Source organism: Emys orbicularis, chromosome 7 (assembly GCF_028017835.1).
Source record: "Emys orbicularis isolate rEmyOrb1 chromosome 7, rEmyOrb1.hap1, whole genome shotgun sequence".
In the NCBI taxonomy this organism is placed as follows: domain Eukaryota; kingdom Metazoa; phylum Chordata; order Testudines; family Emydidae; genus Emys; species Emys orbicularis.
Window position 1 is genome coordinate 75,930,347 of NC_088689.1, and position 122,021 is coordinate 76,052,367.

At 45.9% G+C, this 122,021-nt stretch overlaps 3 protein-coding genes across 3 annotated transcripts; all 3 read right to left on the reverse strand.

Moving 5' to 3' along the window:
* Window positions 1-272: 272 nt before the first annotated feature.
* CHCHD1 (coiled-coil-helix-coiled-coil-helix domain containing 1) lies at window positions 273-5,653 on the reverse strand. Its single transcript, XM_065407968.1, has 3 exons — window positions 5,515-5,653; window positions 3,519-3,637; window positions 273-712 (listed from the first exon to the last, which is right to left on the reverse strand). The coding sequence occupies exons 1-3, from the start codon at window positions 5,651-5,653 to the stop codon at window positions 599-601; spliced, it is 372 nt and encodes a 123-aa protein (XP_065264040.1). The 3' UTR covers window positions 273-598.
* Window positions 5,654-19,265: 13,612 nt separating this feature from the next.
* Window positions 19,266-36,351, reverse strand: FUT11 (fucosyltransferase 11). Its single transcript, XM_065407585.1, has 3 exons — window positions 35,608-36,351; window positions 32,728-33,353; window positions 19,266-21,389 (listed from the first exon to the last, which is right to left on the reverse strand). Exons 1-3 carry the CDS (start codon window positions 36,349-36,351, stop codon window positions 21,242-21,244), a joined length of 1,518 nt encoding a protein of 505 aa, XP_065263657.1. The 3' UTR covers window positions 19,266-21,241.
* Window positions 36,352-48,442: 12,091 nt separating this feature from the next.
* Window positions 48,443-117,939, reverse strand: SEC24C (SEC24 homolog C, COPII coat complex component). The gene is made up of 23 exons (XM_065407154.1): window positions 117,887-117,939; window positions 108,972-109,174; window positions 98,729-98,870; window positions 95,897-96,072; window positions 93,835-94,296; window positions 89,605-89,735; window positions 85,065-85,176; window positions 72,622-72,749; window positions 66,636-66,774; window positions 63,951-64,066; window positions 62,312-62,436; window positions 61,698-61,889; window positions 60,502-60,595; window positions 59,360-59,476; window positions 58,754-58,924; window positions 57,351-57,447; window positions 56,904-57,049; window positions 55,797-55,935; window positions 54,745-54,863; window positions 53,808-53,987; window positions 52,780-52,971; window positions 51,469-51,558; window positions 48,443-48,780 (listed from the first exon to the last, which is right to left on the reverse strand). Exons 2-23 carry the CDS (start codon window positions 109,144-109,146, stop codon window positions 48,640-48,642), a joined length of 3,384 nt encoding a protein of 1,127 aa, XP_065263226.1. The 5' UTR covers window positions 109,147-109,174; window positions 117,887-117,939; the 3' UTR covers window positions 48,443-48,639.
* Between the last annotated feature and the right edge of the window lie 4,082 nt (window positions 117,940-122,021).

Below are 122,021 nucleotides of genomic sequence, written 5' to 3' on the forward strand. Positions count from 1 at the left end.
CAACCCTGGTATTCTATGATCCTATGAAAAAAGGATGCTACTCTGGGAGTTGGTCCTGGATTTCTGTCATTCTTCATAGATTAATGGAAGGTCCAAAAATGTCAAGGACTAAGAGAAGAAAGATTAATAGACATCTGGTGAAGCACACCTTTACCATTCTCATCAATTGTAAGTTAACTCAATTTTGGGTCACAAACCAGCAACTCAAGTCAGGCAGGAGGCTTGCTGTAGAGTCTGCATGTGCTAACACACACAAGCACTGTTCACGTCGGTTGTGAAAACAATTCATTTATTTCATTCCTTAGAAGGCTTTATTTCACAATGAAGCAAGACTCAAGACCACATTATGGCTGATTGAGTAACCCTTAGCAAACATCCATCCTGTCATCACAAGACCCTGTGACCCCATAGAACAATCTCAACTAATGGAGAAAGTGACCCCACCCCCAAAGAAATGTTCAAGTCAAGAACCCCTGAGGAATGCTGACGGCCACTATCAGCCCCAAATGCTCGCTGATCACTACTTTTAACTCCTTCTCCAAAGAGGATACCAGCTTTAGCTACTGGTCTCCAGTTACTTGGGAAAGCAAGTCTTCCTTTAAAAATCATCTGTGATATTAGGGAACCTTCTCAACAGTTTGTTCACTGTCTTTGGAGATAAGTTTCCCATCTGGCCCAGGGACTCCTGTTTAAGTCTTTCCTTGTGCTCCACCTGAAACACAAAGAATTAACCTCCTTTATTTGCTGAAGTGATTCATACACATACCCCAGCAATACTTCTAATGATACAGTCATTTCAAAAGCATACCATCTGCCCACTGAGTGAGAGTTATGGTACCAATTGCCTGGATAATCCTAAGGATTGCTTTCAGAAGCCAGTGACTGCTGCGTATTTGAAATGCAGCGTAGTTGAAGTTGTGTTGGTCCCAAGATATTAGAGAGACAAGGTGGGTGAGGTAATAGCTTTTATTGGACCAACTTCTGTTAGTGAGAGAGACAAAACTTTCAAGCCACACAGAACTCTTCTTCAGATGTGGGAAAAGTACTCAGCATCACAGCTAAATGCAAGATGGATCAGACTATTTAGTGTAAGTAGCTAGCATATAATCTAAGAGACCATTCAAGGTTGATTCAATGATCAACACCCCCCACAATGCACCTTTTAAGATCCATGGATCCTGCACATGCCAATCACAACATGTGCTGTACCTCATCCAGTGCACTAAATGCCCCAAATAAGAACTATGTGGGTGAAACCAGACAATCACTATGCTCTTGAATGAAGTCACACAGGAAAATGATAAAAAACAAAAGCACCCCATCACCTGTGAGTGAACACCTTCCACAAAGCAATCACTCTATATCTGACCTATCAGCCCTCACCCTCAAAGGAAGCACAACACTTTCAAAAGACGAGCCTGGGAGCTTAAATTCATAATTGCTAGACACTAAAAATCAGCCTTAAGAGAGACACTGGATTTATGGTTTACAACAGCGGTTGTCAAACTTTAGCAACTCGATGACCCCCATTTTGAATTAAAAAGTTTCAGGTGCCCCCAAGTCCCCAGCTCAGCCCCAGACCCCACCCCTACTCCACCCCTTCCCCACCTCTCTCTACCCCCTCCCCATTCCCTTCCAGCATCTCCTGCATGCCAGGGAACAGTGTGCAGGAGGCACTGGGAGGGAGGGGAAAGTTGAGGGAGAGAGGGGGAAGAGTTAAACAGCGGGGGGCCTGCAGATCCCCTGGAGTAGCCTCCCAGACCCGTTTGAGAAACGCTGGTTTACAACAATCTGTAACCCACTAACCCCCCTTTTAATCCTATGACTGCAGAGGAGTTAATGGACCACTCTACCTTGAATGGTTCCTCAGAATATGTGCTAATTACTTATGCTAAACAATCTGTTCCATCTTGCATTTAGCTGTGCTGCTGAGAGTACCTTTTCCACACCTGAAGAGGAGCTCTGTGTGGCTTGAAAGCTTATCTCTCTCCCCAACAGAAGTTGGTCAAATAAAAGATTACCTTACCCACCTTGTCTCTCATTTGAAATTATGAAGTTAAAGAGCACTGTCAACTTAAAAAAAAAACCCAAACAGCTTTCAATTTTTTAGTTTACTACTGTTATAAGTAACTTCTAGGTTTACTGAAACAGTACCAGTGTGGAGTTAAAAATATTGTTCTCTATTTTTCAATTTGTTTACTTTGTAATTTGACAGTGCTTCATATCTAGTCAGTTTCCTGTTTATGCAAATCTTTCACACAGTAGAGTAGAATGACTTAAAGGCAAGTGTAGTACATGAAACTATTTTTAGGAGGGTTTTTTTATACTGACTAGATTTCACATTTAATGTGTTCCTTTAAGTAAGAACACAGTCTTACTATGTCTATGCTTTACTTTACTACTTTTGGATCCTCCACTTTCTCCAAATTTCTCAGTTTTCACCTCCATGGGGTCCTCATCACCCTGTGAAGTACTTTTTGGCTTCTTCCCCATGACCACAAGGATGGCTCTATAAGACTTCTGAATTTTCATTACCATTTTCAATACCAGAAGGTTTGGATTTCCATTGCTCTCCAGTGACAGATTAAGACCACCTATCCTACCACTACACATGAAAGTGAACGTTTCTGAAGCCCAGGGTCAGATTGAGCAGGTATTGTCTGGTACACTGTACCAACACCAGTTGTCTATCAGCTCCAGTATTTCTGAAGTATCTGAACTTTTTTTTTTTTTTTTAAATAAAATTTCTAATCTTTATAGTTGAAAAAAGCCCCAAAACAACATAACAAACCTTATAACCTTCCATCATAGTTTAACTGTGTCTGAAGACAGTTTGGGCATAATGGTTTTAATAGACAAAACTGCCTTATGCATCCCAGTGGGTTGTTTACTATGAAGACAGTCAAGCAGAAAAATCCAGCTATTCTGGGATTCGTGGGCAGAGCTTGGAGTCCAGTTCCACTGCCTTCTCAATCTGCCCCCTGTGTTGCAAAGACATTCACCCATCTTTAGGAACCAACATTAACTCGCAAGTTTAAAAAGCAGATTAATCAGTCTGCAGCTCACTCTATTAGGGCTAATGGCAGGCCCAGAACTAATAGCACAGATTACTGTACATCACTTGCACCAAGAGTTTTACACCCCTCATTCAAAACTATCTCTTGGTGCAGAGGGGAAAAATGTTTTCTACATCTCCACTACTGCAGAGTCCATAGTTATCAGACTATAACTGACATCAAAACCCCCTTTTATATTTTACTCAATATCTGTTTAGTTTGAAAGCGCACCTGCTGTACTCATCAAAGGGTGGTAAACACGTAACTACTCACATCCAAATGCTCTCCGACACACAAGAAGCAATGCGTGTCTTATCTAATGTGGATCATCTCCCTCCCCCAGATCAGTACACTACAAATTAAATTGCACAGTGAGTGTCCTTGGCACTATTAAAAGAATAATTGAGGGCGGCTTACTCCCCCCCGCCACTAATTTAAGACAACCAAAGAGACTTTAATTACATCTGTCTTTGCCACACAGTCATAGAATGTCTGGATTTCCTTGGCACAAGCTGCATCGTTGAACTCATTCTGCTTCCAGCAAGCCATCAGTAATGATATCTCTGTAGTACACGTTGCCTCTGGAAGGAAGAAATACTGCAGTAAAAAAATCTCAGTTACTCAGGAATATTTCACATTAACAGTCTCTGTGTTGCATAACTCCCAGGAGAGAGGGATAAAACAAGTAGGTGGAGAGAGGGGCAGAGGAAAAAAAAAAAAAAAAGAAAACACAGGAGAGAAGAAATCTCAGCATCACTTTGCTCACAGCAAGATGCTATGCACCCCTTTCAGTCCAAGGATCTGAGCCATTGCAGTTATCCGATATCCAATCAGTCTTAATGATGTCTAGCATTTACATAGTATTTTGTGCATAACATACTTTACAAACACACATCACGTTTCTGGATACCCCAGAAGCCGCCTGAAATTAGGGCCATGATTTGAGGAAGTAACAGTTTGGCCTTCAGCCTTTTGCTATCCATCCAAAGGGGGTTCTTACCAAGTTTCAAAGACACTGTTCTTATGCATATTTTATAAACATTGAGTGAGCACCCTATGGGTATTTAATGATCCAAGTGTGGAATTTGCTCCCTCTGACTGTTAGTCCTAGGCCAGGTCACAGTGCAAAGTGTTTCAATCAATCATTTGTCTTATGTAGGTCTCTCCATACGGAAGACTGGATGATGGGTGTGGGATGGCTATTATTTTTCCTTGCAGACCAGAAAGGTTGATGATACAGGCAACAAAAATGATTAGGGGTCTGGAGCACATGACTTATGAGGAGAGGCTGAGGGAACTGGGATTGTTTAGTCTGCAGAAGAGAAGAATGAGGGGGGATTTGATGGCTGCTTTCAACTACCTGAAAGGGGGTTCCAAAGAGGATGGATCTAGACTGTTCTCAGTGGTAGCAGATGACAGAACAAGGAGTAATGGTCTCAAGTTGCAGTGGGGGAGGTTTAGGTTGGATATTAGGAAAAACTTTTTCACTAGGAGGGTGGTGAAGCACTGGAATGGGTTACCTAGGGAGGTGGTGGAATCTCCTTCCTTAGAGGTTTTTAAGGCCCGGCTTGACAAAGCCCTGTCTGGGATGATTTAGTTGGGGATTGGTCCTGCTTTGAGCAGGGGGTTGGACTAGAGGATCTTCTGAGGTCCCTTCCAACCCTGATATTCTATGATTCTATATGTAATGCACACAGCAGCTGGCACATAAGTAAATCCATTTGTTCATGACTGAATACCAGTGATATCATAGAAGAAATGGCACATAATAAATTAAATTACTTATATTATGCTTCTCTTTACATAAGAGCATTTCAGAACATAAGATACTAGATCATTCTTATGGAGCCCCAGCATGTATCAAGCCCTAAATAAATTCTTCATAAAAAAGTACCCCCTATTCTCTCCCCAGAGGCATCTACACTGCACCAGCAGCAACCTCTTTAGTCCAAAGGGGGTTTCAGAAAGATTAAAAGTGATCAGCCACTGGAAAAGGGAGCATCATCACCCAAACTGGTGTTTCTCCACATTTTCATGCTGGCGACTCCTTCTTCAAAGCCAAACATTTTCAGTCACCTTACATTAAAAAAAATTGTTATAGTAAATGTATCAACAACAAGCCTCTCTCCCTTGTGTGTGTGCAGGCACGCACGCTTGGAGCAGCTCACAGATAATACTCCGTGCCCCCGCCTGCATCCACAGATTCCAGGCCAGGAGGGAGCCCTGTGAGCACCTAACCTAGCCTGGCCCCAGGCTGGGTGACACAGGCCAAAGAAACGGCCCACAAGAATTCCTGGGGCAGACGCCCGGTCTCCAGCCTGCCAGAGATGGGAACCCCGCCCCGGGGCCTGTTCCGGAGGAGCGAGGTTTGCGTTGCGTTGGATTGTAACCCACTCCTCAGTCAGTGCCCCCCGGGGTGGGCAGCCGGACACCTGGGTCCCGCCGGCCCCGCACTCACCTCCCAGACGCAGGCGGCGGTTCGCCACCTGGTTGGCCAGCACCAGGGGGCGGGCAGGGCGCACGGCGGGAGCCCGCCGCTGCTGCTGCCGCCCGGCGGCCAAGCGCCCGACCCAGGCCGGGTACACGGGCGCCACCATGACCCTCGCGACGGGCCGTAAAGTGACAGAGGCCCGGTCCCACGTGACCCCCGTTCCGACTCGCGAGAAGTGACAGACCCAGCTCCACGCCCATCCCTGCCACAGGGCAGCCGGGCCTCGCTCCGCCCCCCTCAGCACTCCGCAGCGCCCCCTGCCTGCGGCCTCGCCGGGTCCCGCAACGTGCATCCCTGACCCCGTCACCCTCCGCAGCCCTGCCGTGCCCCGCCTCGTGCATCCCGCCTCTGTACCCCCCGCCTGCATCCCCCACCCCCCGCATCCCTCCTCCGTGCCCCTCCTGCCCCCCCCCACGCCCGCAGCCCTGCCGTGCCCCGCCTCGTGCATCCCGCCTCTGTACCCCCCGCCTGCATCCCCCACCCCCCGCATCCCTCCTCCGTGCCCCTCCTGCCCCCCCCCACGCCCGCAGCCCTGCCATGTCCCGCCACGTGCATCCCGCCTCTGTACCCCCCGCCTGCATCCCCCACCCCCCGCATCCCTCCTCCGTGCCCCTCCTGCCCCCCCCCCACGCCCGCAGCCCTGCCATGTCCCGCCACGTGCATCCCGCCTCTGTACCCCCCGCCTGCATCCCCCACCCCCCGCATCCCTCCTCCGTGCCCCTCCTGCCCCCCCACGCCCGCAGCCCTGCCATGTCCCGCCACGTGCATCCCGCCTCTGTACCCCCCGCCTGCATCCCCCACCCCCCGCAGCTCTGCCGTGCCCCGCCACGTGCATCCCGCCTCTGTATCCCCCGCCTGCATCCCCCACCCCCCGCAGCCCCCCTGCACCCTCACGCCTGCAGCCCTGCCATGCCCCGCCACGTGCATCCCGCCTCTGTACCCCCCGCTTTACATCCCCCACGCCCGTAGCCCTGCTGTGTCCTGCCTCCTGCATCCCTCCTCCATGGCCCCAGCCTACATCCCCCACCCCCGCAGCAGTCCTGCCGTGCCCCACCACGTGCATCCCTCCTCTGTGCCCCCACCTGCATCCTTCCACCCCCCACAGCTCTGCTGTGTCTGTGCCCCCCACCTGCATCTCCCACCCCGCCGCAGTCCTGCTGTGACCCGGCACATGTATCCCATCTCTGTGCCCCCTGCCTGCACCCCCTACCCCTGCTGTGCCCCACCTCATGCATCCCTCCTCTGTGCCCCCCGCCTGCCTCCCCCACAGCCCTGCTGTGTCCCAAGTGCATCCCACAGCGCTTCTGTGCCCTGCCACGTGCATCCCTCCTCCGTGCCCCCCACTTGCATCCCCCGAAGCCCTCCCATGCCCTGCCACATCCCTCCTCCATGTCCCCCACTTGCATTCCCCACCCCCGCAGCCCTGCAATGTCCTGCCACATGCATCCTGCCTCCATGCCCCCTGCCTGCATCCTCATGGAGCAACCCCCATCCCCATTTCCATGCCCTTCGCCTGCATCCCCCATCTCCCACAGCCCTTCTGTGCCCTGCCACCCCATAGCCCCCTTCGTTTTCCCTACCTGCACACCCACCCCCTGCAGCCCTGCTGTGGCCTGCCACCCTGCAACCCTCCTCTTCGTCACTCCTCATCTGCCTCCCCCTCCCTTGCTGCCTTGTTGTGATCCCACCCCCTCCACCCCCATGTCAGATGGTAACAGAAAGCCCACTATGTGCAAAGATTGGCACACAGCACGGTCACAGAAAACCTCCCCCCACACCTCTACTGTTTCATGGAGACTGCATCAACCGGCATCATGCCTAGGGCTGCAACAATGCCACACCAAGTCTTCCTGTATTGAAAAACCCCATCTTGTTCTATTGCTAATCCTGCTGCACAGCTACATCCCTTCAGACCCCACCAGGTAGTAGTACAGCTGCAGTGATGTCATGTCAAACTCACCATGTGTCCAGGCTGTGGCAGTACCCTACAGAGCCACATTAACATCTCACCACATTTACGCTGCTTCCATGAGGAAGTTCCATGGGAACTTGTAGTGCATGTATAGAGGAGGTTGGAGTGCATGAGCCAGCCCTTGAAGCTATATTACACGTGCAGTTGTGAAGAACATGGCTGCAGTGGTCAGTAAACTGAATTGATCCTCTAGCTAACCACTGAAGTTACACCAAAAATGGATTCAGTCCAGGGCATGTCTGTCCCCCCCTCTCTCTCCCATCCCTCCTCCACAACCTTAAGTACATACAAGGTAAGTAACTGCGTGGTGCATGTTTTGGGAGGCATGATAGTAGCTTTGGAAATTCACATCCTATCTCACCTCCTACAGCAGACCCAAGGAATGGCTAAATAGAAGTATTTGTGCTTCAACTGGTGCTAGGGTAACCAGACAGCAAATGTGAAAAATCAGGACAGAGGGTGTGGGGGGTAATAGGAGCCTATATAAGAAAAAGACCCAAAAATCAGGACTGTCCCTATAAAATCGGGACATCTGGTCACCCTAACTGGTGCAAAACAGTGCTCTTTCAAATGATTCAGTTGTCCAGGGCAAACAAGGCCTTAACGATGCATTCCCATGATTAGGGTTACCATACGTCCGGTTTTTCCTGGACATGTCCAGCTTTTTGGTAATCAAACCCCCGTCCGGGGGGGATTTCCAAAAAGCCGAACATGTCTGGGAAAAATACTCCCTGGCTTACCTTAGAGCGGGCGCCGGGGGCTGCTGTGCTCCCTGACTCCTGGGCTCTGTAAGAGCCGAGCTGCCCGAGCGTTACCGGCTTTGGGCAGCCCCCATGCCTCTGGACCCTGCGCCCCCGGCCGGGCACTTCCCCTCTCGGGCTCCGGGGACGCAGGGTCCAGAGGCATGGGGGCTGCCCGAAGCCGGTAGCGCTCGGCGCTTACAGAGCCCAGGAGTTCAGGGAGCACAGCAGCCGCCGGAGCCCGGGAGGGGAAGTGCCCGGTCGGGGGAGCAGGGTCCGGAGGTATGGGGGCTGCCCGAAGCCGGTAGCGCTTGGGCAGCTCGGTGCTTACAGAGCCCAGGAGTTCAGGGAGCACAGCAGCCGCCGGAGCCCGGGAGGGGAAGTGCCCGGCGGGGGCGCAGGGTCCGGAGGCATGGGGTCTGCCCGAAGCCCGAGCGCTACCGGCTTCACCGTTTGCCGGGCAGCCCCCAGACCCTGCGCCCCCGGCTGGGCGCTTCCCCTCCCAGGCTCCAGCTGCGCTGGGGAAGCGCTGGCCGGGGGCGCAGGGTCTGGGGGCTGCCCGGCAAACCGTGAAGCTGGTAGCGCTCGGGCAGCCCTTTTCGCGTGGCTGGGAGGGAGGAGGGGGAATGCGGGGCGCTCAGGGGAGGGGGCGGAGTTAGGGCGGGGACTTTGGGGAAGGGGCGGGGAAGGGGCGGAGTTGGGGCGGGGTGGGAAAGGGGCAGGGCCAGGGCCCTGTCCTCTTTTTTTATTTTTTAAATATGGTAACCCTACCTATAGTGCTGTGAACACGTTTCATGCTGCTGCTGGAGGTCAGTGCTCACTCCCCCTCCTATTTTACCTGATCCCCTCTGCAGCTCAGCCCTTTCCAACAAAATCCATTCGAGCAGATAGAAGTACATACATGACAGTGTCTGCGTGCACCATGGAGACATGCTTGCAGTAAGAAAAGGAAGTCAGTTTTGAGGCATGCAGTGGAACAACAGAAGGGAACATTCAAGGGTAAGAGTGGCTCCAGGCTGTACAGCACCCCAGTAATAACAGAATCACAAATGGAAGGGGTAGGAGAAATTCCTACTATTCAGATGGACTCAGAAGGGGTCTGATCTATTTGGCAGCCTTTCTGAAGAACCACAGAGCTTCATGTGCTACTGTAAATCCTGGCTGCACAACCCAAGAACATGCAAAATTCAAACTGCATTTGCCATCTAATGACCACAAATTTGAATAAACATGGTTAGGAGCTGGATCCTGGTCTGAGTCTCAAATAGCATTGGGTTTGAAAAGAGGCATGAGAAATTTCAGCTCAGTGGGGGGAGGGATAGCTCAGTGGTTTGAGCCTTGGCCTGCTAAACCCAGGGTTATGAGTTCAATCCTTGAGGGGGCCATTTAGGGATCTGGGGCAAAAATCTGTCTGGGGATTGGTCCTGCTTTGAACAGGGGGTTGGACTAGATGACCTCCTGAGGTCCCTTCCAACCCTGGTATTCTATGAAAAGATAATTTTGTTTTCAGGAAATTATTTGTGCCTGAAACAGGCTTAGATTGCAAGAACCTCTTCCATCACAACTACAGTGATGTTAGCACCATGCTATAATAAATCCACCCTTCAGATGAGACCAAGTTGTCATTTACCTATTTAACAAGTGAGAAATTAGACTAAGGTTTCTTCTGTCTGTCTTGAGCATCCATCCATGAGGAAGTTAAAAATCCCAGAGCAATTTCCAAATGGAGTAAGGGCTGCCTCATTTCCTCAACATTTTGAGCCCAGCATTTTGAATGTGGTGCAAACAAATAAATGCATGAAGACCACAAGACCTCTTGAGCTGCCCTGATCCAGCCTGCTTCAAGACCACCCAACCCATTCTAAGACTTCAAAATCCATTTTGAACTGCCCTGATCCTTCTCAAGGAATCGAACTTGCTCCAACCTGTTTCTAGCTGTTCTACTCTACCCCCAAGCTATCCCCGTTTGTCTACAACTGCCCTAACTTTCCCCAATAAACTCGGTTTGTGTTGATCTGATCCAAGATGCTTAGAGCATCAATTCCACCCAGCCCACAGCTACTCCCATCTGCCCAAGCTATTCCATTTGACCCATATTGACACTTGGATACCACCATGATAGAATAGAAATCTAATCTGAGCTGCCACTACCTACCCCAATCTTTTTCTAGCAATCCCAATTAGATCCCAGACCTCTCTAATTCTTCCTGTACTACCCTGAGCCCCCCTGATTTGTTCTGAGCTGCTCCAGGCTATCCCAATTGATCCTGATCCTAAACTGCTCAGAACTATTTCTATCCAGGCTGATCTACTCAAAACTATTTTTACACTATCCCTGATGCGCTCGCCTTTTTATCTGAACTCTCCAAAGTTATCAAGATTTGCTTTGATCTATTCTGATATGCGCAGATTAGTCTGTAGCTGCCCTGAGCCACCTCAAGCCCAGCCACTCTCCAGTACAGGCTTTTATACTGTTGTAGAGAAAAGTTTGTGGACAGAAATCTGAGTAATCATACAAATTAGTATACCAGTCACATCAGGGCTTTGGAAAAGCATTCCGCAGCCCTGCTCTTCTCACCCCCTTCCCTGAAGCCTGCAGTGCTTCAAGTGCCAGCTCTAAGACATCGTCTGAGTCATAGAAGGAGAAATGCAGTTTGTTAAGGCATGAGACATGCCTTGGCTCAGCTAGTCATATCACTAAAAGGGTTTTGTGTCTGATTAATTTCATCCGGTCAGTAGAGGTCTCAGAGCAAAATGAGAGGAGCTGCCTCCTTGTACACTTCTGATGAATACATTTTCTAAGGGGGCCTAGGGAGCTATCAATCATCCCAGTCAAAGCAGCCTTTAAGAATTAGAAGACAGGTAATCATTAGGGGAATGGCTCTGCCTTGGGACTAGTAAGTAGATGGCAAGGGCAGGTGGCTTTTTGTCTAATAGGGGACAGCTGGTTCAATCAGTGAAAACCTTGCGGAATGGATTCCAATTCTATCTACCCAGGTCCTAACGCCTTGGCAACTGTTCGCTCTCCCAGTAACTGTTTCCCAATCCAGTTAAGACTGCTCTCTGTCAGGGAGGGAGATGGGGCATCTGGACAGTGATTCTCCTGCTGTTTCACTCGGCAGACCACTCTGTGTGAGCTAGATCATCACACAGGAATACCTCACACACACCTACACACCCCTGATGTCCTATTTCGTGGTGCTCAGAATGTTTCATTCTATTTACCCTCATGAAGGACTCCACAGACCATTGGTGGCCCATCACTCAGTTTGAGAATGACTAATCCACTACTTAGTACTTCAAAGGAGGAAAGCCACCCGCATTTGATCAGTCCTGGAAACAGATGTCACTGTGTCAGCCAATGGTATTTTTCAGCATGGTTATGTCCTTCCTACAAATAGTGGCCTCTGTGAAGGATGGCAAAACTCATCACCAGCTAAACAGATAAAATACCCAACTTCCCCCTGCTATCACTGTTTCTCCCATGAGACAAGAATTATTGTAGTCTTCCTTACATCATGAATTGTCTTGCAATTTCTTTAACCCTTGGATGGACACTGGCTTCTCCACAGAGCTCAAGATAAAGAGGCTTCAAGTAGCATTGACCTGTGCAGAGACATTGGGTAAAATTTTCAAAAAGCTTAGGTGACTTTGGGAACCTAAGTCCCATTTTTAAAGGCACCTAAGTCACTCAGAAGCCTAGATTCGATTGACTTTCAATGAAACTGAGACTCTCAAATCAGTTTTGAAAATTAGATGTGGGCACTTTTGAAAATATTACCTGTCAGCTACCATAGCTGCTGCCACTGCAAGAGAGAATACTGCAGAGTCAGACCACAACTCCTCTGACTCCTACCTTGAACCCCCACAGACCCCAAATACTGTAGATCACCAGGGTTGGGAACACTGCAGAGGAATGATGCAAGGGGAGAAGCACTCTCCTGCTGCCATGACCTCATCTGGGCACTTTGCCCACTTGCGGTAGTGGAAGGAACCATTTTTTTTTTTTTTTTAAAGTTCCCTTTGGCTAAGGTTCCCAGTGGCCTTTGAAAGCTTTGGATGCCAATTCATTCAAATGAGATTCAATATAATATATATAATACAACATTTTATTTTGCCCTCAGGAAAAAAGACAAGTCCTTAAAATCGCCCATCCCCACAGAACAAGCCTTAAGCAGATACAAAGGGGGGGAAATAAGAAAGTTCTCTCTAAGAGGTGGAAACTGAGATTATTATTCAAGGTCACAAACAATAAGTATAATACCGCCCAGGCAGTGAATATAAAGCCAATGAATCAGAGTCATTATAGCATTCAGATATACAGAAAACACTAGTTATAAATTATAACAGGCACAATGTCTATAAATCAGATTATGTTTATAATAGACAAATCCTGCAGCTGCCTCTGCTGCTGTGAAGGGTCTTCTCACAGCACAACTGATGCAGGTGTGTGCACAAGGGGCAGAATGATTTGGGGATGTCATACAGAGGATGCACATGCCCCACATGGCTCCCCTACATATTGGCAGACAGGAGGTTCGAAACAGGGCTCTGATGGGAGAATCACTGCTATTCAAGGTCTTCCAGTCCTGCACTATGTGAAGATGACACTAAGCTGGTGGGAGAGGTAGATACACTAGAGGGTAGGGGTAGGGTCCAGAGTGACCTAGACAAATTGGAGGATTGGGCCAAAAGAAATCTGATGAGGTTCAACAAGGACAAGTGCAGAGTCCTGCACATAGGAAGGAAGAATCCCATGCACCACTACAGGCTGGGGATGGACTGGCTAAGCAGCAGTTCTGCAGAAAAGAACCTGGGGATTACAGTGGACGAGAAACTGGAATGAGTCAGCAGTGTGCCCTTGTTGCCAAGAAGGCTAACAGCATATTGGGCTGTATTAGTAGGAGCATTGCCAGTAGATCGAGGGACGTGATTATTCCCCTATATTCGGCACTGGTGCGGCCACACCTGGAGTATTGCCTCCAGTTTTGGTCCCCCCACTACAGAAGGGATGTGGACAAATTGGAGAGAGTCCAGTGGAGGGCAAGAAAAATGATTAGGGGGCTGGGGCACATGACTTATGAGGAGAGACTGAGGAAAAGGACAATTACCTGTTCTGTAACTGGCGTTCTTCGAGATGTGTTGCTCAGGTGTATTCCACAGTAGGTGTGCGTGCTCGCCACGTACACCGGTGCCAGAAGTTTTTCCCTTACCAGTACCCGTAGGAGGGGAGCACCGCTGCGACCCCTGGAGTGGCGCCTCTATATCATGCTATAAGGGGAGCTGCGCACTCCCCCCACCCTCAGTTCCTTCTTGCCGCCAGTGAAGGTAGTCGGAACTTTGTGCTCCAGCCTTGCTGTAGCTCTTCTAGTAGCCTTAGTAGTACTTGTCTTCTCCAATAGTTGGATAACTTCTTTAGTTAGTTGCGTGGTGCGGGGCATGCTCCGTGCCCCAGGCTTCAAGTCGTGCGACTCCTGTTGCAGTTCTATGCCAAGAAGCGACCCGCACACTCAGTGTCTCCGCTGCTTGGGCGAGACCCATGTAACTGATCGCTGTAAAATCTATAGATTGTTCAAGCCGCGAACCAAACGAGAGAGAGAGATCCGGCTTTGGGCCCTGCTAATGGAATCTGTGCTGGCCCCGGCACCGGCGCGCCGACCGGACTCGGCACCGGGCACCGCGTCCTCGGTGCGGAGCGAGGCTCCCTCCACCAGCCGGCACCGCTCACCTGCTAAGAAGCAGGGAAAGACTCAGCGGCGCTGACAAAAGGACAGGGGTGAGGCCGGACCCAAGTTGGGCAGCCCACAATCCCCCTCGGGACCCAGACCTCCGACTAACGCTGAGCGGAGTAACCCGGTCCCGTTCACGTGTGCCTCTCCCGCGGTGAGAATGCTGTAGACGCCGGAGGCTGCACAGGCCGCACGTGACATCCTCTCCCTTCCGGTGCCAGGTGCGCCGCTTGAGATGGGCCCCCGGTCCCGAGGGAAGCCGCTGTTGGGAGTACACCAGCCCTCCCCGGCAAGACACAGCCCGCGCTCTGAGGACCATGCGCCGACCTGTTCGATGAGGTCCTCACATAGCTCGCGTCAGCCCTCCACTCCGCTCAGACTGGCTGACTCGCCCGCACGGGAGTCTCGAGGGTCCTCCACACCCCAGCTGGGGCGTCGACGCTCCTCTAATCGTAGCTACAGGAGCAGATCCCGACGCCATCGTCACAGACGCTCGGGTTCGAGTGCCCGCTCCGCCAGACACCATTCTTGGAGCTCCCCTCGAGCGTTACTGGCACTGAAGCGTCGTAGCTACGACCGCCAGGATGATGACGAGAGCAGCACCTTGGACGAGTACCGCTCCTCGTCGTTGAGGTCCAGATCTCGAGGTCGGCACCGACACGACCATAGATGCTCCCGCCGCTCTTACGGCACCCTGCGGTCAACCTCGACCTCGGCACCCAGCTGCCTGTCCCTGAGCCGCCCCGCCCCTCAAGAGCAGCCTGCACCGCTCGGCACCCAAGCCGGTCAGTGGCAGGGGGCACCGTGGCAGGGGCAATGGTGTCAATGGGCACCGTGGCCACAACTGCCCACCCAGGCGAGACCCCGGTCGGTAGCCGGAGCGTCCCAGGCCCATTCAGTGTCCCCCCCCTCGACAGAGTCAAAAGTCGACGGGTACCGAGCCGGCGGCACCGGGCCCGGATTCAGTCTTGGGGGTCGAACCACCGGCACCTCCCGACGCCCTGGGAGCCGGCCCGGCCCCCTCGCTGGCGCCGGAGGAGACCATAGCGGCCCCTCCGCCCATCCTACAGGAGGACTTTAAAGCTCCTCAAGAGCTCCTCAAGCGGGTGGCCTCAAATCTCCAGCTCCAGGCTGAGAAGATGGAGGAGCCATCGGACACCCTTTTCAATGTGCTGTCCTCCTCGGCACTGGGCCGTGTGGCCCTACCTCTCCACCAAAGGGTAGCCAACATATCAACTGCCCTATGGCAAACGCCAGCTTCCTTGGCACCCATCTCCAAGAAAGCAGAGAGGAAGTACTTTGTCCCGGCTAAGGGACATGAGTACCTGTACTCCCACCCGACACCCAACTCTTTGGTGGTGGAGTCAGTGAATCGGGTACTGCTAAGGGAAAAACTTCCGGCACTGGTGCACGTGGCGAGCACACACACCTACTGTGGAATACACATGAGCAATCACTCGAAGAAGAACTGGGCTTGTTTAGTCTGCAGAAGAGAAGAGTGAGGGGGGATTTGATAGTAGCCTTCAAGTACCTGAAGGGGGGTTCCAAAGAGGATGGAGCTCGGCTGTTCTCGCGGTGGCAGATGACAGAACAAGGAGTAATGGTCTCAAGTTGCAGTGGGAGAGGCCTAGGTTGGATATTAGGAAACACTATTTCACTAGGAGGGTAGTGAAGCACTGGAATGGGTTACCTAGGGAGGTGGTGGAATCTCCAGCCTTAGAGGTTTTTAAGGTCAGGCCTGACAAAGCCCTGTCGGGGATGATTTAGTTGGGGATTGGTCCTGCTTTGAGCAGGGGAGTCTTAGGGTGACCAGATGTCCCGATTTTATAGGGACAGTCCCAATATTTGGGGCTTTTTCTTATATAGGCGGCTATTACCCCCCACACACTGTCCCAATTTTTCATACTTGCTATCTGGGCACCCTAGCTGGACTAGATGACCTCCTGAGGTCTCTTCCAACCTTAATCTTCTATGATTCTAAGGGGAGCTCCGGGGCTCAACAGTTATTAGCCTGGAGCAGAAATGACAACAGCTCTTCAGCCTAAGAGGGAGAATTCCTTCCCCTCCTTCCATCTGCAGCGTTTCCCCTGCAGCCAGCTATGTTATTCAGACTAGGCACTGGAGGGAAGAGTTTAGGCACTACTTATTACACGACAGATATACCTCAAACACTGTTGATAATCCACACCCATATTAGACCAGAGACACTGTGGCAGTTACAGCCAATCCAATCTCTCCTTTTACTACTATGGGTAGCTTGGAAGTAGATAAGTGTACAAAGGACTTCGAGAGCTAAAAACAAGACTTGGAAGAATGCCACAGTGTAAGAGAGTAGAGAAGTCATGTCATGTAAAGCAACAAGAAATATAGTTCCTTTCATTCAATTTTTGCAAGTTCATCACTATGTGACTGCAATAGAAAAGAGGATGATTCTTACAGCACTGAAAATAAATGTAAAATACAGGGGGAAAAATCTATTGAAAGAGGCTGATTAAAGCTGGTTTTAAAGCAAAACAATTGCATTTAGAGAACTTTGAAGAAGAGTCAGGGAAAATGTTTATGATAAATCTGCATACACATAAGGAAACATGCTATTACTAGTGCTATTAAAGAAATACAAGATAAGTTACTCAATGCTAATCGTATATGGCCCACATGAAGTGACATGCTAGCAACAATAGCTACCCTCATGTGCGGAGGGATATTGCAGTCAGTTATGAGAAGGTGAGTAACCGTTTTTCCTTCTTTGAGTGATTGCTCATATCGATTTCAATGAGGTGACTCCCAAGCCTTTCCTAGGCGGTAGTGTTGGAGTTATGGAGTCGCTGATTGGAGCACCGCTCTGCCAAAAGCTGCATCATCTCTGGCGTGCTGGACAATGGTGTAATGAGAGGTGAACGTATGTATCGAGGACCAAGTTGCTGCCCTGCAGATTTCTTGTACTGGGACCTGGGCCAGGAATGCCACTTATGAGGCCTGAGCTCTCATGGAGTGTGCCGTAAGTGCCGGGGCTGGTATTTTGGCCAGCTTGTAGCACGTGCGGATGCATGACATGATCCAGGAAGATATTCTCTGAGATGAGACCGGGAGTCCTTTCATCCGTTCTGCCACTGCTATGAACTGGTTCGACTTTCTGAACGGCTTAGTGCGCTCGATGTAAAAGCCTACTGCTCGCTGAACATCCAGGGAGTGCAGCCTCTGCTCACAGCTACTGGCACAAGGCTTAGGATAAAAAACAGGTAGGAAAATGTCCTGACTAGTGTGGAAGTGTGACACAACCTTAGGAAGAAAGGCTGGATGAGATCTGAGTTGCACCTTATCCCTGTGGAAAACCGTGTAAGTTGGGTCTGAGGTAAGCGCCTTTAACTCAGACACCCTCCTTGCTGATGTAATGGCGACCAGGAAGCCTACCTTCCACGACAGATAGAGAAGGGAGCAAGTCGCCCGCGGTTCAAATGGGGGCGCCATTAGCCTGGAGAGGACCAGGATATGGTCCCACACGGGGACAGGCTGTCTGATCTGGGGATGTAGATGTTCCAAACCCTTGAGGAACCAGCAAACCATAGGGTTGGTGAAGACAGAGCGCCTAGACGCTCCCTGGTGGGAAGCTGAGATAGCAGCGAGGTGTACCTTTATGGAGGATGCTGCCAGGCCTTGCTGTTTCAGGTGCAGAAGATACTCTAAGATGAGAGGTACTGGTGCCTGAAGAGGAGGTGCACGACGCTGGTCACACCAACAAGTAAATCTTTTCCACTTTGCCAGCTATGTGGTTCTAGTGGAGGGCTTCCTGCTGCCGAGTAGGACCTCCCTTACCTGTTCTGAGCACAGAAGTTCCATGGGGTTCAGCCATGAAGCTTCGAAGCTGTGAGGTGGAGGGACTGCAGGTCGGGGGTGATGAAGACAACTGTGGTCCTGAGTGATCAGATTGGGAAGGAGTGGCAATGTGATTGGGGCGACCACTGACAGTTCCAGGAGCATGGTGTACCAGTGTTGTCGAGGCCACGCTGGTGCCTCCAGAATTATCTCTGCCCCGTCCCTGTGCACAAGAGGGAACAGGGGAAAGGTGTACAGCAGGCGGCCTCCCCAGGGTAGCAGGAATGCGTCTGTGATTGAGCCTGATAGACATATTTAATCTTAATATGGTTTCCACATTTTTAATGTTTGTTGCTGTTCAATCATGCGCTGGATGTTTGTGTGTGTGTGTGTGGGGAGGGGTTGGAATTGCAACTTTAACTGTAAAAAACACAAAACGTTAACAGTTGCAAGACACAAGTGAAAAGGAAAAAATTAGTGCACGGGGTGTTGTATTACAGACTTGAATCAAATCTGCACCAGAATACCCAGGTTTTGTGAAGGGAGTCATTTCTTGGGGCCAGACCCATGCAGATGGAAGGAATTCAATCTCACCAAGCTGCTGAGTAGAAGCTGAATCACTGTGCAGCCATTACTGCAACCTTAAGGCCGCAGTTAATCCTGCTGCTGCTCCCACATCCCTACTCTACATGGAGTGATGACTGGTGGGTCCACATTGGATAGTGGATCTGCCACTGTCTTGCTCCTCCCCATATCTATCTCTCTGTCTCCGTACCCCAAAACCTTGCTGCATAGGGATGCAAAGGGAATCTCAGAGAATGGGGCTGACGCTGTGCAGTGGTTGCAGATCCAATGAACAGAGCTGACACCCATCCCAAAATCTGCCCATAGCCTATGCAGCAGAACCACATGAGGCCTACAACAAGTGGGGCTTCCGTTGTAACAGAAGGCAGAACTGGATTTTCTCCCTGAAAACAATTATATATGAGTTTGAGTCAGAAATCACAGGAGATAAGATCAGGGACAGTAAGGTAGATGCAGGGGTAAATTAGAGTCAAAGACATAGCATGAGAGGCTATTACTAAAGGATGCAAAAGCATGCAAGATAAGAAGCAAATGGATGGCCAGAGTGTGTGTTTGGATACCTCGCTTAAAGTAGGAGAGGACAAAAAGAAATTCTTCAGTCTTCAGTAAACAAAAAAAAATACTAACAGAAGATTTAATGCAGTACTAGTTAACAGGAAAGGGAAAAGCCACAGGGCAGAATTACTTAATACATTCAATAAGCAGGGCTCAGGGAAACTCTCAACCCTGGTAACTGGCAGAAGCGGTATTAGAACTGGCTATTATTTTTGAGATCTTATGGAGGACAGGCAAGGCCCTGCTGAATTGTTGGAAGAATTAGGCAAGCACAGGATTTGTAGGCACCAAAGGGAAAACAGGTGAAAAATGGTAGGCAACATGAGTTTATTAAACAAATCATGCTAAGTTTGTGTGTGTGACTGGATAACAAGTTTAGTTGCTAAATAAAAGGCAGAAGGGAACATATCTCCATTTTAGTAAGGCATCTGATACAGTTCCATGTGGCAGTCCCTTAAAAAACAGATTAGATGGAATTTACATAAAATGACTGAACTGAATGAAAAAAATGAACATAAATGATCAATGATTCAATGTCAAGTTAGGAGGAGATGCTGTCTGATGTTCCTTAGAGGTCTGTTCTGGGTCCAGCACTATTAATACTTTCATTAGGGACTTATCCCATTGGATAAGTTGCCATCTTATCCAATGGGAGGGATAAGATGGCAACAAGAGCAAGTGAAACAAATTCTGATTATATGACGCTGGGATGGAGTGTAGATAGTTTGGAGAATGGAATTAAAATACTCTATTGATAAACTGAAAAAAGGGCTAAAAATCAATAAAATGAGAGAGAGATAACTGCAGAGAAACACGTCTATGAAGGATTAATCAACTGCACAAAAACAGAACAAAGATACACTGCATATAGGCACAAGACAGCATCTAGTCGCCATAATGGATGATAAATTAAACAAGTCAACAATACAATGCTGTTGTAAAAGAGGTTGTATTAATAGCAGTAATAAATGTAAAACATTATTCCACTTTCATCCGCACTGATTATGGCTATGGTTCAATTCTAAATACTTTTCCCCCAGCACCAGGCCTGCGGCTGCCAGGGAGAGTCAGCTCTCCTTCCCAGCCCCAGCTCAAGGGCTGCCGTGGCAGGGGAGAGAGGGCACATCCATCACATTAGAAAGGTAAGACTACTGATATTAAAATATGAGTTGTGTGCTTTTATTTGTAGAACAAAAAAAATTATTATTAAGTTTTTTATATAGCACTTTTATCCAAAGGGCTTTACAATAGTTAGCTAATGGTACAAACAATATTTGAAAAGATCATTAAGTGGTCCGCCGAGACTCTCAGCAATTTTCCAGTGATCCACAGGAAAAAAAAGTTTGAGAACCACTGGGTTAGAGGGATGGTCTAAGATCCGTTGTCATTAGTTCACGGAACACAGGATAAGTAGTGAATTGGACTCACACAGCATGTAAATCGCACATGTGCTCATGCCCACACAGTGTGGGGGTATAAATTGCACAGTTCTTTCCATATCCTGATCATTATGAGATTTACAGGAGTAAGAAATACCACATCTGAAATGATGTTTTTGCCAAGACCACTAAGATTGTCATCATTTAACAGAAGTGAACTCTGTTTGATGGAGGGGAGGGAAGGGGAGGGGAAGGGAAAAAGCTTCCTGAAATTTACTATGTTTGAGGCTTATTCACTTGAAGGGGGAATGCTTTATCACTGAAGTTTCATAAGGCATAACCCCTCTCCCCAGATATTAATCTATCATAATTGCCTCACTGGAAAAATTACCTGTTCATAAAAGCTGGTCATTTACCAGTATCCCTGATTTTAAAAAAACACCCATCTTAATGGGAGGGATAAGTGCCTAGCGAAATAAAAAGCCTTTACAAAAATAATACTGAATATGTGGAATTAAATTCCTGAAATGAAACAAGCTCAGGACACCTCAGTTCAGCCTCAACTGGCCTATGTTCCAAGTCATTTGGCACAAAGTGTAATACTTTTTTGGTCAGAAGGAAATTACACTGAAAGCACAAAGAGATTGAATTCTTCTCTGACCCCAGACTCTGAAGACGGTGTCTCCAGAACAGGGCCCACTGCTGAAGTGGTATGTGTGTGTGTGGGGGGTGTGTGTGTGAACTCAAGCCTGATCAGACTGACTGTCCTCAGACCCCATGAAAGGAAGGACTCCAAAGTCAGAATGAGATACAAGATGAGCAATTCCTCTTGCGTTCCAAAACACAGTCTTCGGAGACAGGTAAAAGTCCCTACCATCCCAGCCTTCCATGTAACACTGAACCAGGTGCTCATGACGATGGTCATTGCTGTCTGGTCCTCTTCAGGAAGATCTCATGCATGTAATCCCAAAATCTTCCCTGATGAGACTCGTTGTGGTGAATCATGGTGGTGAGAGCCTCACCCTGGTCAAGACTCTGCCAATAATCCTGTAGCCACATCTCCTTCCAGCTGAAACATAGAAGAGGGAAAGCACAACAAGCCATTAGAAAGTGAGGGGGTCTGAAGCGGAACCAACATTAAGACTGAATTCCTCTCTCACCTAAGAGGGGACTACGAAGGACAGAGGTTGGGGAAGCTCATTATTAAATATTGGAATTACTGAGTCACTGTGCTCTCTCTCAATCAGGGATTCTCAAACTTTTTCTATTGGTGACCCCTTTTCACACAGCAAGCCTCTGAGTGCAACCCCCCCCCTTATAAATTAAAAACACAAACTATTTCTAAGTGCTAAATGTACCACACATTTTTATTTAAATTATTGTTATAAGCAGAAAAGTTATTTTTTTAACTAGTTACTGTTTAATAACGGGGGTCAGGGCACGAAGAAACTTTGTCAAAGCAGACTTAGTGCCCTATTGCCACCCTTACTTCTGTGCTGCTGCTGGCAGCAGGCATTGCCTTCAGAGCTGGGTGGCTGGAGAGTGGCAGCTGCTGGCTGGAGAGTGGCAGCTGCAGGCCGGGCACCCAGCTCTGAAGGCAGCACAGCCACCAGCAGCAGTGCAGAACTGCAGAAGTAAGGGTGGCAATGCCACACTATGCCACCCGTACTTCTGTGTCACGTTTGGTCTTTGCACTTGGAGACATGGCTATGGGGGGCAGGGACTAAAGCAAATTTTGGGGTGGCTATAGCCCCTGCAAGCCACCCCTCCTAGCACCGCGCCTGCCTGTGTGTGTGTCTGTTAAATTATAAATTACTTTTTTTTTTTTTTTTGCCCATCTCAGTGTTCTGATTGGTCTGCGGTTTAATGCAGCTCTTCAGATGCTGAACAATCAAGCCCTCTAATGTTGTCTCAAGACAACAAATCTGTGCACACGATACTACAATCCCCAGAGTCCCAATTCCTTAAAGTGGTGGTGATAAAAAAATATACTTTGTTTAGGAACAACAATCACTGCATTATATGTTTACAATACTTCTGAAGTAAATACAGTACATTGTAACAGAAAGGTGTGTGTAATTTTCTAAAATGCTAGATTTAAATTATATACTGTATAGCAGTTGCTCTGTTTCATGCAGGTGTTTGAGACCCCCATGTAATAACTGCATGACCCCGTTTGAGAACCCCAGCTCTAAATGTATTCAAAGAAACCTGAAGGGAATTTACGTAGCAGAAACTACGACACCTTAGTACTGGCTTTGGAACTTGCTTAGATTTTGTGTTTGTGAATTTAGTGCTAGGGTAAGACAGAACATCAACAGCTTTGAAGAATGAAGTCCTCTAATAAAATAAACCCTTGCACAGAATCCTAACCTGGAACGACCACCTCTAGGAGGTGGAAAGTAGCTCTCCATGGCCCATATAGCGATAACTGGAGATGGGGTGAGACCACAACTCATATCATAGTAAACACTAAACAGCTATCAGATGGGAACAGCTTTTGGTCATAAGAAGCCTAGGCTGTATTTGAATCAGTAATCAAGAGAGGAAAGGCTTTGAATCCCATCAATCCCTCGAGCCTTACAGTTACTCAGCTTTTTTTTGGGGGGGGGGGGGAAGGGAGGGAGAGATATACTAAGGTTCTCAAACTTTGTCATAGCATGGACTACATCTTAATAGAAAGTGTGTGTATGGCAGCTCCCTTCCCATTCATAGTCATGTGGAGCACCTCCTCTCCCATTCATATTGTGACAGAGTACGCCAAAGCTTCATGTAAGTAATCACTGAGGTCGTTCCATGACTAGCTAAACCTGGCAGGTTCGTGATGATCCCTAACATTCAGCCTCTCATGGAATATGTTCCCTCCTCAGCCAAGCAAGAATATCACAGATTCTGGCCACAAAAACTGAGTGGGGTGCCATTTCAAACCTGTCCATATCAGCTACACAGTACTTATTGCTCATCCATGGTGCCAAGCTCATTTGTCCCCCCCCCCAGATGATGAGTACAGCACTTCTGGCACCAATTCTACTCATCACAGGATGAATAAACCTTCAAGCCTGTGTTGCCCAGAAGCAATCCTCACATATATAGTACAAAAGTCCCAAAGGAATTGTACAGTGTGGTCAGAGAAATGTTCTTTGTGAACATTGAAATGTGAATGTACATTCTAGACCAATAGAATTAGTTTTCCCATTATCAGTAATGCCACTTGAAGTGGAAGGTTTCTTCAGAGTATATCTGTAGGGATCCCAGAACTTACCTTTCAGAACTGATCAATAAGCACAGGATTGGGGGCAGAGAAGCTTGCTCTTGCAGTCAAACTGCCTCAAATCTCATTAGGAGAAAGCAGCATTCAGATGTGCTGTGAGCCCTCTTCAATCAGTCCAGGATAGATGTCTTTTGTGGAACTGAACGTGTGTGTGGAAATAAAGAACAATCATTTGAAATATTTCCTCCAAGCCCTGAGAAGTGGTGGAGGGATAATGGAAAAGGAAGCATTCTGGGCCTGAATTTTGGGGAAAATGAGGTTGTAAGTTAATCAGGTATCAGAGTTAATGTTTCATCCTCTTTCAAAAATGATCCATGGATCATTTTGGTTTATGATTAGGATTAATATATATAAATTTATATACTTTTCATGGGTAACATCATTTTATCAGCAAACAGTGCTAGTAACAGTTCTTCAAGGTCCAAACTGAAGCCGAGACTCAATGAATATCTCATGGGCTTCCTACAGGAATTACAGCCTTGATAAGGACAACCTGACATTTTTCTTTTTACATCACCATTAACAGTTTTTGAGTGGGGAACATAATAAATTTCACTCTGACCTTCAACTCTCTCCTTTTGGAATACTAAAAAGCTTGTGCCCCAGCATGAAGGAACTAGCACTGAACTGTACATATACATGATCTAGAGGATGGCGTGGACTGCACTCTCAGCAAGTTTGCAGATGACACTAAACTGGGAGGAGTGGTAGATACGCTGGAGGGTAGGGATAGGATACAGAGGGACCTAGACAAATTACAGGATTGGGCCAAAAGAAACCTGATGAGGTTCAACAAGGACAAGTGCAGAGTCCTGCACTTAGGATGGAAGAATCCCATGCACTGGTACAGACTAGGGACTGAGTGGCTAGGCAGCAGTTCTGCAGAAAAGGACCAAGGGGTTACAGTGGATGAGAAGCTGGATATGAGTCAACAGTGTGCCCTTGATGCCAAGAAGGCCAACGGCATTTTGGGCTGTATAAGTAGGGGCACTGCCAGCAGATCGAGAGACATGATCATTCCCCTCTATTTGACATTGGTGAGGCCTCATCTGGAGTACTGTGTCCAGTTTTGGGCCTCACACTACAAGAAGGATGTGGAAAAATTGGAAAGAGTCCAGCGGAGGGCAACAAAAATGATTAGGGGCTGGAACTTATGAGGAGAGGCTGAGGGAACTGGGATTATTTAGTCTGCGGAAGAGAAGAATGAGGGGGGATTTGATAGCTGCTTTCAACTACCTGAAAGGGGGTTCCAAAGAGGATGGATCTAGACTGTTCTCAGTGGTAGCAGATGACAGAACAAGGAGTAATGGTCTCAAGTTGCAGTGGGGGAGGTTTAGGTTGGATATTAGGAAAAAGTTTTTCACTGGGAGGGTGGTGAAGCACTGGAATGGGTTACCTAGGGAGGTGGTGGAATCTCCTTCCTTAGAGGTTTTTAAGGTCAGGCTTGACAAAGCCCTGTCTGGGATGATTTAGTTGGGAATTGGTCCTGCTTTCAGCAGGGGGTCGGACTAGTTGACCTCCTGAGGTCCCTTCTGTGATGTTGTGCAGTCTATATGGTTTTAGAAAAATATGGTAAAAAGTGAATATAACGTAACTGGGATATGCTTCATGCAAAAGGTCTCTTGTAAGGTATCATTATGAGCTTTGTAATCTACTGAGTGTGATCATCCTATTTGTATAAATGTACCACTCTTGTATCTAAAACTAGAAATATAAAATATAACTCTGAGGGCCTATTGTAATTATGTAAAGTGTGGGCCATTAAGGATGGTTTGGAATCTTGATGACTCCCATTGTCTGCAGATGGCTGTATTTACCTGTGAGTCTTCCTGTATATGTGTGTGCTGGCAAGAGAGTAATGAAGTCTTGCAGTGACATGTGATCATGTCACCTGAACTGGAATCCATCTTTAACCTGGTGCTTTTCCAGTGAGGGGGGGATGGAAACCCAGAGGGACAAAGGGTTCCCGCCTTATGCAAAAGATATATAAAGGGGTGGAACAGAACAAAGAGGAGAGAGGAGCCATCATGAAGAATCCCCTAGCTATCACCTGAGCTGGAACAAGAGCTGTACCAGGGGAAAGAATTGTGCCCAGGCCTGGAAGGTGTCCAGTCTGAGAAAAACTTACTGAAGCATCTCTGAGGGTGAGATTATCTGTATTTAGTTTGATTAGACATAGATTTGCGCATTTTATTTTATTTTGCTTGGTGACTTACTTTGTTCTGTCTGTTACTACTTGGAACCACTTAAATCCTACTGTCTGTATTTAATAAAATCACTTTTTATTTAGTAATTTACTCAGAGTATGTATTAATACCTGGGGGAGCAAACAACTGTGCATATCTCTTTATCAGTGTTATAGCGGGCGAACAATTTATGAGTTTGCCCTGCATAAGCTTTATGCAGGGTAAAACGGATTTATCTGGGTTTAGACCCCATTGGGAGTTGGGCATCTGAGTGCTAAAGACAAGCACACTACTGTGAGCTGTTTTCAGGTAAACTTGCAGCTTTGGGACAAGTGATTCAGACCCTGGGTCTGTGTTAGAGCAGACTGGAGTGTCTGGCTCAGCAAGACAGGGTGCTGGAGTCCTGAGCTGGCAGGGAAAACAGGAGCAGAAGTAGTCTTGGTACATTGGGTGGCAGCTCCCAAGGGGGTTTCTGTGATCCAACCCGTCACACCTTCCAACCCTGATATTCTATGATTCTATGATTAAAACAAAAGAAACCTTTGACTCTAATACTGTTGACCCCTGGTAAACACCTTTATAACAAGAACAATTCTACTAGGCTAAATTATGTTATATCTATACTTGTGTGGGTTTGAAATTGTTCTGGTCTGTGCTTTTCCTGTCCTGAATTAAATTCTAGTGTGTGTATATAATGAGACTAGTGTACGTCTCCATCATCCCACTAGTATATTTCACTTCCACCTGGAGTATCTTATACTACCAAACATTTGTAACCTTTGGCTCCTATCCTCTGCAATCTAAGCATCTTCCCAATGACAGACATAACATTCAAAGACATTCAGGTAAGTAGGAAGGTGTTGTCACTCACCCTCCTAAACATGTAAGTCTTACAGTGATTTTGTCAAAAGCCCGATTCTGGAATATAAATCCATATCAATAGAACAGATGTGGCCCTTCCCCTCACACAAGAATTATGGACAACTCTCCATTATATGCTCTTGAAAGTACTATACTACACAGCTCAAGAGTAATTTCAGGTTCTGGTTCCTAGTAAACAGAACCCCTCATCACAAGCAGATAGGTCACTTAGTCACAATCAGAGTGGCCAAGGATTCAACTGTCTACAGAAACTGAACCATCCTCTCATACCTAGAAATAGTTTCTCTATGGGCTATGGCTACACTGCAATGCAAGCTCACACTGCAAACTTGGGCTCAAGCCTATCGGGCCCCTTCCATCTATGCACAAATCACGCTAACTCAAGGCTCAGACCCCGAGTCGCAGGAGTCCAAGGGGAGGGTCTGAACCTGAGTAAAATCAGGACCCCGGGTTCAAGCCCTATTGCTTTGCAGTGTAGATGCAGACCCACTGGACTCATGCTCTAGGAGTCCACCAAAAGTATTCCACAATCCCACGTGGCCTCTGTGTCTTCTGGACAGTCAAGTTTTCCCACACTGCACCACGAACAAAGGGTTAGAGCAGTTACATTGCTAGGATGCTAGGAAGTCTGGGATATGGGTGGTTGGACTTAGACCCACATAATGCAGTGTAGATGCTGGAGCCCCAGGTTGGGACCCAGGGTTTAACAATTCCTATTCTATGAAAGGTCTTGAGGCAACAGGGCTGCCAAGCCAGCACCTTTCAACAGCACTAAAGTCACTGTACTCAAGTGTTTAAAAAGATAAATGTATACCAAGTATGATTGTAAATACAAGCCTCACCCTTGTACATAAAGGTTATTGCACATGCAGACACACATTGTATGGTACAGTAATAGGGTAGAATCCCTTTAAATAGTTTGTGAGCACTCTAGTTGCTCTCACTGTTGTTTATGTTTAGAAGTCATCAGATCCTGCCAGGGCAGCAGCATATATATGTAGCTAGGCTTTGCACATTGTATATATAGTTAGTAAACAGCTATGTGGACCCAATTGTGCTTTTGTAGTTCCTACTTATTACATACGTAATAAGCAAAAGACAACATACACGTTCTGACAGGCACAACAGGGTATCAGCCAAACTGATTTTGCTGGCTTGTGACACTATAGTCAGATTACGAAGCTTCATAAGACTGTAATTATGAAATTACACAACCATGGAACAAAACTAAAGTTTGGCACAAGACAGTGGCAATTCTGAGTTTCTGTCACTCCACTGATAGCTCTTTACCGTTCTTCTCTATTTTGGTGGTACAGATGGTTAAAGCCCAAATTCTCATCTGGAATCCTGCTGGTCACCTCATGGAAGCTGGACTGTATAGCATACGGATATCTTTCTACAGCACATGGCCAGGAAGCATAGAAGTATTGTGTTGTGTGATCTCACCATTTTCCTCTGGTCTGATGGCCTAGATACAAGTTATCTGTAAATAATGGGTGAGGGGTCTACTGTTGGTCAGCGAGACACTAAGGGTATGTCTACACTACAAAATTAGGTTGATTTTATAGAAGTCGATTTTATACAGTCTATTGTGTACATCCACACTAAGCGCATTAAGTTGGCGGAGTGCGTCCTCACTACCGCGGCTAGCATCGACTTACAGAGCGGTGCACTGTGGGTAGCTATCCCACAGTTCCTGCAGTCTCCGCTGCCCATTGGAATACTGGGTTAAGCTCCCAATTCCTGATGGGGCAAAAAATTTGTTGTGGATGGTTTTGGGTACATGTCGTCAGGCCCCCCCCCTTCCGTGAAAGCAACGGCAGACAATCGTTTTGTGCCTTTTTTCCAGGGTCCTGTCCGCCGGACCCGCTCAGCCCGCTGCCTGCCTGGATGATGGGAACCCCAGGCAGGCAGCGGGCTGAGCGGGGCTGACAGACGGAGTCCCAGACCGGCAGCGGGTTGAGCGGCTCAGCCCGCTGCCGGTCTGGGGCTCCGTCCGCTGGCTCCTGCCAGCCGGAGTCCTGCTCAGCCCCGCTCAGCTGGCAGACCTCGGTGAGGTAGATCGGGGTGCCTGGACAGACATGGCTGTCCTCCTCTTAGAGCACCGAATGGGAGTGACTCCAGGTCATTCTCTTCTTTAAGTTTCGTCTCATGGAGATTCAGTCCTGCCTGGAATATCATGCAAGCTGGAGGCTTCTGCCTCAGGCTGCTCTCCCAGCCGGCATTACCGTGCGGTCGCACCTACCCCAGTCTGCCCCTTGCTCCCATGGCTCATAAAGCCTGGACAGTAGTAAGGAGCAGTTCAATTTATGGAATGACAAATCCAGAACGAAGGATTGCACTCTATGGGCCACGTTAAGATTATTTCAGAGTCCTAGATAGCATTTAGTCCCTATAAAAGGCTTCATGAAAATTTCCCCCCGCCCCTAACAAAAATGTTAATTTATTATCAGAGCAGCTGAAAGGGTAAGGAACCCGGGACTATAACTTAGAGAGAGCTTCCATATTATTTAACTCATAATTGATATAATTCAAAGTAAAATTTCACAGTGCAGTCTGTTCTAAGACTTAAAATGCAGGATGGGAGTCAGAAAAAGAACAGTGACCTGTTTCCGCCCGGTTTTGAACCGGGGACGTTTCGCATGTCAGGTGAATGTGATAACCACTACACTATGGGGCTTCTCTTTTTTTGCCACAGACTTTGCCGAATGCACAGGAATGTTTTCTCTAGCTACAGAAGCTACCTAATGCAATGCCTATATCTATGGCCTTCCTGCTCACAAAGCAGTCATGCCCCCGCCCAAGGCTGACACAGCGCAGAGTGCATGTTACACAGCGACCTGGCTCGGGCAGGATCGCTAGCGAGGCATGATACTTTTGACGTTAAGCAAACACAGCAATTCTTTCCTGGCCTCTGCCACTGAATGCCTCCATGCATTACGCTGTGCCCTATCAGTGCGGGAGGACTGCATGAGCTCGGAAAACATGTCATTGCGAGTGCGGGTTTTTTTGCCTTCTAATCTGCAATAACCTCAGGGACGGAGATGATAGGGGGAGCGTAGAAACATTCTTGGGGTACAGCATGCTGAATTCGCCATGCTGGCCAAACAGGAAATGAAATTCAAAAGTTCCTGGGGCTTTTCCTGTGTACCTGGCTAGTGCATCTGAGTTCAAAGTGCTGTCCAGAGCAGTCAAAATGGAGCACTCTGGGATAGCTCCTGGAGGCCAATACCGTCGAATTGCGTCCACAACTACCCCAAATTCGACCCGGCGGGTTGATTTCAGTGCTAATCCCCTCGTCGGGGAGGAGTACAGAAATCGATTTTAAGAGCCCTTTAAGTCGACAAAAATGGCTTAGTTGAGTGGACGGGTGCAGGGTTAAATCGATCTAACGCTGCTAAATTCGACCTAAACTCGTAGTGTAGACCAGGGCTAAGAGACCTCTGTGTAAGAGGCCTACAGCTTGGAATATGGAGCTACAGTATACACATCCACTCAGATTGATGATCCCCCGACAGAACCATACATTACCCTAACTTGCATCCAGAAAATCTCTCCATGCCTATTCAGTAGCAACTGTTACTTGCCTAAACTAAATCTCTTCTGCCACCTGCTGCTCAAGATGTCACCCTAACAAACAAGTACAAGAAAAGAAAAAAGACCACCACCAAGGAAAGTAGTGCGTACTCATTCTATTGACAGTGAACTTGCATAGCTTCTCTTGGCAGCTGTTTATAATGGGGGAGTGAATCTTTCTACTAAGAAAACACATTCCAAAAGCCCCTCAAAACAACCAACAGAAGATACAATCGTTTTAAAGCTTTTTGGAGCTCCTTTACTCAGGAGTTTGCTTTTGCAATTGGTCCATACATGGATCACTCGTGGTATTCTGAAAACAATAATGAAAAGGATATTAAATTTAAAATGAGATTTTTGTGTGCAATGAGTTTCATAAGGAATTATTATGACCTCAAGGTGAAATTTTGGGGGAGGGGAGACAGGACAGGGAGAAAGACATTTGTTAACATTTAATTTGGCCACTTTTAGTAGTATTCAAATGTAGAAAAATAGGTTCTTTTGAACAGTTAAGAAATTTCAAACACTTCTTTTGCACTTGGATAATTTAAATGCTTCTTTTTAAAACTTCAGACTTGCCTAAGACTTTGTCCCCGATGACAACACGTACCTCTGACATGTTAAGAAACTATTTTACAAATAAGGTGATAGAGTTCTTCCTAGGGAGGGAGTCTTCTGATATTTGAATCAATCATTCTGTTTTGTTACATTAATAGTTTATACAGTGGAAATGGCAATAGGATATGGACATTTTCAGCAGCAGGTCATGGTTCAAGAACAGCCAATGTCGGCAGTGGCTGGAAGATTTTACTATATGATGGCTGACAGCTCATGTCACACGGATTGGGTAGACTCAAACCATTTCCTAAGGGGCAGGCGTCTACAACACAAATCTCATCATGACAAGTGCCTAACTGACCTCTTTATTAGCCATCTTAGCAGAGACACAAAGGACTAAATGGACAGTGAAAATTTAAATGTTTCTCAAGACTAGAAGTGGTTGCTTCAGAACAGACCTGACGTACATTGCTGGTAAAGTGGAGGGAAGCTTACACTGCCTCTGCCCATGCTGAATCTGGCCTGTGGACAGAAGACTCCAGCCTTTAGGACTGTCAGTCCAGTATCTTTCACCAGCATTGTGCAAAAGCAGGGACAGGGCCCACTCATCCTGTTCTGAGAGTCAATCCCTTCTGAACAATTGAGACTTTAAGAACTGAGGTTCTACATAGACATTAAAGATCTTACTGTACTTTATATATGAGTAGGAATTTGTCCCAGTGTCAAACACAATTTAGGGTGGGATTTTTCAAAGTGCTCAGGGTTGGCACAACTGCTCCAACTGAAGTAAGGGGGAATTTTATTATTGTCTTCAATGGGAACAGAGTTAGGCCAACACAGAGTACATTTGGAAATCACACCCTTAATGCAATAATAATCCTTTGTACTAAGTTACATAACATATTTCATCCAAGGACCTCAAAGTGCTTTGGAAAAGTGGGTACTGTTATCATTTTACAGATAGCTTGACATGCAGAAAGGTTAAATGACTTACCGAGGTCACAGTACATTTCAGTGGCAGAGTCAACAACAGAATCCAGCTCTCCCAATCTCTTGCTTTAACCCAGGGGCGGGCAAACTATTTGGCCTGGGGGCCGCATCGGGTTTCGTAAATTGTATGGAGGGCCGGTTAGGGGAGGGGGTCATGGCCTGGCCCCCACCTCCTATCTGCCTCTCCCCCCCCCCCCAGGATTCCTGCCCCATCCAACCCCCCCTGTTCCCTGACGGCCCCCCCGGGACCCCTGCCCCATCCAACCACCCCTTCTCCCTGTCCCCTGACTGCCCCCTGCCGCCCCATCCAACCCCCCCCTCCTTCCTGACTCCTGGGACCCCTGCTCCCATTCAAACCCCTGTTCCCCCCCCCAACCCCTATCAACACCCCCGCCCCCTGGCTACCACCCCAAACTCCCCTGCCCTCTATCCAACACCCCCTGCCTGGAGCACCGGTGGCTGGCGGCGCTACAGCCATGCCGCCTGGCTGGAGCCAGGCCATGTCGCCGTCGCCACCACGCAGCTCAGAGCACTGGGTCAGGCCGGGCTCTGTAGATGCGCTGCCCCAGGAGCTCACAGCCCCGCCGCCCAGAGCATTGGAGGGACAACAGGGGAGGGGCCGGGGGTGAGCCTCCCGGGCCCGGAGCTCAGGGGCCAAGCAGGACGGTCCGGCGGACCAGATGTGGCCCGCGGGCCGTAGTTTGCCCACCCCTGCTTTAACCATTAACCAATGCTCTCTATGAATTCCCCCCCTTTTAACCACATGCTGTACACAGCATACATGACTCTTGCTTCCACTTAAGGGGTGTCATACATTTCAGCGCTGCTCTACATATGTAGTTTGAGAAGCATTTTTGAATCCTTCAGGATGAAAAGTATTAGACAAACCTGTATTAACTGGGCTTTTATAAAATGATTTTGTAAAAACAACATTCGTACAATACCTGTCTCCTGCAGAGAGATCCTCAATGTTTCCAAAGCCAGGGGCTGGCATGGGACACCCCATGTGTGTGAACTTAGCTATGTGGGGTTCAGGAGCTGGCACTTTCCCATGAGATTTCTTATGATCCCTCTCATCAGCGACTCGGATGTTCTCCCTGTCACAGATGAAACACTCAAAGCCGTTCAGGTAATTGGGCAAAGTCATGTCATTCACTCCCCACTCACGCCTCTCCATGTTCTCCAGCAGAAACTGGTTTGTAATGCCTCCCGGCTTCTTATACTCTAGGTATTTCAAATACTCCTCTCCATTCCTGTCCAGGAAGTCAAGGAACTGTGCTAGCTCTTGGGGGCTTCGGAAATCATCCACGAGGATGATGGAGAGTTCATCAGGCATCCAGTCCCGCACAGATGGGGAGCCTCGGTATACAGGGATGGCGCCCAAATGCATTGGACGCCACAGCTTCTCGGTCATGTAGTCATTGCATATGGCATTCTCCATCGCAAGATGAAACTTGTACCTGGAGATAAAGGTCATGAATTCAGAATCCTCTGTTGTGGCTGTAGAAGTGTCCCTCAGCCTCTCACTGGGAAGCTCTCGGTTATTCAGGCATTTACCATAGGAGTCTACCTAAAATAGTAATAATCATCTTTACAAAAGTAATTTCTCTGTTTTAAACTTATTTTCAGTGGAGAGATTCCTTCTGACCAGTTCCTAAGAATTTGAACTTGGCCTCTCACTCCAACATCTTCCTTCTCAACAAGTGGAGTCAGCCAAAAAATTCTAACACATCTAATATTCATTGGAGAATATTTATATTTCAACCCTCCTTCCTCTTCCAAGCACTCAATTCCTTTCCCAACAGGTTAAGAGGAATTCCCCAAGTCAATTGCTGCTCCTTGTATCCAGCAGCAGAACTGTGCCCTAGATGTTAACCATAGCTGACAGACACAAGATGCAGCGCCTCATCCCCTCCCTCACCAACTCCTGTTCTACATTGCCCACTACATAAACATAGTGCCAGGTTTCAGAGGGGTAGCCGTTAGTCTGTATCAGCAAAAACAACGAGGAGTCCTTGTGGCACCTTAGAGACTAACACATTTATTTGGGCATAAGCTTTCGTGGGCTATAACCCACTTCATCAGATACATGGAGAGGAAAATACAGCAGGCAGATATAAATACACAGCACATGAAAAGTATCAACATTTTTGTAGTGACCCAGTCCCTCTCAGTCTTTATTCAGGCCTAATTTGATGGTGTCAAGTTTGCAAATTAATTCCAGTTCTGCAGTTTCTCGTTGAAGTCTGTTTTTGAAGGTTTTTTGTTGAAGAATTGCCACTTTTAAGCCTGTTATTGAGTGTCCAGGGAGACTGAAGTGCTCTCCTATTGGTTTTTGAATGTCACAGTTCTTGATGTCTGATTTGTGTCAATTTATTTGTTTGCCTAGAGACTGTCTGGTTTGTCCAATGTACATGGCAGAGGGGCATTGCTGGCACATGATGTCATATATCACATTGGTAGATGTGCTGGGTCATTACAAAAAATAATTTTCCCTCTGTTGATACTCACATCTTCTTGTCAACTGTTGAAAATGGGCCACATCTACCATGATTGAATTGGCCTCGTTAGCACTGACCCCCCACTTGGTAAGGCAACTGCCATCTTTTCATGTGCTGTGTATTTATACCTGCCTACTGTATTTTCCACTCCATGCATCTGATGAAGTAGGTTATAGCCCACGAAAGCTCTAGGGTGCCACAAGGACTCCTTGTTGTTTTTGCTGATACAGACTAACACGGCTATCCCTCTGAAACCTGTCACTATATTTATGTAGTGGGCAATGCAGAACAGTAGTCGGTGAAGGAGGGGATGAGGCTCATTTTTTCTGTAATTTTCTCTTAAAATATACTGACACAGCACTTCACAAATGCTGTACAGACATCAATTAATCCATATCAATCTGTAACCCACTAACCCCCGTTTTTTACCCTATGACTGCAGGGATGTTAAGGGGGCACTCCACCTTGAAAGGTCCCTTAGAATATGTGCTAACTACATATGCTAAATAATCTGTTCCACCTTGTATTTAGCTGTGCCTGTGACACTAGTACCTTTCCCACACTTGAAGATCTCTGTGTAGCTCGAAAGTGTGTCTATCTCATCAACAGAAGTTGGTCCAAAAGTTGGTCTCTAATCTTCTGGGACTGATACAGTTACAACACTGCATACAGCCTCAAAAACTGAGTTAACAGCAGATCTTTGGTCTACAATACAAGATGTAACCCTGTCCGAACAGAGTTGTTAGTAATTCTATAATTGAACAAGTGCTGAACATTATTTCTCGTTTACAAGTACAGCTAAACTGTGTTCAGCTAACGTGATTGCTAGCAAGAGTGTTCATACATTATTTAATCTCCTAGGGTAGCCCTGATTTTGACAATAAGACAAATAGTTATACCCTCAGGCTAGTCCTCATTCCCATTACAACCCAATTACCTTCCCATTACAACCCAATTACCTCATCAGTATGAGGCCAGATATGGAATGCTCAAAACCAGGTAGGCTAGACCCGTTTTCATCAGCCTGAGGGTGTAGATTGCTCCCCCTCATGTAAACCAGGTTACTAACTCACCCTTACTCAGTCCCCACAGATAGTCATAGTTATCAGCCCCTCTTGGGTCTCCAGTGCTTGACTTGTCATGAAAGAAGTGCTGGAGCGCAAGCAATTTTTACACATTAGTAACTTGTGCAGCAAGCTCAGAGGTGCCAGGGCTATGAACGGCCAAGCCTAGAAATATCGGGGCTCAGCCCTGGCTCAAATTAAGCATAGCGTGTCTCCCCAACTCCTCTCTCTGCCTTCCCCCAGTAGCCCGAGCAGTTACCTGGATGTGCTTCATGAGCTCCCGCACGTATCTGTCCCTGTCGGAGGGGACATCGCAGTGGGACTGCATGTACAGCACCGGGGCATAGCCCTGCTTTCGCCACCGCTCCTTTTCCGCCAGCGGCAGAGCGGCCCGGCGCAGGTAGGCCAGGCTGGGTAGCCACTGCAGGGTCAGGGGATAGTCCGACTCCCTCCGGAAGGTGGCCGTGTAGTTGAAGAGGCTGATGCCGGGCCGGTGGGAGAGCAGGTAGTTGTTCATGGGGGACTCCTCGTGGAACAGCGCCCAGGTCTGGTGGGGCAGCCGCGGCAGCGGGGCCTCGTAGGCCCGGAAGTCCGTCCCGTAGAAGATGATGGCCTTGGTGCGCTGGTGCAGCGCCACGCGCCGGCGCCGGGTCACCAGGCAGGAGTGGCGCGCGCAGTCGATGCGCTCCGTGTCCCCCGGGAAGTGCGGGAAGAGGCCCGGGCTCCACCACAGCAGGATGGGCAACTCCCGGTTGCGGCGGGTGTCGCCGTTCCCAGGGCCCCGGTACGAGGCCGCGACCACCGCCCCGAACTCCACCGGGGACAGGCCGGTGCTGGGCTGGAAAGGGGAGCGGCCGCGGGGCTCGGGCGGCCCCTCTGTGGGCTCCCACTCCCCAGCTGCGAGCGGCCCGGCCACTGCGGCCAACACCGCCAGCGTCAAGCTCGCTGCAAGGCAACAGCACGGCCGGGACACCCGGCCCTGCCCGCCGCCCCGAACGCCCATAGCCGGCAGCTCCGCGCGGGCGCCTGCCGCTAGCCCCGCCCCTTTGCAAGTCCCTGGCACTCCAGCCCCTCCCTGTGCTGTGGCTTGCCAACTGTCCAATCACACAAAGCCAAACATTCTTGCCCCGCCCCCTTCTCTAAAGGCCCCGCCCCATTCCCTCCACCCCCCCCTCCCTCCAGCGCTCGTGCGTCCTCCACCTTAACTCATTTTCACCAGGCTGGAGCAAGTGGTTGGGGTACAAGAGGGGATGCAAGCTCAGGGAGGGGGTTTGGGTTGCTGGTCCAAGAGGTGGCTCAGGACTAGGGCAAGGGGTTCAGTGTGTAAGCTCCAGCCAGGTGGCGCTTACCTGGGGCGTCTCCCGGTTGGCGGCACAGCAGGGCTAAGGCAGGCTCCCATACCTGTCCTGGCCCTGCACCGCTCCCAGAAGCAGCTGGCCCATCGCTGTGGCTTTTAGATGGGGAGGGGCTCCGCCTACTACCACTACCTACAGGCACCGCCCCCACAGCTCCCATTGGCCGTAGTTCCTGACTAACAGGAGCTGCGGAGCTGGTGCTCAGGGTGGGGGTAGTACATAGAGACTCCCTGCTTCCCCTCCCCCAGGGATGTGCTGACTGCTTCCAGGAGCAGTGTGGGGTCAGGCAGAGAGCCTGACTTAGCCCTGCTGGACTTTTAGCAGCCTAAAATCTCCCAGTTGGCTTGTGTAGCCTCTGGGAGATAGAGCCCCATATTGGGAGACTCCCAGCAAAACCAGAAGGGTTGGCAACCTTACCTGTGGTGCCTGCTTGGGCGTTAGGGGCAGCCCCACCTTGGTGCCCGCCCGTCCCTCCCTCCCGTCTGTCCATGCTGCGTTCAGCAGGTCAGTTGAGCCATCGCTTCCTGAACAGCCTGCAACTCACACTGCCCTGGCACAACAGTGCTGAGGGATGGCCCCTTGCCCCCACAGGATAAGCCCAGCTGGGCCATGAGAAGCTGGATGTAGGCTTCCCCCCAAATACAGCAGGAGAGATGGGATCCCCTTACAGCCCAGCACAGGCAGCATGCTGGTGCCATTCACTCAGCAGCCAGGGACAAATTGCCCATGCCAACGCCGTAACACTAGGAAGCCAGCCAGCCAGCTAGTCCCAACCCAGCCTGCATGCTCAATGGATCCCATGCCAGGCAGTGGCAGCAGGGCTCGCCCTGAGTCTGTAGTTTTTAGTATATCATGGTCTGCCAACCCCAAACCCTTTAATTACTAATCAATGATCTGTCCAACAGTGATCTGTACTTCCCATAGCTCATGTTATACAGACATCAGTGTAAGCGCATGCTCTGACTATAACATAATCAAGGCGGTGCCAGTGTTTGGCCCAAGGATGTTTCCAAGTGGTCTTACATTTGTTACTCTGCCTAACGATGTTATTTGTGATGAGCAGGTCATGCTCCACACAGGTGCTGAAGAGGAAAGTACCTTGGGAGTTTACATTTCCCTCCCACCCCTTCTTTGCCTATTGTGCTGCTCCAGAGTTGGGAGTCCCATCTGACTCTGGCATTGAAATCTCCCAGGAGAATGAGTTTGTCTACCTTAGGTGTGGCTGTGAGGACTGCATTGAGAGCTCTATAAAACTGCTCCTGGTGGTCTTCCTCATCATCGATTGTTGGGGCATATGCACTGATGACCCTGGCATATTGGTTGTTGGGGAGCTTAAGCCGAAGAGTCATAAGACGATTGTTGATTCTAATAGGAAGCTCCAAAAGCTGACTTGCAATCTTATTTTTGATGGCAGAGCCAATCCTGTGAATTAGTCTCTCTTCAGGTGGCTTTCCTTTTCAAAAGAAGGTGCAGCCCCATCCATCCTCTTAATTGGCCCTCATCAGTCCAGTGGGTCTCACTCAAGGCTGCAATGTCAATTTTGAGTCTTGCCAGTTCTCTGGCAATTATAGCAGTTCGTTCTGGGCATTCATTGTGCTGAAAGTCCAGAAGGGTGTGGATATTCCAGATAGTGAAATTCATTGTTTTCTCTCTCTCGTTTTGACCATTGAGTTGAGTGATCCCACTGGATGCGGCCATCCAGTCAGAAGCCTGCAGCTTGCTCCACCACATTGCGCACACACCCAGAGTAAGCAAAAGCAGTACAATGTCAAAGCACTTCAAGACCAAGCCAGCTGTGAGACATTCCAACAACACCTGTCTGAGAAACTCTCCAACGTGCCTGACAACATCATTGACATTCAAGAGCACTGGGAACAACTTAAAAATACCATTCAGAGTGCATGTGCTGAAACCATAGGATATTCCACTCATCAGCACCAAGACTGATTTGATAAAAACAATGAGAAAATCCTAGCATTAATTCAACAGAAAAGAAATGCATTCTGTAACTGGCAAAATGATTCCTCTAACCAATGAAAACAGAAGGCCTAACACCTGTTCAAAGCCAAAGTCCAAAGGAGGCTACATGATATCAAAAATAAGTGGTGGCAAGAGAAGGCCTCTGAGATCTAGGGTGTGACATTATTTACATGAACTATAACTGTATAGATCATTGTTCCAACCAAGATCCTATAGTTGCACCAAATCTTGTACAAAGGAGGTCAAGTAAGGTGTCTATGAAAAGGTTATGATTTGCTGGTTATGATTATGCTATCTGTATGTGTTTTTGTGTTTAAAGTTATAAGTATTGGCTCTATATCTGTTTCAAATGTTGGCTCATGGGGTAACTCCCACGAAGTAAATCAGCCAGATATGCCATGCAAGATATCTGCAAAAATGTTATAATTTGCCAGATAAATTAATCTTGTTTATATGTTTGTATCGCCTTTGTGTTATGAGTTATAGATATGTATGTCTGTATTTCAAACTTGTGCTATGCTTCTGAGTGACACCCCAGCCAGTGTGGTATCAGCACTGCCTAGCCTGATTGATGGCACATTAAGGACCATCAGCTATACAATTGACCCATTGAGAGAAGGCAGATACACCTTATGACTCAGCCTATGGAGAGACTTCCAAGCCATGTGCTGGGCAGCTTGTATTTGAAACAAAGGAAGCACAGGCGGCATGGCAAGCGACTATAAAAGGCAGCGGCATCTTCTCTATTTGGTCTTCAATCCTGCTTCTGACCTCTGGAGGAACTGTGCTTGACACTGAAGCTCTGAACAAAGGACTGAATGACCCATCCAAGCTGGGATGTTTGTACTCCAGAGACTTGATTGGTTTAAAATCAGCAGTAATCCCATCAAGCCTGATACAAGCCTGAACTAAGAACTTTGCAATTGTTGTATGTATTTGATTCAATTTAACCAATTTTAACTCTCATCTATATTTCTTTTTATGAATAAACCTTTAGATTCTAAAGGATTGGCAAAAGCCTGATTTGTGGGTAAGATCTGACTGGTATATTGACCTGAGTCTGGGGCTTGGTCCTTTGGGATCAGGAGAACCTTTTTTTCTTTTATTGGGGTAATGGTTTTCATAACCATTCATCCCCATAAGGAGTGGCGCTGGTGGTAAAACTGGGAAACTGGAGTGCCTGAGGGAATTGCTTGTATGACTTCTAGTTAGCCAGTGGAGTGAAACCGAAGTCCTCGCTGTTTGGCTGGTTTGGTGTGCCTTAGCAGTGAAGGAAACCCAGCCTTGGGCTGTGACTTCCCTGCTCTAAGCAATTTGTCCTGAATTGACTCTCAGTAGCGTCCTGCCAAGGGCTGCTTTCTTACACAGGGTTTCGTAGACCAGGATGGCACGAGAAGCTTCTTTCAAACAACAAAAGCTATATATGGGCCAAGCTCCAAAGGCCCAACCCTCTTACGTTCCCAGGATGGCTCCACCCTCAAGAACAATGCAGCCATTAAACAATGCTGGAAGGAGCACTTTGAGAGCCTACTAAACCATGAATCCACAGTCTCTGAAGACACCATCGAGTTTATTCCACAACGTTCAGCAATGGAACACCTTGCTGATCCTCCATCTTCTGAGGAAGTCCGGCATGCCATCACCCAGACAAAAAAAATCACAAGACACCAGGCCCAGACAGCATCCTCAATGAGGTTTTTAAAGCTGGTGGAACAATGCTCCAGCACAAACTTTGCCAACTCAACAAAATCTGGACCTGCAAAGAAATTCCACCTGACTTTAAAAATGCCAATATTGTTACAATATTCAAGAAAAGTGACAAATCTGTGTGTGGGAACTACAGGAGAGATCCTTGCCCAGATCCTACTAAACCATCTCCTCCCGCTTGCCAAGGAACTCCTCCCCGAATCACAGTGTGGCTTCAGGCCATCCCGAGGCACAACTGACATGATCTTCGTGGCACGACAGATTCAGAAGTGCATAGAGCAACACTAGGAACAGTTCATGGCATTCATTGACCTAACCAAGGCCTTTGACCATCAATCTTGATGCCCTATGAAAGGTGCTGTCTAGGTTTGGCTAGCCACTAAAATTCATTTCCATAATCAGATTCCTCCATGATGGGATGACTGCCACCACTCTGTGCAACGGCTCAGAGACCGAACCATTCATAAATTAATGGAGATATCCTATCTCCTAGAACTGGAAGGGACCTTGAAGGGTCATCAAGTCCAGCCCCCTGCCTTCACTAGCAGGACCAAGTACTGATTTTGCCCCAGATCCCTAAGTGGCCCCCTCAAGGATTGAACTCACAACCCTGGGTTTAGCAGGCCAATGCTCAAACCACTGAGCTATCCCTCCCCCCTGAGCTATCCCTCCCCCCATCATTCGCACTGATGTCAAGCAGGGCTGTCATTGCTCCAACACTTCTCCATTTACCTTGCCATGATCCTGATTCTCATCCGTGACCGCCTTCCTGACAGAATCCACCTCAATCTCTGACGTCTCCAAACAAAATCTAAGATCATGAGAACTGGCATCACTGACCTTCAGTATGCAGATGATGGAGTCATTCTTGCACACACAGAGGCCGACTTGCAAAGCACTCTAAATCTTTTTGCAGATGCCTATCACAGCCTGGGTCTCTCTCTTAACATCGGGAAAATCAAGGTACTCTACCAACCCTCACCTGCACAAACTACTCTTTGTACTCCACAAATCACCATCAGTTGAGAACCCTTGGAAAATGTGGACCATTTCCCATACGTTGGCAGCCACGTCTCCCAAACAGCCAGCACTGACACAGAAATCGAATACAGGATCCACTGTGCCAGCACATCCTTTGGAAGACTACTCAAATGAGTCTTCAATGATAGGGATTTGCAAACAGGCACCAAGATCTTGGTTTACAAGGCAGTTGTCATCCCCATCTTTCTTTATGGGTGTGAGACCGAGGTAACCTACAGAAGACATTCCAAGCGGCTGGAGCGGTTCCAGTAACGCTGCCTCAGGAGGATTCTCAGGATCAGCTGGGAAGACTGACGCACTAACATCAGAATTCTCTCTGCAGCCAACATCAGCAGTGTAGAAGTGGAGGTCATGAAACACCAACTCTGCTGGGCTGGCCACTATGTATGTGTGCCTGACACTCGCCTCCCGAAGCAAATAATCTTCTCAGTTAAGTCAGGGAAAAAGGGCTCTCGGAGAGCAGCGGAAGCACTTCGAAGACATACGGAAAGTACACTTTCAATGGGAGGCATCAACCCAACAAACTGGGAGGACTAGGCATGGAACAGAACACAGTGGCACCACACCATACACCAAGCCAGAGTTCACTTTGAGGAGAACAGACGTGCTCATGAGATAGAGAAGCCACAAAAGAGGAAAGAAAGGGCACAACACTCCAGCCAACAACTATGTCTCCTCTAAGATTACACCTGCCATTTCTGTGGGAAAATCTGCAGGGCACGAATTGGCTCCTCAGCCACCTAAAAACCCACCAATGAACCCGCCTTGGCGGACATAATCCTCGCATCAAGGGATAGCCAAAGGTTTTTAGTATCTAACAGCACTATGAATTTAAGTTCCCAGTCTTGCCTTTTGAAGGCATTGTGCAGGGTTCCTCTGAGGACAAGTATTGAAAGTTCAGATATGAAGTGATCACTTTGTGAAAAGTGTTTGCCTACAGGTAATATGTTTGTCTTTTATCATTTTTGTGTGTGAGTTTATTACCTCACCTACTTTGTCTCTGAAAATAGATGGGCTGTTTAGAAAGGAGACTAATAAAATGAGGGGATATGTCCAAAGGTAAAATAAGGATAGGGATTTGCAAACAGGCACCAAGATCTTGGTTTACAAGGCAGTTGTCATCCCCATCTTTCTTTATGGGTGTGAGACCGAGGTAACCGAGGTAAAATAAAAAGACTGGTACAGAGAACAGCCAATCAGATCCTCTTTTTTTGATCTCTGATAGTACAAGAACAATTTAATGGCTCATTACAAAAATCTGTAACCCACAAACCTTTTTTTCTCCCCTTTCCCTTCCCCCCCATGACAGGAGAGGTATTAACAGGCCATTTTGGCTTGAATGGAACCTTGAAATGTGTTAACTACTTATGCTAAACAATCTGTTCCACCTTGTATTTAGCTGTGACACACATTTCCCAGACCTGAAGAGCACTATGTAGCTCACAAGTTTGTCTCTCTCACCACCAGAAGTTGGTCCAATGAAAGATATTACCTCACCCACTTTGTCTCTCTAATTTAAAGGCAACACATTTATGATCAATTAAAAAAAAAAACCCCACAATACCATCTCTTATCACCGAGGCCAAAAGTTTAGTGGGATTCACTAAAGATTAAATGTTTTTATTGTTAACATCCACACTTACATAGGAACAGCTGAAATTGCATAAAGGGTGCAATGCTAATTTTTCAGGGTATACATCAACCCCTGTCTCAGGATAAGAAACTTCACCTGCTAGCAGTGGATTCCATAATTGTTTCTTACACTTTCTTCTGAAGCAGCTGGTACTGGCTGCTGTTAGAAGATAATGGGTTAGAGCAGTGATACTCAGACTGAGGCTCGCGAGCCATAAGTGGCTCTTTAATGTGTCTCCTGCAGCTCTTTGCAGCACATGATATAAAACACTGATATAATTATTACCCAGTCTAAGTTATTAACCAATCAGGATGCTTTTACTATGTTATTAACATACTATATTTGATAAAATAATAATACTTGGTCATTTTGCTGTGAGAATAATTTATATATATAAAATACAAACTAAATATTTCCCCTGTCCTACTGTTTAAATATGAATATATAGTACTATGGTAAATGAAACAATGAATTCACACAACTGTGGCTCTTCTGGGTAATGCTGATTGCTAATTTGGCTCCTGAACCACTGAGGTCTGAGTATCACTGGGCTACAGGGTCTGACACAATAAAGAGGAAAACAAATTGTTACATTGTAACAAAGAAAACAAACAATGCTACTGTGGTCAGAGGTCCACCACTTTCTCAAATTCTTTGTTAAGGTTAGAAATTGGTTTGATAGAGTATTAGTAGCCAGGAAATTTTAAAGAAGGAAGGTACCAACGGTAGATTTAAAAGTTAGAGAAAGTGCCAATGGCAAAGGAATTTTTAACAATGGTAGGAAGACTGACTACATACGAGGTTATTAGAGAGACAAGGTGGATGAGGTAATGTCTTGTATTGGACCACCTTCTGTTGGTGAGAAAGAGAAGTTGGTCCAAAAAGAGATACTACTTCATGCACCTAGTCTCGCTAATACCTGGGACCAACACGGCAACTACACTGCATACATAATAGGTTAGGAAGAAGAAAAGACCATATAGTTTTCTTAAGTCACTCATGTCCTGATACAAAGTGACAAGGAGTAAGAAGAAAGGAAGCGAACAAAGGAAGGAGAAATTAATGAATAGGGAGATTATAGGGCTTGCCTACACACAAACTGGAACCAAAATAACAAATCTGGTTTAATTCACACTATTAGTTATTTTGGTGCAGTCCTATCTGTGGACACACAGAGTATGACTGCCCTATTTTGATTTAGCTTAAGTGAGTACAAAAAATGGACTTAAATTGAAATAAAGTAATTATTCCAAAACAAAATGTCCACCCTCAGACTTGCACCAAAATAATAGTATGAATTAAAACAGATGTTAATTTGGGTTCCAGTGTGTGGGTTGACAAGCTCTTAATTGAGAATTAGGGCAATCAAACTGAAAGGGGTAGGCGAAGACAGAGCAGAAATTACAACTCTGCATCCTAAGGCCCATTTTCAGATGTGCTAAGGCAATGATTCTCAAAGTGGTCTGCTAAGCTGTTTCTAAATAATGGTCAAATATTTCAGTTGTCAAGGAGCTTTGACTTAGATTTCTAGGATTTTCACATGCTTTAAAGAAAAACACTGTATCTAAAACCCTCTTTCTGCCCATTATGCAGCTGCTACATGTGTGCCTGAAGTTTCTTTGGTGTCAATTCAACAGTGATGAAATTTATGGATAACCAAGTGTGGTAGGGAAGCAACCACACAGGAGGACAAATCCAAACTGCAACAATTAAAGCAGTGGGAAGCTATAGCCAAGGAGAGATTTGGTACTAATAAACAGAGTTCTAAGCTTATGAAGAGGGAGCAAAACAGCAGAGATACAGAATTGGTAGAAGTAACTGAGCAGTGGTACTCATGAAAGCAAATGCATTTTCAGCCTCTTGCCGTGCTACTTTCCTAATATTACTTTGTGACCATACACTCTAGGTGTTGCAGAGAAAGACAGAGGGGAATGTGTCTACAAGATCTTTATCTTCTGACATGATCCACAAAATGGGAAAAAACATACAATTATTGCTTTAGGTGACAAAGATTAAAAAAAATTTCGCCAACCTGTATGGTTTATGTTTCCATACAGCTTCTTTCTTATACCAACTTGAAATGATATAGGATGTCATAGGATCAGATTGATACAACTCCCGTCTGCTTTTTAACCAACACAACTGAGTTAGAAATGGAGGATAAGATTCAAAGGAAGGCTGAAAAAAAGACTGCAGAGGTGTATGAGCTCATGTCAAACTGCCTTTTATTATTTAGTATTTGTATTACCATTGTGCCTAGGAGCCCCAGTCATGGACCAAGGCCCCACTGTGCTAAGTGCTGTATAGACAGAATAAGATGACTGTCCCTGCCCCAAAGAGCACCTTGCCTTTAAAGAAAGAGTAGATCCACTGATCAGAACACTTGTAGTGATGAGAAATCCAATGTCATAGTTTAGGATGTAAACTTAGCACCTGCACAAGACAAGAAAAATTGTCTTTTACACCTACAGCAAAGAACAACAGGCTAAAGACACCGTGGGTTCTTTTTTGCCTTCCTTTGAAGCAGAAGTCCAGTGCAGTAAATCTTATGTGCTTATGCCATTTTCTTCTCAGGAACCCATCCACTCATTGCACTAATATGTAAAAATCCCAGCTAAGTACATTCAAGATGGTAGATGTTGGTTCAGCTAGGCAACTTCCATAAACATTGAAAGGGGTAATCTCACAACATTCCTGCAGGCACAATTTATTCCAGATAATTAATGCACAAAGCCCATCACTTATCTCAAAGTGTCAGTTCAGCAGTGATTTTGGACATAACAAATATAGGAACATGCCCTCAATAACAGATTGGAATCTCTCCAGAAAATAATGATGGATATTTAGCAATGATTGGCTTGTGTTTTCATATACAGATTGCTGAAAAGATTATTTTTATCAGTGTTAAATGTACAATATCTATATTTTAGGCTACAGTTAAGTGTATAGAGGAGACAATGAGATTCAAATTAAAGTGCAATGCACAGATTACAAGTTTAGCTTAGACTTGCAAAATGCTGTTGCCAACTGCTGTGTTTAATTTGAACTTTATTTTTGGATTCCAAGAAAATCAGTAATTCTCTTGCCATATTAACGATGGGGTACTCTGAGAAAAATGGGGTCCTTGAGATTCTAATTGTAGCTAATAATAGTACTGTCTCAAAATATCAACTAGAATGGTTATGGAAATAGACCAAAAAGAAGTCGTAATTTAACCCAAGCCATCTCAGCGGAAAGGGAATGTTCTCAGCAAAATAAAGGTTCAGAAGGGGTGGAAAGTTAAACACATCCAAACAGGAAATATTAAAAATACAGAACTTGATTGGCAGCAGGTTGGATTGTGATTACTCACCTAGACCCCAGTCTTTCCCCTTCCTTCCTCCCCCCCAAAATACAGGGTTTGGAAAAATAATCAGCAGTGTTTATTTACTAACAATGACATAAAATACATCTTAATATATTTTTTTATTTCTTTACAAATTAAAAGATGCATTGGAAAAAAACAAGAGTGAAGAAAATGAAAGGTTCACTTATGAGCTTATTTCCCCCTCTTATATTAATACTAGAAATTAGTATTGTGGAAGTCTGTGGTTGCCGAGCATTGTATTCCCGGGAAGCTCTCTTCAGCGGTTTAAAAAAAACAAAAAACAAAAAAAAAACCCTCTACATTTTTGGTTGGAGGCAGTGTATGGGGTAAAAAAAAAAAAAAAGCCACATACATACAAAAAATGCTGAAGAATTGTCTACTGCATCTTAAAGGAGTTTCTTCATTACTGTTCTCGTATTCCCCTCTGTGTGTAGTGATACGAGAGAAGACAAAACTAGCGGCAGTAGAAGAAAACCAGATTTACACACAATGTAAATGGGACTAAAACCACAGAGCCAAGTCTTTTGTTTTAAAACAAAACCGGTCTTCTGCACAAGGATCCTATTTTGAAAAGACAAGTCCAGCTAAAACATGTCCTCTAACTGCATCCAATCTGTTCACCCATTATTCTGCATATTCTCCCATTTCTCCCTCACATCTTCAGTGCTGCTGCCCCCTCACTAAATCCTGGGTATTGTAAGAGCTCTGTCAGTGTTAAAGTAAATTACCCCCCTTTCAAAAATTAATGAACAAGCCCTTAGAATTTTGAATCTGATTTAGACTCATCACTCCCCTTTGCAGGAGTCCTCTCTTCCATCCTTACAGAGTGGAGAGGCAAAGTGGCCAGCCACAAAGTGGATGGGCTAATCTGTCTGAGGTATCTTAGGTTAACAAACAGGCTTATAAAAAGTTTTCTATGCAGATGGATCAGTAGGTAGAACAGGGGGTATAAACATACAGCGTTGAAAATATTCTTTCCACTATGGCACCTTCCCAACAACTGAGGTCAAATACTTGGTATTACCTTATGCAGCGCAGTTTAAACTCTATTCTTGTTCCTTTGCATCCCCTTCCTTGCACTCTGGGGTACAAAGCAGCCTCAAGTTTGCACTGGTAAAATTCAGATCCTTGCTTATTTGCTGTGATTCAGCCTAGTCTGAACAGAAAACGGCCACCTTGCCATCCAGATCCTGTTCCCTACAGCCCATGTCACCTTGCTAAAAATATTTCCTATTTAAACTGAAACAGGGAGGCGGCGGGTATGATCACCATGAATAGAACAGTGTAGGTAGGCTTTAACAAAACAAGTGAGTGACAAGAGGCCATAGAACATGGAAGGGGTAAGACGATACTACACAGAAAAATAAGGTAGCGGAGGTTGCTCTTCCCAAGGAAGGGAAGGTGGTTGTGGGGGTGCCATTCATGCCAATAGAAGGCACTGATTCTACCCCTCTCCCATTCAGCAGCTGTTGATTGTTGCTCACTCACTTTTAAAAATTATTTATTCTACTACAGTTCTGCACTGCAACTCTTACTACAATAAAGATGTAGAGATATGGGAAGGATTTGTCCTGCTAGCCCCTGGCTCACAGCTCAGCTGATAAGTTGTTTGGTTTTTTTTTAAATGAAGACTCCTGGGTCCAGAGGGCCACAAGCTGCAGTTTGTGCTCTGCATGTTGTATTTTCCCCTAAACTAGGAAGGAGATGTAAAAAAATGCTTAAGTGCTCCAACTCCCACCATCTACCTGGATGGCCTGCCTCCTGTCCTCCCCCTCCTGGCTCCTCTTCACTCTTGGAGCATGCACGCACGCACACAAACACACAGCAACGACTAGTAGTTTTGAAGAGTTATCGCTTTTTCACCCAATGCTGAATCATGTACAGTGAACTGAGAAACTACATTCATTACAACAGGATTAGCGAGCATAGGGGGGGGGGGGGGGGTAGATTCCTGCCAAGTACAGGAAACTTAGAGACAGGTAAAAGACCTGTTTCAAAAGCCTTTTCTCTGCCCTCACCAGGAAATTTTGCATCTCTCTCAAATGGGGCTGGGAGAGGTTGAAAGGATCTCTGCTTATGCAATGTGTATTAAAAATTACGGAATTGTACAGGTTTCTATGTTGTCCTTCTTGAGGGAGCTGGGCCCATGGATCAGGTGGTTAGTGGAGACTGAAATGTCACTGCTGGAGTCCAGCACCACTCCCTCCTCTAGCTCAGTAGCTGCCGAATCTCCTTGTGCATATGACAGAGGAAGTCCACATATGAAGCCCCACCACTCATGCTCTTGTCCTCCACCAGAAAGTGTTTGAATAGCATCTCCAATTTATCTTCTTGCTTCACAATTATTAGCTATAAGCAAATAAAAAAGATTTGAGTAAGCATCAGCTAGTGATTTTGGTACATAAGAAAACATCTAAGTGAGATAAGAAGGTTGAGCAACTAAGAACTCCAGAACAAGAAATCACGGAAGCCACCTACTCAGAACATCTTAATTTCTGTGACTAAGGTTAAACCTCAAGCAAGCTTAGAAGTATTAGAGTGTCCAGGGTTGCCTGTACATTAAAGGGGTTCTAGAAATTCCAGTTTTGGCTAGATGACCAGTAAAGCAGAGGAATTCTACTCTTAATCAGTGGTCCAGTGAACAGAGCACAGGACTGGAAGTTCAGGAGACCAGAGTTCCATTTCCAGGTCGGCTACTTTAAGAAGTCACTTAATATTTGGTCTTCAGTTTCCCCATCTGAACATGGGGACAGTGATGTTTAGTCACTTCACACAGTATTTTGAGATCTGTGGATGAAATGGACTGTATAATCAAAATACAAAAGTTATACCCAAGTGACTAAATATCCAAAATACAGGAGGACAGTAATATTAAAAAAACCCTTTTCTGTGGTCATGGAATGTTAAGCCAGTCAGTTGTCCAGATACGCTGAGCATCAGGGCTTTTTAACACAACACCAAGCAACAGCAGGGGTGCAGCATTAGCAAACTATGTGCGTATGGTCAGGTGTGGTAGGAGGCTGAGGGCAGAGCACCTCCAGCCACCTGACAAGTGCATCTCTAGCTCAATGTACAACGGCTGTGTGCTACTAGCAGTTGGCTTCCTAATATTGTATTTCTTGTTTCAGAAAGCCTTTTAAAGGTTTGTTGGGGGAGGAGCAGTAATACATAGAGCCCTGCAAATCTGTGGATATCCACATCCGCGGATGCGGTTATCTGCGGACCATGTGTGTGGTTCATGGATGGACGCAGATCCAAATTTTATATCTAGAGCCCTGTGACTTAGCGGATATCCACGGACCATACTTGCAGATTGCATGCGGATAAAAAAATTTGTATCCGCGCAGGGCTCTAGTAATACAATATGTTTTGCCTCCACTAGAGCCAGAGCAGAAACAAACAGGGAAAGGTTATAAACCCCCTTTTAAAATGAATTATTTAATTTCCCCCTTATGGCTTGCGTGGAGTAGTCAGGCCCTTCTGCCACCCCTCATGAGTTCTGATGCCCTTACAACAGCACTGTGAGACCCAACGGCTACTTCCATGTCTTCCTTTCTATTACAAAAGCTAAACTGAGCACCTAGTTGTTTTTACAATAGTACAGTATATAGATTTTAGCAGACCCAAGACTGGAAATCAAACATTAGTAAAGGCTCAGGCAGTCTCTCTAATGGGGAGAGGCTGTTTAAACTTGCCCTTTTCATTTCCCCTCCAAGCTTATCTGTACTGGGCATCTATAAACTTTTTATCTTAAAAATAGGTCAGGATTTCTAGGACCGCTCCTAATTCTTTTCCTTAAGATTTTGAAAGCAGCCCAGCTGCCTCTGGGCTCCGAGTTCCACAGCTGAGCTGGAAGTAGAAGTGATGTCCTCCTTTTGATACATCACTGCTATCACTGCTCCAGCAGCAGGGCTTCACAGGAAAATCATTGCTTCACCTCCATGTAACTGATGGGTAGCTTATACCATCACTACCAAATACGGCCTAGTTACTTCCATGGGAATTGCAATAATTTACTCCATCTGACCCATGAGGCATAATGGTTTTGGAGATGAGGTCCCAGCCATGTTCATTTGAGAGTTCATGTATGGCTAGACCACCACCAAGGCGGTCCAGGCTACTAGTGTCCAGTGCCATACATACAGAGCCCATAAAATCTGTAGATATCCGCAGATTATTTTTGTGGATTGCAGCTTGGATTCGGATACAAATTTTGTATCTGCACAGAGCTCTACAGCGCACACTCACCTGAAGGAGCGACTGTCACTCAGCCCTCAGGCTCCAGCTCGGCTCTCTGAATCACACAGCAGCGGCAATAGTCCACTGGGCATTCTGGGAGTTGTAGTCCCCAGCTTGTGCAGACTGAGGAGGTAAGCTATAACTCCCAGAAGGAAGCATGACTGTGTGCTCCTGCGCAGTGAGCCAAGCGCAGCATGTTCGAGCTGCTGCAGCTGCATAGGGGTGTCCGAGTCCCCCACTGGGAGGGTGGTGCTGCACCATAAGCGCTCAAGATTGTAGCTTTCCTGCCCAGAGCAGGGGAGGAGGTATGATGGGGCAGAGCAGGTGGTGGGAAGTCTCTAGGGAGAAGTGGGGGGCAGATGAGGGTTTGGCACAGCCCTGCATCACTCTTGTGCAGTGACATGTGGAGCTGTTAGTAGAGCCTTTCAAATCCATGGATATCCACGGACAATTTATGCTGATCATGGATCGGATACGGATGCCAATTTTTGTATCCACGCAGGGCTCTACATATTTGACTACCACTTGGGACACTGGAAGAAAGTAAAGCTCCAGCTTAACGTTAATAGTAAATGCATTGAGCCAGAAATGCAAGGTAAGGTTCCAGCAAAACAGCTGTTATGCCACAGAACCTCACTGCCAACAGCATGATGATACAGACATGTTAATTTCAAGTAACAACAGAAGGCTGAGAACGGGTTTGATATTACAGATTATGAGAGTAGGATTGGTGTCATCTGCTCAGGAAAGGCAGTGGAAGGAGATTAAAGAGCCACAACTAGGAGCCAAGTTCTTTACCTTCATGTAGCGGGATCTTTGTGCCTGGAACATGTCAATGATGGATCGCACTCTCTTAGAGAAGGGGTTTTCCAAGACTGGCAAGGTACTCTGGAATGCAAAAGACCAGATCCCCATTACACACACAGAATTACAGTAGTGTCAATAATCAATTTTGCTGCTTTCCTCATAACACACAGGTAAAAGTCCAGGCTTTCAGGCCAGTCTAGCTACTAGCTAGCCAGGAATAGGTGAAGTTATTGGAAAGACTATTTTTAAAACGAGATTGTTCAACAGAGGATAGAAATACAGAACTATTACCCCATTTGCCTGGCACATACTGGCAGTGCTCTCCTCACTGAATGGCTTGGTCAGATAAGCTATAAGAGTAACTTGCCCAGCTAGGCAAGTGGCTAGAAATCAGACTGAAGGAACTCAAAGTGAATAGTTTAGGTATAGCTAAGCCTCTTAACTGTCCTTAACGTCACCAGCTAGGTAAAACAACAGAATAACATGTTAGCCAGAAGGAAGGTCCTGGGTTTAAAGACAGTGAAATGGGCTTGAGGTCTCACCTAGAACACAGCATATGACCATATTATTGGCCATATTGTGACCACCTTGCTCCAGGTATGGATGTGTTCTTCCTCTGAGTCCAGATCAACCTCCACCTATTTGTGCTAAAAGGGAACTCTAACCACCTCAGAGGCACTGTCTCCCCCAGACTCCAGAGGTCTCTGTGCAGTCCAGGGAAGGAGTGGGCAAGCTACTTATTGTTCCTCCGTTGGCCCAAACTCACCAGGAAAAGCTAATACATTCCCCGGCACTAGAACTTCACTGCTAGGGAGCCAAGGACCAAAGCAGGGGTACAAGTTATATACAGATGGCCCTGGCCTGGCACAGCCTCCTAGGATCTGCCAGACTGGAGGGTGTGGGGACAGGCCCTGCTGTTAGTAAGCCCCTTCCCACACTCCTCAAGGGATGCGGTGGGAGATGGGAGAATCTCTGCAAAAGACTCTTAAGATTTCTAAATAAAAAACATCATCTGTCACAGACTCATGCATGTGGCAGCAAGGGGACAATGTGGCCCTATGCTGGGCTTTAGCCAGCTTTTCCAAACTTGCTTCCGTGAACAGGGATATAAGTAGAGATTTCTGAAGTTGATGTTCATGCCAGCTAAATCAAATGGATAAAACATTCTTTCCTATGGGCTACAATGAAAGTGCTCAATGAGATTTTAGGATGACGACCTTCTGAGTTGGATCCTCATTGCTCCAATTATTAGGAGTCCTGCACACATCCTCCCGCTAGCCTGCTCCCCTCTATCCAGCTCACCAGAGTGCTGCTGATGTGGTTGAAGGATGACACTCCAAAGAGGTTCTGGATCAGGCCCTGCTGTACATTCACTCCTACCCACACAAAGATGTTCAGTCCATTCTCTAGCAGGTACATGTCGCCCTTAGAGAGTCGCTCTTCAGAGTTCCGGATTGCCGCTGGCAAGGTGTCGCTGTCAACATCTACTTTGGTCTGTTCAAATATTAAATTAATCGAGCCCCTCGTTAGACATTCTTACTTAATAATGTTTAGCTGGGAATTAGTAACGTTTAGCTGGGAATTACAAATGGTACAGAGCAAGGACTACATGGATGCCCCTAAGACTTGCGAGCCACACCAATTCCTGCCCTAAGTTTCTCTGACTCATAAGGTACCTGCTCATACATTTCCTTCTTCTAAAAAAAGGACATCAAATCATGTACCGATCTACAATGCTGCACCAATTGGGAATGAATTGCACTATTAGCTATAACATCCTTCCTGTTGAGTATGGTGTGAAATAGACTAGAGACGATTTACTGCTAACGAGAACAGATGGGCCTCATGGCCCTAGCAGCAATTCTCCGCAATCTCAATACTGACCCCTGGGGTGGGAGTGCATTCTGCAGCTAGTGTTACTCCAGGGGTCTTCCCATTTAATTAACGAGCAGCATCAGAAAAATCCCAATCCGTCCTCCTAGGTTGGAAGGATTGTGGTTGTCATGTAGGATTACAAGGATGCAGCAAGAGGATTTTCCAGGCTGCAAAAGAGCACATAGGACCCTGCTCACCCATTCCCACCAGGTAGGAGGAGGATTAAAAACCTTGTCAAATCCACAGTGTGTGGTAATAAACATAAAATTTATGGTATTAAAAAGGCACCTGCTGGATGGCACATCTCAACTCCTCTCCCATCGAGCTCTTACATCTCACAAGGAAATGTTACTCTACCTCCTCCCCCTCCTCCCCTGCCCCAGAAGAGTCTCTGGAATGAAGACTACTCGTGGTGTGTAACAAGGCTCAAATGTACTCGGAACAGAAGCACTTACCAGAGGCAAAAGCCTGGGGTAAAAGAAAACGTTTGTTTCTGCTACATCCATGGAGCTGACTAACTGACGGATGTAGGCGCGGTCATCAGTGGTGACTTCTGCCCCAGGCTGCAGGACATCACTCTTCAACACACAGTTCAAGTACACAGGAAGCAACTTCATGCATTCAGGGAGGATCAGCTACAAATGGCAAGATGGGGAATAAAGAGATAGAAGTTAATCAGCCATCTCACTGAATGAGACAGCAGGTAATTTCAATGACCACAAAAAAAAGAGAGGGGGAAACTTAGAAAGGAAATCGCAATGGACCACAGTTACAATTCCTTAGAATTCTGGAGCCTATTAGTTTTCACACTGTGTAGTTCATTCAGACAGGAACACTCTTTGGATCATTATGGCATCCTTAGGTCTTTAAGATGTCTGATGCTGAGATTCAGACACCCACCCTGTGGTTCTCTTACATCATAATAGTGCTTGAGAAATACTGTAGTAGCAGAGCCATACAAAGGAAGCTTGCCCAACACTGGAATAAATCTGAAGAGGCTCCACCCAAAACATTTAAAAGATCCATGATTAAACTTTGAATGGCACACTTCAGTATGTTAAAGAAACCTAGTATCTAAGGAATGGGATTCCCTGCTATGGAGGCCTCTATTTAAGAGGTCAAGTATCATATAAGGTACCGGCTCCTAAGAATCACAGGGCTCGTGATATTATAAGTTTCTCCTGAGGAGATGGTGACTGGTGTGCCTCAATGTCAGGAAAGTCTACCTGAGAAGTCGCTCTGAACAGAGCTTCTCTTCCAAGCTATCTGGTTATATTTCTGCCCCCAGCTGCTAAGTAAAGCACTCCACCCAGATTAAATGGGATGGGAGGAGTTCCCTTCTCAAGCTGAACCTCCAAAAGCTGCCATCCAAACCGAACCACAAGCAGTCACCTGGCCAGCAGAAGAGGGGCTAGCACAGTTTTTTCGGTAACATGCCAGAATCTGTGCGCACTGGTTGATCAGCGTGTCTCGCACTGTCTTGACTGGATTATTCAGAACCCCACGATATGCTGCACAGGAAGGCATGAAAAGAAAAAAAAAAAAAAAATCAGCAGGGATGTTAAATGTCATTAATAATGATTTAACTTATAAAGTGGTCTAAAATCTTTACTGTAGCCATGTGTAGAAACCTAGAGCAACCTCAGATGGTTTACATTATAGAATTAGTTATACTTCATTTTTTTCCTTTGTGGGAAAGAGTCTACACATTCCTACCGGAAACTCAAACAATCCCCATTTACCTTGTTTGAATGCATACTCTCCATCTCCCCACCCCACACACACCTTCAAGGCCCTGCAGCACAGCCAGCCACATTTCTGGGCAAGGACAACTGGTGGGACTCCTTGTAGAGCCTGGCAATGCCATTCCCTAAGGGGACAGCAGGGGTCACTGTGGAATGCAAGTGACTCTCTCTTCCTCTTGGAGAGGAGAGCACAGATGACTTCTGCAGTTCCCTGAACCCTATTAATTTGTATACTTTTAATACACACTGGTTTGGCACTATGAGGATGTTCATCGGTTTAACTACTGTGACGTCGGTGTGGGAGCAACTTTGTGTTTTTCCATGCCTGGAGCAGAGGAACTCAGGAACATTAAAGGGGGAAAAGCACTTTGGCTCCAGGACTGGACATATGCAGGTGGCAATAGCTACACACATACACATGCCTCTTTTTGTTTAGCCAGTCCACCGACCAGTCTTGGCATCTGACTCAACAGGCAGCAAGGCTGTGCCTTCTGTCTGCCCCTCAGTCCAGACAAAGAGTACTATGATCACAGCTATCTGTGGGAGGGAAAAGACTGTAGGAGCACAAGGATTTGAAAACTCCAACCACCACCTGTCCAAGTCTTTGGTGCAAGGTGGTGAAAAACAAGTGCCACTAGCTGTGAAAGAGAACTATAAAGTAATAGTAAGACTAGCACTGTCTCCAAGACAGTCTCTTACCAAACTTAGCCAAGAAATTGATGAGTGTGTCTGTCTCACAATTCCGGTAGAGGTCAGCAAGTTGCGTGCAACAGTTCAGGGAGAGGTTGTGAATGCGGAGTCGTCGCTGTCCTGCACAGTTTGTGTACAACAGAGCACACTATAAAAGAGACATGTACAGAATGACAGAACAGTTAAATAGAACTCAGTCCTGCTACAGTAAGCAAATCAGCACATCCCATTTTGTTAACATCCGACCCTTTGATCTGGAGTGTAACCTCAGGTTAGCTACCTGAGCCTGAGAAAGGGGAGGTGATTTAGGGTTTGGCCTGCTGTACCCCAGAGCTAACTGTCCATCATTCTTTTTGTTGAAAAGCTAGTGGTTTTTCAACCAACACATTGTGCCTCTTCCTTCCTATATAAAAGCCTTCATATGGTGCATTAGAAGGCATTTAACACTATCAGGTCCCTCCCATGTGTGAACTTCCACTATTCCAAACAAGGCTTGGATAGCTGGACAGACAATTAGGATGATACTGTTCTAGTTTTAAAGGATTTACAATCAAAGCCAAGAGCATATAGACAAAGAATAGGGGATAGGAGGCAATAAACAGAAAGAGACTGAGCTTCTTTATAGTCCCACATATGGGGAAAATGTCTCTGTAGGGAAGACTGGCTTAGAGAGTCTTGGAAAATGTATTGCCTGGAGGGCTTTGAAGAGGAGGTGGAATGGGAGAAGGACCCAAGGGAAACAGCTAGTTGTGTGGCTTGGGCAGAGAGGAAAGGAAATGCTTGTGAAAGTTTCACCATGAGCCAATGAGGGAGGATGGAAGACTTGTTCTTTCAATAGGCCATCAGCATTCAAATTGGAGGGCGCCTCAGTCAAGTAAGGAATCTAGCAGAACCCCTCAGCAATGCAGACATATAACCCAGTGTATGAACAGCTGAGAAAGTGATTTTAATTCCAAAAGAGGGAACCTTATAGCAAGTTACACAGGTGGATGCTGTCACTCCAAAGATCAATGGTCCTGTATCTCCATCTGGAGAAGGTCTGGTAGCATGCCAGCACATTTTTTAGTTTGAAAGTTCTCACCCACTCCCTTCCCTGCAGACTGTCTTCTGCCTCACCTGAAGAAGCGCCCCACTATCTTCACTCAGTTTGTCATCATGTCTGAATTCCACTGTGATGGTTTTATCACAGTCCAGACCCGCCAGCTCCACATCCGTCGTGTTGCTCATGTAGAAAGCTCCAAAGAAGTCCGTTGCTCGAATACCTGAAAGGAAAAAAAGGACACTCAAAGGTGAACAAGCCACATTTTATAGCAGAGTAGTCTAGCAGGCAGCCTTTGGGAAGGTGCGGCAGACCTTGTCTATCAGGGACACTAAGTTACATTGAGATCTCTTGCTTCAGCTTTTCATTCAGTTTTGCCATAATCCCATGGACTTTAGAGCTTTACAAGGGCAGAGTTCGCAGCCTAACCTCGGTATGTTCCAGGCTTTGTGTGTTTATGACCCTTCCCATTCCCTACATGTTTACTGGCCAATTTATTAAGTCTAGGCAATGCAAATACCCACCCGTGCTTGTGCGCACCCTCATCACAGCATCAAATCCCACTTCCTTTTGGACATCTTTGCGCAAGTCATTCAGGAACCGTTCTTGGTCTGTCTCCAGCTAGAACACAAAGCTCCAAGTCAGGCCTGACACACCAAAAAAATCTGAGTTGCCCTACAGGCCTCAACGCACATAGACCAAAGGTATCTCAAATCCTCTCTTCCCTCCCACCAAAGAGCCTTCTCACAGATCTCAACATCCCATTCCCCAAAATGCCCTAGGAGCCACTTCTTTCAAAGCTTTATAGTGAGTAAAAAAATACCAAACTAGGATTTTAAAAGTCCTAGTCTGTATACATATTATTTCAAAGTGTAGGTAGGGAATCCCGCTCCGTACAAACTGCCGTGGACCACTGCACCAATGACTGCTAGTGAGAGGGATTCAGAAAACCTTTACCACAGAACACCACTGGGGATATCTACAGTAGGTGAGAGGAGCAGAACTCTGGCTAAGAGTTTCTGCAATCTGTTGTGATGGAAATAGAAATCTCTGGCCACTGTACAACACATATAGAGGATTACAGTCAGTTTCTGAAGTGCTGAATCCCTGATATTATGTAATATGAGATTTTCAGGACATGGCAGATTTAGGCCCAACTACAGACAAGTTTCATGATGTGAAGCCTGAGACATTGTATACAACACTCATTTCAGAGCACAACACTTGATCCAGCTCATCTTGACAAAAGAAGCCGTTAAGTGTCTATTTGGAGACCTGCTAAAACCCTTTGCAGTTTCCCTCTTCCTTGAGAGGTGCCTGAAGAATATGAACTTGTTCCCTATACCTCCTGTGCAGTTTGCCTTCCAGATTCTCCCCATCTCGCCCACAAACATTACATCCATTTGGAATGAACATCTATTATGAATGAAGCCTAATTTAGCCTCGTAAGTAAGCCTTAGACGTACATTTTCACGATGCAGAAACTTCACCGCTCATCTTAACTACAGAGCATTCTGATGTTTTAACTTAAAAGCAAAGCTTTCTCCATCTGGTAATTTAAGGAAGATACCTGAACTAGCACAAGTTGGAATGCTAAGTGTCTCTATGCAGCCAGCACTGCTGGGAGATTCTGCCCTGTAGGTAATACATTGGGATGACTGTTATAGGGCTAATAATGCTCTTCACTTTTTATTAGCCTTTTCTTATTGTTAAGAAACTATATAGCACAGGTTCATTTTTGCCCTTGGTACAAATAAGTCAGAAATATAAAGCAAACAAAACCACGTAAGTTATAATCTTGAGTTTCAAGTACAAACTAAGATCCTCACTGATGGCTCATATCCCATGAAAGAAAACAGGCAACTAAGTGATGGGTTTTGTTCACCTGTATAGAACAGGTGTTAGCCTGACCCAAGAAAGCACTTACCTGGAAATAGGCATATTTATAAATGGTGCCACCTGTCTGGTAAGGAACCACCCCCAGTGTCGCCACATCCAAATACTGGTTTGGAAAAAGGAACAGATCTACACAGCAGCCTTGGGCCACACAGTCCTTGGCCAAGTTGCTGTAGAAGCTCGTCTGAGGCTGAAACAAAGTCTAGAGAGGACAGATGAGTACAGAGATTGAAAGGGAGTGGAAAAAAAGGGAACATGAGACCAGTGTAACTGCTACAGACAACATACATATTTCTTCAGTGTATTAAGGTATGTGAGGCACCTTTCCACCTAGGATTAAATAGGTACTAGGTGTAAACCTTCTACAGTAATGGTGCAGAACTTCTTAGTTATACAATTATTCTCCCCCCTCCTTGGGTTCTGAATTCTAATACTACCCACTCTTGTCCCCGACACAGAAGCGTTTTCTGTCCTTATAGTTAACAATACTCAGTTCCAGATGGCAACCCAAGGGGAATAGCCATTAGATAGAAAATTTTCAGTTAGCTACTATGGAGACTTTACATCTCTTCTTGATTCCTTCTAGGTTACCCCAGAGCAATACAAACTCTCTTCTAAGCAGCACATCAATTGTTACCTTTTCCTTATCTGTGTTGATTAGCTTCCTGTCATCTCTGTTCTTCAGCTTCCCTGGAGCCTCTGCAATGGGCAGTGAGGTGTGAAAGATGAAGAGCTTGCCAGCACACTCTGCCGCCTACAGGGGAGGGGATGAAATTGCTTAGGTGAGAAAGAGCTGATGAGGAACAGTGGATTTCTCAAGAAGAATATCTCTGGGACTACATTAAATGCCTATATTATCACTGGTTCCTCTATACTAGTTAGGTACTTAATCCTTCACTGATGTGACCAGGTAGTTGATGAGCCTACCTGTCTGAGATTAATAGCTCCCATGTTTTGTGGGTGAAACAGAAGTACAGTTATAGAGAATGCAGTGGATTTTGGAAACAGCTTCCTCAGCTTATTATTTTTAAAACACTATCCCATGCTTAAGGTATCTTTTTAATGGTTCAACTGCCAGCAGGTAAATCCCCCAGTCCTTAGATACCTCATGAGTGGGATACCGAATGGCTTGTCTTTGCTTTTCCTCTCAGTGTAAGTGAATATGGATAACTATTCTCATGAACAGGTATCAGCAGTGTTTTCTAGGGAATTCTCACATGATTAGCCAATGGATCAACACATACAGGTTTGAGCTGGGTCAGGTATTGGGATGGGAAATCTTTAGAAATGGTCTAGGAGCTTTGCAAAAGTGATGTTGGCAAATTAGTGGTGGTGTCCTCTCTGAATCAGAACTAAAGCAACTGCCAGAGCAGTCTTTCAGAGGAGACATAAAACCAAGGTCCTAAACCATTTCCAAGTTCCCATGGCACTTTTTGTAACAATGTGCATATCTACCCCAGGGACCTGACCAATTTTCATCTCAGGCAATTATTCTAAACTACAGTTAAAGTCCTGTGCAGTTTCAGTTGCATAGGGTATTCTTCACTTTCTATCCTAAACAATTAATTGAGCAGGTTAAAGAGCTGCTAACTTGAACCACACAGGTGGCTGCATTTCACTGATGGGTTAAGCATTCCCTACCAATTGCATACACACCTGAGGGGAACAACCACCTTGTTTATGAACAGTACTTAGATTCTCTAAACAGAGGTGCTTCCGCTGTAAAAACAGAACCTTTAGCAGAATTAACCAACTCCCCACAACAGCATGTCAACAAACCTTCAGTGCCTCCATTCCTGCCTGAATCACTGGGGCAAAGACAGTTTCTGTTTCTCTTGTGTCTGCAAACATTTCCGGGATCTGGTCCAGCAAACTGCCAGGAAAGAGGGAAAAGGAGAACATCAAAAGGGTTTCAAAGCTCACCTTCTAAATCCATAGCTGGTGACCTTTGGGACTGAGGTGCATTGTAAATAGTGATTATTAACATGACTAATCCTTCTCTAACCTGCATGCTATTGAGTTTCTTAAACGGATCTTTAGTCATCTCTCCATCCACTTCCTCTGCCTGCATTTGTCTCCTCAGTGCACATTCTAAGGCCCCAACTAATGCTTCTTCTAATAACTTCCTCTTCTCCTTCGAAGTTACCATCTGAGCTTCCTATTCTTTGTTCCTCAGGAACAGCACAGGCAAGACAGTGAGCAAACTCTAGTTTCTAACTTAAAGGTTCTACTGTCTTCTGTTCATTCCCCTTCAGTTGCTTCACTGCGCTGCTTTCTAAATGTCTGGGTAATAAGAATAAGTCCCAGTCTCACTCAGTTGGCCAAACATCCCCTGTCAAGTACTCAAAGCTTAATATGCTTATTAGTTTTATGTAAGCCACTCACTCATTTTTCCCCACAGAATCAATTTAGTCAGCAGTCACCTCAACTCTCGGCTACTAAGCAGTAAACTCAGATAAACTGACTTTGTGAATTCCGTTATGATCTCCTGCTCTCAGTGACAGTCTAACAGATTCTTGTCTAAAGAAGCCTTTCTCTTAAGGTCCCATTTTGCAGCCTCCTGCCAGTTCAGTCACAGTTCTAGTTGAGCAAGCTCAGACAACCCCGACAATGAAGTGAAATACAGCTGTATTCCAAGGTGTGCATCAGTTGCTAGTATATCATGTGCTGGTTATTGTTTTTTAGCATTTTCTAACAAACTGGCGCATACAAAACTTTGTAGAGGCTATTAGAGTTGCAGCATCCTGGCAACATAAGGATACCCCCAATCACAGTGCACCTCCCTGTTCTTTGCCAGCTCCATTGTGGGCGTACTTAACATTAAAGTTATACCTAAACACTATTAAATGTATGATTCAAATACTATAGCCAAGCACTGTACAACTGGGCATTATCAGAGTTGGATCCTATTTCAACACAGTATGGGTCCCTTTGACAAGCCATTTACTGCACATTTCTACCCCAGTCCCTGTTACCTGACAATAACTGTCCTGGACTCATTCACGTTCACCAGGAAGCCATCAAGCAGCGGCACAAACATATCAGCTACGTCCGACACAACCATCATTTGCGGCTGTGCCAATGAGCTCTTCACATTATAGAAGTGCAACACTTTGTTGTAAGTGACGAAGCCCACCCGAATGGCTGACTCTTCCATGTTGCCTTCCCTGTAAAATAAAGACACTTACTGCATCACAGGGGTCACTGAAAGCACAACTGCTGCAATATGCTGAATCAAATAGAACAAACCAGGACTAGAGAATGGGTAACTGTACCATCGTTCCTAGTGGATAGGTAACCACAACTGGTACTAAGTTGGGCACAGCTCCTTTGTTGGGCACAGACTGAATGAGCCATGAAGGTGGCCACCCTCAACGCCATCCCTTCAGGATGGGGCTGAGCCACACTGCTGGGCCAGCATATGGAGGCTTGCAGTGCTACTTGCCAGGCTCATGCATGCTGTCAACCTTCACTTTTCACCAGCAGTAAAAGCATTCTAAAGGGAGTGTCCCCTCTGCAAAGGCATAGAGGGGTAGCAGCTTTGCTGCGGTTGCTGGCTGCGACAGTACAGAACAAAGGAGCTAGTTACCTGGGCAGGTAATCCAGGAGTGACTTCAACTCTTCACAGATCAGCCTCACCAAGCCACTCTTTACAGCATTGTAAGACACATCAATCATGAAAATGAAAGCAGGTGGATTGGGAAACTTGTTATTCTGTGGGAAGAGCGAAAGAAAAACATTACACCATGCTTAAGAAGAGATCATACAAAGGCTCTGCTACCCAGACAAAGTAATGCCGTCAAAACCCCAATGACTTCTATTTAGTAATCAGTTAAGAGCAGAAACTAAGATACTGGCATTTAATTTGCTTCTCCACTCCCACCCAATTAATTTAAGTATGTCTGAATCCTAGTATCTGACACATCACAATCATGCATGGAAGGGCTCTAATGTCACAAGCCCTAGATGGAACGTAGCATCGCTGAGCGACTGAGCAGGAAGAACAGGCTTGGTATAAAGGAAGCTCCTGTTTACATGGACCAGGCCTGATGGTGCGGGCAGCAGGCAGGCAGGATTTCCCAGAACTCTCATGCTCTAGACGACTTTGGAAGCTAGTGTCTTGCACTGGGAATGAAGACCTTCCTCCCGCAGAGCTGGGAGTCCTTATTTCTCAGAGCACTGATTCTGCTTTGAAGAGGCTGGTTCCAATCAGCACTTCCTTTCTTTGCAAGTCTACAGTCAGAATGGAAAGTAGAGCACAGGACAGACAGACCACTGAAGCAACAGGGTAGCGAGTGCCTCACTACTGGCATACATGGAATCTTAAGCTATTAGAAGAGAATGGAGATACACAGATTCCTTCCCGGGAGGAAGGGGAGAAGGAGAAGGAGAGAAAGGACTTTAATAGGGTGGCAGAACTGGTGGCAAGATGTGAAAAATCAGAGAGGAATATGGAGAATATGGAAGAGTGTGGGGAAGGCCTTCTACCCCACAATCCCAGTTGGCTGTTTTGCCTGAAGTGTGGAGATGTGTTTGAAAGCTGTGCTGCCAGCTCTCAGTAACATCAAAAATATGGTCATGGTCAGTAAAAAGCTGCAACATTTAGAAAACTATTTTCCTATCCTTTTCAGCAAACAGATGAGTATTTTTAATATAGAACTCTAATACATGTGTCTTTCCCCAAAAAAGGGTCTGAAAAATTAGGATACTGTTTAAACTGACTAATGTGTAGAATCTGAAGCAGGTGAGTTTTCCAGACTATTCTAGGGTTTCAAATATGTGATCAGATTTACCGGCCTTGCATCTTTGAAACCCTCTTTACAAAGCGTGATTACTGCCAGTAACTGCTGTAGGGGCTTGCTCTATCCCATTAGTTCCCATCTCTAACTGCTCAATTCCCAGTGACTATCAGGCAACAGAAACTTGTCTTCTCTAGCAGATGGCAGGCAAGGTGCAGCTGCCACTGTGGACAGATAGCTTGTACTTTCCTAGATACGGTTTTAGTTACTGGTAATAATTACTGATATTATGGGATGTGCAATCTGACTTACTTTACAGTGGAAAGCAAGTATGTAAAATCTGACCTGATTCAGATGTATAAGGAGATGCCATCAATGGACTTTACCAGCTAGAAAGTCAATCCAGCTGATTCAGCCTCCACTTAGTTTCTCAGAGGACATGGGATTTATTTAACATCATAGCAATGCACTAACTGTACACTATTGTACCTTACAGTAGCTGACTGTTGCCAAAAACTCATAGGAGCCCAACGATAATTCAGGTCGATCATAGAAATCCACTCTCTTGCCGGTATGATCCAAATGCTGGAAGTAGTGAGGAGGCACTAGGGACAAAGACATCAAATTTTACAGACACATACTTTGTTTACAACAGTTAATACTTTGACTGTCAACAGACAGCAAACCTGGTGACAGCTGCAGTGAGTGTTCGACTACACCAAAGGAAAGCTGGTCAGTGCTTTGCACTAGTGTGCATGTGACCATGACTGGGGAATCTTTACTGGCAGCCTAGGAGCAGCATTAACAGATTCAAGAGCTGTGCTCAGTCAGAAATATCACTACAAAAAATCACCTTGTACCAGAATCTGGGTTGCTTCAGAGGATTTCCCCCAAATATAAGATTGAGTTAAATGGTAAAAGGGGTGCTGACATCAAGTGATTCAAAGAGGATTTTGAGATAAGTTAAAGGTTCACCATGTGCATCTCCATAAGAAGAGAGATAGCCCCACCATGCTGCACATACAGCCTCTGAGGGCAGAGTCTGCTACAGCGATGCTGCTAGCACAGGAAGGGCAGTTATGGTAGGCCGGAGCCATTATGGGCAAAGCATTGCTTGTGAAGCAGTCTGCCTAGCCTTTGCTACTCACAGTGTGCCACTAAAGGCTGCAATATACATGCAGGGCTAATTTAGCCGCAAACTAAAGTTCAGATGCACGTCTGTGCCCAAATGCACTTTGGAAATAGTTGAGCAGGTACCTAATGTGTGTTTGAGGGGGTAGATGAGAAGAGAGGAGGTCTTCTCCTAACAGACACTAGCTGCAGAATTGTGGGACGCTCTCTTTTCTTAAGGTTCACAGGTAAGAATCCCCTGCACTATTCCTACAGTGACCAGGACAATGTGTGCAGGACAGAGATACCTAGTCAAATGGCTGCAGATAATATAGTTTTTAAATAAAAATAGAAAAAAGAAATTCCATTGAGTATTTTGAGAATTTTAATGTAGGACAGTTCACGACTGACAGAAATAACAAAATTACAAAGACTGCCTAAGCAACCTTACTCTGCCCCTTTGAGAATAAGCATGACCACTATTTCTCAAATAATAAGACATGTAATTTGTTTTACAACCTTAAATACATGTGTAGCATCTTGTAGTTCTATGCATTACTCTGTGCATGCTAGAGCATGGAATTCATTTATATGAGAAGCACACAGTAAATTATACTATTTAACCTGGAGTATATTGTGTATCAACTTAGAGTAACAGTGAAGACTAAACAGTCAATATACCATTGCCATTTACAGCTGTTAATTGCCTCACCACTGAATGGCACCTAAGTAGGCTGCAATGTTGGTTGAAAAGAAGCTACAGTACATGCTGTTGACTAAATTGTTGAGAGAAAAACATTAATCTATTTAAATGCAAGTCATAAGAATGTAAGAATGGCCATACTGGGTCAGACCAAAGGTCCATCTAGCTCAGTATCCTGTCTTAAAATAGTGGCCAATGCCAGGTGCCCCAGAGGGAATGAACAGAACAGGTAATCATCAAGTGATCCATCCCATTGCCCATTCCCAGCTTCTGGCAAACAGAGGCTAGGGACACCATCTCTGTCAATCCTGGCTAATAGCCATTGATGGACCTATCCTCCATGAACTTATCCAGTTCTTTTTTGAAACCTGTTATAGTCTTGGCCTTCACAACATCCTCTGGCAAAGAGTTCCACACTTTGAATGTCAAAAGTCAAAAGCATTCTGGACAACGGAAACAGAGTAAGTAAACAAATTAACAAACGTAAGATACTACGTGTGTGTTCAATGATGAGAAATGTATATTCTAGTTTGAGAAATAGTATGAAATTTAGAAATTAATGGAGATATCCCATCTCCTAGAACTGGAAGGGACCTTGAAAGGTCATCGAGTCCAGCCCCCTGCCTTCACTAGCAGGACCAAGTACCGATTTTGTCCCAGATCCCCAAGTGGCCCCCTCAAGGATTGAACTCACAACCCTGGGTTTAGCAGGCCAATGCTCAAACCACTGAGCTATCCCTCCCCCCCATGTGATCATTTAGCTCAGGGGTCGGCAACGTTGGCACGCGGCTCGCCAGGGTAAGCACCCTGGCGGGCCAGGCCAGTTTTATTTACCTGCTGACGCGGCAGGTTCGGCCGATCGCGGCCCCCACTGGCCGCGGTTTGCCGTCCCGGGCCAATGGGGGTGGCGAAAAGCCGCGGCCAGCACATCGCTCACCCGCGCCGCTTCTCACCGCCCTCATTGGCCCGGGACAGCGAACCGCGGCCAGTGGGGGCCGCGATCAGCCGAACCTGCCGCGTCAGCAGGTAAATAAAACTGGCCCGGCCCGCCAGGGTAAGCACCCTGGCGAGCAGCGTGCCAACGTTGCCGACCCCTGATTTAGCTAGACAGGCAAACACACAAGGGGTACGGTTCAATTTACTTGTGCAATCAACTTTAGCATTTTAGACTTGAGCACTTAACTGTGTGCCTCAATGTACTTTTTGTGAAATATTTTGAAGAATAAAGAATTGCAGCGCAGAAGCCAACAAACTGTGCTCTACTCTGCTCTAGGGTTTTCTATGCCATGAAGACACCTCTAATGAAATCATTTCTTTGCACCTCCTTGAAACATCTTTCAGATTCTAGAAAAAAGGCTTACCCTCAGTGACGCAGCTGCAGAAGCAACACTGGAATCTCCTTCCACCCTCAATGAACTGCATAAAAGGACACATGTAGGCCTTGCACCGATTGCACCGTATAGGACCAGGTTCTCCATGGTCTACCAAATAGGGAGGGGCCTGAGGAGCAAAAGACAGGTCACATAGTAGTGGGAGGGGAAGTGTATATAGGCATCAAAGAACTTGAAACTTCCTCCTGGTAGACTATGCAGGCCTTAGCATTTTAACAGCGGTGGAGTCCAAGCGTTTGGAATACATTTCATAAATGCCTTATTGTCTCAAGCTCCTAGTGCAGGAGCTCTTCAGTGGGCTGCAGTTGTTAACAGTCAGAAGAGTGCAGTGAATACCAGAAGAAGTGGGGAAAGATTAAGTGCAGGAAGTATTTCCTTAGATGCTTTTGTGTAGTTGTGGGAATTCTTTTTGTATACTCAAATTAGCTGGCTTGTAAGTGTTTGGACTTTGGATCAGTGCTATTTAAAGATAACTTTTTTCTCCACTCAAGCTCATGTGCTGATATCTAACAGCCTGCCCTCTGCACTTTACCCCAAGGCCCATAGCAGTAACACGACAAGCCTCTTTCTACACCAGCCCAGTAAGATCAATTATTTGAGACTTTCTCAAATGCCATATTCCCATTCTCTCACAGAAAGTAACTCTAGGGAAACCCACTGCCAGATACAGAAAGGCTTACAACTGCTAGAATTAATTCCACTCCCAAAGGTGTAAATATCAGCCACTTCACTTTATGAAGCACATTTAACCTCTGAATTCTTTGTGAGAGACTGGGGGAAAATTCTGATCGTGCATCAAGCAACCGAATTTGAATTTAGCTGCTCAAGGACAAGAAAACATGGATGCCTCGATTTTCAGGCTGCAGTCTCATTATCTCAATTAAATTAAACGAAACTAAACTATTGTTGCTGCTGTGATTGTCTAACATATTTCTCTGCATTCTGCTTTGGACTACTGGGCCAAGCGTACTCATTTTTCATGAGACTATTATATACTCAGCTTTGTCCCACCTTTAATATAAAATTAAAATACCACTGCCACCACCATTCTGAGAGTCCGCACAGAGATAATTTCAAGTAAACAGCTAAATCAGTATACATCGGGGATGATGTCCATCTGGTTTGAAACCTAGGTCCGATCATGTTGAATAGCACTAGTTAAGCCCTCCCCTACTGCTGCCTGCTGTTGCATGCTCACTGTGACTATGCCCACAAATCTTTTGTTCCTGATTTCTCTTCAAGCCAGTAGAGAATTTCTTGACGGGGCTGGAAAGCAACTACATTTGGGCCATTCGCTCATATCTGCATCAAATCCTGGCGCGTGCCTCGCTGCAGATGCGTGGATGGTGGAAAGTGGAAAACCTAATCTTGTCTTTTGTAGTACTTAGTGGCCAACGAAAACAGTATTTCCATAGCAATGTATCCCAAAAGGCAGGTGGTCTAGTGGTTAAAAGTCAATGGCTTGGTCTATACTTTAAATTTAGATGGATGTAGCTACATTGCTCAGCAGTGTGAAAAATGCATACTCCTGAGCATAGGCACCAACTTTGTGGGAGTTCCAGGGCTGGAGCACCCATGGAAAAATAGTGGGTGCTCAGCACCCACCAGCCACAGCTGTTTGGCAGCACTGCGAGGGGTTTGAGGGAGGGCAGAAAGCAACGAGCAAGTGGCCCTGGGGAAGGGGGTGGAGTGAGGGCAGGGCCTTGGGGCACAGCAGGGGTGGAGCACCCCTGGGGAACAATAGAAGTCAGTACCTATGCCCCTGAGTGCCAGGGCTATGCTGACCTAATCCCCACTGTAGACATGAATAGGTTGACAGAAGAATGCTGAACTCCTGTTCAGGGAGGTGGGATATCTAGTGACAGAAAAACCCCATTATCCTGGTAGGATGCATCTACACTATGGCACTATAGCAGCATAGCTACAGCACTGGAGTTGTACAGCTGCAGTGCCCGTAGTGTAGACAAGCCTTTTTAAACATGTATGTGCAGCATCATGGTTTATGGATTTAGTAGTATTTAAGTGTAATCTTACACTTAAGACACTGATGTATGGCTCTCTGCTTTTCCTCCTCATTCATTCATTATCTGTGTTAAGTGGTCTAGGAACATTGATAGTTTGTATATTGTAATAGCAGCAAATTATATCACACCACTGTGTGAACTCAAAACACTGAAGCCATGCAAAAAGTGGTTGCTGTTGCCTCGTGAATCTGACATCCATATGTTCAACAGCAACTTCAACACAGATGTGATTTTTCTGTATCTGAGGCTTTAGAGAGAGACACATTTTCACCCCTTACAATGTGCCAACTTATTCCAAAGGATATGTTTTCTGACATAAGGGCCAGGATTGTCCTTCACTGCTTTGAGTTCCTGCATAGTGCTTTTCAGCTTTTCAAAACCTCAAACAGTATGATTCCATCCTAGAAAAGTTAGGGACTCCAGTCACAGTGTGTTTGTGGGCAATTCTATTTCATAATGCACCCGTAAATCTGCATAGCTTGACCTCTATGAATGTCGTTAATTCAAGCTGTATTCTGATAGTTTTTGATCACTGCTTTCAATGCTCATATGCGAAGAAAACATTCTTGAATTACAGACATTGATAAGCATCCTATCTTTTTACAGCCAAGCCAGAGTAGACAGTGTAGCAACTTTCAGAGATTAGCAAATTTAGCCACAGTGGGACAGTTTGATTGGATTAAGAGAACACTTGCAAGCTACAGGCTGCATTCATAGTTCAAAGTGCATCTCACAAATGGGAGTATCCACTGCTTGACTTTCTGGCCTTTAAATTATGCGACTATAGCTGAAAAAGTCAGACCTCATCTCTCCTCTCCCTAATCACGGATCACAGCCTTAACAGACAGCATATCCTCTTGGACTGGTGGTTGAACTCTGCCCATTCCCTTCCCTCCTCATTCCCTCAAACAGCTCAGTTCTACTGCTTTACCCAGCCCAATCTGCTCCCCCTATCCACAAGCAACACAGTTGTTTAGGCTATACTTCCATTCAGCCCTTCCAACCACCCTCCCTTCTGACAGTTCAACACTGCTTGTGCCTGATATCACTCAGCCCACCCCCTGCTTCCTCTGGTGGCCTTGTCCAGCAGCCAAGAAATCCAGTGTTTTCTTTGCCCACACAACACTTCGACCTGGGATTCTGGGCAATCGGATTTTTCTCAGCCTGACGTACTACCAGAAGAAAAGCACACTCCACGGGGCTAAGGAGTGCTCTGAGTGCTGTAAAACAAACACAACATACATCTGCACACCATACACTACTCATTCCTCGAGGCTGCAAAGTCCAACAGTTACTTCCTGAAGCCTCAAATGCTGTCAAACACAGGTACCATCTGGTGAGCAGGTGCTGGATTTTATACATTCTAGATTTGTCTGAATGCCTTGTTTTTAACAATCCTTGTTCTCCTCCCTCACACCCTGTACATATAACTTTAGCTCCATTTACAGGGCCTTATTTCTCTCAACGGGTGTGGGATACTCAGCTGAGCACTCATTTGTTAGCAGGGCCCCTTCACAAGGGAGCCAGCCCTTATCCACAGTCTAAAAGTTTCCAGTGCTGGGGGTTGAGTGAAGTCACTAAAGCAGCTTTTTGCCTTTGGCCACATTTTACTGGACATCACAAATCAACACATTTATTCAAAGCACACATACATCAAGGTTTGGAGAATGAGTATTGGGATGTACTTAATACTTCACTTCCACAGAATCACCGCTTCAAACCCCCACCCTCCCGTCTCTGAAATGAGGCCACATCTAATTATCCCCTTGTAGTTCCTTTTACTCACTCAGACGCCACACTACAGAAATTAATTTCAGGGCAATTCAGATTATCAAGAGTCAGAAAACAGATTTCCAAGACCTACAGACTACTCAATGGATTCTAATGCGAGTTGAACAAGCAAAGCACTTGATGGCTGAGCAGGCTGTACCACTCAATTTAGACATCCAGCCTGCAAGGAAATGGTGAATTCACTGTTAGGAACAGCAATAGACTCATAGACTTTAAGGTCAGAAGGGACCACTATGATCATCTAGTCTGACCTCTTGCACAACGCAGGCCACAGAATCCCACCCACCCACTCCTGTAACAAACCCCTAACCTATGCCTGAGTTATTGAAGTCCTCAAATCGTGGTTTAAAGACCTCAAGGTGCAGAGAATCCTCCAGCAAGTGACCCATGCCCCACGCTGCAGAGGAAGGAAAAACCTCCAGGGCCTCTGCCAATCTGCCCTGGAGGAAAATTCCTTCCCAACCCCAAATATGGCGATCAGCTAAACCCTGAGCATGTGGGCAAGACTCACCAGCCAGACACCCAGGAAAGAATTCTCTGTAGTAACTCAGATCCCACCCCATCTAACATCCCATCACAGATCATTGGGCATATTTACCTGCTAATAATCGAAGATCAATTAATTGCCAAAATTAGGCTATTCCATCATACCATCCCCTCCATAAACGTATCAAGCTTAGTCTTGAAGCCAGATATGTCTTTTGCCCCCACTACTCCCCTTGGAAGGCTGTTCCAGAACTTCACTCCTCTAATGGTTAAAGACAAGTAATGCAGGCCTGTAACTACAATGTGTATTCATAGCACTTACCTTTAAATTGCTCCACAATCTTTAAGCCTCTCAACAGCCTTGTAAGGTAGGCAAGGATTAGTCATGTTTTACAGATGCAAAGTGAAAGCAGCAGAGGAGTAACAGACTAAATCAGGGCAGAGACATGGACAGACCTCAGGCGTTCCTGGCACTCAGTGCTGTGCTCCACACACTGCCACATACACACACATGCATGTCACAAACAGCTAACTCAGTACTATTTGATACGCAATCTTATTTGATTCCACAGCTTCATCTGCTAGAAAAGATTTCTCTTCAGTGACTTGGAACCATTTTAAGTAGCTATGGCAGAACGAGCCAGGTGGGCCGGGGAGAGGGTGTGAAGGGGAGCGGGAGCCGGGCGAGTGAGCGGTGCTGCCAATGAACAGTTTAGCCACACAGCAATTGACTTGTTTGGCGAGAGGTGTGGGGAGAGTTAAGAAGAAACTAGCTGAACTCTGCTGATAAAGTGGGGAATCTAAAGTACTTATTTACTTGAGGGCATTCTGCGCCAAAAAATTAAAATTTCTGCAAATTTTATTTGTCAAATAAATGTGGAGGCTCAGCGGGAGGGTTTGGGTATGAGGGAGTCTGGATGCATGGGGGTTGGGAGGATGGGGGAGCAGCTCCCTGTACAGTGATCCCTTCCCCCTGCAGCTGAGGAGCGATGGCTGCAGGAAACACGTTGGGAGGAGTGGGGGAGAGGGAAGAGAACGAAGGGGGGCAGTTTGCAGAGCTTCCTGCAGCCAGGGGAGAAATTTGGGGGTGGGTCTGACAGCCCCGGATGCTGTGCAGGGGAAGAGGAAGTCCTGCCCTCCCCATCCCAGCCAGGACTAGCAGCTGAGCCCAGCGCAGGGTAGGAGGCACCAGCCAGGTCTTCCCCAATCCCACCCCCTGCACCACAGTGATTTACCTCTCTGCCAGCTGCCTTGGGCACCCGAAACATACTGCTGGGGAGGGTTATATGAACGGTCTTGTGGCTTCCTTTTCCTTCCCAGTCAGAAAGTCATTTTTCTGCAGGGAAGCAAAGAAATCTGCGGGGGATATAAATCCTGCGCATGCGCAGCGATGCAGAATTCCCCCAGGAGTAAATAATATTGTAGTGGTCAAATTCTTCAGTTCTTTCATAGAACATAGCATAGCCCACTCATGCCTAACAATTACTTGACAGTGTACATTTGTTGAGAACTGGTGCTTGCTTAATCTTCATCCTCTAAACTCTCCTTCCACAAAAATTTAAATTATCTAGCTCCCATAGACAGTCATATACTGAATAAACGAGCTGCCAGGAGTTCAGAGTCTCTTAACTGCAGGTCCAGGATGTTGCTCTCACCTCATCTGTGGGTAGCATAGCCAGTGGTTTTATGACAGCAGCTAGGGGAACCTGGGATTGTTTGGCCATATCTGAGGTGCAAGGAATATTGTAAGATGTGCATCTTATGTAGCGAGGGCTCGCGTTACCTGGAGGGAAGAACAGAGATAAATACAGGGCTTTAATAAAGGTTATATTTCTATATTAACGTAATTATCATGGGCAACATGTCAAGTCATAATGCAGACTTTCCGGCTCTAAGGGTTGTAGAGATTCCATTTTTAATGCAAACAGCCTCTGTGTCTGGCAGTATAGAAAAAGTGACATGACTGCAGAATAAGTGTATTTATACACTTTTGAAAATGTGGGAGTGATAGCTGTCCCTGTAATCAGACATAACGCAGGCAGATATAGGGAAATCTTTCCCCTTCTCACCCAACCCCCAGATCAAGCAATGCCTCTCATTCATGAGATAAACACCATAATTAAGGTTTCCTCACCACCGTGGTGGCTGGAAGCTGTGGGGTTCCCCCTTTGCCCACGGCAGCTGGGAGCTGCAGGGTGACCATATTTCCCAAAGAGAAAATGGGACATCCCAGCTGCTTGCCCGAGGCATCCCCCTCTCCTCGTGCGAGGTTGTCTCCCGTCGCTGGAACCCTGAGGAGGGCCTCCTCAGGAGTCTGTCACCTGTCACTGGAACTATGCAGGGGGCCCTCTTGCTTGTTGCTGTTGTCGCTGGAACCCACTGGGCCCCACTGTCTGTCAGCTCCAGAGTCCTGCAGCCCCTGAGGCTGAAGCAGAGAATGTCATGGAGGTCTCCAGAGGTCACAGATTCCGTGACTTCCATGACCTCCGTGACATAAACGTAGCCTTAACCATAATGCATTTCTATTCCTAGAGCTCTGTGTTCCCACAGATCCAGTGGATATAGTGTATTTAGATTTTCAGAAAGCCTTTAACAAGGTCCCTCACCAAAGGGTCTTAAGCAAAATAAGCAGTCATGAGATAAGAGGGAAGATTCTCTCATGGATTGGTAACTGATTAAAAGATAGGCAACAAAGGGTAGGAATAAATGGTCAGTTTTCAGAATGGAGAGAAGTAAATAGTGGTGTCCCCCAGGGATCTGTACTGGGCCCAGTCCTATTTAACATATTCATAAACGATCTGGAAAAAGGGGTAAACAGTGAGGTGGCAAAATTTGCAGATGATAGAAAACTACTGAAGATAGTTAAGTCCCAGGCAGACTGCGAAGAGCTACAAAAGGATCTCACAAAACGGGGTGACTGGGCAACAAAATGGCAGATGAAATTTAATGTTGACAAATGCAAAGTAGTGCACATTGGAAAACATAATCCCAACTATAAATATAAAATGATGGGGTCTAAATTAGCTGTTACCACTCAAGAAAGATCTTGGAGTCATTGCGGATAGTTCTCTGAAATCATCTACTCAATGTGCAGCGGCAGTCAAAAAAGCAAACAGAATGTTGGGAATCAAGAAAGGGATAGATAATAAGACAGAAAATATCATATTGCCTCTATATAAATCCATGGTACGCCCTCACTTTGAATACTGCATGCAGATGTCGTTGCCCCATCTCAAAAAAGATATATTGGAATTGGAAAAGGTTCAGAAAAGGGCAAAAAAATGATTAGGGGTATAGAACAGCTTCTGTTTTAGGTGAGATTAATAAGACTGGGATTTTTCAGCTTGGAAAAGAGGTGACTAAGGGGGGATATGATAGAGGTCTATAAAATCATGAGTGGTATAGAGAAAGGAAATAAGGAAGTGTTATTTACTCCTTCTCATAATACAAGAACAAGGGGCCACCAAATGAAATTAATAGGTAGCAGGTTTAAAACAAACACAAGAAAGTATTTTTTCACGCAATGCACTGTCAACCTCTGGAACTCCTTGCCAGAGGGTGTTGTGAAGGCCAATACTATAACGAGGTTAAAAAGGGAGCTATATAGATTCATGGAAGATAGGTCCATCAATGGCTATTAGCCAGGATGGGCAGGAATGGTGTCCCTAGCCTCTATTTGCCAGAAGCTGGGATTGGGTGACAGGGCATGGATCACTTGATGATAATCTGTCTGTTCATTCCCTTTGGGGCACCGGTCATAGGCCACTGTCAGAGGACAGGATACTGGGCTTGATGGACCTTTGGTCTGACCCAGTATGGCCATTCTTATGTTCATAAAACTGCCAATGCACCTCAGTTCTGATGTGTAACACCCCTGCTACTCCAGTATGGATGCACCTCTCAGTTGTACCCATGAAACTGAGTTCTTCTTCGAGTGCTCCCACATGTCTATTCCAACATAGGCTTTTGCATGCCCCAAGTACAATTGCCAGAATTTTTTCCCTTTGTAGTACCCATCGGGTCGGCTTCAGCGCCCTCTGGTGCCATGTGCTCATAGCACTGGTATAAAGGGCCCCACTGACCCCACGCCCCTTCAGTTCCTTCTTACCGCCTATGACGGTTGCTGGAACTTCCCTCATTGCTCAGGTAATTTCTCCCAGTGTTTTTTTCTTCTCTTTTCTAGTGCATATAGTTATTGTAGTTTACTTAGTGAGTTTTGGACACCTCTATACTTGGTTGGAGAGACTTGTCTGTGCTCCGGTACCAGGGCATGCCTTAGTCACCAGGCCTCAAGTCCTTTGCTTCCTGCGGCAAGTCGATATCCTTAAGTGACCTGTACTCAAGCTGTCTCAAGTGCTTAGGGGAAGATCAGAAAGACTGTTGCCAGATCTGCAGGGACATTAGACCCCCACCAAGAAAAGACCAGGAGGCAAGGCTGAAGGTCCTCCTCATGGACGCATCCCTAAGACTAGCATTGGAGCCACATTCAGACTTGGCACCAAGCACCTCAGCTTTGGTGCTGAGTGCTCTTCTCACCAATTGAGAGTTCTGGCACTGATTCTCCTCCCTGGCGCCTCAGAAGCAGCATTGTAAGCACCAGGAGAAGAGTTGTTCCCCAGTGCTGAAAGGAAGCAGGCCAGGGGATCTTGATAGAGTGAGACCTGTGTCGAGCCGCTCTCCCTCTCCAGCACCGCAGCACCCACCTCCACCAGTCTCAGTACCACCACAAGCGCCGCTAATTCCAGTGCGGAAAGTGCCATCCTCCAGCAGACACTGTACCGGTCAGTTTGTGGTACCGTCAACCCTAGAGGCATTTGCGGCTGCTAGAGACCTGCTCACTCTCCCGGTCCCAGAGATTCAGGACTGCACTGCTGGTACCGATGAGCAGCAGAGAGCTATCCTCCAGCTTTCATGCGGCACCACTAGGGGAGCCTCGGCTCAGACTTCTCCGCGACACCGTTCGCCAGCACTGAGAGAGAGTCAGCACTGCCTTAGTCTCCCCCCACAGCCTGTCTTCCTCATTGGAGTCTAAATTGTGGTCCTACTCTCCCCACTGTCAGGACCACCCGCACTACTCCCCACACTATTCCTATCCTGCTGTGGCCTCAGGTGCCATGGTGCCCCCAAACACTTGGCCTCCAGGACTGTGGGGACCGGCACTCATGCAATGGCCTTTTTGGAAACCATGGGGGTTCCCCCAGGCCAGGGCACCGTTATGAGGCGTTCGTATTCTGTGACCTCAGAAAGTAGGGCACCTCCGGTACTGCACCGCGAGACCCCAGACCCAGACTCCGGTGCCAAGCCCAGGGCCAAACCTCAAGAGGAGGTCCCACAGGTCTTGGAAGGGCAGAGGCCCCTCAACCAGCCTTAGCCTCTTCCTTCTCTTCCCCAGAAGAGGCAGTGGTGGCTATTGTGTGTCCCCACCTCAAGATGACCACAAGGCCCACCAGGACTTCTTAAAGCAGGTGGCCTCGAACTTGGGTCTCTCCAAGCTGACGTGGTCAAAGAGACGACACACTGTTTATTGGACATTTTGTCAGCAGCGGGTCCCTCAAGAGAGGCTCTACCCCTTAACAAGGCGATCATGGACCCGGTTAGAGCGCTTTGGCAGACCCCCGCACCACTCCTATGGCCAAAAGGACAGAGCGCAAATACTTCATATCAGCCAAGGGGTATGAATTTCTGTTTTCACACCCTCCTTCAGGGTCTCTAGTGGTGGCGGCCATCAACGTGAGGGCCTGTCAAGGTCAAGCAGGGCCCACATCCAAGACAAAGGAGTCCAAAAGCTGGGCTTGTTTGGCTGAAATGTCTATTCGACGGGTGAGCAACTTTGAATAGCAAACCAGCAAGCATTGCTAGGTCGCTATGATTTTAATATGTGGGAGATGCAAAAATTTAAGGACATGCTCCCCCAAGAGGGCAGACAGGAGTTCTCTTCACTAGTGGAAGAAGGGAAGAAAGTAGCTAAGGCCTCCCTGCAGGCAGCCTTGGATACCACCGATTCTACATCCAGATCGATGGCCACAGCTGTTCTAATGCAAAGAAGCTCATGGTTATAATCTTCGGGGTTTCCTCAGGAGGTACAGCAAACCCTCCAGGACCTCCCATTCGAAGGGCCCTTGCTCTTTTCATAGCAAATAGACACTAAACTCCACGGACTTAAGGACTCTAAAGCGACCCTAAAATCTGAGTCTGTATTTGCCGGTAGCATCCAGAAAACACTACAGGCCTCCACAGACTGGACACTATTTTGCGCAGCCTGCCTTGCAAGATCATCGGAGAAGGAAGAACAAAGGGTACAGGCGTAGGCCCCTTCTCCCAACCTCCTCCTCAGGCCGGCAATCTTCCCCTGCCACTTGGGCAGCTCAAAGCACTCATTTTGATGAGATGCTTGAGGAAGCCATCTCAGTCCCCTCAGTTTTTGATCCAGTTACCCCTTTGTTTTCTAACCGACTCTCCCGCTTCCTCAACGCCTGGACCCACATTATCTCGGACTGTTGTGGTCTAAGCACAATAGAATTAGGTCATACCCTCCAATTTTTATCCACCCTGCTCTCCTCCCTGTCCCTCTTCAGGGACCCTTCTCACAAGCAACTGTTGGAACAAGAAGTCCAATGTCTCCTTTGGGTGGGAGCTTGGAAGAGGTTCTGCACCATCTAAGAGGAAAGAGGTTTTATTGCTGTTACTTGCTAATTCTGAAAGCCAAGGGGAGCACTCAGACCAATCCTAGACCTGCATCATCTCGACCACTATCTCAAGAGCTATAAGTTCCACACGGTCTCCATCATTCCTTTGCAGAATCCAGGGGATTGGTATGCTACCCTTGACCTAAAAAGGACACACACTTCTACATGTCTATTTTCCAAGGACACAGAAGGTTCCTAAGATTTGTCATGAACCAGACTCATTATCATTTCATGGTTCTCCCATTTGGCCTGTGTGGCAAACCCAGGACAAACAGCTACAAAAGGGGGGGGGAGTAGTAATCAGTCCCAGGGGGTTAAAAAGGCCTCTCCCAAGCCACTGAGGAGAGAGAACCATGGGGAAATAAAGTTCAGCTGGGCAAGGGGTTACCAGGGAACTAATTAGGTTCAGCTGGCTCCAACTGCTTGGGACCTTTTTAAACCCTCCCCAGCGTGGAAGGGAGGGGGGAGAGAGAGTGAGAGAAGCAGGGAAGCTGCCAGTAAGTTAGGAGCAGCAAGGCTCTGAACCCTTCCTGCAAGGAAGGCCGCACTCTGTCCCCAGAAGGGAAGATAAACAAGCACAAGGGACTGACTGAGGGAAGGAATAGCCAAACCCTGTGCTACCTACAAGGATTTGCTTTGCCCAAGCCTGTGTCTCCAAGGCTAAAAAGGACTGAGCCTGCTGAGGAGAAGAAGGTACTTTGCCACACCTGTCAGCCGCCCCACAGGTCTTCTCCAAATATATGGTAGTAGTAGCAGTTTTCCTCAGGAGAAAGGGAGTTCACGTATTCCTGTATCTCAACGACTGGCTAATCTAAGGCCGGTCCACAGCTCAGGTGGAATCAGACATCCATTTCATCCGACCGACTTTCCTGGCCTTAGGTCTACTAATGAATGATCAGAAATCCACCCTTATACCTGTACAAAGGATAGAGTTCATAGGGGTGGTTCTCAACTCCGTACAGGAAAGGCCTTACTTCTGGAGGATCGTGTTCCCTTCAGACACATCTGATCACCACAGTCTGGATGTGCTTGAGCCTCCTGGGTCATATGGCATCATGCACATATGTGGTGCAACATGTGAGGCTATGTCTCAGAACTTTCCAGGCCTGGCTGTCCACTGTATATTCACCTTTGTGACATCATCTGGACATGGTACTCACCCGTCCCACCCCAGAGCCTTGATTCGTTGACTTGTTGGTGGAACCAATGCACTGTCTGTGAAGGAGTACCTTTCAAGGCCCCAACCGTCATTGTCGCTGTTCTCCGACGCCTCAGCGCTGGGTTGGAGAGCTCACCTAGGGTGCCTCAGGACTCAAGGCCTATGGTCCCACAAAGAGCTCTCTTCATATCAATATCAGGGAACTTGGGGGCAGTCCACCTAGCCCGCCAAGCGTTCCTGCCCCACATTACAGACAAGGTTGTTTCGGTTCTCACGGACAATACAACTGCCATGTACTACATCAACTGCCAGGGCGGAGCACATTCTTCCCCCCTATGTCAGGAGGCAATCTGACTGTGGGAGTTCTGCATCACACACTCCATTTATCTAGAAGAGAGGGTTACTCACCTTGTGCAGTAACTGAGATTCTTCGAGCTGTGTCTCCTTGTGGGTGCTCCACTTTAGGTGATTGTGTGCCCTGCACCTCTAGTCGGAGAATTTCAACAGCAGTACCTGGTTAGGCCACACATGCGCTCTCCTTGTCTCACGTCTGTGTTGGCAGTTGATTAATGGTGTGTTGCTTCCCCCATCTCAGTTCCTTCTCTACCACAGAGTATTGATAACTCCGAAGTAGAGGGGAGAAGAGAGGGTAGTGGACCATCCACAGAGGGACACATCTCGAAGAACCTCATTCACTGCACAAGGTGAGTAACCCTCTCTTCTTCGAGTGATGTCCCTGTGGGTGCTCTGCTTTAGGTGACTGTATAGCAGTGCCCCTTGGTGGCAGGAGGGATTTGGAGTTAGTTCTGAATAGACATTCTGAATAGACGTGTCCCAGCCGCGTGTCAGATGCTGAGACCTGATCAATAACGTAGTGTTGTTTGAATGTGTGAGGTGATGTCCAAGCTGTATATGTCGGTAATAGGCATGTTGTTCAGGACGGCTATTGATTTGGCTACAGATCTTGTGGAGTGTGTTCTAACCCGTGAAGGGGGTTGTAGGTCATATTGCCGGTAACAGAGCTGGATGCAATCTGAAATCCATCTGGAAAGTCTCTGATTAGATATGGGTTTGCCTCTGGAACATTTCTCCCACACATCTCGCAGACATGATGGCAACTAGAAAGGCCACTTTCATGGAAAGATGTAGTAGAGAACACATAGCCAAAGGTTCGAATAGGGCAGTTGTGAGGGATCAAATCACTAAGATGAGGTCCCATGGGGCGCTGGCGCTCTGGGATCTGGGTAGAGGTTGCATACTCCCTGGAGAAAGCTTTTGGTAATTGGGTGAGCAAAGGCTGAAACACTGTCCACTTTGCCATAGAATGTTGTAATGCCAGCCAGATGTGCTTGTATTGAACTCATTAAAAGGCCAGATTTCTTAAGGTAAAGCATGTAGTCCAGGACCAATGATATGGTAGAGGTGATGGCATCAATTTGTTTGTTTAGGCACCTCGTGTGGAATCTCTTCCATTTATGGAGGTACATAACTCGTGCAATGGGCTGTCTGTTGTTTAGCAAGAGGTCTTCAACATCCTCAGAACAAGTTATCTCCTCGCCTTGGAACCACTGAGGAGCCAGGCTCTGAGATGGATCGACTCCAAGTTTGGATGCAGAGTCTGACCCGCTTCCTGAGCAAGGAGATTTGGAAGAAGCAGGAGAAGACGTGGGGGCATGATGACATCTGTTGCAGTATGGGTACTAGGTTTGCCTGGGCCATGCGGGTACTATCAGAATGATTTTGGCTTAATCGATTCTGATCTTATGCAAGACCCTGGACAGCAATGGGGTAGGAGGGATAGCATACAGGAAGGATGTATCCCATAGGATGAAAAATGCACCGCCTCTGGATCCTGGCCCCAGATCCGCTCTGTAGCAAAAATTTGGGCATTTGCTGTTCTGTTTTGTGGCGAATAAGTCTAGCAACCATAGTTGAAAAATGCTCTGGATCACACAGGTGTTGATTTTCCACTACTGATCGTTCGAGAACCTTCGACTTAATGTGTCAGCTGTGACCTTCTGAGACCCCAGGAGGTAGGTGGCTGATATGGTGATGCTGTGTTGGATGCACCATGTCCAGAGCTTTATGGCCTCCGTACATAGGGAGTGTGACCTCGGTTCCTCCCTGTTTGCTTATGTGGAACATGCAGGCCACATTGTCCATCACAATCTGTATGTTTCTGTTTTTGACCAGAGTCATGAAATGTGGACAGGCATTGCAAACTGCGAGCAGTTCAAGTACATTGATGTGGAGTGTTGATTTAGAAGGAGACCATCTTATCTATACTGTGAGGTTGCCTAAGCAGGCACCCCATCCCAGTAGAGGCATCCGTTGTGATTATCATTTTGGGAGGAAGCTGTAGGAAAGGGACACCTATGCAGATGTTGCGTGGGTGAGTCCACCATTGTAACGAGTCCTTGACCTTTACTGGCATGCTTAGAAGTTTGTTCAAACTGCGTTTGTGTGGGGCGTACACTGTCTTGAGCCAAACCTGCAAGCAGTGCACCTGCAGCCTGCTGTGTTTCACCACGTATGCGGTCGTTACCATGTGACCTTGTAGTTGGAGACAGGTTCTGGCGGATATCTGTGGGCTGTGCACCAAGGTATTGATGAGGTTCATTAGAGGGGCAAATCTCTGAGGAGGTAATGATGCTGTTGCTTCTAGAGAATTTAGATGGGCGCCAATTAAGTCCAGTTTCTGAACTGGCGTTAGTGTGGACTGTTGGACATTTATTAGTAGACTGAGACTTGTGAAGAGCGACATTGTCTGTTGCATGACTGTGATGTCTTCTTCCCAAGTGTGAGTCTTGACTGGACAATCGTCTAAGTAGGGGGTATATTGTGACCCCGTGCTTGCAAAGGTCTGTCGCTGCCACAGCAAGGACTTTGGAAAATACCAAAGAGGCCGTGGAAAGGCCAAAGGGTAGTACTGTATATTGGAAATAGTTCTGTCCCAGTATGAATTGAAGAAATTTCCTGTGAGTTGGATGTATAGCAAGGTGAAAATATGCATCTTGAAGGTTGAGGGCCACAAATCAATCCCCTTGTTCCAGTGCTGGAATGACTGTAGATAACAACCATCCTGAATTGTGTGTTCTGACAAATTTGCTTAGCTTCCTGAGATCAAGGATAGGTGACACCACCCTCCAGACTTCTTCTGGTTAAAAAAAGTGGGAACAGAAGCCCTTCCCTCTGATGTACCGAAACTGGCTTTAGCACCCGCAGGTGTAGGAGATGTTCTTCTTCCAGTCTCAGGAGGGGCTTGTGAGGCATCCCTGAAGAGGGATGGGGAGGGAGGATGGGTGATAAGGCTGGAGGGGGAACTGGATGGCATAGCCAATTTTGATGATTTCCAGTCCTCATCTGTTGTAAGTGATAGTTCGCCAAGTTGGATAGAATGGTATTAGACAGTTGGTAAAAGGATGGTTGGCTGGTTGGAAGTGGTGCTGGCAGCAAGAGTTGGGGGAGGTTTGTCAAGCCCTGGACCAAACATTCAAATCTGCTGTTTAGATGTTGATTGTTGGGATGTAGTGGGTTGGGAAGAGTTTGATCTGCTTCTGGTCGGTCTCTGCCTATGTCTCTGGTTATCGTATTGTCTCGGTTGCTGTGTGTACGGGGCCTGTCTGGGACGCTGTGATGTATAATACCTGCCTTGTTGTTTATGTTTTGTTGCAGGTATATAAACACTAAGATCTGAGAGTGGTCCTCGAATCTTTCAATGAGAGGAGTGACTTGTCAGTCTTACCAGCAAACAGTATTCGACCCTTGAAGGGAAGGCATACTTCAGAGCCCCCTACCAGGGAGCAAAAAGGCGTCTGACAGGGAGCCTCTACCCATTCCCCAGACTGAGCAGAACGCATGGCATTTCCTATTCTGACGGGACATGAACAAGTCCACCTGGGGAGTCCCCCACTTCTGGAAGATCAGCCTGACCACCTCTGGATGGAGCGACCACTTGTGGCAAGACGAGAAGGTTCTGCTGAGGCGATCTGCTAACACATTCCAGGCCTCAGGCAGATATGCGGCTACCAGATGGATGGCATGCTGCACACAAGTCCCAAAGGCGGAGAGTTTCTTGGTAAAGAGCCAACGACCTGGCTCAGTCCTGTCTGTTGATGTAATATATTGCGGTGCTTTTGTCTATCAGGACCTGCACCACCCTGCCCTTCAGGTGGGGCAGGAACGTCTGGCAGGCCAGGCAAACCGCTTCAAGCTCCCTGACATTTATGTGATGGTTCCTGAAAGGCTCTGGCTCGAGTGGAGTTGAGAGCCGCCCCAATGAACTCTATTCGTTGCACCGGCTGTACGGTCGAATTCTTTTAGTTTACCAACAGGCCCAGGTCAGGGCAGGTGGAATGTATGAGCTCGAGGCAACATTGCACCAGTTCCCAAGATCTGTCCTTGATGAGCCATGGGGGTGGGTATACCAGGCCACCACCTGATCCGGGGAGGACGACGACTACTGGGTTACCAGGGGAGGCCCCAGGAAATCATTCCTCGTCGGGAAAGAGGGTTTTGGGGTGGGTGCTTGCTCCTCTACCCTGGCCCTGGAGTTTCCCATCTGCACTGAGCTCGGTGCCGCCGGTTGCTGCTCTGAGGCGGTGGCTGAGGAGTGGATTGATGGAGGCATCGGCATCACAGGCATGCCCCACACGCCCCAGTAGGGCCACTGCACCAGCCACCGGCCTCGCTGCCATGACGGAATCGCGAAGGTGAATGCAGCCTCAGGTGCCCAATTACACTGATGCCGTCGCAGTGAAGGGCTGAATTCCCTTTCCGTACTGGAGAAATCACCTTCCGGTGACCACAGAGAGGACGTAGAAGCTTGCGTCTGGCGGCTAACCATCGCCGCGGGAGACCGGTGCCTCGAGAAGGTGGATCAGGGACAGGGGGATCAGTACCGCAATGCAGAGCGCTCCCACGGTCTAGGAGACTGAGATCTGTACCGAGGAGACAGCCAGTGGGAGGATGACCGGTGCTGGCGGTACGATGACCGGTGCCTTCCTCTGGCGACCCACGTTGAGAGGGCGGAAGACCGTGACTGCAGTGCCAGTGATCTAGGACATCCTGTAGAAGACGGAGACCTGGGACGTGGAGATGGAAAATGCTGTCTCGATTCCGGAGACCAGCGTCATTTGCCGACCCTCTTAGGGGTCTTTACCGCAGGCTTGCCCTTGCCTTTGCCGTGACCCACAACACACGTGGTGCTGGCAACACTGGTAGAGGCCTCTGCTCTCTGGGCACTGGGAAAGCCTGTGAAGGCATTGGCCCTGCCACCAGTCTGGGTCTTCTACTGCTTTCTGGAGTCAGTGGCGGATCCCTCGGGGAGCGAGCAGGGGCCTCATCAGGGGAGGGAGCAGGGGGGAGGGGGCGGCAGATCCCCATGTGGCTCCAGTGTGGGCTGTTGGCCCAAACTGGGACAAAAGTTTTTACAGATGCAACACTTACAGATGCGTCACATATGTGATTCCCCCAAGCCCTTGAGGCAGCTGCTATGGGGGGTCACTAAGAGGCATAGGCCTGTTGCAGTCAGAGCAGGGCTTAAAACCTGGAGACCGGGCCATGCCCTGCTTGGGACAAAGTCACTACTAGGACTCTCTCTCTCTAACTACACTACTTAACTACTTACTAACTAACTACTGTAAACAAACTATTTACAAGGCCCTAAAGACTGGAGTAGAAGAACTGCTAATCCTTGCTACGCAAGGGAAAGGCGCTTTGACTAACCACCATGGGTGGTAAGAAGGAACTGGGAGGGCGTAGGGCCGGTGGTGCCTAATATACCGATGCATGAGTGCAGCACTCAAGAGGGCACCACAGCTGACCCTACAGATACCACTAAGGCAAAAATCTCCAACGGCCGCACACGTGGGCGCATGCACACCTAGAATGGAATTGACATGAGCAGGCACTTGAAGAAAAACTTTTTTTCTGGCTTTTTAAACACACTTTGCTATGCTAGCTTTTATGCCTTCCCCAAAGAAGTGTCGATTGTTTTTACTGGTTGATTAGTTCTACGTGGACAAAACATCCAATGGAGTCCAAGTTAGGGCTATACTCATTTCACTTGTGACCTGAAACAGAATTTGAACTCAGGCCGCTATTGGTAAAAAGCTAGTGCATTGGCCCCTGCACCACAAAGGGAACATTCTTCAGACTTCTCCATTAAGAATGTCTGATAATAATGTAATTGGATCTCTGGTAATGTGCTTTTTTTGGGGAGGACCTACGGAGGGAGTGAACAGTATTTTACCTTGATCTTTCACCAGAAAATTGGTAGTAACGAGGGGTGGGACCTGCCCTCTAACTCCAGTGATGAATGGCTCTGATCCACGGTTATTTCTGTCATCTTCAATTACTTGGATCTAGAATGGAAAGCAGCATGTTAGCCACAGCAGGCTCCATTTCATGAAGACACGGGTGGGGGAACATAGAATCTGCAGTTACAAAGCAGTCAGACAGGGATTGGGACAAACATTACTATCTCTAAGAATTGAGACACCTAGACCTAGTTTAAACTTTACCAAGCAGTCAGCTCTTATTGTTTACAAATTGGGAATAAGACAAGAGATGGGTTTATTTCAACAACAAAAAACCAACATATTTTAACCCCCCTTCCCAGTTTTCTGTTTTAATTATTTTGAAGATTGGCATATTTTACATTTTAAGATCTGGACTCACTTAAAGCAAAATTTGGCCCAAGAAAATAATTTCTAACAGTATTCTGCTCTTTACTGCTCCCCAATATACTCTGTTGAAACTACAGTCACAGCCAGATCTCTCTGGCAGCTTTGTTATAGATTCCAAATATCTTTCAGTTTGCACTTCCTTTTTTGCCTGCTTTTTCTTTCTGAGCTGTTAAGTTCCCGGTATTTTCACAAAGTGAAGCTGTTCCACTGTATATGTGATTAGACTCTGACCTAAAGTAATCTGAAAACTCAGAAGTGATCAAATTCCTTCTACATAGTGCTCACTCTAGTTCATACTTTGAGATTTTGGGACCGAGGCCAGTCTGCAACCCAGACTGTTACAGATCATTCAAGCTGAGCTCGACAGGATTTTAACAGTGTTAAATCCACTAGTTACCGTGATAAACTTGTTTAAAAGAATACGTCTAATTAGAGATTATGCATTATGAAGTTCAACAGCAATTCTGGATTAAAAGTATCCACTGAACTCTGCCACAGAATGGGAGAGTTTAGTCTAGAAAGATTTAGCCCTTGCAACTACCTTTTCAGTACCTATGCCAAATCCAGTTTAAGCATTAATCTAGCACTGATCCTACTGAACGATCCATTCCCCCCAAATTATATCCCTCAATTTGCAACCTATTTTAATATGCAGAGTGTTATACAGCAGAGTTCTTGTTACCCTTATACAGTACATGTTCTAAATTGTGCAAGTGGAATGTTCAACCACAGAATCAGACTGTGACCATTCCAGGAAAAATCTTCTCAAAACTCTACAGATTAACTGAAGTTGGTGTCATCACTGATTAGATATGAGTCATGTGACCAACTTTAACCAATCACCAGTAAAGCAAAAATGATATTGGGGTAATAGAAAATTTAATCCACCATTTTCCTCCAATCCAAAGGTAGATACTTTTCATTTTAAAAAGATTCTCAAGGCACATTTCTAATTTAAAAATTTATCATTTTAATTTTTAACAGTGGTGTAGGATCACAGATAATGAAAGAATGTTTATAGCTCCACATGCCTCAGAGGAAGTCTGCTAAGGGATTCAGACGAGGAATTAATGTCAAAACAGAACAGTTACTTCAAAAGTGAGACAATGCATCAAACACTGCTCAAGAATAAACAGTAACCAAATTCAACTTACACAGGTAGAAAAGACTTCCACTAAGGAACAAACTGTGTGTACTTGTAATGCATATGGTATGCAGAAAGAGTATGTGTAACTACTCATACTGCATTTTTCGTGTTATAGATGTTCCAATTGGAATCTGATATAGGTAGGTATTTTGCTTTTAAAAGTCAGACAATGTGGAGGGGAGACATTCTTCATAATCTGCTTCCAAACTGCTGTCCACTTTCTATTGCCCCTTATTTCATGACATAGGAAGTGATTTAATGACCAGTCCCCATGTGGTGTTTATTTTATTCATTTTGATGAGGTAAGCAGAAAGGGATGGAAAAGAAGGATAAACGATTAACACTGAAGGGTTAGTAAGGTGAAGCTTATGCTGCAAACATGCACAGGTGGTCACCAACACACAGATGACAGAAGACAGACACCGCACTTACTGGGCTAGGAATTGCATCTGGGTCTATTCTGTGCCTGGGTTTCTGCTGGGGTGGCAGCTCACTGAGTTGCTTTTTTTTTTTTTTTTTTTTTTTTTTAAAGTAACAGAGCCACAAAAAGAAAAACAAAGAGTAATAAAACAAAAAGTAACAGTGTTACTTCTCTCTGCCAAAATTTATAGCACTGGAGTTAGATATATTCATTTGTACAATCATGCAACAAGAGGAAAAGAACACATCTGCTTCCATACTACACAGTTATCCCAGAATCTGTCTTGCCATTGAACTGTTCTTGGGTTCTGAACATTATGTTGGCAGAGACAATGGCTCACATGCTTGTTTTGCTAGAATTTGGGGATTTACGCTTTGAGAGCATGCTGCAATGGAGGCACTTGATGCAAGTTTCTTGAGATTTAATTTAGTGAAAGAGGAGAGAAGCAAGCAAAGGTATTAAAATGCCCCCATTCCTTCCAAAAAGCAAGTCCTAAAACACACACACACAAACATCGAATCAAAAACCAGAAAAGTCTAGGACTTCAATACCATTAGTTAGATCAGGTGGTAACATGAAGCCAGATTAAAGGCAGGTATAAAATTAAAGTAGTGACTAAAACCATTGCCCTGAAAAAGTTTGTCAGCATCAGAAGCAATTGTGGTCTTTGGAAACACCAACTCAGCAGAATCAGGAGGAGTGGAGGATGAGCCTAAGAGGCTAGTGGTAGGAATTATGAGGGACTGCAATTTCACACTGTTGCTTGTTCTTCAACAAAAAAACTTCAAAAACAGACTCCAACGAGAAACTGCAGAACTGGAATTAATCTGCAAACTGGACACCATCAAATTAGGCTTGAATAAAGACTGGGAGCAGATGGGTCACTACAAAAACTAATTTCCCCCTGCTGATACTCTCACCTTTTTGTCAACTGTTTGAAATGGGCCACCTTGATTACATTGGCCTCATTAGCACTACAAAAATGATTTCCACCCCTTCTTGTCAACTGTTGAGAATAGGCCACTTCCACTTTAATTGAATTGGCTCGTTAGCACTGACCCCCCCACTTGGTAAGGCAACTCCCATCTTTTCATATGCTGTGTATTTATACCTCCCTACTGTATTTTCCACTCCATGCATCTGATGAAGTAGGTTTTAGCCCACGAAAGCTTATGCCCAAATAAATTTGTTAGTCTCTAAGGTGCCACAAGGACTCCTCGTTGTTTTTTCTGATACAGACTAACACGGCTACCACTCTGAAATCAGTCCCCTGCCCGCTTTTTAGAACCTCCCCTCTGTAGAGGATTAAAATTTGAGAAATAGCTCATCCTTCAACTACTAGTGTCTCACGATTCTGCATAGAATGCTCTTGGCAACAGAGTTAACTAGCTGCTTTGAAGTTACATCTAGAGGAACAGGAAAGACGACACACTTATGGCCCATACCTTAAATAAGCAAAATATCAGCAGAGCTGGATTAACTGCTATGGAGTTATGTATTCAATCAGTTCCTGTCATGATTGCATACCAGTACACTTATAACGAATGGCCCACCATACTATAAACAAGCTCTTCAGGCCTCCTCAAATTGAACCATCATTGGTTTCTAACTCAATTGTTTATATCCCTCTTAGAAGCTGGGTAATCTCTGTGTCAGATAGAATTAATGCAGTTTTGGGACCTGCGTCAGTCAGTCAACTGTTTCGGACTGAGACATGGAACTTATTTTGTTCTATCAGTGAAGTGGGAGATTTTCAGAATTCAGGTGACAATTCCCACAGGACATTTGATCACTTTTAAGGCAGGTCACGTGTTGTGCCTAAACCTGCAGATGTAGGCCCTTTCAAAGAGCCACTAACAAACATCAGCACACAACGATCAAATTCTGTTCAGGGGGAGTGACAATATGTACTACTTTGATAAATCAATGTTCACTTGAAATACCCTCATACTTCTGCTTTTGGGTTAACAAGCTTGTAGTCTAACCAGAGTCCTCAAGAGAGGGGATGAAGGTTGCTTCTGAGGAATTCTCCTCTTCCCACATGCTAACATGGAACAAAGCAGCACCCTGAAAATTAGTGCTATAAATTCAGAATTTCCAATGCCATAGGGCTAATGAACAGTAGCAAAACTGTACTTATATAGAAGCTTCCATCCAAGGTCCCAATATTCTTTACAAACAGAATACAAATTCTTTTCTCAATGACCGTCTGAGGCAGGTAAGTATCCCATTTTTACAGAGAGAAACAAAGGGAGAGAGAGAGGCTCAGTAATGTGTTCAAGACCACACGGAATAAAGGACAGAGTTGGGAACAGAACTCAGATGTCCTACACCCAGTTCCATGCTCTAATCACTAGACAATACTGCTTCTGGTAAACCAGAGGTTATATTCTCAGAACCTCCGTTCACGGGCAGAAGTATGAAGAACAAAGTCAACAGATAGAGCATTGGGACCTGTTTTTGGCATCCGTCAGTTTGATTTATAAGAAGATGTTTTATGGGGAAGTTCATGTTGGTCAGAACTGAATTAACTTACAGGGCTAGGAATGGAGTCCGGATCCAAGCGTTTTGGCGGGGGAGGTGGTGCAGGTTGACTCCCGTAATTTGGTGTTCCTGGATAAGCGCCGCCATAGTTTGGTTGTGGGCCCCTAACCTGTCCAAAGGAACCTGAAAAAGAGACAACAAAATGAAAGCATATCTAATTGTTCTGTATTTGTACAGCGCCTTGCACAACAAGGTCCTGGGTCTGTGACTAGGGCTCCCTGGAGCTACTTTAATACAAATAATACTGAACACTTCCTTTCTTAACCAGTTTTTCTAGTCATCTTAATCCAAAAATGGACAGCTACCTGCCCTTCAAGTAATTAGGATCAAAGAGATTTATCAAAATTCTTCAGTTGTAACCTGTCTCTCTAGCAGAGTAGTCCAGATTTAATAGTGATTTAAGTAATCCGTTGTTGGAATCTGTTTCAGAAATGGGAAGAACTGGTCCTTTACCTACTCCCTTAATGGGTTAGATCTGCATTAAAGCCTCTATGAAAACACAGGCTATGCTGCAGATCTGGCTAATATAGATTATGACCGAAGCAGTCCAGTACCCCATACTGCACCAACAAAATAAAGAAATACTGACAGAAACGTGTCAGACAGCTTTTGAGTTGCCTGAGATTAGCACAGATTAAAACTCTATTCTAATTTGTTTAGTTTTTAAATTGCATGTATTTATTTCACTTTGCTTTACACTTTATTAATGGAAATGCCTGGGGTAGTACATGGTTGTATCAGCTGCAAAAGACACAGAAAGCAGTATATAGGTAGATAGCTATGTACCTGCCACTATTCTCTTACAAAACGGATAGTTCTGCCCAGCAGTCTTCTTAAATACTTAGGCCATGTCTACACTACCACCTATGTTGGCAAAATTTATGTCAGTCAGGAATCTGGAAAAAACTACCCCCCTGAATGACATGTTTCACCAGCATAAGTGGTAGCGTGTACAGCGCTATGTCAGTGGGCGAGCTTCACCCGCTGACATAGCTACCGCAGCTCATTGGGGGTGGTTTTATTATGTCGACAGGAGAGCTCTCTCCTGACGGCATAGAGTGGTTACACGAGCAATCTTACAGCAGCACAGCTGCATCAGTACAGCTGTGCCCGCTGTAAGCTCACTAGTGTAGACATAGCCTAAGTGACATGGCCAATAATTCACCTAGCAGATTGTAAAATGCTGCAGGGAACGTCTTCCTGATCCTTGCAGCTAGTTATCAACATTAAGGGTCACAATCATTCAGCAGAAAATGTAATAGATATTAATGAATTCATCCTCAACACCCCTGCAATGAAGAAGAGTACTTCAAAGGGAGAAACAAATTCAAAGGGATAAAGTAACCTGATCACAGAGAGAACTTCAGTCAGGCGCGCCTCGCTCTAAAACCCATGATCAGCAACTATACCACTCTACAATGCAGTGATCAACAGCAGGCAACATAACAGGATGAGAACTGTAGATCTTATGTTTAAATACTTCTTTTCATTAGTTCTAAATTTACTGCTCTTTAGTTCACCAAGGCAGACAAATCAAGGCATAAGGAGATGGAAGAAGGAAGTAATAGAAGGTGGGAAAGTAGAAATCCATTCTCAACATGTTACAAACCTTTCCATAAACATGCAGGGTGTGCGCATTTTAATCCCCAAGCACCAATATTTAATTTTTTGTAAATTCCCTACTTCTGAATATAGGAGAAAGCAAATGTCAACTTTACCAACCAAAGCACAAGATATTTAATTTGAATTGGAAAAACTCTTCAGGGCAGGGGACCATATTTTATTCTTGTAAAGAACAATGCAAACATATGGTGCTAAACAGTAAGCAATTCTTTTGTACCAATGCAAACCAGAATAAATTTTTTCTAATTCAGTTTAACCCAGTTAGCACCTACATTGACCAAGAAGCATGGAGTAAACACTAAATCTCCATTAGGGATACATCCACCAGGGGTGATCTCAGGACTCTCCTCTAAACTATGAACAAGCTACAGGGAACACTCTAGTTAAAAAAATGCAGCCAAGAGACCAACAGAGACAAATCAGGAACCAGACCACTCTTGCACCTAAAACTCAGACAATGAATCCATACTCTCCTGCAGTGCAGAAAGATCATAAAATCATAGAAGATTAGGGTTGGAAGAGACCTCAGGAGGTCATCTAGTCTAACCCCCGCTCAAAGCAGGACCAACCCCAACTAAATCATCCCAGCCAGGGTTTTGTCAAGAAGGCCTTAAAAACCTCCAAGGATGGAGATTCCACCACCTCCCTAGGTAACCCATTCCAGTGCTTCACCACCCTCCTGGTGAAACAGTGTTTCCTAATATCCAACCTTGACCTCCCTCACTGCAACTTGAGACCATTGCTCCTTGTTCTGTCATCTGCCACCACTGAGAACAGCCTAGCTCCATCCTCTTTGGAACCCCCCTTCAGGTACTTGAAGGCTATCAAATCCCCCCTCACTCTTCTCTTCTGCAGACTAAATAAGCCCAGTTCCCTCAGCCTCTCCTCGTAAGTCATGTGCCCCAGCCTCCTAATAATTTTTGTTGCCCTCCGCTGGACTCTCTCCAATTTGTCCACATCCTTTCTGTAGTGGGGGGACCAAAACTGGATGCAATACTCCAGATGGGGCCTCACCAGTGCCGAATAGAGGGGAATAATCACTTCCTTCAATCTGCTGGCAACGCTACTACTAATGCAGCCCAATATGCCATTAGCCTTCTTGGCAACAAGGGCACACTGTTGACTCACATCCAGCTTCTCGTCCACTGTAATCCCCAGGTCCTTTTCTGTAGAACTGCTGCTTAGCCAGTCAGTCCCCAGCCTGTAGCAGTGCATGGGATTCTTCTGTCCTAAGTGAAAGATTCTGCATTGTCCTTGTTGAAGCTCATCAGATTTCTTTTGGCCCAATCCTCCAATTTGTCTAGGTGACTCTGGACCCGACCCCTACCCTCCATCATATCTACCTCTCTCCACAGCTTAGTGTCATCCATGAACTTGCTGAGGGTGCAATCCACCCCATCATCCAGATCATTAATGAAGATATTGAACAGAACCGGCCCCAGGACAGACCGCAGGGGCACTCTGCTTGATACCAGCTGCCAACTAAACATTGAGCCATTAATCACTACCCATTGAGCCCGACGATCTAGCCAGCTTTCTATCCACCTCATCCAATCCATACTTTTTTAACTTGCTGGCAAGAATACTGTGGGAGACCGTACCAAAATCTTTGCTAAAGTCAAGATATATCACATCCACTGCTTTCCCCATATCCACAGAGCCAGTTATCTCATCATAGAAGGCAATCAGGTTGGTCAGCCATGACTTGTCCATGGTGAATCCATGTTGACTGTTCCTGATCACCTTCCTCTCCTCCAAGTGCTTCAAAATGGATTCCTTGAGGACCTGCTCCATGAATTTTCCAGGAACTGAGGTGAGGCTAACTGGTCTGTAGTTCCCTTCTCTTTTTAAAAGATAGGCACTATGTCTGCCTTTTTCAAATCGTGGGGACCTCCCCCGGTTGCCACGGGTTTTCAAAGATAATGGCCAGTGGCTCTGCAATCATATCAGCCAATTCCCTCAGCACCCTCGGATTCATTAAGCTGGACCCATGGACTTATGCATGTCCAGCTTTTCTAAATAGTCCTTAACCTGTTCTTTCACCACTGAGGGCTGCTCACCTCCTCCCTATACTGTGCTGCCCAGTGCAACAGTCTGAGAGCTGACCTAGTCTGCAAAGATTGAGGCAAAAAAAGCAGTGAGTACTTCAGCTTTTTCCACATTACCTGTCACGAGGTTGCCTCCCGCATTCAGTAAGGGTCCCACACTTTCCCTGATCATCATCTTGTTCCTAACATACCTGTAGAATCCCTTCTTGTTACCCCTCACATCCCTTGCTAGCTGCAACTCCAATTGTGCTTTGGCCTTCCTGATTATACCCCTGCATGTTCGAGCAATATGTTTATACTCCTCCCTAGTCATCTGTCCAAGTTTCCACTTCTTGTAAGTTTCCTTTTTGTGTTTAAGCTCACCGAAGATCCTGCCTTGTATGTACCTAATGCATTTGGAAGAAAGACATTCTCTTCCTTCAAGAGGACAGTAATTCCTTCAATTACTGCCACAGTCCTGGATGACTGCAACTCAGTAACCAATACCACTGGTTCGCTCAGACTGGACATTACCTTACATCAAGTATAGAAGGTGCAATGGGATGACTTACCATTCTGCTGCATTTGGTATCCTGACTGGGAAGGATGTGTGGGAGGAGGTGGTCCCTGAAGGCCAGTCATTGCAGGCCCTGACATGGATGGATGAGGTGGTGGTGAGGACACATGATTAGGCTGGGATGTTGGTAATCCAGTTAGAGCCTGTCCAGGTAACTGTGAGCCTTGCATTGTTGAAGGTCTTGGGGCCCCAGTGGTAGGAGGGTAACTGGAAGGTCCAATCCCTGTGGAGCAGGGAGGTGGGACAAAACCAGGGGCTTGAGGGAGGCGCTGGGCTGACAGTGGTGGACCAGAAAAAGCAGGTTGCGCCAGGGAAAGACCCTGAGACAGGCTGGTAGGAGGCAATCCATGGGTCATGGTAACGGGAGGGGGTCCTTGGCTTGAAGAGTAAGATGTGTAGAGACCAGATCCTGTTGCAGTAAAGCTTCCTGAGGCTGGAGGAACGGATGTTGGGGGACCTGACGAGCAGAAAAGTTATTTCCATTATTTGCTTTCACAAAGACAAAAAACACCCGAGTTAAGAGAGCACAAACCAAATCCACGCCCTCTAACCTACCTTGATCTCTACCTCAAACTACACTCTGCTCCTAAATCCAGACAAAAACCTTCAATGAAAGCCCTTCTGAAACTAGGGTCGGAGAGGTTGAGGAAGATGAAGTTCCTAAAAAGAGTTCCTGAATCACGATCACGCCTCCCCCCACCTCCCAATGATCTTTGATTCCAGGAACATTTGTAATTCATTTCGTGCTGTTTAACATTGTGAGTCTTTTCATTAATGTGAAGGCCATTATGCAGTGGGCAAAGCCAGATTGAAAAGCTACAATCAACTTTATCTCCTACCATTGATCCTTCTCCTCGTAAGGCTATGTCTACATAACGGGCCTTACAGCAGCACAGCTGTACTGCTGTAAAGTCTCCCATGTAGCAGTTCTTTGCCAGCAGGAGAGAGCTCTCCTACCAGCATAATTAATCCACTCCTAACAAGCGGTGTTAGCTATGTCGGCAGGAGAGCCTCTCCTGCTGACATAGCGCTGTCCACACCAGCACTTTTGTTAGTGAAACTTATGTCGGTCAGGGGGTGTTTTTTTCAGACCCTGACCGACAAAATTTTTACCGACAAAAGTGCTAGTGTAGACAAAGCCTAACAATGCAAGACAGATGATATCCTTAATGCAAATTTCCTGTCTTTTTTCTGTGTACCAAAATATGTTACTATCTAGAGGTAATTACACCATACTATTTATAGTGGGAAATTTGAGAAAGATATTACCCTAAGTGTGTACAGTAGAATTTGTATACTTAAATCCCACTTATTTTTCTCCTAAAAATAGGAAGTGTGATTACGCTATAGTACAGAATAGGCTTAGCAAAATTAATTGTGTTAACTAAAACAATTCAAGTGCAATAAAAATGTTTACACACAGAGAAGACCTAGTTTCACTGCAATTTCCAACCTTCTGTATAAAGGCAATGTTTTGCCAACTACAGTAGCAGGAATGACAACAGAAAAAAGGATGCTCAGGTACAGCGTTTTCTTCTGTAGAAGTCTTCTGATGTTAATTTAGTTTACAAAGCCCCATGAAACCCTTCAGTGCAGGACAATACAGTCTTTCATGCACTTATTGTTCACACAGGTTCAGTGCTCTGTCCCTTTGGTAGCTCCAACAGGCTTTCCCCCCCCTACTTTTTTAGACCAGGCTCCTGCCCAGCATCAAAGTACGTAGAATCTGCAACAGCTGGCTGAGAAAATGGTCTATTTCTGTAGTTCACATCCAGCTAGTGTAGCTGAACAGTAGAACCAGTTACACTTTTCTTTCTCGGTTCCTGCAATCCATTCCCAGGATCACCACATGTAACAGGCTCAGTGCTAAGCTTTCTCAAGTAACTTCCTATCACTATAAGATCTACCTGTATACAACCATGACACTCAATGTCCAGAAAACACCATCTCTTATTGGAAGAGGGTCACTGCCATACAAAAATGGCTCCACTACCAAAATACGAACACAGAGAGAAAATAATTATACATACACAACCCTATGTGCCAAAATAACTCACCATAGCCCAGTCCAGTTGGGGGAGGAGCAGAGGTTGAACTGCCTATCTGCATTCCTGCCATGTGATTGGTCAGTTGCTGCGCACTGGTTGGGGGAGGGCCATATTGCTGGAAGGTAGCTGGTTGGCTAACAGGTGTGGGTGCAGTGCCTGGTATGAATGGCTGAGATGCAGAGGGCCTGTGAGGGGAGAGAAGGAAAGAATACAAATGTTATTAAGAGTGCCCTGTTATGTGAGGAATTACAGTTTTCCATGCTTTACAAACTGTTTGACTGTTCCAACACACACCTTGGTTTCAAGTTCTCACAAAACCCTGAGAACTAAGCAGTACATGAAGTCTGAAGTACAATTAGTTTCTGCACATCCTTTAATATTCTGTAACAATTCTGTTATCAAAAATCCAGTGTTTCTTGCAATATAAAGACTCTTATAGATTCACCTCACCAAACACTGTGCTTTTGTTTTTTCCCATGTTAGGCACAGCACTGTCCTAGAAGTATTGCTGCAGTGTAGTGGCATAGTAGCAGTGCTCTGCACTGCCAACTGGGATACCTGCCTTGTACTTCTCAGTCTCACTCCCCAGTTAGTTTGAGGCTGGAAGAGCTGTCAAGCTAGGGTGGATCAGCCATTCTGGAGGGCGAGTGGAAAAAGGAAGTGCTTAGTGTCAATCAATGGAGACTATTACAGCCAATTAAAAGAAATGATGTCCGACTCCAAAAAGGATCCATGCCCAGCCATCCTCTAAAACCTACTGGCATGACAGAGGGGCCCTTGGATGGAGAATCCTCTGAATTCCAAAGGGACACAAAGAAGCCAGAAGGGATATTTAAAAAAAGTTACTCCCACAAGGATGCAGACAGTGAAGTTTCAAACAGAAGGATGATGAGCTCGAGCTAAGACAGAAATTAATGCTACTGTAAGAATATAAACATACAGAAACTGAACAGAGTATTAGAGTCTTAAAACGCCTGATGGTATATGATTACTACAACCTAAGATTTTTGAGGGGAAGTTTTTGAACAGATTAATAGTAACTACTGACAACCACTGTGTCCACTGTACTGTAGTGTCTATGTCTACCACTTAGGTCTTTCTAGAAGCTTTCCAGATGCAAAGATTCAGACTGTGTAGCAAATTCTCCCTACTGTGAAATGTTACATATACTTATTGCATTATAATAGGGGAAGACTCGTCCTATGATCAATACTTAAAATCCATCCTAGGAAAAAAAATAACTAACTTTAGGTCCCGCACAAAGCAGCGTATTCCCCTTCCACACAGGAAGGATTTAAAGACAATACAAACAGGTTATAAAAGCCAAAGATAAACAGTTTTAATGTGGCAGAAATGATTGATTAATACAGTGGTCACCAACTGGTCAATCGCCATCGACTGGTCGATCCTGGGGACTCTCCCAGTCAATCGCGATCTCCGGCAGTGCAGCTGGGCTGACGCTCGGCCCTACAACACTCCCGGAAGCACTGTCCCCACAGCTCCCATTGCCAGGGAACAGTGACCAATGGGAGCTGAGGGGGCAGTGCCGGCAGAGAGGGGCATCGTGCAGCGCACCGTGCCACCAACCCCCTCCCCAGGAGCGTGCTGTCCCCTTCTGGGAGCAGCACGGGGCCAGGGCAGGCAGGAAGCCTGCCTTAGCCTTGCTGCGCCACCGATCGGGAGCCACCCGCAGTAAGTGCCGCCCTGTGGGAGGCTACAGCCCAACCCCCTCCCGGAACCAGCATCCCATACCCTCCTCCTGCACCCCGAACCCACTCCTGCACCCCAGCCCTCAGCCCCATCCCAGAGCCAGCACCCACCTCCTCCTGCACCCCAACACTCTGCCCCAGCCCAGACCCCCCTCCTGCACCCAAACTCCCTCCCAGAGCTTGCACCCCTCACCCCCTCCTGCACCCCAATCCCCTGCCCCAGGTTCAGCTTGGAGCCCCCTCTCACACTGCAAACCCCTCTGCCCCAACCCAGAGCCCGCACACCCTCCCGAACCCCAACACCCTGCCCCAGCCCGGTGAAAGTGAGTGAGGGTGGAGAAGAGCGAGCAAGCAATGGGGAGGGGGTGTGGCGGGAAATGCAGTGAGCGGGGCCTTGGGGAAGGGGCAGGATAGATCCTGGATTGCCCTTAAATTCAAAAAGTGATCTTGGGCATAAAAAGGTTGGAGACCACTGGCTTAATAAAATAAAGGGAGGGGGAGGAGGGAGGGAAGAGAGAGTTACTCCATAAAGCTCCGTGACTCAAATCTGATTGATTCAAAGTTTGGACTCCTTCCTACTCACCTGTATTTTAAGCACATGAAATTCTTTAAATATGGTCTGCACCCAGGTGTCAATGTTCTCACCTAAAAAACCCAAAGACAACAGCCCTGCGCTCATGAGCAACTCTGACATAGCTAACAAGAGCAGAATGTTTCAGGAAGTAACATTACAGTTTCAAGCTCATGAGATATTATTCTAAAGGAATTAAAAAAAAAGGGGGGGGGGTTTCTAGCCTGATTTTTAAAGTGGCTGAGAACTCCCCGGCCACACTGATGCCAAAGAAACTGGGTACGCTCAGAACCTCTGAGAAGTCTGCTCATTGAGTTTCACTGATGTTTTGATTATATTCCTTTCCCTTTTACATTGTTTCACAAGTGGCAGCAAGACAAAAAAAAAATCTGAAGCCACTTCAAAATCTCTTTGCTACCTAAAGCACAAGGTAAGAGACCATAAATATTTTTGCCCTTCTTTGGGGGGGCGGGGCGGGAGGAAAGTAGTATTGTGCTCTAGTAGCTTGATAGATTTAAGGTGTCCAAAGCCTTTCCTATGACTTGCTCTTCTCATAAGTACCTTTGCATCTGGACTGCTGAAGTTGCAATCCCATTCTGCACATCTCCTTGCCCAAACTGACTATACACTGGCTGGCCAGCAGGAACAGGTGCACCAGAGGTTGGTAGGGGCGCTCCAGACGTAGGGGGAGCTCTTAATGTACCTAGGGATACACAGAGAGAAATATTAATTGCATAGATTACCTCACAGAAATCTACCAGCACTGACCAGGTACCCACAAAACTAAGGGAAACAAGAATCCGTATGCAAGAGGAGATTAATGATTTGTGAACAAAGGCAGTATCTACACTGACCTTTCACCATTGCTGAAGCATCAGTGCAGCTCCATTTATAGCAACAGTGAAAGCCCTAGCATGAACAGGCTGCCAGCACTTTTAGCCACAGTGTTGTCTACCTCCACTCAGAAGAGGTCTAGATGATATTCGGTTAAGTCTCAGCAGTGGAAGTTCACCAGTGGTAGCATTGACCAAAGAGTCAGCTAAAGACAAGGCCCAAATGTCCATCATCCTTTCAGTAACAGTGGTGTGACCCCCTTTATGCTAGTGGCTAAATTATTTTCAAACCCAAGAAAGGGAAGTGGTCAGGTGGGACCTTATGTCAACATTGGGTCACTTTCCCCGTACACACTGGCAGATGAAAAGCATTTGCTGAAACCATTTACAAAATTGTTTCCTGGCACTATATTTTTTGTAATATAACTGGGAACAACATGTCTAAATTGAAGTTTTTGGAAACTGTGAATAGTGGTTAACAGACTTAGTCTCATATTTGTTAGATCAAACTGTTTCAGTTGCAGTGTGGACATAATTGTGCAGCGAAATTAAGTCTGTCTTCCTTATCAGTCCCCCAGCACATAGGGCAATGCCAAAGAAGTGCTTGCAGTGTCTACTTCCAAAACAGAATGCACAAGCATAGATTTGGTATGATCACATTGACAAACACACTTATGGATACTTAGTAGCACAATCAAGACAACTAGCCATAAAAAATATGTATTTGTATTATTATACATATGACTAGATGCAGATGACTTAAAACATAAAATTGCTATATCAGATCGGACCACTAGTGGTATCCCGACAGTGGCCAGCACCAGATATTTCATAGTATGCTGCTAGTATCCCCATAATGGAGTTAAGAAATAAACTGCCATAGGGGAAGCTATTTTTCAATCCCAGGAAGTTGGTTTTTTGCACACAATCAAGAGGGGCTTATATTCATACATTTCATTCTGCCTATATAAGCATGGTCTTATTTTAATTTACTATGCACCTGGCCTCAGAAATAGCATGGAATAAGTTATATGAGCTAATTATGCCTTATGTGAACAAGTTTTTCCCTTTATAAGTTTTAAATTAATTGCCAAAAATCTCACTGAATGCCCTATTTGCCTTGCCTCACAATACCAAGAACAAGGGGACATTTAAATTTACTTTATACCATTCGTTTTTTATATACCTCCAATAAGTCACATCTCATTTGTCTCCTCTCTAAACTAAACAGTCCTAACACTTTTTATCTTTTCTTCCCATACAGAAGTCCCTCCAGACCTCTAATAGTTTGAATTGCTCATTTGAGCCCCTTCTATTTCTGCTATATCTTTTTTTGAGATGGGTGACTATTGGCACTTAATTTCATTTAAGAAACTTTAAGGCATTTTTGGGGTCTCCTTCCCATAATGAAACAGCCTCCTTGCAAAACTATTAGGAATTGTGGGATAGACCCACGGTAAGGTTGTATCCCATGCATCTGAAAAGCATATCTAGACTGATTCCTAGAAGGGGATAGTGAGACTGCTCTAATGTTAGCATAGTTTAAAAGGCATAATCACGTGAATGAAATGTTCAAAGGTGATTTAACTTTGTTGACAGAACTCAGTCTCTTGCAAATACATCAACGCTAGTTATGAATGCATTTCTTTAATCATTTCCTTGCAATTGCTCCAAGAAATCACTGGAAAATATTTACTTTAAAATTGCTGCTGGCCAATATTATCTGGAAATATTAGTGTCACTGCTAAAGCCCCTCTGTCCACCTTTATCCTCAGCTAAAGACATTGCCCTTTTGTAATGCAGACCCCATTGGGCCATTTCATTTACCATCTACACTAACCTGAGACTAAAGATACTTTGACAAAAATCTCAATCTCTCTTTATAGTGAAATTGTTTTAGTGGGTTAGCCCCAATTTTGACCTCATAGTGCCCTAAACTAACAGGATAGACAAACATAGCTGTAGTTCAGTCTAAATCAGGCAATCAGGAATTTCTACTAAGATTCTTTCTTTATAAGCTGTGTGTGTTTCTGGAGGGCTGCCAGGGAGTAGAACAGTGAGGATACCATCAACCTGCAACTGAGTAGCAAAGTGCATATTCACCACTTCCTTGAAACAAAACGCTCAGATCAAATGTGAACATAACAGATTTCACAGAGACACTTAGCAGAGAAACTATTTTTTGCTGTATGGACAGCAGGACGCCAACATCACAAACACTCCCACAGAGAAGACACCATTTACCTATGAAGTTAGGTGCAAGAGTAGGAGTGTCAGAGTTGAGAGAAACAGGAGAGCCCTTCGAAGGGAACCCCAAGGAAGAAAAGTAACCTGGAAAGACAAAACACACCAGCAAGTAAAGCCTGAGAGACAGTACTCAGAGGTGAACTCGACAATGCCAGCTGAAGTCAGTTTGCTTTAGAGCAGAGAAACCCATAGAGATGTAGCATGGCTCTATTTGTTATACCCCACAAATCCTGAAATATTCCCTATACTCTGCTACTCCATATTACTATGCTATTGTCTAGAAAATGTACTACCAATGGGCAACACCTAACCATTGTAGATAGTGCAGGCTTAACTAGTATTGAGCCTGGTCAACATCAAGTATTCTAGCAGCAACATGGCATTCAGAGAACTCTATAGGACTGCTTTTCCCAGGAAAAACCTTGTCAGAAAAGCAACTATCTCTTATGAAACATTCATACAAGCTCAGCCCATGGTAGGTTTATTCCACATTTCACTAACAAACATAAGAATGGCCGTACTGGGTCAGACCAAAGGTCCATCTAGCCCAGTATCCTGTCTACCGACAGTGGCCAATGCCAGGTGCCCCAGAGGGAGTGAACCCAACAGGCAATGATCAAGTGATCTCTCTCCTACCATCCATCTCCACCCTCTGACAAACAGAGGCTAGGGACACCCTTCCTTACCCATCCTGGCTAATATCCATTAACAGACTTAACTCCATGAATTTATCCAGTTCTCTTTTAAACGCTGTTATAGTCCTAACCTTCACAACCTCCTCAGGCAAGGAGTTCCACAAGTTGGAAGTTCTTCTTCACACAGCGCACAGTCTTATTTGTTTTAAATCTGCTGCCCATTAATTTCATTTGGTGGCCCCTAGTTCTTGTATTATGGGAACAAGTAAATAACTTTTCCTTATTTACTTTCTCTACATCACTCATGATTTTATATACCTCTATCATATCCCCCCTTAGTCTCCTCTTTTCCAAGCTGAAAAGTCCTAGCCTCTTTAATCTCTCCTCATATGGGACCCGTTCCAAACCCCTAATCATTTTAGTTGCCCTTCTCTGAACCTTTTCTAATGCCAATATATCTTTTTTGAGATGAGGAGACCACACCTGTACGCAGTATTCAAGATGTGGGCGTACCATGGATTTATATAAGGGCAATAAGATACACACAGTCTTATTTTCTATCCCCTTTTTAATGATTCCTAACATCCGATTTGCTTTTTTGACCGCCGCTGCACACTGCGTGGACGTCTTCAGAGACCTATCCACGATGACTCCAAGATCTTTTTCCTGATTTGTTGTAGCTAAATTAGCCCCCCCATCATATTGTATGTACAGTTGGGGTTATTTCTTCCAATGTGCATTACTTTACATTTATCCACATTAAATTTCATTTGCCATTTTGTTGCCCAATCACTTAGTTTTGTGAGATCTTTTTGAAGTTCTTCAGTCTGCTTTGGTCTTAACTATCTTGAGCAGTTTAGTATCGTCTGCAAACTTTGCCACCTCACTTTTTACCCCTTTCTCCAGATCATTTATGAATAAGTTGAATAGGATTGGTCCTAGGACTGACCCTTGGGGGACACCACTTGTTACCCCTCTCCATTCTGAGAATTTACCATTTATTCCTACCCTTTGTTCCCTTTTAAACAGTTCTCAATCCATGAAAGGACCTTCCCTCTTATCCCATGACAACTTAATTTACAGAAGACTTTGGTGAGGGACCTTGTCAAAGGCTTTCTGGAAATCTAAGTACACTATGTCCACTGGATCCCCCTTGTCCATGTTTGTTGACCCCTTCAAAGAACTCTAATAGATTAGTAAGACACGATTTCCCTTTACAGAAACCATGTTGACTTTTGCCCAACAATTTATGTTCTTCTACGTGTCTGACAATTTTATTCTTTACTATTGTTTCAACTAATTTGCCCGGTACTGACGTTAGACTTACCGGTCTGTAATTGCCGGGATCACCTCTAGAGCCCTTTTTAAATATTGGCGTTACATTAGCTATCTTCCAGTCATTGGGTACAGAAGCCGATTTAAAGGACAGGTTACAAACCATAGTTAATAGTTCCGCAACTTCACATTTGCGTTCTTTCAGAACTCTTCAGTGAATGCCATCTGGTCCCGGAGACTTGTTACTGGTAAGTTTATCAATTAATTCCAAAATCTCCTCTAGTGACACCTCAATCCATGACAATTCCTAAGATCTGTCACCTGCAAAAGCCGGCTCAGGTTTGGGAATCTCCCTAACATCCTCAGCCGTAAAGACTGAAGCAAAGAATCCATTTAGTTTCTCCGCAATGACTATCGTCTTTAAGCGCTCCTTTTGTATCTCGATCGTCCAGGGGCCCCACTGGTTGTTTAGCAGGCTTCCTGCTTCTGATGTACTTAAACATTTTGTTATTACCTTTTGAGTTTTTGGCTAGCTGTTCTTCAAACTCCTCTTTGGCTTTTCTTATTACATTTTTACACTTAATTAGGCAGTGTTTATGTTCCTTTCTATTTACCTGACTAGGATTTGACTTCCACTTTTTAAAAGATGCCTTTTTATCTCTCACTGCTTCTTTTACATGGTTGTTAAGCCACGGTGGCTCTTTTTTTTTAGTTTTTACTGTGTTTTTTAATTTGGGGTATACATTTAAGTTGGGCCTCTATTGTGGTGTCTTTGAAAAACATCCATGCAGCTTGCAGGGATTTCACTTTAGTCACTGTACCTTTTAATTTCTGTTTAACTATCCCCCTCATTTTTGCATAGTTCCCCTTTCTGAAATTAAATGCCACAGTGTTGGGCTGTTGAAGTGTTCTTCCCAGCACAGGGATGTTAAATGTTATTATATTATGGTCACTATTTCCAAGCGGTCCTGTTATAGTTACCTCTTGGACCAGCTCCACTCCACTCAGGACTAAACCGAGAGTTGCCTCTCCCCTTGTGGGTTCCTGTACCAGCTGCTCCAAGAAGCAGTCATTTAAAGTATCGAGAAATTTTGTCTCTGCATTTCGTCCTGAGGTGACATGTTCCCAGTCAATATGGGGATAATTGAAATCCCCCCACTATTATTGAGTTCTTAATTTTGATAGCCTCTCTATTAGCATTTCATCGTCACTATAACTGTCCTGGTCAGGTGGTCGATAATAGATCCCTAATGTTATATTCTTATTAGAGCATGAAATTACTATCCATAGAGATTCTATGGAACATGTGGATTCACTTAAGATTTTTATTTAATTTGGTTCTACATTTTCTTTCACATGTATTGCCACTCCCCCCCCCGCCCGCACGACCTTTTCTGGCCTTCCAATATATTTTGTACCCCGGAATGATTTTGTCCCATTCATTGTCCTCAGTCCACCAGGTTTCTGTGATGCCTATTATATCAATATCCTCCTTTATCACGAGGCACTCTAGTTCACCCATCTTATTATTTAGACTTCTAGCATTTATATACAAGCACTTTAAAAAAAGTTGTCACTGTTTATTTGTCTGCCCTTTTCTGATGTGTCCGATTCTTTTTTATGTGAATGTTTCTTGTCTGATCTGGCCCCTAGATTATCCTCTTCCATCCTCTCCTCCTGACTAAAACCTAGAGAATCTCTATCACTAGACTCTCCTCTAAGAGAAGTCTCTGTCCGATCCACGTGCTCCTCTACAGCAGTCAGCTTTCCCCCATCTCTTAGTTTAAAAACTGCTCTGCAACCTTTTTAATGTTAAGTTCCAGCAGTCTGGTTCCACTTTGGTTTAGGTAGAGCCCATCTCTCCTGTATAGGCTCCCCCTATCCCAAAAGTTTCCCCAGTTCCTAATGCATCTAAACCGCTCCTCTCTACACCATCGTCTCATCCACGCATTGAGACTCTGAAGCTCTGCCTGCCTACCTGGCCCTGCGCGTGGAACTGGGAGCATTTCTGAGAATGCCACCATAGAGGTCCTGGATTTCAGTCTCTTCCCTAGCAGACTAAATTTGGCCTCCAGGACGTCTCCCCTACCCTTCCCTATGTCACTGGTACCTACGTGTACCACGACCTCCGGCTCCTCCCCAGTACTACACATAAGTCTAGAAGCCTCGAGAGATCCACAACCTTCGCACCAGGCAGGCAAGTCACCATACGGTTCTCCTGGTCATCACAAACCCAGCTATCTATGTTTCTAATGATTTAATCTACCATTACTAACACCTGCCTTTTCCTAGTGACTGGAGTTCCCTCCCCCGGAGAGGTAACCTCAGTGCGAGAGGATACCCCTAACACCATCTGGAAGGAGGGTCCCAAATATGGGAAGGTTTCCCTCTGCTCCCATTGACTGCTCTACTTCCCTGGACCTTTCATCCTCCTCAACAGCACAGGGGCTGTCTGACCGGAGGTGGGACAATTCTACAGTGTCCCAGAAAGCCTCATCAACATACCTCTCTGCTCCCCCTTAGCTCCTCCAGTTCCGCCACCCTGGCCTCCAAAGCCAGTACGCGGTCTCCGAGGGCCAAGAGCTCCTTACACCGAATGCACATATACGCCACCCGCCCACAGGGCAGGTAATCATACATGCTGCACCCAGCGCAATAAACTGGGTAGCCCCCACTCTGCTGCTGGGCTTCTGCCTGCATTCTCTCCTACAGCTACCTAAGTTAATGAAAGGGTATTGTTTAAATCAAGAAGTTTTGAATATAGTTAGTTTACAGGTTTTAAAGAACGGCAAGTGAACCTTACCCCCTTCCCACTCCACTTCCAAACTCCCTTGCGAAACTCCCTGTTAGCAAAGCTCCCTGGTCACTTGCTCATTGCTTTATAAAGGCCTGGCCTTCTTGATAGCCCCGCCCACTGACTAAGGCTCAGCCAATTAACAGAGGTTTCTAGCTTTCAAACCTTACTTTGAAGCTCACAGTACTTCAGCCAGCCACAGCACACAGTCCCCAAGGGTCCTGTATTTGCTACTCCTTCACCTGGAGAACTCCCTTGCAAAACTCCCTGTTAGCAGCCCTGTTCGCAAAAGCCTAAACAAGAACTAGCTATTGCTCAAGTCAATAGCGTGACATCATGTCTTTATCCCACTTACAGTGAAAACTAGTGGCATGGCACCTCTTCTACTCTGCTACCAACTGGGACTATCACTACTATAAAAGTCAGATCAGCAAATGGGATTTCTCCTCTAAAAGCATGGCATAGCAGCCATCTTTTTTAGATCCCTCGCTACTGTTTTTTAAATGTAGTCCCAACTGCAATTCTGAAGCTACATGGTGCTAAATTTCTGCCAGCCCCTTACGATTCTGGACTGGCCTATACATCATGCAGAGCAAATGAATCCTACCACCATTATGTGAGATACACCTTTATATGTGACAGGGAGGAGAAGAGATGGCCAGACAGCTGGCCAAAAAAAGGAAGAATGAGAGAAGGAAGTTGGCCAGCTCCAGAAGGTGATGCAAGCAGCAGAGCAAGGGAGAAGTTGCTGGGAAAACCACCCCACCTCTTGAATCCTTTTAAAGTTGCCTGCATTTAAAGTAATATATATGGCTGCACGTTTATCAGGTCCCTGATAATACCAAGTAAAAAAAAAATTTGATGAAGTACTTAACCCTCAGCTGAAGTTTCAGGAATATATGTCAGTGTCAGTAGTTTCATGTCCCTCAGACTAAGGATCCATTCATCTAATTTAAATTCACTATAACTTCATCTGTCCTCCCCTGATGCTGTGTTGCTTGTCTCCCTCCATTTCCCTCCCATATCTCATGTCTGGCAGTCATAGGAACAAATGTCCACTTCTGGCTGTTATGTTAATACTCAGAGCATCCTACATTTCTTCTCTCCTCCTCCCCAGTCATATACAAGCTTTTTAAAAGAGCTAGTCAATTTCACGCCGGTGAGAAGTGCTGGACTGATAGATTAAAGGCTTTGGTCCCTGGAACTATCTGCAAAAGTGGTACAGTACACACAATCAGGTAATTCAAGCATCCTTCACACTATCCCACTAATATGCTTCCACTATAACCTGAGAGAACCACCTCTAAGCATGACATGGAAAGTAGGCCCCGTGCCCCATTTAATCACTGGTCTTATCTTTATTGTAAAATGGTATTTTGGGATGTGAGCCTCTGTCCACTGGGAACAGGTCAGACCCAAGCTCATTGCACTTCGACCAACCAACAGCCATCAGATATTGACACCTTTCAGTCACTATTGACCTGAGCTGGTTTTGTTCTGGTGATCTAGAGGCAAAAAGGTTCATATCCCATTGCCACCAATTTACTGAGGCATTCAGGATCTTAGATTTTTGCAAATAGTATTTCAGCTACATCTGTAATTGAGCAGTGTTTTATTGCTAGTGCAACCAAAACAGAACTCAGCGGAAAGGGGTAAAAAATAAAAACAGCCACTGGTCTTGAAAAGAGAAGTACTTTCATGCCTTACAATCACTATAGTATCAGACAGGAAGCCACTTGGCAGTTTCATTTCATAGACATCAAAAGGAGTGAACAGAGAATATGTTATCTTTTCCCCCCAGAAATAACTTCCAGACACTGATTACAGTAAAAAGACAAACATTAAACTTTCCATAGTGGTCCCTAACGAAAATTTGAACTACTGTCATCTTAGTAGAAGTGATTTAAATCATGCACACAATGTGTTACACTATTAAAAGGTGAAGGGCTGAAGGCTGTGATGGTGATATCATATTAAGTACCTATGCCCAGAGTGACAGAATTTTAGCCCTAGGAATCCAACTCTTTACAGACATTAAAAGGTAATATTTTCAAATTGTTTTATGAAAAGCAAATTAAAAACATGAAAATTAAGCTTCATTTCTTATTCAGTTTCTTCACCTCTATCATACTATACTTCTATCTCGATGTAACGCTGTCCTCGGGAGCCAAAAAATCTTACCGCGTTATAGGTAAAATCGCGTTATATCGAACTTGCTTTGATCCGCCAGAGTACACAGCCCCCCCCCAGAGCACTGCTTTATCGCATTATATCAGAATTCGTGTTATATCGGGGTAGAGGTGTATATAGCAGAATTGCTCTTTAGTTGCTTACCTGCTGACACTGAATTATTTTGTTACAACAGCATTTGTTTTGAAGATGGAGAAAAACATTAGATCTGCCTTGCAAACAGATGCAAAATAAAAGCAGAACTAATTTTGACTATCATTAACAGTATCCATTTAAATTGGTAACATTTATTTATTACACACGTGGCCACAGTATTACCAGTCATTTCACCAACACTATCACAGATCGCATGCCCTCATCTTTCAGGAGCAAGAGTGATCCACAGGTTTTTTCTGCAGATGAATATGGAGCTGCCTCAGTCACATGGCCTGTTATCAGTCTATTACTGCCCTCAATCCAAGCTTAGCATGGAAACTGTCCTGTGCATTCTTGCTCCTGGACCACATGAGTGGGGAACTATAGGGAACAAGCTGCCATTGGGCCTTCTCAACATTTAATTTGTGGGCTACTAAAAAAGTTTAAGTCCTAGTGAGCTGGTCAAATGGCTTCTATGCAACCAAATGATAAGCAACACTGTGAGGCTGCACCACAAGAAAACCCACTTTTTACCTTGACTTCTGAAGAGTTAGCATACAGTATTGTTCATATTAAAGAGAAGTTATACCATAAAATATTAATTTAGCTAACAGTAGGCCATCAGCTCTGGAAAAGCATCCCCAATGCACTCAAACTCACAGGCTATTAAGTTGCTAAGTCTTGATTAAGAGTACCTTGTGGAGGGGCTGGCTGCTGATATCCTGGCAGCGGACCATTGTAAGCGCCATACTGAGAATGATGAACTCCAGGCATTTGCTGCCCTCCATAACCAGACTGTTGGTATCCCTGATATCCAGGCTGAGGCTGCCCATAAGGAAGCCCTGTGTGAGCTTGCTGGTTTACACTCATTGTGTTCACATCCCCAAACTAGTCTCACCTGCAAGGAGAGGAAAAAAGAACACAATTAGAAAACAATTGTCCAAAAAGGATCCCTTGCTATGAAAGCAGCTGAGCGGGAGCTGGCCTGCTAGTAACCGTGAGATGCTAGAGAAGGAACTGTAATAGGTAGTGAATGAATGAATGAATTGAATTGAATGGAGATATCCTATCTCCTAGAACTGGAAGGGACCTTGAAAGGTCATCGAGTCCAGCCCCCTGCCTTCACTAGCAGGACCAAGTACTGATTTTGCCCCAGATCCCTAAGTGGCCCCCTCAAGGATTGAACTCACAACCCTGGGTTTAGCAGGCCAATGCTCAAACCACTGAGCTATCCCTCCCCCCCCCAGTGTCTCACTTGCCTTCAGGGTGGATAAAAAAAATCAATGATTTTTTTTTAAATTAGATTTTTTTATAAAATGCTTTTTGAGGGAAAAACCTATCTAAAAATAGTTTTAATGAAAATACATTATAGCTCAAAGATATCTCATCATGGAATAGGGATTATAAATTCTAATTCTATAGTATAAGACAATATATTCATGTAATGTTTAAGAAAAGTTTTGTAAATGAGTTCCAATAGTTCATGGATTAGGGACCCAATCTTATGGGGCTCCAGGAGCTTCTTTTAGGTTAATCTTTCTATCTACCCAATGGGACTCAGTGTTCAGTCTAGAAGATACCATCAGAGATGCTTAATTTTGCAGTTCTAAAACTGTGGATTTGTGTCTGCAGAGATAACATGCTTGTTAAAAAACAAAACAAAACATTTTTGCTGTTAAGTTTTTTTTTTAAATATTTCATTTAACTATTTTGTTAAAATTGTTTTAACTAAAAACAAACCTGATTTTAAAAAACTGTTTAAATTCAAAAATTAATGCTTGTTTTGTTAAAATATTATATGTTTGCTGTTGAAGAAATAAATCCAGAATCCATAATGTTGTTGTTTTAGTTAAATAAAACAATTTAAAATGTCTGCCTGGTGATGTTCTCCTAATACAGCATGGAAATAAAGCCCACCAAATATTAATGAGTAACCTGTTGAATTGGAGATATTTATGATATCATTGGGAGGTGAACTATCTGCTTCAGTTACCTTTGGTAAATGAAATAACCAAACAATCATTTTCTGATACAGCAGTAAAACTAATCTGAAAAGTTTTCAAAATAAATCACTTAAAAAATGTGTAGTGTGTACCTTCTAAAAATGAAACTTACATCTTTCTCTGAGTTGTGAAGAATATGTATTAAGGTTATAACAACCAACAAGAATGCACTTTTATGTAGAAATCCATGATTAAATCGAGTCTTCCTGACTAATGATTTAAATCAAATCCACCCTGCTTGCCTTCCAGAAATTGCCTTTGGAATTACTGGGAGAAGAGAATTGTTATCTACATAAAGAAAATGCTTTACAATGGACATAAGTGCTGGTAACACCGCTTAGAATTGCCATCAACCCACAACCTGCTTCAAAATGCCTCAAACAATACTTAGCACTGCTGTAGCACTGTAGAATTATTAAGCCTCACACCACCTATAAGAGGAGACAGGTTTCTCTATCCGAAATGGGGGGATACTAAAGGAATACAGGTGTCATGCCCAACATTAACTAATCACTAGGAGAAATGGAATCAGTACTCAAGAGTTCCTAGCTCCCAGCCCTGTGCTCAGTCTGTTAGGTCTTGCTTCCTTGACACAAATGGATGTACACTAATTACCTCAGATTACAAAGGATTCAGAATCCAGAATAGGGTCGAGATGAGATTTTAAAATAAACTGGACACTAATTTATATCCCAATTATCTCCATAATGAACATTTAAAATGACAAATGCTCAAGAGAAACCTGAGACTGAAGTTGAATGAACCTCAAGCTAGGAGAGGTGCATGAACAGAGTTACACAAAGGCCAGAGCAGGAAGGGCAGGGAATGACCGGAATAAGAGCATGGTGCTATGATGGAGTTGTGAGAGGAAGCTTGCAGAATGGAGGAACTCTTCATTCCTCACTTTCATGCACATTAAAAATCCACTATCTTTCTCTTAATACAATACAAAGTAGGCAGCACTTTAATACTCTGGTGACAGACACAATACACAAATCAGAGCCAGACATGCTGGTGAGAGCTTGCTCCAGAGAGAGCTGGTGGACCACTTCGTGCTTGGTTCATGGACAACAGACAGCAGAGGATCCCCACTGTTATTTTACATTAATATACTGGTTGTTTTACCTGCTTAGATATACCATATCTGCCCCAGGACCTTGTTTACAACCTTACAGTTAAGGTTGCAATGACTTAATAGTATGCTGTTGTAAAAAAAATACAAGTGCCTGAAAGCCAGAAAATTCAAAGATGAGATCACAGTTACATAAAAATTGTGGAAAGTAAATTTGGGTATACCAAAAACCTTTAGCTCTGCCCCTCATATCCTTGCCACCCCATGCCCTATCTGTGTGAGGGAGTACCATGTGTGGCCACGGCTACACTAGGAAAAGAGATATTTAAACACGTTTTAGCTAACATGCTAAAAATCTAGACAGATGATGCAGATGTAATTTTAACACGTGTTAGCTGGTTGAGGTAAACTCTAATGGGGAATGTAGGGATTACCTCAACCAGCTAACATGTTGTAACAGCAACTGTTTTGATTACCCTAGAATTTTGACATGTGTTAAAATACCTATTATCCTAGTGAAGACAAGGCCTATGTCAGCTATCACAGCTTGCTGACATGTTAAATCCAGGGTCCCTAAGCTCAACCAGGAAGCCAAGCGACTGGGGAGATCTTAGACGCCATATGCAAAAATGTTTCCTGAGAAGTAATTGTAGTTCTTTGAGTAGAGCATCTGTATAGATACAAATTCTTAAAGATCCATACAGACCATATCAAAAGGAGAACAGTACATTACATCTGCAGTCAAGCCATGTCCACAGTATAGTTACCCTGATCACAATGCTGTAGTAGATTTTAATGTATTTGTGGCTGCTGGGAGTCCACCACTGAGAATATGAAAGGGATAAAACATTCCCATTTTAATGCTTGATATGATGAAAACACTAGGTAGCAATTTAAATAGGAAGTTGGCATAGGAGTTGGAAGGTATTTGGTTTGTATATGAAGTATAAATAATAGTACTATTATTGTCATGCACCTTTCATCGAAGAAACTCAGTTCTCACTGTAACATTATATAAATCTTTCCTTCTCCCCACAAAGAATCCACAAAGGCAAAAAATTAGCATGTGCTTTTTTATTATTCTTCATGTTTGAAGGCAGTCTATAAGGTTTTTTAGGAAAAAAACTGCACTTGTATTTTGTACATTGGAAATCTGCATTAGCAACTTCTGTATCAAAAACACTTAAACATGGCTAATCACTTTACTACTAGCTACACAGAATTCCATTAGGCAGCTTTGATGCTAATGTGCTAACACTGTCACATCTAAACAGTGGTCATTACTGACAATCACTAGGTTACTTCAGCAAAAAGAACAGGAGTACTTGTGGCACCTTAGAGACTAACAAATTTATTATTTAGTATTCTTTTTGCTGATACAGACTAACACGGCTGATACTCTGAAACCTGTCATTAGGTTACTTCAGTTTCTTGTAAGACATCCCAATAAGAGTCCCAATTAAGCAGAGTCCACTATAATAAGTTTGCGCACATTAATATCTTCCATGCCAAACCTGTAGTTTATACAGCATTGAACTGGCAAAGGCTATAGGATGCAGGGGCAGAAGACAACCAGCGTGCACAATATACAATCATGTTGCTGTGTAACAGCAGATGAAGGAGAAATGTAGAGTGACTTGGTGGGCAAATCCCTCTCTTACAATTAATCATTGATTCTTTAACATCTGCACAGAGCAGACTGAAATTCAGTTTAAGTTCTCGTCTAAGAAAAATCTACATAGTAAACTGCATGAAATGGTTTTCATCAACGAGTCCCTTACATTGGGTATTGAAAATGGTTTATGTATTGGTTGAGAGGAGACAAAACTATTGTCAGTTCCCTTTCAGAACTGAAAACGGACTTGGTCCCACCAGTCTTGATCACCTTTCTGAAAGGGACGGAGGGAAAGGAAATAGCAGGAATAAAAGCCCTTCCTTCAGTAAGGTACTGGCACTATTTCTATAGCTCCCCATTTTCAACAGGGACAAGACCTCTACTTCCAGCAGTTTCTTGTGAGGGATATCCCGGAAAAGGAAAAGGGAAGCAGAGGCTGTATTTTGACATGGCCTTGAACTGAAGGGAGTATCCCCACTCAATCGTCAAGGCTCAGCGGTACAAAGAAATTGCTTCCCATGTCTGAAAAACTGGGACCACAGTGTTCTCCAAAAGGAAGAAGAGTGAGGATCTGGATCTTCAGAGATTGATTCAGAGCGTCTCTCGAACATTCTCAGGCATGCTTTGGTGCAGCAGTACCTGTTGCTGAAAAAGCCACTGTGAAATATCTTTGCCTCCTCCAAAAAGGTCAGAAAGGATTCTCAGACTGCATAGGAATCAGGACTACAGAGGATTATGCCTTCTGGTCAACCATATCAAATTTGACTCCTTGTTTTCAGGGCTGAGTTGACACTTACTCAAGCATTAGATATAACACTTGCAATCAAGATCAGGCAGGCTTGGACTAGAAAGCTAGAAAAACCAATTTAGATACCTCTCTCATGACCCAATATATAGAATCAAGCTTCCTAGAAACTGAAGCAGCAATGGCAGACGGATTTCAGACTTCTCTGGCCAGTTTAAGCAAATCCTCTGACAGACAGAACTACTTCCTCCTTCAACTCCAAGTTGTCAAATAAATATGGGATTTTCTGGTCAAAGCCATTAGTATAATCGCCAGAGCTAGTCTACTTCCAGAGCTGTGTTCTGGAAAATCTTGGTGTCAATTAGGGGAGAAAATGAAGCAGCTGAGAGCTTCTTCAAGGGATGAGGTAGAATGGGCACTTCCTAGGACTGTCCTACTAGCTCCTCAGTAAGTATCTGACTGCACATCATATAACTACTGATCCAGGAAAAGATCAAGCAGTCCATGCAAGAGCCTTCACTTTCTTTGGAGGAAATGTCTGTCTTGTATTCACCTCTCGTTGTAAAAACTGCTAAAGCAGGTATAGGACAATAAGGCCAAAATATCTCAAGGCAGACCATAACCAGAATGTTCTCCCTCTGGGTCTGATTTAAAGTCTAAGGTGGTACCAGAGGATCCAAAAATGCTCATGCATGCCTGAACTAAACCACACTTGAGGCAGAGGAGTGGCAGAGTGAAGGAACTGGTTTTCCTCAGATCAGAGAAGTCCATGGCACAAATCTTTATCCCACAGAAACAGTGAAATTCACAGATTTAATAACAGCATAAGTTTGCTTCAGAACTGATGTTTCCATGGTGACAATTGCTCATCTGCAGAAAAGAAAACCTTTCTGGACAAAATTTTGAGAGAAGAGATCTGACGGATCCTGAAATTCAAGGCTTAACACCCAGGAAGGTTCCAGGTCAGTCAACAATCTCCTCCACTAGAGCCTTCAGAGGGGGTCGGCTCCTATATATGTCTGGTCAGAGAGATCTGACCAGCCCAGATCCATCCAAGGAACCAACTGCATCTTTGTGGCAGTATCTCTTTTTCTTATTGGACAGCTTATTGGAATTGCTGGAATCGCAGATGGTGTTTTCTCCATCCAAAGATTCTGACCCTAAAATCAATGGAACATGTTACCTGTTCCTTTACAGGCACCTTTATAAGAGGACACAACCCCTTTCAACCCAGGACTTTACACTGCAGATCCAAGGAAGGTGTAGAAGGTACCCTAGTCATATTGAAGACACTTTTTGATCAAGACAGAGGAGAGAGGAGAACTAAAGGACTGCTAGTGGGGTCTACTTACACCCTTAATCTCTGGAATGCAGGGCTCAAGAGACATGCATGGAACCCCAACTATTTCTCAAAAAGATTCCACAGCGACTTGACCATATAAGTAACTACTTCATGGGTCATTCTCACATCTTACAGCCTAGGAAATTATCTGGACTTGCTTCCCTGAACATTGCACACTTTAGTGCAGTTGATAAAAAGTTGTAACACGGTTTAAGATTTGTAGATGAGGGTAGGGTCAGGAAGAGAGGATATGTTGAAGGGTAGTTATAGATACAGAAATCCAAAATCAAAATATGCAACTTACTAAAATTATACTAGCCATTCCTCTAAATATTCTGCTTGTATGTTGTATCTCTTTGCTCATCCTTCATGCAGTATATTTTTTCCAAGACCAGACTATGCCTTTCTATATTTTGGCACAAAACCAACCATATTTTGAGTACTAGCATAAAACACACAATAAATGATCACTTTTTGCAAGATGGGAAACTTCAAATTAATCATTCTTCTAGGCTTCGCAGTGCATCACATCTTCTCCATGTGGCCTTTTTGACAGTCACTATTCGGAGTCTTGCTCAGCAATGAGGATATCAGCCTTAAAAATAAATTCTCAACATATAAACTCACTTCTACAGGAGATAGACACTGAGTTCTTTCCTTGTCTCTTCTGTGGAGGTTTTGAGGTTGACAACTTTGGCCATTCTTTGTATCCCACCCTTTCTCAGTTACCATTAACTAACTCCAGGATTACTGACTTTCCTTCCAACAACAAGAATGCTACATGAAGAAAACAGTCCTTCAGTCAGGAAATAACAGTCAAAGAAGTACTAATGTCACAGAGGTCATGAAAGAAATAAAATAATCCTTCAGACACGTTCTTATCATTAGTGCCCAGAACACAACACATACATGGTGAAAAGCAATCTGAGGTCCATGCCAGCTCCACCACATCAGTGGCAACCACCCCTCCAAGTCAATTCCATCCTAGTACTCTGGCCATAGCAACATACAGGTCCTTGCAGCTACAATGAATTCTAAACAGACATGTCAATGAATAATTCTGCTCCTTCCTTCCTTCCTGAATTACCTCTCCATCCCAAAACAAAATAAGATGTACAGATGTACAGTTATGCATCCGAAGAAGTGGGCTGTAGCCCACGAAAGCTTATGCTGAAATAAATTTGTTAGTCTCTAAGGTGCCACAAGTACTCCTGTTCTTTTTGCGGATACAGACTAACACGGCTGCTACTCTGAAACAGATAGGAATGTGTGCATTTGCACTTTCAGAACAGGTAGTAAGAAAGGATGTTTCCCCCTTATGCCACCGATGTGTATGGATGAATGAAGGAAAGTCCCTTCCCAAAGCAGTGATTCAGAGTTCCTAGCCAGTATGAGGTCTCTCTCAACCCTTCAACCAAAATACCTACTGCTTCCCACTGAAGAAAATAGTCAAATCCCAAGTTCCCAGAGTCTACATGGGACAATTCTGTATTACTGAGCAGTGAAGACCTCCCGGAACATCCTGCGGAGAGCTCACATCACTTTTTAGGGTCCCCATAAACTAGAGCTCAACTAATAGATTCTCTCCTGGACTACAACAAAAACAGTAGCTCTGGACAGAATCTCCTTTCCAGGTAAAGATACTTGTCTTGTGACTTTAAAAGCTCAGGTGCAGATGAGCCACCAGTGTTTCAAGCACTATGTCAATTACTTATACTCTGAGCAAGTTTGGCTGAGACAATGCTTAAAACAGCAGCAGCAAGAAGTCCATCTACACAAGGGCTCCCAGTGTGGCTATCACCAGGGAAGCTGGACTACTGACTGGTGTTCGCAAGAATGGGATGTTTTTGCAAAATTTTCCTAGTGGAGACAAGATTTCTGGAGTTGTCCGCACTTGGGAAAACTTGTAAGGATTTTTCTGTGCCAATGCTGAAAAATATTTACAAAGCATTCTTAATGCAAATACACCCTATGACAAAAGCAAGTCACAGCAACCTCTTCCCTGACCCAGAAACCAGTTTCAAGGAAGTGAAAGACAAGTGCAACTTAGCAACACAATGCAACCACATTCCAAGCCCCATTTAAAAAGAAGATTCTGTTCATTCCACACAATCTCCTCCTTAGAGACCACGTTAGTTTTGGGTCACACTTGTATTATCTCCTTGCTCCCTGCTTTTCCAAAATTAGTCTAAAACAAACAAGTAAATCCTATTCCCAGATCCGGACAGCTTTAGGCTGGGTATCACTTAAGAATTACCAGGTCCCTGCGTGGGTCAATTGTCCCTCACAACCCTAAAAGACCCGGCAGCTGAACGGTGCAATGCAAGTGCTGCAGCAAGAGACGTGAGGATTACAGGAGATTAAGTGTTTCCGCCTGGGCTCTTGCCTTTGCGGCCGGTGAGACATTTGACAGTGAGCATGTCACAACAAGGGCAGCAGCCCGGGCTGATGGGGCCCGGCCCCCACATCCGATTGGGGAGCGGGCAGCGCCCCTTCATTCAGCGCCAGCGGGGCCTGGGGCCCAGCGGCGCATCGCAGGGCAGACATCGACCAGCCGGTGCGAGCTCAGGGAAGGGCGAGAAGCGACGGAAGTGGCTTGGCAAGCGGGGCCCGACGTGAGCCATTGCCGGGGCGCGGCGCCTGTCAGCCCTCGGCACAGCCCCACCAGGCGCTCACGGGGGCCGCCTGGGCGCGGGGAGCCAGGCCCGAGCGCCCCCCCCACACAGGCCGCTCCCCACAGGGGGAAGGGCCCGCCGCCCCCAGCTGACCCCGCGGGAAGGGCCCCCGACCCCGTGCCGGGCTCTGCCCGGAGCCCCAGGCCCGCCCCACTCACCCAGCTGCTCCTGTTCGTCCCTCCCGGCGCTACTGCCCCGGCTGCGCTCCGCCGCCAGGCCCCGCTTCCGGTTCCCGGGCCTGTCGCTCCCGCCGGAAGTGCCCCCTCCCCGGCCTGCTCTCTGCCACGTCCTCACTCGCGGCCAACCCCCGGCGGCCGCGACGCCCAACCTCGCAGGACCCGGATGTTGCGCAGGCGCCATGAGGCCGGCAGAGGCCGCGGGGCTTCCGGGTCCCACTCCCTGACATTGACGTCACAGAGTTTACACGCCTCTGCGTATGCTCCCTCCTGAGGGAACGCCCATGTTAATGACGTCACGGGGGAATGGAGCCAAATGCAGCCATGCCTGGGGAAGGACCTATGGGTGCCACCAGGGCCGGCTCTAGGTTTTTTGCCACCCCAAGCAAAAAATTTTTTGGCTGTCCCCACCCCAGCCCTGGCCTCTCCCCCCACCTGCACCCCCTGCCACCCCAACCCTGGGCTCTCCCCCCCCACTCTCACTCCCTGCTGCCCCAACCCTGGGCTTTCCCCACCCGACCCTCACCCCCTGCTACTCCAACCCTGGGCTCTCCACCCCACCCACACCCCCTGCTGCCCCAACCCTGGGCTCTCCACCCCACCCTACCTGCACCACCTGCCGCCCCAGCACTGGGCTTCCCCCCACCAGCGCTGACTCCGCCTGGTCCCCCATCACCTCCAGCCGGTCCAGGGCTGGCAGGGTCGGGGTAAGCAGCGGGCCTCCCGGGCCGCGCCTCAGCCCAGGGTCCCTCCAGCTGGGGCTCCCGCCTCCAGGACCTGCCGGGACTGGGGAGGACAGAGCCGGGGGACCGCCCCGGCAGGGGGCTGAGGAGCCGGGGCAGGGCAGCCCCAGAGGGAGCGGAGCCCCGGAGAGCGGGACGCGGGCCCCACACGGCAGCACCCCGCCCTCTATGGCCCCTCTGCTGCTGCTCCTGGCCGCCCTGCCACAGTCCCTGAGTGGCTCGGGCTGCTTCGCCCAGCCCTGGCTGCGGCGCTGGGAGGCAGCTGCCCTGAGGCACCTGCAAGCGGCTCCGTGTGCCCCGAGGGGCAGCCCCCAGCCCGAGTGTCCCGCGCTCGCAGCCCACCCGGCCATAAGGTGTGGGCGCTGCTCCCCGACGTAAACCGCAGCAGCCCCAGGGTGCCCCCGGTGCAGGACGCGCTGCTGCTGCTAGGGCCGGCTCTAGGCTTTTGCCGCTCAAGGGCTAAAAAAAAAAAAAAAAAGAGGCTGGAATGCCGCCCCTGAAAATGTGCTGCCCCAAGCACCTGCTTGGTTTGCTGGTGCCTGCAGCCGGCCCTGGGTGCCACAAGCTGCTCGCTCATTGGACCACACCCATGGAGTCACTTGGCCAATGAGGGTCACTCACCCGTTGGACCACACAGCCAATGGGGTCACTCACCAAATGGGCCACAAGAACCACGTCATTGGCCACTCATCTAATTGTCTGCAAGCCACTCATCCATTGCAACACAAGCTCAATGAGTTCACCAGCCCCAGAGCCAATGGCCTCACTTGCCCAGTGGGCCAGAAGCCTGGTGGGGTCACCACCCTCTCACTGAATTGGCCATGAACTAACTCGGTGGGGTCACCAGCTGGTTAATAGGCCACAGGACAGTGGGGTCACCACCAGTCAACAAGCCCAATGGAGTTACTAGCCTCTTACCCTATGGGCCACACAAGTCCAAATGGGGCCATGGTAGCCACAAGCTGCTAGCCCAATGGGGCCAAGGACAGCTGGGAGCCGCTCACCCAATGAAGTGACAGTAGCCATGATCTAGAGTGGCTGTGATGGTCATGAAAACGGTCACAGCAGCCATTTTTATGGGCTCAATGATATGAAAGTTTTTGTTGCACTGCTACACAACAGTTCTTTGGTAAGGTGTAGCCCATTATATGATCACAACACAACATGGCATTGCAGCAAAACATCATTGTGCAACAAAAGGGTGTGCTGATTTTTTGGCAGTATAATGTGTCAGTGGCACATTAAAATATCACACAAAAACACACTGCCAATTTCACATCAAAATGTAATTGCATTGCAAATAAGAGTAATTACATGGCAGCACAGCTTGACGTTGTTGCAGCACACAGTAACACAGTATGGCAAAATCACAGCAAAAGGTGACACAAAGTGATAGTCTTAGCAAAATGTCATCACACTGTGATGCAATGTGAAGGTATCATGTCAAAATGCCATCATACAGAACTGTAGAACAATTACTATTTATTATATGTTGAGGCCTAACAATGTGCTCAGTACTGTCCAGAATACAGATGAGACAAGGTCCTTGCCCCAAGGATCTTGCAGAATTAAGAAGTTCCTGACGGAGGACTGGGGGAGATTTGCATGGTACTAGAGAGAGACATAGATTGTATTTCTCCTTGTTTGTTTTCCCAGGCAATCTCAGACATGTCCTTCCTTTCATTCCTTCCCCATTCTTCACGTCTCTCTAATACTGCTGGCAGTTTGGGAAAGCTGCACACATGCACATTTTCTGCCTACTCCACTCCATCAGTCAATCCAAATATCAGCACTCTCCACTCCACCCGAAACCTATGGCCAGAGGGAGGATTTCAGCATGTGTTAAAACAAGGATCCCATCTGCACTTGGGTCCTTATTCTGATTTATAGGTGCAAACACTTGTGGGGAGGGGAAGGAGAAACTGAGGCAACATACTGTCCTCCACACACACTTTTTAATATCCTAGTGATATCCCTTTCAGAGCAGCCACAGGTCCCCTGCATTCTCACAGCTATGCGTAGCTGTAAAGTAAAGGAGAGGGAGAGACTGGAAAACGGCAACAGAAGGCTCTAGCAAGCAGATATGAGATTAAGAGGTAGCTATTATAAGAATGGGGAAAAAATCCCAGTTAGGAGTTGAGGGTGCTCACACCTTGCCAAATCAGACTCCATAAGTGCTTGTAACTGCACCAATGGTTCAGTAATCCCTTTAGAGAAAACATCCCTATTGGGCTGCTAACCCTTGTGTGCTCAGCAATCTCGGTAGCTGAAAAACTGCCATATGGACTCTGCATTTCCTGTGTTTTCAGAACTCGCCAGCCTCCCTTGTAAGCTTATTCTGGGGCTAACCGGGGGCCCACTTGATCCACGGTGGAGGTCAGAGTAGCCTCAGGGTTGTTCTTATTTATGATTGGTCTGCCCATGGCCCTCTAGGGACTCTGGGCGTAGGTCTACACTGCAATTAAAAATTCACAGCTGGCCCATGCCAGCTGACTTGGGCTCACAGGGCTCAGGCTAAGGGGCTGTTTAGTTGCAGTGTAGATGTTTGGGCTCTGCAGCCTGGGCTCTAGGACCCTGCAAGGGGGGAGGCCGAGCTCTAACACCTGCACCTCAGTTAAACAGCCCAAGTCAGCTCGCATTGGCCAGCCATGGGTGTCATATCCCCACAATGGGGGCTGCGAGGGAAGGTGTCATAGAGCCATTCTGTCAGCTCCATGCCAATCAGGAACCCCCCCCACATCCAGGGTATTCCCCAGGAGCCACGGAGAGGAGAATTAGAACCCCATCTATGCGGATAATTATATATAGTGTAGTCACACCATTTAAGAGCAGGAGTAGTAGGAGGGCTGGCTGTGGAGGGAATGCACCGGCTGTGGGAGAATGCACAGTAAGAGGAGATCCTGCCAGGGTTCACAGATATAAGGAGAAAGCGTTTCTCCAAAAGTGATCACATTCAAATTCCCTGAGCCAGGAGGGGGGAGACTCCGAGTGGCTGCGGCGCACGCGCCGCTTCTCCCCCTCCCTCCTAGGCTTGAGAGCCTGGGTGGAGGAGGCAGGGCTGGGGATTTGGGGAAGGGGCGGAGCTGAGGCGGGGCCGGGGGTGGGGTAAGAAAAAAACGGGGGGGGGGAGGGGGGCGGCCAAAATTGTTTCTGCTTGGGACGGCAAAAATCCTAGAGCCGGCCCTGCAGGCGCTACAACTGAGCCTGCTGTGAGGGAGTTTGATCTAGTGTCATATCTCTTCCTATAGCTGTCATTTTAATGACTCCTGAGTGCTGTATGAACCCAGGAGTTCTTGTGGGAGTGAGAGGTAGAAATATCCATTTTAACTGAAATGCTTAAATGAAATCCCTCCAGCTTTAAGGGTGTGAGACAA

Coding starts and splice junctions, on each gene's coding strand:
- CHCHD1 (XM_065407968.1), bottom strand. CDS start 5,653: ATGGTGGCGCCCGTGTACCCGGCCTGGGTCGGGCGCTTGGCCGCCGGG. Junction 3,638..5,514: donor CCGCCGCCTGCGTCTGGGAG/GTGAGTGCGGGG, acceptor TCTTCCTTCCAG/AGGCAACGTGTACTACAGAG. Junction 713..3,518: donor ACTGTGTGGCAAAGACAGAT/GTAATTAAAGTC, acceptor TTTGTGTTTCAG/GTGGAGCACAAGGAAAGACT.
- FUT11 (XM_065407585.1), bottom strand. CDS start 36,351: ATGGGCGTTCGGGGCGGCGGGCAGGGCCGGGTGTCCCGGCCGTGCTGT. Junction 33,354..35,607: donor AGCTCATGAAGCACATCCAG/GTAACTGCTCGG, acceptor TTACTATTTTAG/GTAGACTCCTATGGTAAATG. Junction 21,390..32,727: donor GATCTCTCTGCAGGAGACAG/GTATTGTACGAA, acceptor TCTATGTTTCAG/CTGGAAGGAGATGTGGCTAC.
- SEC24C (XM_065407154.1), bottom strand. CDS start 109,146: ATGAGTGTAAACCAGCAAGCTCACACAGGGCTTCCTTATGGGCAGCCT. Junction 64,067..66,635: donor CTGCAGCTGCGTCACTGAGG/GTAAGCCTTTTT, acceptor CTTTGTCCCTAG/TGCCTCCTCACTACTTCCAG. Junction 59,477..60,501: donor CAGGAATGGAGGCACTGAAG/GTTTGTTGACAT, acceptor CCTCCCCTGTAG/GCGGCAGAGTGTGCTGGCAA.